Raw genomic sequence first — 144,179 nt, 5'->3', positions numbered from 1 at the left:
AAGTTTTTATCGGTCCAAAAGCAACAAGAAAGTTTTATTTTTTAATCATTCATTTTGCTAAGCGTAGTTCAGAATTGGTCACTAATAAGATTGTTCACTTCAAGTTTGACTTTTTCACAATTATATTTTTTACAGTGAAGGTATGGAATGAGTGTCAAATAGTTTTGGAACAAGCAGATATATAATATTTATTTATTTTTTATAGGTTTGCCACTGGAAGAAAAACCCAGATTTTTAATTTAATTACGTTTTGTATTTTTTTAAAGTGAATGTTCACCTGGATATCATGTCCATGTGCACTAAGATGTGTTTGTGTCCCGCTCTAAAAAATACACTGATTGCTGTAGTTTACAGTAAATATGCTCCTCTTTTATTGAACACATTTGAAAAAGTTTAGTGTGATTAAAACACAGTTGGCGGGCCGTGGATTTTCTACCTGCGCCTTCAGTGTCTCAGCTGTTTTCGTCCCAAAATAAAAGCATTAAAAAAAGATAGAACCAGGTAAACCTTAGTGATAAATGTTTCTATCATCAGATGTTCACCCAGATTTGGTGTTTCCAGCAGATTGTCCCCCATTTTTGATATTATCAACATTAAAATGATTGTTCTGTTCCACAAATACAGAATAATAATACAAATATAGTCCTGGTTCCTTTGAAATATTATCGAAATATACTTACAAAATACTGTCTTACAGTATGGAAGCAGTATTGTCTCAATTTAAATGCATGTGAGGGGTTAAAAAAAAGGCCCAGCCAGCTGCCAGATCCATGTGATCAAAACAAAGCGGTACAATAAAGTAACTCCACGGTGGGACACGAGCTCAGAGTCTTCTTCGGGCTGGGCTTTGTTGCGGGCTCAGACTCGAGGCTCAGACCGTCACAATATGTTTCGGGGCGAAGCGGAAAGTGTCGGCGGTGCTCAGAGGAGCTTTCCTGCTCAAAGAGCCGCGGCTAAGCAGCACCGAGACCTGCTTTTCCTCCTCTGAGGAACAATGGGCTCATTAAAGGAGCAAACAGATTATCACTGTTTTTCAATGGATAGTCCTAAAAAAAAAGGGTCTCGGGGCCCCGGCGGCTCCCAGCAGGTAGAGATAAGACGACACTCGCACATCTGGCCGACCTGCTGCTAACTACTAACTACGTCTGTCAGGTCATCTGCATATCTGCCTGTTTTAGTGTGTCCATGTTCTGATGACTCAGATTTTAGTTTGTTTCCTGACAACATTTAATTTAGAGAAACAACAAACTTATCAGGACATGAAACCCAGCTTTAAAATCAACGTTTTCAACCAAAAAAAGACGAAGGACGGCAGAAGTTTGTGACATGAAGTTGTTCACGAAATGAAAACAAATAAATGTGTTCTTTTTTTAAACTTTTTTATAGGGAGAATCCAAACCTTTATGACTCATCTGCAAATGTGCCGGCTCTCCAGAATATGCTGAAGAAAAACAGAAGTCTCAGAGAAGCCATTGTCATCCAGAGGTTAGTGGATAAAGATGTTTTCTTTATTTGTCCGAAGCTCAAAATGACATGTTCTCCCTGTCTGTGTGAACACATTACTGCATTCATCTTAGTTTCAACAGAAAAAATAAAAAATAAAACAAAAAAATTATATATATATATATATATATATATATATATATATATATATATATATATATATATATATATATATATATATATATATATATATAATTTTTTTGTTTTGTTTCCCGGGCGCCTCACAGGGCAGCCCACTGCAGAGAATAATTTCCCCAAGGGGATAAATAAAAGACCGACTTTCTTTTCTTTCTAATTCTATTTCTTCCCATTTCCCACCCCGAGCGATACAGCAACACGTCCTGTCCAATGGAAGTCAGTGACATGGGGCTACAGACTTGTCGTATGTGCAATGGCACAAATCTGTCAAGTCAGACAAACATCAAAGTGCAAGATACCTGAATAAGAAGTCAAGCTGTCGCCACGTCACAACCTTATGAAAGTGGAACTAAATTCACACTAAACAAAAACTAAACCTATTGAAAACAGCTCAATCCGAAGCTGTAAAACTAGTCCGATGCCACCGAGCTCCTTTGATCGACATTGCTCATCCATAAGCGTATTAATCAACGAGCTACCGTGAAAATAAAGGGACCAGAAAGGGGAGATTATATCCTGAAAAGACATGACAGTCGTGCCAAATGTTCGACAAATTGTCGCCAAGCACGGCGTCAGCTGCTTTGACCAGCTCGTGCTTTGTTTTCTTCTAAATGTACAGGCGGCCTGCTGAAGTCGTGTACTCTGACGGGCAACTCTGAAACCCAAGTCGCGCCTTCTTTTCCCTCCACCAATATGCACTTGTGTGTCACAGCCGCTGAGAGCAGAGTGTAACACAGACTTTGTTCTGCCGCTGAGCAGCAAACCTTTGTCTGCGTGGACGTGTATTGGCCCCCGAGTCCTTTTCATCAGCAGGCCTTTGTTAAAGTCAGTCGACTAATTGACTGGAGATTCCTTTTTCTCTGTCGTTGGAGGTTATGCTAACATTGGTCGAGGTTTACTCGCCCTTTTTCTCAATATCACATGTATCTCAGGAGTATAGAGACTCGATACGCTCTCAATCGAATAGTATTTCACCACAGAGTTTAGGAACAACCAATGAAATGTCAATATGAACGATTGTCTGTTTTCCGCGTCGCACTTTCCATCGTCATTCATCTCAACGAAAAGGACTACATTATGAGATATGACGAGTTTCCCAGGAGAAAATTCAACTTGAAACAGTTAAATCTGCACGGCCCCGTGTGAGGTAATAACAGCATAATACTCCAAAGCCTCTTAGTGGATATTTGTGTTTGGCTTTGAGTTTTCCCCATCAGATCTATTTGCTGTCTTAAATCTCCCCTTTGTGGCAGGACCGGTGAAGCTTAATGACTCCTTTGAACTGCCGATATCCCCGGCGCAATGGCTTCGGGAATGTCAACCAACTAACCTTTAGTCTCTTTCCCACATCCAGCAACAGTGTAGGGCACGTAATGCCCATCTTTCAATTCCCATGTTCATTTTGTCCATCATGCATGCAAACAGGGAGCACTTGTCGCTCTAAACGGCAACGGCACAATGCGCACGGAGCGCGGACCTACCGCGCAGAAAACATGCAACGTTGACAAAATGTAGACATCTTTAGAAGTTATGAGGCCTTCACGAGTGTTGAGAACAAACTGTTTGTGACCTCGTGGTCTTTTGCAGACGGTTCTCACACATTGTTTTTAGCTATACCGACAAAAACGAATGCACTGTGAACGTATTAATCCCACAAAATCAATTTGTATGAAATAAAGAGACCCAGCAGGTTTATGTCCTGTTTCAAACCAGAAGTCAATGTTTTGTTGTGGTTTATTTGTCACGTGACGTTTATACTAAAGTAAACCCACCTCGGTAGTTATTTAAACCCAAACAAACATGTATGTATGTAACTAGTTTACATTTACACGTCTTGCTGAGCATTCGTTGTAAGATATCACACAAACCGTTGTGTTATGAAACGCAAGCTTTTGAACCCTTTGAAAATGACTCCCACTGCTCGTTGATCACGTCTTTTAGTGACATTTTAGAGACGTGACCAACTGAACTAGTGTCAGACGGAGACAGGGATCAGAGGTTAGCGGTAGATTTAATCAGCTAAGTGTCAGTAAATCTCAAAAGGATAAATTTGCTGTGATTTTAATGCACACGTTTCCCCAATCTACACATCTGTCTATATCTATCTAGTGCTTCATTTCATCATCCGTCGCATCACGGTAAAGATATACCATGTGACTTTGAGTTCTCTTTGTTGGACACTTTGTGTGTTTATGTTGTCATTGACATCATTTCCTGTCTCTATCGCGGGATGACTGAATGAGACGTGATCATAAATGCCACCAGCTCACCAAAGCTAACGGTAATTTCCTGCGCTGCCACGATCACGTCGCAACAGAAGTCCTCCTCCTAAAGTTGTCTCGCATGATGAGACGTTACAAGATGTTGGTTGGTGTTGGTTTCGCGTGGAAGGACAAAACAAAAGTTGCGCTCTCATATCATCATACTTTTGTGACGGACACTGTCTCGGTGTGACGCTCCCCTCCGTCCCCCCCGGCTCTTCTAAAAACCAGCCGAGCTGGTCTCTTGGACGGGCCCTGCTGTCCAGTGGCCTACAGTGAGAGTGAAAGGAGGGAGGAGGGAGATCATGTCGGATCATACCGGACCCACCACAGCACGGAGACCTCCCTGCCGATGAGCAAACACCACTACAAATGGCAGAGCTGCCTGGACAATCACTGTGTGAATGGGAGCTAATTAGCTGGAGCCTAATGCCAGTTTACTAACACCTGTATTAGCGTGCTCGCTCAGCGGGGAGCCAGGGCCGGCCAACAAGCGCTAATCCCCTCATAAGCCCAAAGTACTCCTCCCAAGAACTGGCATTAGCATATTCTGCTTCAGCCAGCTGTTGGCAACCTAAACCTGGAGGAGACAGGCTTCCACCGGGATGAGTTGCTGAGGAAGAGTTTGTATTGAGTTACCTGGGAGTCTTTTTACGATTGTGTCCAAGCTCTGACTTCAAATTCAGGTCTTAAAAGTTGAAATATTTGAAATGTAGATGTCGAATTTACAGCATAAACAACTGAAGTCCCGCAACGTTAAGAGTTTGAAACCCGAGGACGACCCCGACAGATCAAACTCTCCGTGAGGAAAAGGTTTCAGACGCCTAAAACGATGATCCTCTCCTCTCTTTGTAACCTCTTTTCTCATATTGCACACCTACAACATTGTCCAGGCGCCTGGGAACTCCGCCATCGCTCTCTCTCCCCGTCTCATTCCTTTGCTCTCTCCATCCTCTCCCACTGCCTGGGTGGTGGAGTGATTACCCCCAGTAGACCGGGTGTGCATCAAGGCAAGTGCGAAGCCAGTGTGTGTGTGTGTAAGGGATTAGCGAGCTTTGGCATTACCATCGTGACTGGACTGGCTACATTCCCTCGCTCCGCTAATAATTTGAGGGGAGGAGAAAGCGGCCGGTCCATTAGCTCAGTCTGTTTGCTCAGGAGTTGGCCGACTCTGATCCCCCTAATTTCGCCCGCCGATTCCAAGAGGATCTCCGGCTTTTGTGACGGAGGGACGGGGGAGGATAAAAGGATGGGACTGAGGGGCGCATTGATTCGGAGATCACCGTCCTCGGGACATTCTGTACACTTACGAAACTAATCAGCGTGTGTAAACACGGGGAGACGTGTCGAGGGCTGGCGGCTAAAAGGCCGGGGTCTCCGGGGTTGATTGGGAAGAGCTGCCGGCGGACCACACCCGGTGTCCGCGCGCTCTGATCCGCGGACCCCATGCGGGCAGACCGCGAGCGGCTCGGCTCACGCGTCGCTCTGTTGTGACTGACTGTGGGTATCTCAGAGGGGCTCAGAGTGGGCCTCCGCTCTGGTCTGTGGTGGACCAGAGCCATGAGGTCTTGCTGGCGGCTACAACCGGTACGACGAGTGAACGTAACATGCAGGATTAGGGGGGAAAAAAGACTGCAGGAAGATTACATTGGACGACATGCAACTTTTTCTCAGATGTTTTTTTTTTTCTGGAGTCTTTCCCATAGAAGCTGGGGAGCAAACCAAGCATGTATTAAACTAAAGAACCATAAATATCTAAATGACTACGGATGAAAGTTCAGTGGCGGCCATCTTGTCTCGGACCAAAAGCTGAGAGAAGAAAAGTTACATGCACAATAGAAAAGCTGAATATTGTTAAATCTGTGTATCCACCAGGTGAGGAACTAGATGTGTCCTCTACACCTGACTCCTGTTGGAGCATGACTCTTTTGTCCAAGTATTTGGAGCGACACCAGAAGAGCACAGGCTCTTTATTTAGAGAAATGACAAGTTTAATTTGTCAGTCAGCAGAATTACATTATTTTGAGTGTGCAAGATCTTTCCTTTCATCTTCAGCAGTACGTTCTTATATTTCTACACATTTCCAAAAGCTGATCTCTGTCTCCACAACCAAGAAGCCAAACGTTCTTGTTGAGATGTGCTTTTAAAAACTCAGATTACAACAGAAATCAGACAGCCGTTCAGTTACATTTGTGGATGGATCATTTATAAGTTTAAAAAAAGTCATTTAATGACCGTATTGTATAATTGCTGATGTTTTCTGTCTTGTGGAATTCATTGTCTCTCCGTTTGTTTCATGTTGTCACGAGGAAAGCACAAAACGGTGCTATTTTAACTCTGTAAAACTGTCCCAAATTGCTTTAAAATAACGAGATAACGCTTTAAAACTTCGTATAAGGAGCTGCAAGTTCTTTTTTATCTAAATAAAAGTAGAAATGTGTGCACAAAAGACCTCGTTCACAAACGGTGTGTACTTTCAAATGTTTGCTTACGATGCACAAATCAGTGATTCTTCAGTATTTACTTACCTGAATTTTTTCATTCTCTGCGACTAAATTTATCTGTCTTAATGTAAACACACCTTTCACCACATACCACATACCTCGTACCACATCTATACGAGATTGGATTTCTGTTGCCTCTCAGTGGCTCTCAACACGGTGAAGGGTGAGTCGGCGGCCTGCAGCGAGCGAGGCTAATGCTGCGTTCGCACCAAAAGCATGGCGATTTTTCTCGAGGCTTTTTCGCAGAGCTTTTTTTTCGCAACGCTGAGTGGCTTTCGCAACCCGGCATCACGTGAACGCTTAAAACGCGTAATTCGCACCGCGTTATTCAGGTCATTTGCGCCCGCACAGGCAAAAAAAAATTTTTTTGCAACCATTTGCATCTGTACATTGACTGGATGTAATCTACGTTTTGGTGTGAACGTAGCACAACAGAGCTTTCTGTGCAATCTATTTTTCTTGTTTCTACCTTGTTTCTTCAAATGTCCATATAGAGGAGCTGGAATAAGATTTGTTGCCAGAAATGTTGTCTGATGACTCGGGTTTAGGCCCCGGCTCACTTTGAATCGGTCAGAAACCGAACGTTAAACCGCAGTACAATGTTGACTGTGGCATGGCTCACGGAAAATGAGCGTAAAGTAAAATCACTCCTGACACAGGGGGGCTTGTATTATAATAACCCATCAATCATCAGATCCTAAGCTCCATCCCAGGGGATCCTCTTGTGACTCAACATCGTCTTTATTTTAAGTGGACATCAGATCAGATGTCACTATCAATTCCCTAAAGCCGCGACCTCTCCTAATACCCCTCACAGCCAATTAGGGAAAGTAGCGGCAGCGGACCTTCAATGGCCGCGTACGGGGAGCCGGTCTGCAGCTACACATGCTACCCCTTGCTAGCCGCCGTCAGTGGGGACGAGGGGGCTAATGGGCAATCACAGGGGGGCTTATGTTGCAAATCAGAGCCGATCTGCGAGACTCTACTGGGGATTCCTGTCCAGTATGGCCTGATTCTGGAGCTTATGATCCAGTAATGGGTGCTTTGGTGGAGATCTGAGAGGGCCCCACGGGAATATTGTGTCAAACTAGCCCAGGCTTCCTCGGGCTAAAAGGGGCTTTGATAGGCAAAGCAGCTTGGCACAGAGAACATGGAGGAACAGGTTCCTGCTAATAGGAGGTGTCACTCCTAACTTGTCCAATAGCGGTTGACCCTTTTCTTATAAAACATCATCAGGCAAACTTGATTTTTCAGTGATTATGAATGTTTTTGTGTGTGTTATATGTGGGTGAGGTAAGGTATCACAAGTTATCTTGCGTTGTCGTATATTTAGAGACATTTTATGCTTTTTATTTGTGTTTGTATCTATTAAATAAATTGGTGTGAGACGAGAATAAAAAGCATCAGCAGCGTCATCACGGTATCAAAGCCTGTAACACTGCTGCTGGTACAACACTACAACACACACTGTGTGTGTGCGTGCGTGTGTGTGTGTGTGTGTGTGTGTGTGTGCGTGTGTGTGCGGCATGTTTTCTTTATCATATGCTAAGTTGTTTGCCTGTTATGGCCGGTGGCAGCTGTCCTTAAACTCAATATCGGCATATTTTTTGAATTTTTAGTCAGTCCAACACTTATTCTTCTTCCAGGTTTGCTGCTACAAAATATAAAATGTTGCAGTCGCATTGCATTTGCTTGGACTGATGACAACAAATGATTTCTAAAAAAAGCAAATAACAAACAATACAAACTCCCCCAAAGGCTGCAGCGTTGCACGATTATGCATCCTTTTATTTATCCTCTTCATTAAATCATGAATAAATCCCATAGAGATCACTTCAAAAACAGCCTGCACACACAGACGCACAAACTAAAGCAACCTCAAATATCAGCACTTCTGCACAGAAAGTCCTCAGTGGAAGGAGTGTTTCAGACTTTGATGTGTTTGGTAGATACTTTCAGGTGTACGGTGAAAGAAAGACAAGGACGTTTATGACGTAATGTTTGTTTCCCTGAGAACCACTTTGGAAATAAATGCTTTTGGTAATCCTGTGTTTTTGTGTAATGAAAGTCTTTTTTTAGATGCCGTGCTCCTAAAAAAATCCAGATCAATGGACATGAGGAACTTTTAAAGGCCTTCCAGATCTGATGTCATGGCTGTTAGGATGTGAAATCTCTCAGCAGAGTTTTATATATTGCAACTCACACTTTGTGTTATGAGTAAAGGCAAAAGCAAATCATAAGAACGTGCTGTCTGTCTGCGTCCTCCATGCATCTGCACAGAGTCACATGTGGATAACAATATTGACACGATTGAGAAATTGACCGTGATCTTCTCTCATTGCTCATTATCGATCGCTCTAATCCCATAAAAGGGAACACTGTCCTGTCCATCGCGTGTACTGAAACGCGGGGCGTTGGAGGCCTGAGTTACGGGGGTTCATGCCGTCTGTTCGTTCCTGTCAGCGAGCGGGTGGGTGTGTGCAGTGAAGAATGGTCGAAGGCAGGTGGTGTGACTAAAGCAAGGACTGGACCGAATTGGGCGGATGCAGGCTTTAGCCGAGGGAGGAGGAGGAGGAGATGGGACAGGGGTGTCACCAGTCGGACGGGGCCCGTCCCAAAACACCGCCGCGCACCACACCCACCCAACTGTTCCTCTTTCAGCACCCTTCTGCCCGGTTTCTGCCTCTCTCTCTCTCTCTCTCTCTCTCTCGCCTTCTCCCACTCTCCCTGTCTCGCTTTATCTCTCTCCTCTCCTCCTCTTTTCTTTTCTTTTCAGAATGCATTGTTAACAAAACGGTTTACAAACCCTGGCTGGTACATTATCCACGACCGCCTCCTGTGAGATTGATTTAAGCAAATGGATTCAGAGAGGGAGGGAGGGAGGGAGGGATGAGGAGGAGGAGGAGGAGGAGGGGGGGGGGGTGTATGGAAAGGATGGAAAAAGGAGAAAGTGAAAAGAGGTGTGTTCCTGCGGCAGCTTTACAAAAACCACCACATGGGCCACGTTGAATATTCCCCTTTTTTTCTCTCTCGCATTTTGAGAAGCCATACATTAAACGCTCATTATGCGGCCTTTATGTGCAGGAGGAGGCTCCGCCGGCTCCGTGAGGGCCGAGTGGGGCCGAGGACGGACTGTGATCTCCCCGCATATGCATGCATGGAGCATCTTTTAGAGGCTTTCTGACACGTATGATATCGTCACGACCAGAGAGATTGGACTCCTCACAAAGCCTCGCAGGGGGAGGGTGTGTCTGTTGCGGGGCTAATTTTTTACGCTGCGAATCAGATTGTGTGTAATGTTTAATAAAGTTGACTATTTGGGGGCCCTCCGGCTTTTCTCATGTGTGTGTTGAGCCGTAGGAGTAACAGACGGCATCCGAGTTGGTAAATATAAGAGAGAAGCAGAATGAAATCAAAGCGTCAAAAGTCACCATTAGAGAAAGTTACAAGCTTCTTCTTCTTTTTTACATTTTCTTTATTAGTTTCACCATAAAAAAAACACCCAAAAAAGCACAGAAGTCGGTGTGTGTCGACCTTCAGCCTCACACACTCTCAAGGACACACACTTCAGCTATACGGATGAATTTTCTTTCACTTTTACTTTTCATTTGACATTTTAACTATATCATTCCACTTTCAACTCCACTTTCACAGTCTCCTCTTCTTCTTTGTGCAACAATGAGATCTTTTTCTAGAGGTGTGTGTGTGTGTGTGTGTGTGTGTGTGTGCATGTGTGTGTGTGTGTGCGCGGGCAGAGGTTTGGGATGGGAGGAGGGGGGGGGGGGCAAAGGTTGAACCGGGCATCCTATCATGATAAATCACTGGTTAATGAGGAGTCCATTGTATCCTCACACATTGTGTCCCCCCCCTCCTCTCCTCCTCCACCCCCCTTGCTCCCCTCCCTCCTCCTCCTCCTCCTCCTCCTCCTCCCTGTGTCCCTTAGACCGCTACCTTTGGGTTGTTAAGCTGACACAGATAATGAACTGGCCGCTTTGAACTGTCCTCACAATATTGACTGGTTGCACACAGCAGATGTCTCCCTGGCAGAAAGCAACTGGTAAAAGCACATTAGGTTAACAAAGAGAGCTTTGCTTTGTAGGGGTGGGGACTGGAGAGGAGGTGGCAGAGGGGTCCGTGTGGGTGTGTGGCGGCGGCGGCGGCGGCGGTGAGGGGATCGGGCGGAGCGGTGGGGGAGCAGAGGGCAAGCTTCAGAGTTGACAGATCTGGGGGATTATATCAAAACAACACATTTGTCGATTATATGACGAATAGAAGAGGCGACAAAGAGACGACATGTTTTGAAAGAGAATATCTTCACAGGCTTGCGTCGCGTTATGAATGCGCTTTGCATGATAATCTGGTTCCAACTTGTCGTAAACGCTTTGGTTCTCCAGCGTAAACCCGCAACAAACAAAGACAATGACGCAAAAATGAAATCGAGGCAAAGCAGATTTATATTTGCAGCTGCAGGGCCGATATAGTGCGTAGAAGTACTAACTCTGATTGCATTTAGTCACTTTAATATTTTTAGATGCACATTTTCTGCAGTTCCATTGTGTTCATTTCATTTCTGTATGAAAATAAATTAGCAGACTCTTAAAACTTGGGTAGCCGTCATCATGAAGTTTTTATTTCTATAGCTCAAAATCACAATATCACTTATCAAGACACAAAAGGCTCTTGATTTATGTCAAAATTACATTATAATTGAGCTTTAATGTATAGTTGTTGTATTATTATCAGCAGCCAGAGAATTTATTACAACAAAATCAAATAAAAAATTTAAAAAAGCAAGCAAAAAAATTAAATAAATCTCTGCTCAAATAAAATTCTATTAGATTTATAATTAAAACAACCATTTATTTTCTCCAAGCAAATATTTTCCCTTGACTTTTTGTCAGTGGCAACTGACTTAACGTGCATATTTATTTGAAATGTATTCAGCATTATCTCTTATTTATATATATATATATATATATATATATATATATATATATATATATATATATATATATATATATATATATATATCTTATATAAAAATTAACACAGACTTGGTGTTTTACTTTCAATGTTTTTCACAAGTTCAAAGTGTTTTTAAGAGTTTGTGCATTGATTTTCTATCTCGTGGATAAATAAAAGGATGTCTGGAGCGGTAGGCCTCTACGGTCTGTTACCACGTAAAACATGTAAAACCCCACTGCCGTGGTTTCTCCAACGATAACAATCTGAACCCCCAGTTTGGCACCGACGAGTTCATTCATTTCGCCCGTCGATAACAAAATGATTAACTTCCATTCTCCGTCTCTCTCTCTCTCTCTCTCGCTCTCTCGCTGTTGTTGTTCGAGTGAATGCGGCGCGGCCTGTGAGCCGACTGGTTTCTTTCTGGCAGTGGGACGGGTGTCTAATGGGTCAATAATAAGCCGTGACTAACCGTCTCCCTGAGGAGCAGCTTGGCCAGACACACACTCACAGAAAGCAGCAGAAAGGTATGAGCCACCAACACTGATTACCATATAATTGCAGCCATTGTATTTGACATGGAGAATTAGTAGCCCGCTAGGTGGCTAACTGGCCTTTTATTCTGCTTCGGACTGGACAAAAAAACACACCCACACACACACAAACGCAGACACACACACACACACAACTGGGTGGAATATGCATATATGTGCACACAATCATTTGTGTTGTAACGGTGCAAATGCCCTCATTGGAAACCCTCAAACCCTCCGAGATGTGGAGCTTTTTTTTTTTTGAGGATGAAGATGACGAGTGTCCTTCAGCTGCTACGGCGGATCGTTAAATTCCTGGATGTTGGATTTCAAACGACAATATGGTGGAAAAATCAGCATGGAAGAGAGAGCTTTAGTTTGTTCGGGGGGGAATCCGATGAATGAAATGAATCCTCCTCGGCTTCTTTAAAGATTAACCTCCAGCCTTCGCCACCTTTCTCGCACCTGTTTTCCGCTGAGCCGCCGCGTGGAATCAAATGAAGAGAATCAGCTTTCCTGTTTTTTTTGCGGCGGCGGCGGCGTTTTTTAACCGCCCCGAAGTTCAAGGATCAGTGTTCATACACGCTGGATAATCTGCTGTGGCCCATTGAAAATTCCTCCTTTCCACTTTGAAAATTACACACGCCGCCGCCAGTTGTGGAGTTGTGAAGCTTTTTTCCTCCACAAGCACCCACGTCCTCAGACTTTGAGGCACGGGACAATTTGATTTGCTTTTCTTTTTTTTCCCCCGGCGTCGACGAGTCAAGAGGGTTAACAAGACCCACCGCCATGGAGTCCCTTCACCCCACGTGTGGCTAAACGATCACTTCCCTTTGCGCGCCTCACATCGCAACAAATCTCTTTTCATGATCACTTTTCACTCTTTCTCTTTCTTGCCTCACTGGGTCTTTTTAAACTGAGAGAGAGAGGGAGAGAGGGAATTTCTTTCCCCTCTTAAAGGTTTTTGTGTGAGGACGGCTGAGTGAGCGTCCATTATAGAAAAGGCCAGACCACCACTGGATGACCCTGCTAGGAGCGACAAAACCCAATTGGTCACGGCCGCCAGCAGCTAATGGGCCAGAGAGGAATAGCCCTGGGTGGGTAATGACTGTATTCTCTGCCTTTCTCTTTACGCCCTTCTGGTGCCCTCGTACACCCCCCCACCCTCCTACCTTACCCATCGGCCACCAGCCCCGTTCCCTCCCTGTACCCCAAACCCTAGGTGCCCCCCCCCCCCCCCACACACACACCCACACCCCGTTTCTAGTGTCATTTACACTAATACACACATCTACACAATGCTGTCGGTCACAGTGTCTCTGTGCTGCACTTGCCAACAGATGCTGCAGACAGATCAGTCAGAGGGAATCAGAGGGCCATATGTTTGGATGAGTCATGGTCCTCCGGTCCTTTTCCCACACAGCGGAGCTTGATGGAGGAGTCTCTGTCCGAAAGAGATGTTGGACTTCTTTTTTTTTTGCGGGGGTCGGGGGGAGGGGGGGGGCACAGAATTGTTCAGACCAGATTTTTTTTAAATGGTGAAATAAATGCAACTTGATAATCGGTTTTCTTTGAGAAGTCTCCGTCAGTGCCTTTTCAAAAAAGACTCGCATGACTGCCCTGAAAGCAGCTCACTGCTGTTCACTCGCTCGTTTAGGCAACTGAGAGTCAGGAAACATCGTGGTTATGGTGTGTGTATATATATATATATATATATATATATATATATATATATATATATATAAAAACACCCAACAACCCAACCTCCATATCCTGACTCTCCACCTCGCCACATAAAGCGCAGAACGTGGGAAACGAGGCAAAAGTAGACGAGGGTTCGAATGCTCATCTGACACTGAGACACTGGTCTTTATACTAGAATAATGCAGGGAAAGTTATCACAGCAATATGTCCCGAACATAACCAAGAGTTTAAGTTACCAACCTTAAATGTATCTGAACAAAGTCTCCATTTCCATCTGTTAGTCTTTTATTTCCACTTAATTATAAAGCAAATTACTGATGCTTTTAAATGTCTGGAAGTGAAGATGCCTGAAGTCTGTTTATCTTTCGGAAGTCCCGAATTGTGGTGCCTTTGTAATCGCAGTCGAGCTTCTAATGAGCATTTAAATAAAGATGATGCAATTTTTTTTTTTTTTTTTTTGAGAGAGAGAGAGAGAGAGAGAGAGAGAGAGAGAGAGAGAGAGAGAGAGAGAGAGAGAGAGAGAGAGAAGAGAGAGAGAGAGGAGAGAGAGAGAGAGAGAGAGAGAGAGAGAGAGAGAGAGAGAGAGAGAGAGAGAGAGAGAGAGAGAGAGAGAGAGGAGAGAGAGAGAGAGAGAGAGAGAGAGAGAGTTTTGGTAAACAAAGTAGAAATATATTCACTTAAAAAAGTTGTTATTTGAGAAGTTTTATTATCTGAAAATTAGCTCCAGTTTGACACTTTGACACTTTTGCATCCTTTGCTTTAATCAACATTTAAATAAGACTTTGTATGTACAGATACCCCCCATCCCACACACACACACAAACACAAACACAAAAAAGACACCCCTAAACGCGACTGGGGGCCAAAAGGACATGAGCTCAATATCTCCAGTTGGAAATCTATAAAATTGGATTAGTGATTTTTTTTTTTTGGTGGCGTCAAAACCAGAAACGCTGTCTGGAGGAGATAGCCTCTTTGTTTGTAAAAGAGAATTTGACGATAAGGCACTTATATCTGCAGCGGGATGCTGGGTGGTGGTGGAGTGGTTGGCAGCCAGCGGGAGGGGTTGATGGAGAAGAGGAGGAGGAGGAGGAGGCGGTTGTGGTGGTGGTGGATGTGGGCAGGTCACACTGGCTCCATTCAGGCCCTAAGACAACACCACACAGAATGATAGACTCCTCAGGATTGTTTGTCCCTCACGGACCATTCTCCCTCCTGTCTCCCTCAATGGCACCCTTAGCTGCACATGAGAGGCTCTCACAGGTACCAGAGTGTGTGTGTGTGTGAGAGAGCGAGAGAGCATGTGTGTGTGTGTGTGTGTTTGAAGGGTGAAGCGGGGTGGCGGAGGTGGGGTTGTATTTTAGAGATAAAGCCTCCTAGTCCTATGGTTGATTGCCCCGCTATAGAGACTCACTCAGTGGCTCTGAAAGGCTCCCTCAGACACCAGTGAATAAACTCTTACTCTTACGCTTCCATACATCACCCTCCACCTCCCCTCCACCCTCCTCCTCTGGCAGATCCACCCCACAGCCCCCTCCACTCTCTCACTTTGAATTTTCTGGGGATTTGAGCACCAAGCCCCTCGATCCCTCCTCCCAAGACCGAAAGTCTTCCACACTTCTGCAGGAAAAGAAGAAGAAGAAGAAAAAAACTCTTTCTCTCGACCTTTTCATGCTCACAAACGTTCATGCCTCACAAAATGGACAGTCAACATTTCCATATTGGCCATTGTGGGCACGACGCTTTTGATTTAAACATATTCATGACGAATCAAAACACCTTTAGGATCCATTTACCTCTGAATGCGTGTTTGTTTTCCTTTTACAGGAAGTCTCAATAATTGTGGCAAAAAGTGGCAAATACAGCAGCAGTATGAGCGCAGAAAAGCTGATGCATAATTCCGTAAACCATGAAATATTCACATCCGACAGGCAGCACAGTCCTCAAACCCGCTCTAAGGTCCGACAGCTGGTCCTGATGAGCAGTGGCAGGAAAACAGGAGCACTGTGCTCCCTCCGTCCGTCGTCTATCTCCCTGTCGCCACATGCAGAAAGATGCTGAAACAGCGGCGTTATCCTGCAGAGCTAACCATTAGCCTGCTTCTCTAAAGGCCCTGTTAGCACTGCCGGGGCTCCTGTCAGCAGTTTCCTGCTGGCAGGAAGAATCCATCCGACACTTATTGACACAAGAGGACGCTCAGTCTAATTTATTCTGACTGTCAGAGGGAAGTTACTGAATGTATATTACTCAGTTACCAAGTCCTGTAGGAACCAGTTGGAAGTAGCCGTGCTTTACTTTGATTTTAGGGGACCATTCTGAATCTTTTATGTGTTTTAGTTGGTTAATTCACTTTACTGATTCAGACTTTACACTCAACATGTAATAAACTCATGAAATACGTTCGTCAGGAAGTTTTAGATACCCCTCTCTTGACAGGAAAAAAGACCTCGGCCTTCCTGAAACAGTTACAATTCACTATCGGAGAAATTAATCTGACTCTTTGGTTGAGGTTTGATGAGGTTAAGGCACAACATGACTTGGTTGGGTTTTGGGGAATGGTAGTGGTTTGGGTTCAAATGACTTTGAAGATGAATTAACTTTGTTAAAGTTAAGGGAACGTCGTCACCATGCAGTTATGGTTCCCTGCTGGCAGGAAACAGGAAATGAAAGGTGAACCTCTGGCGGGTTTTCTTGAGCCGTCCATCCACCCCGACCATCCGGCTCTTTAACAACGTCACTCGACTTCCTGCTTTGCTCCTGTGTGTGCGCCTTGTCACTCGAAAGTTAGCAACGTTTTCCTGTTTGTATTCACTCGACTAGCGATGGCGAGAATCCACTGACTCATGAAGTTAAAATGTTATATTTCCATAATGTACAACATTTCCACGCCGAAACCGCAAAGCCAATTCCAGGCACACGGTAGAAGATAAAGTGGTTACACTGTCACGACGCAGAACTCATCAATCGACAGAGGAAAGAGATGAGCGGATATGTTGAATGCGGCTCGGCTCCCATGTGGTCGCCTCTCTCCACGGAGAAGAACTGTGCAGTGAAGACGAACAGAGAGTCAATGCGCCCTCAAAGACCTGGGCGGTCAGGCTTTCCACACCGCGGTTTGATTGACACTGTCTGTCACAGGCAACGAACCCAACTCTCTCTCTCTGTCTCTCTCTCTCTCTCTGAGGGTCATTGGAAACGAGGTTTGACAGTTATTCGTTCATTTGTATTTGCCTTACCGTTAATTAGCCTTCCCCTTTTCCCAACAGTGACAGCATGCATACTCGCATTTCCATCCCTAAACCCCTGACTTGCCCACTCACTGTCGTACATTTACATTTTCTCTAACCTTTAAATGTAAAGCCAAGTGGCTGCAGGAGCTGAATGTTGCCTCCTTATGGTGCAGCCCGGTTTAAGCCATTCAAATTCAGCCTCGGTGTGGAGGTGCAGGGCTTTGCATATTCCTCAGTCCTCTGGGACTTTAACGCAGGCGGGCCCACCTTTTGTCTGCACCTCAGCCTGTGGACCTCTGGGAGTTCTTTGCTCTGATCAGGCCTCCATTTAAACAAGTGAAACAATAACAGCATTTAAACCAACCCGGGTTTCCTCCATCACAGATCCATTTTCAAGCTGTTGCCCTTCTGCTTTTGGTCCGAATGGTTAATCCTAATTCCTCCGCCGGTCTTTACATTATGTCCCGATCGGCAGTTTCACCACGAAATAAATCATCAGGTTTACCTGCTGTTGTGCATTTTGGAAATCATTCCCTGCCTGCGTGGTGTAACAGTGCATCATCGTAATAGAAGGTAGAGATCGAGTTCATTTATTCTTATTGAGGGAAAGTAGGCCAACTGATTACTAGGGGTGGGAATCACCAGAGGTCCCACGATACGATATCGGCGATATTTAAGTCCCGATACGATATTATCACGATACTGCGATATATTGAGTATTGCGATTTATTAGCTTTTTTTCAACTGCCAATTGTCTCCAAAGGAAATCTTTGTCAACACATTTTTTTTAATTGACTAATCTAGGACCATACACGTTTAGAAATGATTAAATAAAAGATCGATACTTGGCTTCCGTGTATTGATACAATATCGCCACACAAAATATCGCGATACTATGCTGTATCGCTTTTCCCCACCTCTACAGATTACTTGTCTTTTCCCCCCCTCCATCTGTTATTTTCTCTTTAATGACACATCGAGGCACTTCAAAAATCGTCTCCAACAATAGATCTAATATAGGCTGCCCTCCAGCCCTCTCGCTCACGTCTGTGTCATTCGTCTCAGACACTTGTGAGGAACCATGGCTTAAATTAGCCTGCTTAGAAACAGAGAAGTGCCTTAATTAAAACTTCATCCTCTCTCCAAATCCCCCCCTCTCCACTTCATCCGTCCCTTCTCATCTTCTTTCCTCCGCCGCCGCCGCCGCCACATCTCATCCCGCAGACAGAAGGGAGGGCGTCGTTGACTTGCTCTCCGAGGCCTTCGCTTGTTCGCCGGCCTCAATGGACGCTCCTCGTTAGATACAATGACCTCGCAAATTAAAGGAATGACTGTCCAAATTAAATCAAGCAAGGCAGCCCCATGCGGGCTCGGCGGCCAGGGCTCTCTAGAGTCTGAGCTTAACCCGTTCAACCCCCCCCCCCCCCCATCCAAAACCCTTCAGTCTTTCTCATAAGCGAGAGGTGAGCAGAGAGAGTGAATGGAGGTTTTCTTCCCAGTCCTCCTTGAGATGCTACTTCTTGCTAATTAACTGGTGCTCTTTGTCATCTCCTCTGTGAGTATGAAGGACCTCGGGGAGACTGAATGGAGCTTTTTTACTCAACTGGCAACCCTCGCCAACTGTCTCTTGCTCTCATGCACTCGTCATTCTCCTCTCTTTGTCAGATGTTGCAATAGCGAATTAATTGATGGTGCTTTTATTAATTAGTTTTTTTTCTTCTTTCCCCTCCCGCGTGTCGTCGATGGCATTATCGCCGCTAACTTTTTTGGTGGGAAACGGCAGATTGCGTTCGTCATTTTTCTCGTGAGAAATGCATTTTCATATGAAAGAGAGGAGAAATGTTCACCTCATAGTGTGTATATGTGTTTAAGTGTGCATGCGTGTGTGTGTGTGAGTGTGTCTGTGTGTGTGTCTAGTCTCTTTTGCATGTGAATGCAGCCATGATCCCTGGACTCAGGAGACGGCCTATCACGGCCTGTTATCTCTAATCCTCGCAATATTGTCCCATTTCAATGAATGGTGTAAAATTGGAACATATGTGTCATTATTCTGTGAATTTTTCATTATGCCGGCATCGCCTGTTTGTCGTCTCATCGTACACACACTCCTTTCACACGCCATTCATCACATGCTGCTAACATCCTTTATCACGGTAATTGCAAATATAATTTTAAAAAGAACACAAACATGCAGACGTTTCAGTTTCTCAGACTGCGTGAATGATTCCTGGAGATTTACTTAAAAAAAGATAGACAAGTGTCTGCCTCCAACAACAAATGCTAGCTTTATATTCCCATCCATCCAGTTGGATCGTGGTTATTTTCGGATATGCGGCCAGGCAGCGCTGGTTGGACGCACGTCATAAAGCCAACAGGGTTGGACTCCCAGACTGTGACACTGAGATTTGCTTCTCCCGCGATCAATTGGTCTCCGCTTGTCCCACTGTTTGAAAAACACTGTGAAGATCCATCAAACCATGTAGACGCAAAGGCAAAGACGATGGGAACACACTCGGTAGCTGGAATCACACCGTCCCATAAAGTGAAAGTAAAACAACTGGAACCAAAAAACTCTCTGTGTCTCTGTGTGTGGTGGCGGTAAACAATAGGCCCACAGCCTCCAAGTTTCCCCGTCTTCCATATTCCCTAAACAGCAGCTTTAAGAGCAGGGTTTAGCTCCTTCCATCCTTAATCCGACTCATATTTGACCAAATGAAAGGATAACATTTCGTCTCGAAGCTTTCCCTCAAGTGATTTTCTGAAGCCGAGTGAAAGTTTCAAATTCCTGCTCCGCGGCTCGTTGTCTTTGGAGTGGACTCTCTCTCGGGCCATTGTGCTCCCCTTGACCTTAAGTGTCTTATCATTTGGCCCTGCGGAGCAGAGGTCACTCTGCAATAGGTGACCCTTCCCCCCCGTCCGCCCCATTCGGCTTTTGTACAAGTACAAGAGGTCTCTGGAAGACTCTCCAGCTAAAGATAATATACAAAGTACTCTGCGATAGACCTCAATTCAGCTTCCAATGAACAGGAGTGGAAGACTAATGAAAAAAGTTGAAGAAGCTTCAGATTTGAAGATTTACAGACTTCAACAGTTAACAATTTCAACTATTCCACTACGATACTCTACTCTTGTCTTCGAGAGATATGCCTCCTCTTCCATGTTGTTTCTGGTGGACTGGCTTAACCCCACATCCTGGTCACGAGTTCATCGCGAGAGGCCAATATTGATCCCGTTGTCTTTTTTGCTTTTGCTCAGCTGATGAAATGAAAACCAGAAAAGTATTCCTGCCTCCGATCTGGATAAACTGTGTCATTTGTCGCTCATTGAGCTGCAACGGCTCTAAACTCAACGTGGCCGCTGAACCTGAGCAAGAGCGACGGCGTCAGGGAGAAGAAAAGAGGGGGGAAAGGGACCGAAGGAGATGGTGAAAGGGATAGACGAGTGATGGTTTGCAGAACTGACAAGCAGAAAAGGGGAGTCAAAGACCTGGTGGGGTCGAGGTCACCTCACCTAGGGCCTGTTAGATCCCCCCGCCCCCCTATAATGCAATGATAGGATCAATTACAGGCCACTGGGACTGAGAAACCAGCACAGGCCACTGGCTCCAAATGGCTGCATGTGACTTTGAGATGCAGGACTTTGACTGCTCCAAGAATCCGACCTGGGGGGTCTGCCTGTGTGGAAAGTCAGAGCACATTACTGCTGTCTGTATGACCAAAGACCCTGACCGTCCTGACGGTCATCATGCCTCACAGGGTTTCAACGGGGTAAATGGACCGGCTGATGGTCCACATCCTGGTGAAGAGAACGGCAGCGGCCCGGTCAGCTTCAGGCCCGCCGGCGAGCTGCCACCTCGCACCGCAAACCATGTGGCTTCTGTCAGGGCTCCATCACGTTGGATTTGCCATCTCCAATTGCAGAACAAATGTAGACTAGATACACATTTTACCCATCACAAGCTCCCAGAGCCCATTGTGACACTTTCAACTGTAAAATTACTTGTTTTGTCCAACCAATACTCAAAAACCCTAATGCTAAATTGCAACTAAATAAGAAAAAGAAGCAACCAATCTTTTTTGTTTGTTAAATTAAATTGAAAATTGGTGTTGGTCATAATTGATAATATTGTGCTCATTATTTTTAGGGCATCCCCATTAGATGAACTGCGCCCATTTTAAACATGATCCCCAAATTGTAGGAAATTAGTCACACAGATTCTGTGTCAAATCAGATTTTTCTTCACATTTTAGGTATTGTGCAAACACATTTGTAGGGTTTAATATCTTTCATAGCCTACAGCCATGATATTTAGTAGTGTCACAAAATGTTGTACAAGAGATTCAAATGATTAAAAGGTCAAAGTAGAGGTCATATTTTACATAACTAACCCTTGCAAATGGGAAAGAAAAATGCAAAGTGAGTGGTCGCCCCAAGGAATATAAATAAACATTTCAATATGTCCCGATAAAAATACAGTAATGGAATATTTTATCAAATTCCAGGGGTTGCTCAGTGAAGGCCAAATGAAACGGTGGATGTGTCCACCATGATGGACTAAAACAACACAGCTTGTGGATGAAAATATGGTTTCATCCAAATGCATCTGCTGTGTGATGTTTCAAAGGACATATCAGTCCGTTATCCCGCATCAAAACTCAACAGCAGCCTCAGCTGATGTGGCAAACGCTCGAGAAGACTCTTGACTCCAAACTCTCGACTCCAAACTCTCTCAAACTGAGCAATCTGAAGGTGGCCACTGATTTCTTTGGTCGCGTTCATTCATGACAACATGAACACGGTTCAGTTGTTTCTCCTTCTCCTCAACGGAGAAAAGAAGATAAGGAGGAAAAAGAAGAAAAAAAATAGCTAAATGTTCTGTCGTTTTGTTGTTGATCTTCGATTAATCATGAGAGGCCAAGTGCAAGAACCGTGTCCAGCCTTGTTTATGCAGGGCTCAGCTATAAGGTCCTTTCACACACACACACACACACACACATACACACACACACACACACACACACACACAGTGGCACATGCAAACACACACACTTGTGCAGCAGGAGCAGCAGCAGCAGCACTGAAAAGATCACTGGTTTCCTCCTGTTATGCAAATGCATCAAAACGCTTGAGTGAGAATTATATATGAATCCAATGAGGCTTTTTCTCTCTTTTAGAAATGCTTAGCCACAAGTACTGAGAGCCCTCAATGGCAAGCGTCCGCTTCACTCCCTGGCCATGCGTATTATTCAGCTTGACGAGACGCAAACTGACATAAGCACCCGGGCTCACTTTCACCCGCTGGCAATCCGATTATATGGCCAACACGGCATCAATGCTGCAGGGCCAACAGGCAGCGAAGTCCGTCAAGCATCCCCTCCTCCACCCAAGCCCCTTCTCTCCCCATTCATACCTTCTTCTTCTTCAACTGCTCTGCACAGCTACCCCTCCCACATTACATACACACTTCTTCGGGGCTTGCAGCCCCAGTAAACAACCAAACCTCCTGGCGACCAGAGTCACAAGTTTTACACTTTCTTGGGAAAAATGGGGAAACTTTTAGTCACACTTTTTTTTTTCTTTAACAGAATGCATCTTCTCCTGAGCTTGACTAAAACTAGTGTCGTAGTCGCTTACGCGGTGCACTGAACTTCAAATTCTACAAATAAGCATTTTATTGCGTTTGGAAGAAAGAGAGAGAGAGAGAGAGAGAGAAAAAAAAAGAAGAGAAAATAATCTTTCTCAAGCATGTCTTAGCCGGCTGAGCAGAGCACAAAGACAGTATTAGGCAGCTGCACGCGGTGGCCTCCTGAACCCTGTCTAGTGCCCGTTCATTCCATAATAATCAGATATTAGCGGCTATATCTATATCAAACTAGCGCTTCAGGTCGGCCTGGACCAGGAGAGTCACCGCCGATGTCACCACGGGACCCTTAAGCTAAACCGGTGTTGACAACCACGCCGCCTCGCCTTCTTCCCCGTGCTGCGCGCTGACGCTTGGGTTCCTCAGACGGGGCACCCCCGTGGAAGAAGTGGGTGTTTACATGACGCTATAGCCCCCCAAAAAAAGAAGACTGCCAGGTGCTGTGGGTGGAGGGGGAGGGGTTGCAGTGGTGGGTGGATGGGGGTATGAGGGTGGGGGGTGCAAATCGCCCCGCGTCCGTGAAACTAATGTAGAGATGAGATTAAACTCGCAGAGAGATACATTTGCAATTGATTAACACTGAGCCGCTGTGACGAATCGTATACACTTTTGAGGGAGTGTGTGCGAGGTCTTTGTGTGTGAGAGTGTGTGTGTGTGTGTGTGTGTGTGTGTGTTTATGCGGATTTTATACAATATCTTGCCAGAGTGATCTTAAAACAAATCACAACTATACACTGTGAGAAACGTACTGTGAAGTTCAGTTATTTACTGGCAGCCATTGACAAGTAACTTAGTGGAACAAAATTTTTTTTAAAAACAGTAAATAATTAGCAGCTAAATCACAGTAAATAACTGGCAGCCACTGACAAGTAACTTACGATGAAACAAAAACACCGTAAACAACTAAATCACATTAAATAACTGTAGATTTCACAGCCATTTTTTTTACAGTGTACTTATTGCGCACCTGTTTCCGGGTAGTTTTGAGCACCAGATGCTTTTTTGGTCAGAACTAAAACATGAGACTATTTAGATTTTGAGTCCTTTCTAATGATTCCAGGTAGAGGATAATGAGCCAGTTGCAGGATGTTCCACCTGCCGGCCTAAAACAAGGATTTAGAGGACTACTGTGTTTCCTCTGCACCCCTCTGTTTTGTCTGGTATTAATGAGCAATTAACTTTGCATACAAGGTCACAGACAATGGTATTGGTTGTCAGATTATGCTAATGCTGTTGGCCGTGGCTGCAATGAAAGCGGACAGGGGATCCCTGTGAATAGAGAGGGTTGTGGCCTTTCTCCGAGATGAGAAAATGATATGCAAACTGTACCAACATGCGCTTTAAGAGGATTAGGACACCACTCGACATCCATACTGACAACTAATAAATGAACAGCGAGAAGAAGAAGAAGAAGGAGAAGAAGAAGAAAAAAGGGGGAGGCAAGTGTCCCAGTCTGGACCAGAAAGGGTCGTTTTCTTCTCTGAAAAACTTTCTTTGCGGTTCCAAAGTGGAACTCGCGTCTTAGCGGTTTGGACAGTTAATGAAAATGTAAATGTGAGCGGCATAATGCTGTGACTTGATGAGTTGTAAACGTGCGAGGGTGAGATGAGATCAAAAAAAGGATGACAAAAGCCCAAACTGAAAGAATTCTAGTGTGGGGAGAAGCAGACGAAGGGGAAGCCTGGGGCGAAACTAAGAAGTTGAACTCCCATGGCCAAGAGAGAGGGAACAGGTGCAGCCAGAGTTCATACAGAGCGCTTTGTGCTCCGACGTGGCTCCCGTCCATTTTGGGGAAGAGGGAGGGGCCCATGTTTAATACAAAGTTAATATCGATTTAATGCTTGTCACTGCTCTTCTGAATCTTGTGGCATTGCTAATTCGCTCAGTGTTGAGCAGGGGGTGGGGGCTTCTTTTTTTTTTCTTTTTTTTGCGCCCGCCTGCGACCAGATGCTGCAGGAGCCTCCGGTGGAGTCGAGGTGAAGCCGCGGCCAAAACACCCCGAGTGGGAGCGCGGTCACAAACTGAATCCTCTGAAATAGATGTTTGGTTAACGTCTCATGGCAGGAGCGAGGATTCACTGGGCGAACTGTGACCCTCCTGCAGGCCCGAGGGCCTCCAGCCTGGAGCAGAATGCACACTGGTGGTGAGAGCAGGCAGGAGCGTCAGTCAAAGTGATGCTGTGATGCTTCAGCGCGAGTGGATTCAGCTTGAACTCAGATTATGGACACAGTTGGATATATTAGCAGCAACATATAGTATCAGAAGTGAGGTATTTATTATATCAGAGGGCCCCTTATTGAGTGTTTTTGTGTGTTAATGTCTTATTTAATGATATTTAATGATTATCGTGCAGCTCTACTTGATTATATATAATCAAACATATCTGGGCCCTTTTAATAACAATATTGGCAATATCACATAACTTTCTTCCACCTCTTAATATTTTCTCCCACCTCTCAATATATATCTGTCTTCTATATATCAATATTCCTGTATAGCTCTCCCTTTTTTCACAATCCAGGAAGTAGTGTGTTACTGTTGTTTAAACTGTATTTAATAGCTTTCTGGCACATATTACCACTTTCTGTACATAAACCACCAGTATGTAAAGTGTTTTCATATTTCATATATGTCCCCTTTCTTATTATAGTGTGTTTTTAATTCCTAAACTGTTGACTCAGAGAGCCATGATGAATGTGTGCATGTGTGGTCTGTTCACAAATGGCAAATAAAAAACCTTGAATATTAAAATCTCCCTCTAATGCTTTTAAATGTGTCTTATTTGCACTTAAACATAAATAATATATTCATACATGTAGATTTTGTTATGCTGTCCCAAAACGTATAAAATCAATTCCCTCCTTGTATTTGGAGCGCATATGTGTGCAACAGAAAATGTCTGAATCTGTCAGGATGGATGTGTTAAGTGAAATAAATGGTCCAGTTTACCAAACCCCTGATGCATCTGGATGCGGGCTGAATGGCTGCAGGCTGAGATGGATGGACATGGTGACCGGTGTCACACACGAGGCTGCGACCAGTCAGCACAATCTGTTCCTCCCCGGTTCAAGTGAAAAGATGGGGAGTTCCCTTCTCCTCGGTGCGGCCACGTCACCGATAAATAATGAGGGAATAATAAACAGTTAACCACCTGTCGGACCCGCGGCACAATGGCACGGCGCATAGAGAGCCTCTCATGCATGGGTAACATATTTACTCAGCCCCTTTCACTTAACGAAGCAGAAAGAGAGCCAAGACAATGGGTAAGTTCATCTGTTTGGTAAACTGCTGTGACCGTGTCGGGGGAGGAAGAAGAAAAAACAAAAAGGTACAACAATCCGATAATATTCACTTATATTTCACTTTTAGATGATAGTCTATACAGGTATAACTAGAAAAATCTGGAAAACACAATATGAGTGTCTAAACTCTTGGTTTCTGTACAAATGGCGAATTAAAAAAAATCTGGAAAAGCATTCATTAATTTCGGAATATTTTAAATTGGCGTGTGAGTCATATGGTAATCTATAGGAATATAATCCTCCCTGCAGGCATATCTAAGGATATCATAAGTGATACACATCAGAAGGTAATCCCAGAGGGGGAATTAGCCCACCATAAGTGAACATAAACATGATTAAGCGGTGTCAATATGAATATTATACACATTATGAATACCAATACAGTTATTACATATAATTACGAGACAACACATGCGCAGTAGGGTGAATGTACTGGGCCTGCTGCATGGTGAGGGGCTAAGAAAAGACTACAAATGACCTCATAATGCATGTAAACTTTAACATGGGACGTTGAGTCTTGTGATAGAGTGATGGGCTCTAACAAGGGGGAGTGTGTGTGTGTGTGTGTGTGGGGGGGGGGGGGTAATATCTCAGAGATGTGCTTTTAATGGCCTTTAATTCAGCCGCAGCCAGCTGTTTTTACTCGGCCTGGTAAAGGAGCGGGGACGTGGCAAGCTTGCAAAGCTCGTAGAAATTAGTCTCGGTCAGCCAGAGCAGCTCATGCTTCCTGCTAACCATCTGCTTAGCGCGCACAAAGGGAGGATTTCGGGGCAGCCAAGTAAAGGAATATGGGGCTCATAAAAAAAAAACAAGAAAAAAAAGGAGCTTTGAAGGTTCTCGTTACTTAGCGGAGGTGCAGCGCTGCGCCGGCGCGCGGCTGCATGTGCGCAACCTGCTGATAAGCGTCGACTCTCTCTCTCTCTCTCTCTCTCTCTCTCTCTCTCTCTCTCTCTCTCTCTCTCTCTCTCTCTCTCTCTCTCTCTCTCTCTCTGAAGGATCATTTCACGGAGGCGTTCCCGTTTAATTATCGGATCGTGGACAGTTTCTATGAGATTGATGTGGAGCCACTGATGGGTGTTTGAGCGGATCCCAAATGATGCAAACTGGTTACTTAAGACCGCAAAGCAGTCAGGGAGTGAAGCTCAGTGCGCACACCGGGGGGCTTTTTTTTTTCGAAAAAAAAGTTTGCTCATACACTTTAAATGAAACATTCAGCCTCTCTTCTTAAGTTTTTTTTTTTTTTTGTTGACTAAATACACTTTCAGTCTTATTGGGTCAAATAAAATGTGATTAAAATATATTATTATTGTCATCATATATATATATATATAAATATATATATATATATATATTCGATTTTTTTTTTCGTAAAGTGCAAACATATATGCAATATGAAAATTAAATGTGAATGTTCATGATCAAGCTTGTTGACGTGAAGTCCACTAATGTGACAATAAAAGTAAAATGGATCAGTAAAATATAATTATGTGTATGTATATATATATATATATATATATATATATATATATATATATATATATATATATATATATATATATATATATATATATATATATATAATGTATATAAATAAATATAAATAAATGTGTATTGCATATATGTATACAGGTTTATTTTTTAATTTCTTGCATTTTGAATCTAAACCAAACTTTTCCCAACAGTTTTTACTGCATTTCTTATTTGAAATCGGTCTCAAACTGTTAACAATCAGGCGTTTCTCTGCCCTCTTCGGCTCCCGGTGCATTTGCGCCTGATCGCTTTGCTTTAACTGGTTTTCAGAGGCAAAGCTGACAGAACACGACGATCAGGCTCCAAGTCGCTTTAATAAGAGTTTTATATGGTCTCAGTGTCCGCTCATATGAATGCGTTTTAAATCAAATCACAGATGCACTTTTATTCAGCCGGTTAAAATAGCAGAACAAAACCGTCTTTAGAAATAAAGCTTCTTTTTTTTTTTTAATTCCTCTGGGCTTTTTTTTTCTTCTTTTTTTCTGAAGAGAAGAGAGGGCAGGAGAGAAAGGCCGAGGGGCGCCTCCTCCGCAGCTGAGGGTGACAGTTAGTTCATGGTTAACAGGATCATGAGCGCGCCGCGCAGGCCGCACACTTCTCCTGTGCGCACTGAGCTGCGGCTCCGCTCCCTGAATGGAGCAGAAAGAGTGATATTTAACACATCTGTTAAAGCGTTTTGATAGCAGAAATCCGTTTAAGACATTATTCCATGACGAGGGCCAGATTGAGTGTTGAGAATCCTATGAAACCCTAAAACTGATTTACATTTCATATGCTGCGCAGCGCAGACAATGCTGCCAGGATTTAACACAACGCAACCACTTATTATATTAAGAGTGTTTAAAGCCTACTTTTTATTGGCGTTTAGGTGTATATTTTTTATTTTTGCAGAGCTGAAAATAGAATAAAAGAATATGTTTACATGTTTAACGAATATATATATATACACACACACCTATATATATATATATATATATATATATATATATATATATATATATATATATATATATATATATATATATATATATATATATATATTATTGTTTAGATAATCTGCATAACAGAAAGACACCATGAATGGGAACGAATAAAGTATCTTTTCTTGAAGTACTCATTAAAAGTCCCCATATAATGCCTGAATCTGTAAAGATTGCTCTTTAATTAGGCCGCTTGCCTCTGCCAAACAAAACAAATTGAAAGGAAAGTGGTCAACATGCAAAATTGATGACTGGGCCTCTTTTGTGCTGCGGACATTGTGTGTTGCTTGCTTATGAAGTCTAATGCAATCATAAATTGCGTCCGCTGGCCAATCAGCGGCCCGGGGGATGCGGCATGAAAGCGACCCATGTGGAGAACTTTGTTGAGCCCCATTGTTGAGGCTGTCAGCGCCGAGCGGAGGAGGAGGAGGAGGGAGGGAGGAAGAGGAGGGGGGGCGGCCACTATAAAACTTCTCTCCCCTGAGTAAGGAAACCAGAGGAGTTAGCAGCCATTCATACGACTGATTCTCTCCCAGCTGACACGAGGAGTATCTCAGATTTCACGCACTTGATTTTTTTCGTCTCCCCCTCTCATCATCCGGGACCATGATGATCCCCAGCGTCCTCGCGCCTCCCGCCTTCTACCCGGGGCTGTACCGGCCCGCCGCGCTGCCGCTCCACCACGGCCTGCAGTCCGGCTTCCCGACCCACTCCAGCTTTCTCGTGGAGGACCTGCTGCGGATAAGCCGGCCCGCCGCCTTCATTAACCGGACTGTCCCGTCGGCGTGCGCCTCCCTGCCCACGGCCACCACCACCGTGTCCTTCTGCGGGGGCGCGCCCGCGGAGCGCGCGCTGGCCGCGACCGCGGTGACGCGCGAGTCGTGCTCGCCGAAAATGTCGGTGTCGAGCAGCAAGGACCCGACTTTTCTCAAGTTTGGAGTGAGCGCCATCCTCGCTCCTTCACCAAAGACCTGTGAGTAGACGCCCCCCCCCCCCCTCCTCCCTCGAGTTGCCGTGTTTGTGTAGTGTCGTGTAGAAATGACGTGTCTTCTTTCGGGAATGATTAACCTGTGTGATGTTCCTCCCTCCACAGCGTCCTCACACCCTGCCTTCAACAGCATGCACTCCAAGACCTTCCCCATCCCCTGCTTTGACGGAACCTTCCACCCCATATTCAGGACGCCTTATTTCCCAGGTAGGCGCAACTTTTACGCACGTCTCCATCTCTCTCCATCTCTCTTTAGAGCGACGGGCAACTTCATTGCTTTTAAATGTAAAACACTGCCTTACCCATGTCATTTCTTCTTTACCACCCAAAAAGAAGAAATCACTGTCTTATTACTGGGTCGCTCTGGCCCCGACCCGGACACACACACACACACACACACACACACACACACACACACACACACACACACACACACACACACACACACACACACAAACACACACACATACCCCTAATTAACCAATTATCCAAAATCGTCACGCTCTAAATTTGAGGCGGAGTGGCGAGTTATAGTCTCCCCCCTCTCCCTCCTCCCCTGCTTCCCATTGGGGGCGTTTTGGCATTTCTCTGGCCCCGCGTTTTCCCACAGAGCCCGGGGGGCCACCGGGCCGCTGTGGCGGGCAACAAAGCTTTCAGCACCGTGACCAATTTGGTCAGCTCCCACCGGGTGAACCACCCACACACCCCGGAGAGTGACTTTTACCAGGAGGAGGGGGGTGCTGGGTGCGGGTTGGGGGTGTCGGGGGGGGTGCAAAGGCGTGAACCAGTCATGCACTAATTTCCCTATTAGGCGCTATTGAGAGTTTTCAATATTCTCACAAGACCACATAGCGCGTCGTTGTTCCTGATTCTTCTGCGGCCACAGGGCAGCTACTGTCAGGAGGACGTCCAGTTAGCAGAACCCCGACAGGAAAAGTGTCTCGCGCGGAGGGGAGCTGATGTGGAGCGATTTTTCTTCTTCTTCTTTTTTTAAAAGTCCCAACATGCATCCAAAAAATGTCCCAGCACGAGGAACGTCTGTGCGTGCTGCATGCGCGGCCCATCGGATAGGTTACCACTGACCTCCAGTCCTCTCTCTCTCTCTCTCTCTCTCTCTCTCTCTCTCTCTCTCTCTCTCTCTCTCTCTCTCTCTCTCTCTCTCTCTCTCTCTCTGCCCTAAACGTTTATTCTCCACGCGGGCCAATCAACGAGTTGAGATAAAGAATAATCTCTTAGAAAAGTCTATAAAGTCGCTAGTCCGTGCTTTCATTCAGACAAATCATAATGGAGATGGAGTCTTTTCATGGGCTCAGCTGAAAGCCTCAACAAAACAACTCCAGCGTCCTGAATAGCTTTTCGTGTTCATTTAATGAAAATGATTTGAAGGCACGAAGAAGAAGAAGTAAAAAAAAAAAAGCGCCATTCCCCTCCACTCCACCCCCCTCCCCTCCTCCTCCTCCTCCTCTGGGCATCAGTATTCTGGTATGCAGTTGTGTTTAGTTTGAAAGTGTAAATCTCCTTTTGTTGCGATAATATATGGCCTTCGCCGCCTGTCCAGAGTCTTTTCTGCGTTAGTTCATTACTACACAATTACCGTTCACGGTTTATTAACTCCTCTATCCGCCCTCACAGGGTTCCTTAAAGGATATGCTACCTCTTTACCATACCAATGCGGTTGGGGACCGGCCAATGTGCTAATTAGTCACCTCGTGCCATTTCACTCAAAACGGAGACGTATTGCACAGAGTTCCAAAGGGAGAAACACTTCCAATAATAACCGGTAGAAAAAAGTATAGGAACTTAAAAGGAGGATCATTATATCCGTATAGATGCGTTGAGTGGGTTTGAGTTACATTTGGACAATAGATGAAGTAGACCATGCAACATATTTGGTTATTCGTGTCGTTTTAGCAGATTTTTTTCCTTCTTATTTTTTCTTTCGTAGATGAACACAAAGCTAACAGGTTCCAATTTCTCCTCTTTGTTTGTGTTGTAGCATGTTCATCCGTTGTCCCCATTCCCGGGACCTTTTCTTGGCCCCTGGCCGCCAGAGGGAAACCCCGGAGAGGGATGCTGAGGAGGGCGGTGTTCTCCGATGTGCAGCGCAAAGCCCTGGAGAAAATGTTCCAGAAGCAGAAATACATCAGCAAGCCCGACCGGAAGAAGCTGGCCTCCAAACTGGGCCTCAAAGACTCACAGGTACATATACAAACTCCACAAGCGATTCAAATCCTCATGCGTAATTTGCGCGTAATTACGCAGTTGCGCATTCACACTGCACATGAGACAGAACTTTTTTTTCACTCACCGTGTTTTTTTCCCCTTCTTCTTCTTCCCGCCATCTTCAGGTGAAAATCTGGTTCCAGAACCGGAGGATGAAGTGGAGGAACTCTAAGGAACGAGAGCTGCTGTCTTCAGGCGGCTGCCGCGAGCAGACGCTGCCCACGAAAGCCAACCCGCACCCGGACCTCAGCGACGTGGGCAAGAAGTCCTCGGCTGAGGAGGAAGACGAGGAAGAAGAGTTTAGAAGAGAGAGAATCAGGGCAGACTCCAGGATCTCCTCTCCATCTCTTTCCAGTAAGCACTCGGACTTCTCGGAGTCAGACGAAGAAGAAATTACAGTATCTTAATGAACTTATGAGCCAATATAGAGACTATAACCCACGTGTTGTTTTCATATGAGACTGTGACCGGATTTGTAAGAAGCTGCCGACCGCATAAATGTCATTGTTCAAAAAAAAAGAAAAAAAAAGAAAGTTTGTCGCTTCATCGGCGCATGCGCACTGTACAGGATCAGCTTCTGAAGACACGATTTGCTGTTTTGCACAGCTTTGTTCAATTGTACAGTATTTTGTACAATTTTGTATGGAAATTTTATGCCAAGAATATTGAGTTACTTTTACCTTGAATAGAGTTGTTTATTGAAAAAAATGTAGCTATTTCGTTAATAATTTATATGAATTTCTTTAATAAGTATGTTGTATTATGTGCTGTATATATGTTTATTTCACATTTTTTGTACAATACCAAATAAAACTGTAAACAATTCCAAGTCAAATGTGTGTTTGTTTGTTTGTTTTTGTTGACAAAAAAGTCACAAATAGTCTGGATGACGCAGCTCTAAAGAAACATCCACCTGCTTTTCACAGGCTGGCACGTTTAAAGAAAATAAAAAGTTCAATATTCATTTATTTTCAAGTCACAGAATGATGTCAACCTGTTTTCCATCCCCATACTTTCTACCTTTAACCTCAAATTGTTTTGCTTCCCTATATATATATATATATATATATATATATATATATATATATATATATATATATATATATATATATATATATATATTGTAGTTTTCTTCATCATAAATCACATAAAGCAGTTAAAGGATTGTAATCATTTCATAATTTATTACAAACTATACTTCTCATTTGTGTCTCAATCCTACAGGATTGATTAAATCAAAGGAGTCATTATAGAGACTTATAAAGAGGAAACAATACATTATCTCAATCATGACAACAGTTTAAAGGACACATTTAGCCGTAGTGAATGTTTATAACCCAATTAGAAAGTTTACGTTTTTTGGGGGGAAAACTATAAACTCTAAAGGTTTAGTAAATTAGATGTAGTCCCTGTTTTGTCTTTGTAAAATAAGTGATATATGTTAGTGTCTGTGTGTTTGACCAGTGAAACGTGTGCATGTAATGACTATTCATGCTAAGTATCATGTAAAAGTGAATAGTTTGTTCACACTATGAATTTAGTAGCATGCAGTCCATACTAATTGAATTTATACAGGACGGTATTTGAACACAGCCAATGTTATTCAGCTCTATTTCAAACCTCTTTCTGGAAGAACAACAGTCTCTCAGCTGTAAGACCGTGAAATGTCTGCATTCAAATCACCGTGTGGACAAAAAATGATGAAAACTATCCATGATATAAACTGGTAATATGGAAGTTTCACCACAAGAATAAAGTCGGTGGAAAAAAACAAAACATGGAGACAAGCTTGGAGGAATTAATAAAGAATTCTCACCTCATATTTGTTTTGTTTCTTTTAGGGTGTTGACACAATTGAATACAATGAAACAGAGTCCAGAGTTTGGGATGGAGCTGATGACCTCTCTGGAGTTTGACCGTTTGAGCTTGCTGAGTGTCTGTGTCGCCATCTGCTGGCAGCTCAGACGCACTGCAGCTGGGGAAGAAGTTAAAGCAACGGCTTCTGAGGTAAAAATACTTAAAATAATTATTCTCTAAAATCAAGGATAAAGCATTGTGATGATCCTGAATTTCACTAAACTATTCAATTGTATTATAATTGTCGATGCTATTTTTTTTATGAATTATTTTCTCATGCTCTTTTATGCCTCTTTTTTTTTACATAATAAATGAATTTTTAAGGCGTACTGTACCATATTTTTTAAACATACTATACTGTGGCTTTTTTATTCCTTTATTGTCACACTATATACGGCATTGACTTGATTTTGGCCTCTTTTTTTAGAAGAGCGCGGTCTCTCTGTGTTTCAGGTCTGCCACGCCCCCTTTTCAGAGCCACACCTGAGCCTCATCAGTCATTAGTGCAGCAGTTCCCGGGCTTCTGTCTTCTTTCTTTTTATCCCCTCTTGGCCTTCGTCATCGTGAGTGTTATGTTTGTTTCTGTCAGCCAGTTGAGTTGACCGTGTTGTTTTTTTAGTTTGTCTACGGTGGTTTTGTTTATTATTTTGACCTTTAAGACCCTGACGTCCCTACTTCCGTTTTAGTTTATTTCTGTTAATCATTACTTTGCCAATACATGTTACTTATTGTTACTGCTGAAGTGTTTCAGCTGGTTATTCTTTTCTTTAATTGGGTTTGTTTACAATTTTGCCAAGGTTTTTCTATTATGTTACTTCCTGTCAACACAGGAAACACTTTATAAACACTTTCTTTCAGACTATAATATTATTTTTATGACTTCTTTTGAGATACTATCAATTACTTTTTTTAATGCCATTTCTTTAAAAGTCACCTGACATAACATCTTCTGACTTTTTATGATTTACTGTTTTTTTTCCGACATAGTAAAAGTTTAATTTGACACTATACTTTTCTTTAAAGTATAAATTAAGTATTTTCTTTCGACACAATTTACTTTTTTCTAACTTTCACTTCTTAATGAATTGCTACGACATTATTCTTTTTAGCCTTCTTTTTAATGCATTTTATTTTTTTAAATGCCTTTTCAAGACAAGCTCTAAAATCATATCTCTGACTTTACGATTATTATTTTACATAATCTACTGACATTTTTTACGACACACTCGTAATATGACTTCATGATTGCAAACATTTCCAAGTCTTTTTTTTTATTATCAAGGAACCATTTGACAAAATTCAATCATAAATAATCATTAATTTTATTGAATCACAATAACTTAAGACTAGCACAGTAAGCCCTGGCCAGACCAGTGATGACAAACTGCATCAATCTGCTCTGATGTAAAGAGACTGTACACAAAATACTCCTTTTCAAGTACTGTAACAAATCAGCTAGAAAAAGTCATCAAAATTCTGCGAGATAAATCAACTATTTACAAGGTTATGTTACATACAAAAAAATGTACATAGCAAAGAAGGCTTAACATTCATTGAGTTTGAGTAATAAACTGACAGACGGGTCAAATGCTTTCACGACATCCAAACCTTTAGAGCAGACTTTCCTCGAGACAAACCAGATCGGTCTCTTTGTGCTTACACGTACCATCGCAGGAGGGCCTCTAACATCTACATGGACATACATATGGACAAAGAACATGGGGCTAAAATCTGAAACGTCCTAACGAATGGGATTCCATGCTGTAAATTTCAGGCAGTGCTGGAAAAAAAAAAAAAAACCTCGGAGGGGGGACAGACGCACATACAGCGTTTGGCTTCCATTCGGAGAGCAGAATGAATGTTGCATAGGATCTGTGACTAAAACACTGAGCGCCGTGGACGTCGTGCTGGATGACATGACCTCCCCGGCTGTTAACGACCGCCTGCCCTTCCCAGAAGGTAGGCTGGGAGGTTTAAAGAAAAAAATGAAAGTACAATATTCTTTACATTGAAGCCACATTGATAATGTCAAACTTTTTTTTTTTTTTTTTTTTTACATCATTCAACCACAAGTACCTTTATACCTTCTATAAACAAAGCAGCATATACACTAGTTTTCACGTAATTAGATGTTTGTTAGGACAGTTTTGTTCTTCACAAATCACATAAAAGGAAACTTTGAGCGTCATGAAAGCACAGCGAAAGGATGGGAATGAGGTATTAAATCAACACGTCGTCTTAAAGTTCCCTCGCCCGATTAAACCTGCAGAACGTTCCTAAAATCCGAGCACCGAAACACATCAAATATATTTACTTTTCTTGCCGGTGGTCCAACTATTTCCACCAGCTTCACAGCACATAGGTTGCACATGCATACACTTTAATTAGAAACCCAAAGTACTGCTTCTCATCCGCGTCTCCATCCCGCAGCGTTGGCGTTTGATATGATGAGAGGTCGACGTCGACTCGGAGCCCTGTTACGTTTTACAGCTGTTTTAGACAAAGTAAACTAATAAAAAAAATCTGCTAATGCACATAGTCTGTTAGAAAAGAGTAAGGCATTGTTTGAATTCAGTCCCCCAAAGAGAGATTTGTGCTACAACGGCCTGTTGGGGCCCAATGTGCGTGGAGATCTCAAAGGATTGTTAAGTAGTCAAAGTGAGGAGTGGTGGAGCCGTGTGAAGTCACAGAAAGTTACAACACAAAAGGATTTTTTATGACAAATGTGGTAAAAGAAAAGGATAAATTCAGCCATGGTGAGTGATTATTTCCCAGCTAGTGCCCTTTCCTATTGAACGGCTTTGTCTTTTTTTTTTGGGAAAAACAAGGACTCTAAAGGGATTTAGTAAACTGGATTCAGTCCTTGCTTTGCAAAATAAATTAAAGGTGTTAGTGTCTGCGTTTACAGCCGTTTGTTTGGCCAATAAAAAGGTTTGTAATGTAGTGAAACGGTTACTCTGCTCCATTTCACAGTAACTACTGTCTTGCAGAAGACGTTTCTCAGGCAGGATGTACCTTTGGTGATACAATGTTGGTACAGTTTTAACCAACTTCCTTTATTACCATGCTTACGTCACAGATTCCACGAAGGGCTTCGACTGCAAAGACATTTAACTGAAACACATTAAAGGTGCATGATCTGATCCGTTTTTATTGGTGCTCTCAATTACTTTTTGTGGATCCACATCTGTTTCATGATCTATCGCTCCGCCACGTGAATCAACTCAAGCAGTGACTAGAGTTTGGGATGTGAGTGGGCCTGCTGTGGGACTTTTAATGTTCACCTTGACCTGATTTATCCTCCAGCAGCCACACAGCCAACTTCAGCCGCAGAGGAGGAAGACGAGCAGTTCGCTGTTCATCCATCCATCCACTCGGCAGCGCCAGCAGCAGCCTCATCATTGTTCTCACAGGCTGGTAGACGAGTGTCTGTATCGCCATCTGCAGGCAGCTCAGACGCACTGCAGCTGGGGCCGGACCAGGAGGACCGCTGGCTGCTGATGACGTTAATGATGACGCCTCACCAAACCGTGACAGGCGGTGTGCTTTTTTTTTTTGTTGTAGTAGAAGTCAGGCTCCCGACAGGAGCCACTGGCCACAGCGGTGAAAAAAGAAAAAAAAAACTAAACAGCGCATTGTAGTACAAACTTGTTGCCTGTTTTCTGAAATGCCATTTGAACCTGTTTTCTGTTCTTCTTCTCTTTTTTACTTATTTTTTCGTATTTGGGTTACCTGCACCCAAATTAAGGTGGCTGGATTTTGTGTCTCTAAACAACGATGTTCTCACAGTTCCAATAAAATAAAAAAAGGTCCTCTCCGTGTGTCGCATCACAGGGTCGACTCCAGCGACGTGTCCAGGATGTCGTCGTGGTGGCTGTTGCTGTTGGAGTCGCTGTCGTAGCTCTGCGGGCTCGAGGACGTCGCCGCCTCCTTCAGACGCATCAGCATGTTCATCTGTAACCAGAGTGAACGCGTCAGTCCGATCAAGCTTTACAACTCAAGACGTGAAGTATCTTTTAATCTCTACTGCTGAAAGGAGTTGAAACTCTGAAGGAAGTCACTGACACTAGTTCAAGATGTTCTCTTTACTTGATGTCTCCTACTTAATTTGAGATATTAGTATTGTGTTTGTTTCTTATTTCTATCATCTCTATAACAAGCTAAGAGGCTAAGGAATGCTAGTGGACATTGTCCATAAGGTCAAGAATAAACTCCCATATTCTCATGAACTAGATACTATATATTCTGTTCTTCACGTGTGTTTTTGCTCACCAGTGGGTCCGCGTCGCTGTCGCTCTGCGGCGGCTCTTTCCTGACGCCTTCCCTCGGGGCCGAGTAGCCGTCGAAGCCCACATCCTCCGGGCGGAGCTGCAGCAGCGGCGGCCAGTCGGCCGGCGTGGACGTGGCGGACCACGGGTAGGTGTCAATCACCCAGGCAGCGGGGTCCTCCCACGCCGCCCTGCGGCCGTAGAGCTGCAGAGAAACACAGAGTTTAGTCGCTGAAACACACGAGAAAAGGCCGAAGGACGCGGAGGAGCAGTTTGTCTGAAGCTCAGGCGACACTTTGGAGCAGCGTTCAGCGTTTGTGTGCAAGAAACGGTCGAGTCGCAGCTCGACCGACAAAAAATGTCATAAAATATAGTAGAGTAAGTCATAAAAAGTCATGTCATTCAAAAACATCATAGTATAGTATGTCTTAAAGGTAATAAATAACACATAGAATGTGAAGTTATAAAAAAGTTGTGTTTAAAAAAAATAAAACATTTTTTTAGTAAGTTTCTAAGGACCTGAAAACATAATCCCTGTTCCCGTCACAGCGTCTCTACTTCTCTTCCAGGCCGATGAGGCATGTTTCTCCCTTCACTCCCACTCAGAGGTTGCATTCTGGTAATTAGCGGCTGCCTAATTAAATCAAATGCTAATTACATGCAGATTAAAAGTACAAATTGAATCCATTTCACTTTGATGAACACAAGCCGGGTCTTCTGAGAGGGCAGATCTGAAGAGTTTTATGATCCTCTGACTCGTTCCACTTCAATCGGCTGGATAATTTAAACGTCCCCTCAGGAAGTTTCTTTTATTAATTGGTTTCATTTTTACAGCTAAAAACATAAAAAACAACCCCAGAACTGAAATAAAGTGTGTAATTCTTCTTTGGTTGGAGCATAATCACTCCATCATTTTCCATTTCTTGAGATATCAATCAAATGATGTGTGTTACCTGCAGTCCCTCCCGTACGGCCTCCAGCATGTACGGGATGATGGAGTAGTTCCAGAGGTCAGTGAACCAAACCCTGGATCCCTCCACGTCCATGGGACAGGACAAGAAGAGACGAGGTCCTGCACGCCACACAGCAGGGGTGGGGGGGGGGGGGAGGTAAGACACTGCTCGTTTCTACACATGTGACGTTTAAAATAAAGCGTCGCTCCTCAGTCGAGCATCTTTCTCTTTACCGATGGTGACGTCGGAGGAGCTGTGCGTCTCCAGGAAGCGGTTGAGGTGGTGCCAAACCCGCGGGATCCAGTCGATGATCCTCACCAGCTCCATGTTGCGCGTTCGGCTGCCGATCTCCGTCTCGATCAGCTTCCTCCTCAGGTGGCGGCCGAGGAAGCCTTTCACCGGCTCCACGTGGTTGGCGCACAGCACCCACCTGACGGGAGCGCAGACAAACATCAGGGTCGTTTCATCGTAACGCAAAACGGTGAAAAGCTTCCAACGGGATTTATTGTGCGCGACCGTCTACCTGAAGTTGTGATGAAGCTGCAGGTTGGGGGCCGATGACGTGGCTTGGCTCATAGTGCCGATAATGTAGGGGCTGAAACAAGAGAAACACACCGGTTAACTCGCTGAAAACTGTGGAAGCAATTTCGTCTACCTCCTTTTCCCCTGTGTTTGAGTCATCATAGGAACCACAAATTGATTCCAATACTTGTTTCTTGTATATATTTGTTCAGCAAAGTCTTGGGGAAAAAAATGTATATCTGCCAAAAAAAATCACTTTTAAAAGATATTTTGATCGTAACTATGAACATCCAGCGTGATATGAGCCAGATTCCCCAAAAATGCCTCCTGGAGTGTCATTAAGACACCTTTTTGGAAAGATTAGGACCTAAAGAATCATAATCTGCAACCAAAATCACAAAGCAAAGCCTTGACCTGTTATGAAGGAGTTTCAGTCAAAAAAACTGTGTTGTTGAGTTCAAAAATGGAAAAATAACTTATTTTATGCCAAAAGATTGTCTAAATGGGGCATGCTGGGACTTAAAATTGTCGCAGGAGGATTTTCGCACACGGTTTCCAAAGGTTTTACACTTTACTGCCATACAGTACAGAAGTCCATACTGTTTAACACATCTGCGTATTGTGTGTCTGTGTGCACGTGTGAGAACTGACCAGTGCTGGTAGTTGCAGTTGAAGACGCCGTTGAAGATCTCTCCCAGAGAGCTGACGTGGTGCAGGTTGTCCAGAATGACCACCAGGGGGCCGTCCGACCCCGGGACACCGCTGCACTGCTCGGCCAAACTCGACAAGTACTGACGCAACTCCTACACACACACACACACACACACAGACATGTTGGTTAACCATTAGTATTTGTCTTTCTGTTCTTGGAGCACCAGGGTCAGAGAGACTTCAGAGAAATTCATAATTCCTCCAACGTGTGCACTTACCTTGCCGGACTTGTGGTCTACGTTGAACGTGACGACGGCGTGAGGGGTCAGAGGTCGGCCCTCCAGCAGCAGCAGGTGTCGAGACAGCTGATTGGCCAGGTAGGTCTTCCCCGTGCCGCTGGGGCCCGACAGGATGACGCGGCGGTGCTCCTTCAGCAGGGAGACGTAGCGCTGCAGCATCGGCTTCGGGATCAAAGTGTCGAACACCAGCGAGTCCACGTTCTCACTTCTCACACCTGGAAACACACACACACACGTCAGGACACTTGTAAAAATAGACACAACACAGTCTCTCTGTATGATCACAGCGAGATGAGGCGTCGGTACCTTTCAGCCGGATGTTGATGGTGTTGCTGTCTCCCACCAGGTAGCCGCAGGGCAGCAGCTCGGGCGTGTGCGCGGCCTTGGGGATGCTGGGCCGGTGGATGTCTCCGATGTTGTATCCCTCCACGCTGTCTGAGCTCAGGCCCAGCTGGCTCACCGGGTCCACGTGGGTGATGTACTCCTGTCAGACACAAAGTTGCGGCATTTGAAGGACGTTTTTTTGAGGAAGTTTCCCCAGAGGGAACCGTCTCTTTCTGATGCTTCATCAAAATGTTACTGCTGAACAGAAGGAAATCTAACTGTCAAGACATTTTCAAGATGCTTAATACTTTTAGATTCCTTTTTAAAGATTTAAAACTCAAGCAGAACTAAAGAAACATGCCGCCGCAATGCCGAGGCGCTTCTAATGATCTGATTATGCACGGCCATAACTCCTGTTTTTATGTTTACCTTGAAAAGGCGCCGTACGACTCCGTCCAGGACGTCCCACTTGGTTTTACCGCTCACGCCAATGCAACCAATGAGAAACTGACGAGGCCGGCCCTCCTGCGATGGAAAACCCCCGACACAACTGGTTTTAGAGACCAAAGAAGCCTTCAGGTACATTAACGATCGCAATGAACAAAAAGACCGGTCTCACCTCTCCCCACTTGGTGGCCTCGTCCAGGCTGACGACCATCTTCACGTGCCGCCCCTCCTTCCTCATCCCGCCGTCTCCGCTGGTGTCGTCCAGCAGCATGTCTGACAGGAAGGAGAGCAAAGTCAATCCAGGCTTCTACTTCCTTAAAGGAAGCTAGTAAGTGTATCTTCTGTAAATGCACTGATTTGGAGATATTCGCTATTATGTTTAAGACATCTATGCGATGTGGTTGAGGCCCCTTCAGTCTCTCGTGAGCTCTGTCGTACCCAGGCTGGTGGACTCGCTGGTGGTGAGGTTGAGGCTGTGCTGGGAAAGCCCCGGCCCGGTTCCCGGAGCCTGGCTGCGCGTGTGATGACGGGGAGGAGAGGACGAGACGGAGGCCTGGGAGCCCATCCTGCTGCCCTGGTTCTCCACCTTCAGACGGTCGTTCTCCACCTTCAGCTTCTCGATCTCCACCTGCAGACACACACACATGGATGAAGCTAGTTTACAAAAAAACAGCGAACAGTTAATTCATTCTGAAAGTATAGCTTGTTTTATTAAGAATAAGAAATAAAGGAAAAACACCAAAAAATTGTTCAATTCAACTAACATAGTTTTGCATGTCATATGTACTGCATGCTATCCTATTAATTGTGTTCTACATGTGGATAAGGTGTCATAAAGTGTGCGTGTGCGGGCGGACCTGCATGCGGTTCATGGCCTCCCTGAGCTGGTCCAGCTGGTGGGCGGAGCTGAGCGCCTCCAGGCGGATGTCGGTCAGCTTCATCTCCTTCTCCCTGAGCTCACTGCGCAGCTGCATCACCGTCTCCGCCTCGCTGTCCAAACACTCGGACAATCTGCACACACAAAGCAGGACGGCGCCGCTTAGCCGACGCTCGGAAAGCGCGACCCGAGCAGACTCGGGATAAGCTACGAGCGTGTCCGCGCGGCGCGCGGCGGCCTACGTACAGCGAGTTGGAGTGCGTGTTCCTGAGCATGTGGCTGTTGGCCGTGGAGCCGTTGTGGGGCAGCTTGGGGGAGGACGGCAGCGACGAGTCCGTCATCTCCTCGATGTCCGAGTGCGACGAGGCCGACTTGGGAGATTTCTTCTTGCTGAACGCTTGTTTGAAGGAGCTTCGCAGCTGCAGGTGGAGAACAGAAGGAGAGACGGTGAGCGGGCGAGGCGGCGCGCCTCAAACACACGGCTGAGAGGGAAGAGGAGGAGGAGGAGGAGGAGGAGGAGGAGGAGGAGGAGGAGAGTGCCGGGGGAAGAGGAGGAAAAACAGCTGTGAAGAAGTGCAAGTGAGTCAAAGGGATAAAAGGAATTAAGGGAAGACTGTCTTATAACTTGAGCTACAGCTCCAAATGTGGGAGAAGTGAATACTTATGGCTCATTGCTTTTGTTTTTTTCAAACACTAAATCTGAAATTGTATCGTTTTTTAAACATATATATATATATATATATATATATATATATATATATATATATATATATATATATATATATATATATATATATATATATATATATATATATATATATATATATATATATATATATATATGAATTAACGGCGACAATTAATGTTAGGAAATGAAAATTGGATTTTCTTCTCGAGTTTTTCTCTCAACGTATTAAAAGAGAAACTTCCAGGGGAGCAGGTGACAGTGTCGAGAGTCCTTTGGGAGACTTTTTAAACTAAATATGGACGCTTGTATGTGCGATAGTGTGAATTTTCTCTTGACTTTAAAAAAAAAATGACAATGTTTTTCTAAGCTGTAGAAAAAACTAAAAATTTATGAGCCATATGCAATCTGCATGTCTGCTTCTAGATAAGACCCGTGTCAATATCTGTTTGTCTCCTTTAAAAGGGAGAAATCCTCCGTGGATACTTGAGACTCAGATCACTGCTTCTACTAATATCCTGTGAGAAATGGCCTCTGTACTGAAGACAGGTGAACACACCTGAGAGCTGTCGCTACAATGCATTCTCACTCCGTCTCTACGGAAGCCCTGAGAGGAAAGTTAGAAAAAAAATGTCCAAGTCTGATCAAAATGGTTTTCTTTCTTGTGTTTTGGATGTTCTGCCAGGATCATCTATATAAATGACTGTGGAACAGGTGGGAACACAAAAGGTGCTGCTAGTAATGTGAGCTACATTTCGCATGGAAGAAAAACAGGAATGCTTTTAAATTAGATGCAGAACGTCTCGCCCTCTTGTGGCCAAAATGAGTATTACAACAACAAATGCTTACTTTATTCTTTTTTTTTTAAATGTAAATTTCTATAAAAATATGTTTTAACTTGTTCTCAAGTCATAAACTGCTTAGTTCAGACTTAAAAAATGAATCACCCGAAAAAAATTTCTTCTCACTTGCCTCTCAGGGATTCCTTACTTGTCTTATAATGTGGGGAACACATTATATCCTCCACAACCGTTTGTTCTTTGTAGCTTTTTGTCTTTAGATATCTCCATATTTATGTAATTTAAAAGAAAAATGGATCCAGAGACACAAGCTACATCTAATACCCTGTTATTATGACGGTGTAAAGAGTATTTTCTGGATTTTTCCTCAATAGAGTTGGCTCAGGTGTCATAAAAGCAGTTTTCAGGGGGGAAGCAGAGTGGGGGGAGGAGAGGACAGACACTACGGTGGCAGCAGAGGACAGGAGGAAAAGGACAGAGGTTAGTAACCTAGAAAAAAGTGCACGAGTCGGGTACGCTTTGTTTCTTTCATTGCACACAGCGTACCATCCTTACCTCATAGACCTGCCACACGAAGCGAAGCAAAGGAAGACAGAGAGACAAAACAGCACATGTTCATATGGGTCCGGGGTGTGTTACTGTGTTTATGGAGGGACAGACTAAACCAGAGGCCCAGACAGGAAGGAAGCTGCTTTGAATTGACCTCCAGGCAGCTGCAAGCTAATGCTACATCACAACCACCATGAAGCCGACACCCACTGCCCCTATACGTTCCACATCACACACACAGACAGCGTCTTGCATAGAGGAACCTCCTGTGGGGTCTTCATCTACACAAACTCTGGCAGCTGAAGGCACATCCACACGGGTTGTTTATTATCACTGCGACCTAAAAGCAGGAAACGCAACACGAGATCGGATTCAGACAACGACGGGCGGCTAACACAACGAGGCCAAAACGGAAAGGGACAGAAAGAAAATTGCGTACGTCATCGTCCCCGATTTGTCCTCCGGTGCACAAAAAAGTCTTTCGACGACAGAGAAGGAAAAGTTTGTGAGTGTGTGAAACGTTGTTGTTGTGACATCACTAATATTTGGTTCTGTGCAGATTAAGAGACGACAACTGCAACTACATTCAGCACAGCTTTAACCTAAATGTTTATTTTACCTGCAGATCACCAACTAGTTCATTACTTAGTGCTAGTGTGTAAAATCTTGAGTGTATTCACCTTTTCCCCAGTGAAAGTAGCCTAAACGGGAGAAAACCCAAAAACATGTGACACCGACACACACATGAAAATGCACAAAGAGACAAAGACAAAGAGAACATAGCAGTGTGAGTCCTGGCCGGCTGCGTGTTAGTATCATCATCACATGATGAAGTCTTTTAGATTCATATTTGTGTACACAGCATCTTACCCAGTTCTTCTTGTTCTTCTTCTTGTTCTTTGCGTCGGTGTCCATGTTGGAGCCCACACTGGAGTGGCTGGTCGCGCTGGCGACGCTGCTGACGCTGTCGGACGAGTGCTGCCTCCTGATGCGCAGGTCCGGCTGCTGCTGCTGCTGCTGCTGCTGCTGCTGCTGCTGCTGCTGCTGCTGAGGACTGCCGTTACTTCCATTACTGCTGACTGAGGGGAGACGGGACATGTATGTGTTTGTCAAACATTAGGCTGAAATACATCTCATTAAATATTCCATATCATTTATATATATATCTGGCTGCTGCTGCACATTTGTGACGTGAAAGTTTTAAATTCGTTGACTGGTGTTTACTGTGTGGAGAACATGATCCTGCTGTCATGAACTCAAGAACTTTAATCGTTATCGTCTTGGTGCGAAGCTGTTTTAAAGCTTTTTCTCCACCAAGCTCACAACTACAGCAAATTATTGATGAATTAAAACCCTCAACACTTCAAAATGTCTATATATATATATATATATATATATATATATATATATATATATATATAATGTACATCCTGATGAGCTATATTTGGTGCATTACTATAAACGTCTAAAACTCTAAAATCCTTGCTTAGTGTAGTGTTGGTCCGTACCTGTCCTGTCCCCTTTATTTGTGAGTTCAGGTGTATTGATCACGCCGTTGATGGCCGCCTGAGCGACGGCGTTCTGCTTCTTCAGCAGCTCGATGGTCTTCCTCAACTCGTTCAGCTCAGAGTCCTAAACAGAGGAAACGACCGGCGTATCAAACCAATGAATCACCTACAGTTATGAAACAAGAGGAGCTGTTTTCCCTCTTTTTTTTTTACCTTTTGCTCCGCCGTCAAGGTGAGACTCTTCAGGCGGATGGTCATGTTGCCCAAACTCTGTTCGAACGCTGCCACCAGGTGAGCCTGCAGGGGAAACACAGGTATGTGCAACACGTAAAGCAGGAGGTCTGTCGAGCTCAAACCTCCAACCTCATGGTTGTTGTTCATAAAATACTACTTGCATCCAACATTTCAACTTCCATCAGTCAGGATTTCCTATTACAACTTAAAACTGCAAAAATAATTATGGCCAAGTACAAATTGGCTAATCCCGGATTCTAATGAACTGTAAGATCTGTAAATTCTCTCAGACTTCTGGCTAACAAGTGAACAAGGAGTCAGCTTGAAGTTAATTCCCTGACGGTACAGCTGTGAGCGCTGCAGAGAGCTTCGATGGATGTGGAGAACATGAGGGAGGGAGCTGAGAAAAGTTATTCTAAACAAGTCGACTGAGAAAAGGCGAGAGCGCTCGACGCAACTGCTTCAACCTTGGAGCTAAAACCCAAACATGACATCAGTCACGTAACAAACCCGAATGAAAAGCTGAGCAAACCCAAATAACCGTGCAAAAGTAATAACACTGTGGTGAATGAGTAGCCCCTTTAAGTTGGAAGAAAAAAACTGCCCTTGGACTAAAATAGACGTGAAGTCATCTTCGGGTAAACTTCTTTTCTCTACACTTTAGGAGATTTAAGTTAAGGACAGTGTAAAGACAGTGCGAGAATATATTTACTTCCTATCAAAGTGACAACAACATTGGCAAAGTGGGATTAAAACAAACCAGCCGAACGAGCAGATTCCAATCACACGTCAAAAGAAAATGAAAGATTCAATTTTTAAAGGAACACATTACAACCAAAAAAGGCATTTGAAAAGTGAAAATCTGCACATTCTTTCCTGGTTTAAACACACTAAGGTGAGCAGGTTCATCCTCCACTAGATCGTATGAGTTTACAAGTACGAATGATCTGCAGACGCCTGCAGGAAGTGTGTGTGTGAGAGTTCAGTAAGGCGATGACTGATGCGTTGCTTCAGAGGACGATCTTAGACTCTCGGCCTCAGGTGGAGGGAGGCGGAGCTCCGGGGCGTGTACAGATACTTCATCATCTGTCTGCGGCGTGTAATCAAATATTTGAAGAGACAGTAAAGCCCCCTTCTTCTCCACCCAACATCCCACCTCCTCTACTTCTACCTGTGTTTTCCTTTCAACGCCCCCACGTCGCATCTTGTATCCAGGCAGCTTTAAATCTTCAGCCCACATCTGCTACTGTCCCTCAGCGGTGCGCTGAGACTCGACTCCACCGCTGCAATCGAACACCGCTGCCTTCCTTCCATATCTCTAATCCACAGTCAAACCACCGGCGTGCACAGACTCGGGGAGGGGAAGCAGATTACAAGCGGAGCGTGGCGAGACTTGTGCAATGCAGGAGGCCGGGTGGCAGAGAGAATCGTGTCTGGAGACGCTTTAAGAGATCTTCAGATGGCTCTGCCAGATGGGAAATTACACCTTCTGGGAGGAAAGTGCTCGACGGGAGCTTTCCGTTCAGCATTTGAAGAGTATCATAAAATCTTCTTTCGTGTGATTTCGGAATCGTTTTGTTCCCAAATTTCAGGAAATGTTGAGTTTGTCTTTTGATAAAAAAAATACATCAAATCTTATCTGCTTCAAGTCATGACTAATTTTCTAAAAATATATTTTTTAAAAACGCTAGGAACGGCTGTCGACATAATCAAATATCTGGAAAAATAATGACAATTTCTGACGGCCTCAGCTGCAAATGTTGGCCTGCAAACACAATAAACTAAGATCTACTAACATCTACTCTATTCTATTTGTCTCTGATGGGAAAACGTCTTTGATGTGCCTCATAACTTAGTTAGTTTAGGACATTCAGGTGTAATTTATTTTAAACTAACTACTGTTATTTATGTGTTATGTAATAAATACCTCAATGATACATTAATATGAAATCATTTTAAATCAGATTTCGGACCGAATTAACCGCAAAATGTGTTTTTTTAATGCGCATATCGGCGATTAGTTGTGCAGAACGATAAACACTAGAAAGAGACAATACACACGACACAAATCGGTTTGTTTTGGAGGGTGAGTGTGCACGTGTTTGCGTGCTCGCTCGCTTACGTTGGCGCTCAGCTGTGTCGTCAGGGCGGAAACCTTTTCCTGGGAGCAGTCCAGCTCCCGCCGCAGCTTACGGATCTGAGGAACGTGGAAAAAAAGAATCAGAAAGCACACCAGACAAAAACCATACGCGCACATACGACACACACACACGCATCCAGACACGTGAAGGGAACAACAAAAAAAAAACATGTGACAAAACAAATGAGGGAGGCTCCCCAGATGGGAGCACTGATATGTTGAGGTGAGGAGATGAAACACATAAAAGGAGCACGTACAGGTGTACACACAGGTGTTCATGAGGGGAACAAGAGCCCGTTACAGGGTCAGTCACAATACAGTTACACATGTAACTAGATACAACCGTGGAAAAAGCCCCCCCACCCCGTGTTCCAACAAGTCCAGCATGGAAAATTAAAGAGCAGAGAAAAGCGACATGAAAGATGTGCAGTGGGCGGAGCCGACACTCACCTCCGACTGGGACTTCTCCTCATTCTGTCGAAAAACAAACATCACAAGGAGAGAGAAATCATTAGAGGAAGTACCGACTGAATCCTGACTTTAATGACAAAGAGGAGCTGAAGCTGCCGGAGGTCAGAGCGTAGCACACGGCCCGTGATTTATTAGCTCTGTGGAGACGAGATGTGTAAACTGTGAAGGAGATTGTCTGGTGTAATGTGTCTGGAAAGGGGAGATATCGTCCTGAAGGCATTTCACTCATTAGTGTGTGTGTGTGTGTGTGTGTGTGTGAGGGAGAATCCTATTGTGTCCACAGGTTGCACACAGCACAATAGTATGAAAAGACAGGTAGCCAAAGACATACAGAGCGAGAGCGGGCAAAACAAGACGCTCGCCTGAACGCAACACACCCTGCTGCTGCTCACCAAAACAGTGACACATGCAACACCCACATTTACATTTACATGTAAACAAGCTGCAGCAGGAAATGTTTTCCTCTATAAACTGGACTGGAACCGCTTTGACCGCTTCTTTACAAGCGGACAACTGCAATTTACAGACTCAAAACTGGTTTAACTTTGGCTAAAAGCTAAAAGTTCAATGTCAGTTTATCGCCTTTAACATGCATAATCTTTTTGGGAATTTTTATTGTGGCGCTGGTGTAAAACCCAACGATTGTCTCTTATCATACAAAAACCTGTCATCGGGACAAGTTGGAAAAGATTATTATTACGTAAACATTTATACATTTGATGATTTTACTTTCAAGAACGTAACACGGGATGCAATGTGGTTCTCTGTATGATATTCAGATGTAAAGTTATGTCTCGGTCAGCACTGTTGGCATTGTTTGCGCCGTTAGCGCTATTAGCACCGTTAGCCGTCACCATGTTGAGAGCCGTGGTGAGTCAATTGAAATGCTCTGATCTATAGATTAATGTAATATTATGAGATATTCTTGCTCTGCTTGTTTGTGTTTTTGGCAGAATATCTGAAAGCACGATTCTGTTTCATATAATTTTCAATTAACTTCTGCATTAATTTATCACACGATACTCATTCTAAGGCAGATAAAACATTTTGTAATGTTCTAATATTAGAATAACACATTTAAAGAATGATGAAATCTCGGTATAAGTTTGCTTGTTGGAGTTCTGCACTCATCACTTGTGTCGTGACAGAAGCAACAAAGCACAACAACAACTCATTAATGATTTTGTTGTCCCGCCTTTCCAAACCACCAAAACAGGTTTCAACAGCCTCACGCAGTGTGTAGCGTGAGCGCATGTGTTCTGAGGCACGAGTGGATGCTTTCACAAAGCGTCATCTGCCCACACACGGTCTACACACCCAGACACAGCCGTCACTAACACACACACACACGCACGCACGCACACCACCAGTTGATCCTAGATACACAAACAGAGCAGCCCGTCTTGGAAACACAGGCAAAACACAGATATCTCTTTCTGATACAAAATCCTGGACTCCAGGACTTCATGAAGCAGTCACATGAGCTATCAAACATCACGTTTCAACACAAGTTAACAGAAACAAACTACAAAGATTTAGTTTTTTGTAGTTGTGAAGCATTTATTGCCACATTAATCTACAGCCTCAGTCAGACGTGTCAGCATTACGGCGGCTTTAAAAAAAAAAGAAGCCATTTCTGTGCAATCTGTGTAATTATATGTCAGACTTCCAGCTGTATCTAAGACCTCCTCCACCCTACAGTCCTCGTGCTCCTCATCCCTACCGTTAGTTGCCAGGATGTGACGGTGCCCGTCAGGGATAAAGTCGCCATCATCTTTGCCTCCACTCTCTCTCTCTCTCTCTCTCTCTCTCTCTCTGCCCCCCCACCTCTAATTTCTGTGACTCTCCGGCTCAAAAGGACCAGCCAGCACCGAGCAGAGATCCTCCAATGTCTGAGAGCCTTTCTGCTACACCTGTCCAGGTGAGTAAACCAGCCCACAGAGGGAGGCGGAGCTAAGCTGTGGTAACTAGGCTCTGATTGGCTACTGAGTGTAAACTCCCACCTTTGACTACAGACAGACCTTTTCCTTCACAGGGTGCCTGAGTCAGATATCTGGTTGGATTAGAGGGTGAATGTCTAACTGAATATTTGCCAAATTTCTCAATATTTCATAATCCCATATGCAGAAACTGTCTGGTCTTGTTTCCACATGATTTGTGTATCTCCATCTGAACCGATAAACTTCCACACAAGACTTCTCTATTATTTCTGATTGGAAAATAGGGCTATTATTATGAAAGAACATCCAATTGTATTTTTAAGGCGGATACTGGTTAAGGTTTATTAACCCTTTTTTTAATTTATTTATTTTTTTTACAGTTTTTAGGAGTTGTTTTTGATCCGATGTGAGGATCCGAGGCAAATTTGTGATTCTGGGCTATACAAAATGAACTAAATTGAATATCAATGTCAATATTTCAGAGTCTAAATATATATATTATCATTAAAGCATGGTTTATTACTAAAAAACTGTTGAATATTGTACTTGCCAGTGCTCTCTAGTGGACAAACAATGTAATGGGCAAACAAAATGTCCACAAAAAGTAAAAAAAGAAAAAGAAAGAAGCTTATATCCACACTGTATCAGTATTTAAGGTATAACATGCACCATGATTCATAGATAATTCACATAAAAGTCCAACTTCACATTAACTCTCTATGTTTTCTGTACTCACCGTGGAGTAAATGGAAGAACTGCTGGAGACCAGCGACAGGGACGATCCATGAACTGCAGACACAAAAACCACAAGCAAAAGTGGGGATTAGAAAGTACATAAGTACTGACAACAGCACCATAATTACCAACATCTCCCCCCCTACACTCCCGAGCATGATGACATAAGGTAAAACTCCTACATGTCACAGTCGGACTAATGGCAGCCGAGCATTACTCTGCTAATGACTCAGCCGCTAATCGCACATCAGAGGCCGCGGCGCACAACGCCAGCACTGTTTCCTGCCCGGCAGCAGATCAGACCGGATCAGCGGCGTGACGTCATCCGCCGCACAGAGAGGCGGGGCTGAGCCCTGATTCATTCATTCATCCACCTCACAGAGAGAACAGTTTACTGGAGGACTCGCTTTTATCTAAACTCGGTCTAGACAGCGGTTGCGCCGGGATCCGCTAGAAAAGGAGAATATTAATAGATTCACTGCTGTCTGGTTTAAATTTCATCAATCAGAGGTTTGTCTTCATTTGTTTACACAGTTACGAAGATGTTGTGATGTATTGCACACGACTGTCTCATAATAAGGGAATAGAAATAGAAAAGTGGGAATTACTAAAACCATTAATCTTGTTTTTATACTTTTTGAGCATTTATCTGTTGAAGATAAATATGTAAACTGTCTTCCCAACAACGGCCGGGTAACTCTACACCTCTGCAACATGCACATGTTACATGTACACATAAACCGCATGTCCTTGGCAGACATTGTGATCCAATACACACACACACAAAAAGAGAGAAAGTCATGTTGGGAGGTTCCTTGTGTGTCATCACGCCTCTCACTGTGATCTCAGTAATTATCTCCTGCTCTGGAAAAAGGGAGCGACAGACTCATGCAGCTGGGAAAAAAGAGCCAGACGTGCTACTGGGGGGGGCGATAATAATATGTGTGCGTCTGTGCTGTTGTGTGCACGTGCTCACTAGGTGTGTGCTCCATGTAGAGCTTCACAATACTAGAAAAAACTCAGTTAACCTCAATCAAGGCGTCAGCGCAAAGATATTCAAAACATAAAAACACAAATGATGTTCAAAAACAAAACGACAAACTGCATCAACCAAAGAGTGAAGACGAGTACATTCAAATGATCCTTTATTCTTAAATTTTATCTTGCAAACTTGTACAATAATGTAGTTTAAAGTGTCTCTGTAGCTCTCACCACCATGAGGAACCAAACACTTTGAGAGTGCTTTCACTTTTATATTTCTTTTTGTTCCATCAACGATGAGGGTTTCTCTTATTTATGAGTAACTTCTGTACTTTCTCTCTGCACTTATGTACCATAGACTGTTGTACACGTCTTTTCTTTCAGAATCTTGTGAGTTGGAGTCTGGATTTTCCAGGTTTTTTACAAAAAAATGCACCCAGCTGATTCCCCCCGAGGCGCATTTACAAAACCAGTTTCGGCGTCACTGGATTCGCTCTGCGACTCTTTGTGGCTCTTCCCTCTGTATTGACTCGTCTCCCCTTCACTCTTTGGATCTCTTCACACCGTGAGGCTCATCTGGGACTTCAGTTACCAATCACGTTTCCACACAACCTTGAAAGAAGGAGTTTAAACTCTTGGATAGTTTTTTTAAATTATGAACCAAAGAGCCTCGTGCACTTTAATTGCAAATGTCTTGTGGCTGCATTAGTTAGTGGTTTATTTTCTATACTGCAGTTAACCAAAATGCCAGTTTATGACCAACTGTGGCCGTGTCACATTATTAAAGTGTTGAAGGCTGGATTCCTTTCATTAAGGAAACCATTCTCAACACAATACTCTGCCTCGCAGTGCTGGGTTGTTCCTCTGAATCAAAGCGTTGTGTTTCTTTAGCCCTGAGCCGGCTGAGTGGGGAGTCTGCTTGCTGGTGGGAAAAAAGCACGGCTGGGTACTTTTTCCCAATAAACAAGCTTATGGAAAAAAAACAAAGCCGCACCAAAGCTGATTATGGATTTCTAAGGGGATGGAGGGCTTTTCTTCGAGGAGCGGCTGTAATCCGTCCTAATGTTCTCTAAACAAATGGAATAATAATTATTTTGGCACGGGAGGGTGGGGGGTGTATTAAGGAAGGGAGTCTCAGAGAGACGCCGGTGTGCAGGATTTTAATTACAGATCACGTCAAAATGGTGGATATTCAGCACACTTTCTCTCGTATTAATCCATCTACCTCGTGTGTCCTCTTACCTTCCTCGAAGCCGTCCCTGAAGGAGCCCGACCGGCTCATGGTGCGAGTCTTCTCGTCCAGCGACATGCAGGAGTTCCTCAGTCGGTTGTCGCCGCAAGGGTCAAAGGAGACTTCCTGATTGGTCAGGCTGTTGTTGCGCAGACCGGTGAGGTTGATCTGAGCTGCCGAGGTGGGGCTGGATGCTGTGGGAAAGATATATAGTATATACATGACATAAGACGTTTTGTTTGTTTGTATCTGTTTGTTTCGTCTATAAAATGTCAGAAAACGGTTAGAATTTGAAAGAATCCAAGGAAACGGCTCCTAATTGCTTGTTTTGTCCAAAACAGAGTTTACAATGCTATGAAACAGAGAAAAGCAGCAATCGCTGACATTTGAGAGGCTGAATCCAGAGAATGTTTGTCAAATTTCTGACCATCCGCTGGTAACATTTAGTATCATGACATCCAACAGAAGCTGAATCAAGTTAAGTTAAAAAAAACTGCCACCTCCTCATCGTCAACAGATCGAGTTGGGACATTTTCTCAACTAACGAAGAACAAATGTGATTAAAGTCCAAAGCTCAAGGAGAGCTGGTTGTTTTTTTTTTGGCGTACCGAGCTGTCCGAAGTTGAAGCGGGTGCCGGAGGGGGAGGTGAGGCTGGAGCTGGGGGAGAACGGCGAGTTGCCGACGGACTCCTGCAGCCCGCTGGTGGAGTGGGAGCGCAGCCAATCACGGGCCTCCTCGTGGCCTCGCAGCTGCGGGGACGGACCGTACCTACAGGAAGTCAACCAGAAGATTAAAGTGGAAGCGACAACACAACAAAAGTGTGGATTTTTGAACACAGGAAAAAAATGATCTGGATTCAGATTGTTCTGACTTTTTTTTTTTTTTTTTTAAATCAGAGGGAGATTTTTTTTTTCTTTCTCTCAAGCAGCCAGATTAGTAGCCAGGATCAAACAGGATGGATCAGATGCCGAAACAAGGAATTACAACACCGTGAACACAAGATTCTCAGCTGTGAGCAACACAAACTAGAGGAGGGGGGAAAAAAGCAGAAAAGGAGCCAAAGAATACTCGACCGTCAAAATCCGGCCCGCTACAGCACGACACAGTTGTAAAGCTCTCGACCACGACAAAGTGACATCGTCACGGGAGCACAACACAACAACACAATGTGCCAAACAAAAAAAGTTATTTTTTGGAGCACCAGCCTCAAAGAGGGAATGTAGACGCAAGAAATACAAGACAAGATAGAAGACAATTTGGTGAACCAAGGAGTGAAAAGCGCGATGCCTCCCAGCAGGAAGTGAGTCAGTACCTGAGTCCTTTCTTAGGCAGAGTGTTTCTACCACAGTGTGGCCCGCTGTGGGAGAGAAACACTTTAGAGGAGGGCAAAGGAAACATGTCTGCATCTCTTAAAGACTACCTGATACTGTTGTTAACCTGCAAAGATATTGTTCTTAACGACAACTTATGCACTGCAAAAGAAATCTCCATCTCGCCAAGTTTTTTGATTTTTTACTCCAGGCCTAAAACAACTGGAAGAACTCTGAACTTGCTACAAGGATGTTCTTATAAGAAAAAGGTATGTCAATTTGTCAGGGTTCAGGAGTGGTGACGCCTTAAGATAGAGACTTCTGCAGTGTTAAATCAGTGAAAACATCCCGTGCCCATGCTGTCGGGTAAAAGTGCACCAACAAACTCTACCACAAGGCGGCAGTGAGTGAACACGGACCACGAGACAAGAAAACCAGTGACGGTGCCGACATCCACACAGACCACCTCACATTTACACTCATTTCCATTCATACAGGAAGTAGAGGTCCTTTAAAATAACCACAAGCTACCACACAGAGCTCTAATGTCCACGTAAACAACAAAAACACACACACACAACACACAACTACGCCACAAAGCTTCTGTCTGTGGTTGTCTCTGTGTGGCAGCAGGTGGTTTTTATGCTGTTTCACCAGAAGCCGAACACCCGCACACGGGCATGTTTACCTGTCCTGCTTCCGAGGCAGCGTGTTTCGGCTGAATAAAGGGCTAGCGGACGGGGAGGAGAGGGGACTGATGGAAGACAGGAAGGGAAGAACGCACAACAGACACAGAGAAAAGAAAGATTTAGAGAGGAAAGAAAATCCTTCGGAAACAGAGATTCAACTGCGAGATTCAGTGAAGTCAAACGAAGGGAAACTCAGCGGTAGGAGGGTGATGTCATCGTGTCAAAGCCTCCACTAATGCTATTAGGTTTCCTCCGAGACATTCCTGTGACATTACACGGTCAACCTGTCAGGAGGGAATCCGCCACAATGACCACCATGACTACATGAATCGACCGAGGACGCCACGGGATTTTGTTTCTGTACTCGAGCGCCGGACAAGGCGACAAACGTGAAGCGGCACCTCAACGCCACGCAGGCTTTCTGCGCCGTCTACGATCTGGACACGTTGAAAAGGAATTAATGTCAGAAGTGGACAGGATTTTAAAAATGGTCAACGTTGGAGGAAGTATTTAAGTGGTAGGATTAATATTAAAAAAAATGAAAGCATTCAAAATATACAAAAAAGTTAACTTGTTTGATCAGCAAATATTTAAAGTTTTTAAGCAAAATTACCTCTTTTCTTATCTTATCATGTCACTTTACTGTATTATTATTATTACAGCAGAATTTTTATGTTTTAGCTGGTTGAGGTGAAGCCAATTTGAACAATTTTGTAAATTGTTGGATTATTTCAATCTGCAACAAAAAACCGCAAAGTAGCTAATAATATTTATCAATAACTGAGCAGTATTAAAGAAACCCTCTGACTTCTAGGAAAAGAAAGAGCATCCAATCTTTTACATTGTAGATAGTAGTTATTTAAGTTAAACTCATCAGTAATTATCGTTTATTACACCTCCCATTGCACACTGATGGAGGCGAGGTGCTCCACTGGAAAACAGGTGACAGACTTTAACATAGATGTTTCATCTCGGGGAAAAGGAAACAATCCAACAAAGAAATGGGACATCCCCCCACTGCGAGCGCTCACCTCTCGGGCATGCCGGTCTTGGCGCCGCCGGTGCGTCCCAGAGCCGACAGGGTGTCCTCCCTGTGGACGCCGTGGCCGGCGCTGCCCAGGCTCATGTCGATGGACTCGCTGCTGGTGTGCATGCTGCTGACGGAGGGGTAGCCCATGCTGCCCGGCCCGCCGTGCCCGCCCAGCGTGCTCTCCCTGCTCTGGGCGGACGAGCTGCTGAAGGTGGTGCCCCACGTCAGGCTGTTGGAGGGGCCGGTGGAGGAGTAGACCGAGCCGGGACTGGAGGCCTGTGAATATGAAGAAGAGGATGTTTGCAGAAATCAAACAGATTCACTTCATTGTGTTGCTTTTCACTGTTTCTCTAAAGCGATTTCACTTTTATTTGGCTTTTGCTTTAAGGTCACTGACTATTTAAACTTGTAAACCTCAGCTTGCTGTTTTGTCAAGACACAAAAAAAACAATGAGTCACTGTGTGATTGAGACATGAAGTCCTATGAATCAGGAGAAGGTGATGGCGAGGTCATGACTGAGCGTGCTCAGACGTTGCTGCTCCGGTGTAAAATGTAGCCTAGAGTTAAGCAAACAAGTACCTGCACTGCTTGTCTCTACCGCCACTGAACACACTCATTAGTACAGTCAGGTGAGAACTAAATCATCCTCATGTTCCTGCCAAAGACCTGTCATTAGCTCCCAAACACCAACACACACACACACACACACACACACACACACACACACACACACACACACACACACACACACACACACACCGACTCTAAACTCAAAGGTAAGCAGGAGCGTCAGGACAAGAACATTTGTATTAAAAGAATAGGGATAGCAGCTGCTTTAAGGAATCACTTAACTTATTACAAAGCTTCATAAGGAGGACATGAATGTATGAAAACTCAATACAGTCCCTCCAAAGAGCTGTTGAGATATTACAGTCTAGACCAAAAACATTGCTAGCACGAGCACGGCTAAAAATGACTCAAATGCAACTTCAAAATAAGTTTTAAAAAAAAAGTAGAGGAAAAAAAAGACGCTTCCCCCTCCTTTGATGGTAAGTAATGGGTGGTGGGCAGTCGCAGAGGGTGCACAGCTAAAAATAACAGGGTAACTAATGAATAAGTAGCTCTTCCCGGGCCTCAGTTCACAGTATAAATCAGACAACTTTGGTCATTTTAAAGGAAATGCATTTGATTCGGAAAAGCCAACGAAAACACTTTTTTTCCTCACTTTCTCTACAACGTTTCTGCTGAATCTTTATCACACAATTGTTGTCGTTCCTCACACCGTATGTTTACCATGTAAAATCACAGCCGGAGACTCCTCCAGTGGCCCGAGGGCGGTTCTCTTATCTATGACCTCATCATCTCCGGAGTGAGTCTCTTAAGTTCCTGCTCACCTGCTCGCTGCCCAGCGTGCCCATCCCGAGTCCCTGCACCCGGCCGCCGAACAGGGGGCTGCTGGTCTCGCTGTCCACGCCTCCAAGCCCTCCGTCGGGGGACTCCAGCACCGTGCCCACGTGGTTCATGGTGGCGTGGGGGTTGGAGATGACGGTGGAGTTCTTCATGTTTTCAGCCGTGGTGACCGGAGCCTGTTTACACGGCTTCCCACCGAACAACCTGTGGAGGAGGAGAGGAAGGTATTTAAAGAGCAGGATGTCGTTTCCTCACATCCTTTTCGTTCTTATGAAGATCAACAAATGTCAATCAAATCTGTCGACGTGCAAGCTTAATAGAGAATATGATGCTATAAAAAGTCCATTCATCGACATGTTTTGTCGTGTAATGTTGTACAAAATAACATCTTTTGATGCCTAATCATGCCACATTACGTCCTGCATTACATTACGTTTAAATACAGTTCTACAGTGTTGAAGTTGCTTGAAGCGATCTTTTTGTTGTGTATTAAAGTAAATTGAAAACTGATGTTGCTGCTAGAAGAAAGGTCACGGGGTTGTAAAGTGCATTAGTATTCGTCTCGCAGGGATTATGAATATTAATAGCAAATTAAACAACACATTTCACGTAAATATTCATGATGGCTGTTCTGGATCAAAGCTGGCTGAGCGTGCCACCCTGAAGGTCTCGCCGCCGACGGGACAAAAAACACCAAGTGTTATTCTTTACTTTGCAGCCGGGAGAGAGTGCGCACGCAGAACGGAGTCAGGGCCAATGCACACACACACACACACGCACACACACACACAAAGGGAACACACACAGAACTCTCTCCTGGTTCTCGACTAATCCCGGGTTAGAGCTAAATGGCAGGGCGATGATGACTGGAGTCGCGGTGGGCGATAATGGCAACACACAGCCTCTTTGAAGAGTTATCACTCCCTCACATTAATGAGGGCAGAGCGCTGAGGTAAGACTCAGCTCCCATTACCCAGCAACCACACCCTCCCTCCCTTCTCTCGCCCCTCTTCCCCCCCGCCTCCCCCCCTCCCCTTGCACCGGCAAGGCTGAGGCTTGGCAGCTGATCAGCCCGGCTCAAAGCCTGCCTTTCACAATGGCCTGATTTAACCTCACTGAGAGTGTGTACGTGTGTGTGTGTGTGTGTGTGTTTGAAACAAGCCCACACGGGTGATCATTGCTCACCACTGTTTATCATTTAATGTGACTACATGATTACTAACTCTTCAAATGATGTTCTCTCTCTCTCTCTCTCTTTGTGTCTGTTCTTTGTGCGGGTAAATTCAAGCCTATACAAGAAGGCCTCGCTCAGGACGGCTCTGGAGTCACCATTATGTCTGCAGGATCGCTGACAATACAAATTATAATCTGTGTGTGTGTGTGTGTGTGTGTGTGTGTGTGTGTGTGCTCACCTGCGCAGTGTGGGTGAAGAAACCTGCTGTCTCCCTGTCAGGGGAACGGTCGCCGCTCCGCCGCTCTGCATCCCGACTCCGCCCCTGAGGTTGTCCATCTCCGAGACGCCCTTCTCCCGGTCCGTCTGATTGGCCAGCGGCCCCCCCGCCGCGCCGTTGGCCTTCGTCATCATGCCGATGGAGCTCTTCCCGTGAGTCGTGACGGACAGCACGGCGGCCTCGATGCTGCTGGTGGAGGAGCGGTTCCCGTTGCGGGCGGCCGCCCCCGAGCGGCTGGGCCGCGGCAGGCTGCGGTACTGCAGCGTGGAGCGGGCGCTCATGGGGAGGAAACCGTCGTCGTGGTGGCCCAGCATCGAGGCGCCGTCGGCCCCGCCGGCCTTCAGCCCCCCCGCGAGCGAGCGAGCCCCCGATTTGGGCATCTTGCCCAGGGTGGCCGAGCCGCTCGTGATGGTGGCGCCGCTGGCGGTGACCATGGTCACCATCCCGTGGCCCTGCTTCTTGAAGCCGAAGGTGCTGGTCGGGGTGCGCGAGGTGTGCGAGCCGTGCGACGCGAGCGCATGCGTCTGGGAGTGGGGGTCTGAAACGGCGTGGGTGAGGACGCTCGACGACGACGAGGTGCGGCTGGCCGGGATCGACGGCTTTTTCGCCTCGTCGCCGCTGCTGCGTCCCGCGTCGGAGGGCGAGCGGTGAAGGCCGTTAGCGCGCGGAGAGCGACGCCCCTTTTCCGACACCTTGACGTCGTCCGTCTTACCTGCAGGACACACGGCGCGAGACATCAGCGGGGCTGTGCGGGTGTTACAGCGTCGTGATTTCACACTTTTTTAGAAGCTTTTAGAAGGGAAAACATTATTTTACCTGAACTGTGGGTCTTGAGGGCACTGGAGCTCGTGGAGCTTGCGCTGCTGGTGCTTTTAGTCCGGGGCGACGTCACCCCCACCTGAGTGCTCATGCCTCTCCTCCAAGAGCCCGTGTGGGACACCGAGGGCGTCTTCCTCCCCGAGCCGCTCTTGTCCGACTCGTCGGAGACGTCGGAGGGGTTCCGGCGGCTCCACTTGGAGCCCGACTCCATCTTGACCCCGCCGTCCGGCCTTTTCACCTCGTCTCCCGACCAGGCCTGGTGCACCACGGTGGAGGCCGAGTGCTTCTCTGCATCTGTCACAGGCTGGGAACACACGCGCAGACACCCGTTAGGTCAGATCGATTACCGCTGAAGAAAGCGTCTTTCATGAAACCCTCCATTATATGGCCGCAGCCGTCACGCTGGGTGTAATGCCGCCGGTGTTCAACGCCAGCGTCAGCTGGGTGAGAGGTCAGGAAGCTGTTTGGCCACGTCAGGGAGAGACTTTAGCAGGTTAAAATGATGTGAGGCAAGAAGATTTGAGCTTTTAAGTCTCTTAAAAGCTCAAATGACTCTTGTTTACAAAAAAACAAGTGTGGAAATAGTTGCTGGTCACCCAGATTGTTCCAACTTCATTTGTATTTTTCAAAACCTCCAAAAACATATTGAAGCTGAGTGACTGCTGAGCTTTGATTGGACTCCTTAGCGTCTCTGGAGTAGCAAACAGCTGTTTGAGGGATGATGCCTGCCTTCGCCAAAGCAACACTACAAAACTGCAGCGTGCCGCTCCGCTCTAAGAACTCAAAACAGACTTAATCAACCTGCTGGACTGAGAGAAAGGCTCCTTTGTGCCCTCCTTTTGTTTTCTCTTCAGCACCTCTGCAGCCGCGATGGGCGCCGTCACGGCCACGACAGCGGGAGTCAGCTGACAATATTATTGTTATCATCGGCTCACCGATCGCTTTCCCCCCGAAGCGCGGTGGCTCTTAATGAGTGTTTAATGATTTGAGGCCAGAGTCAACATCAGCTTTAGCTTTTTTTTTGTGCGAGTTCACAGCTGTAGTCTCACATTCTTCTCCGAATGCAGAGGAATGCCGGGACGGACGGGGTTTAGGGAAATGAGGCCGAGCGGAAGGATACGGTCTAGTTTATACATTTATTCCAATCATTTCTCAATGCCATAGGACATTAGACTATTAACTATTCATGAATTTTTCGTTAAAAATCCATACACAGTCCAAATGTGGACCTAAAGGCAAACTTTGGTATTTTATACTTTGGGAGGCGCTGTTGTTAAAGTTTCTTGTGTTGGAAGACAGAAAGTGTAGCTTAGTGTTCAACGCCATGGCTGAATATTTAGCTGATTGTGGTTGAACACAATAACAAACAGAGCTAAAACATTGTAACTTTATTTATATTAATCCTTTCCACAACGTTGTCAGGCGCTTAATACAAACTGAGCAAATCAGTGGCGAAAACAAGCACTTCTAGTGAGGAATTGCCCCGAGGGATTAGATTACAGGCCTTCTGCAGTTTTTTTGCTCAATTCTGAACCAATTTAAAAGAAAATTCTTCCCACTTAGACACAAAAAACATGATCCAACAGGGTCCAGGTTGAAAAATAACAACGTTACTCTTTAACTCCTGCTGCCTGGACACTATAAACACTCAAATGCACCAATAAATACATTCCCTGATGCTTGTAAAGCAACACGTGAGTCTTTATTTGCTGGAGGAAACTTCCAGTTGTCCATGCGGGCGTCAGAAGATGGTGATGTAGTGCAGCGCTGATACCAAATATTCAACTTGGCATGATGAAGCACAACATTGTGATGAAGCGAATGGAAATCATCATGATTACAAAGTAGAATAATGACCCTGAAACCTCAAACTGTCATGGACGCTTGCAGAGGGTTTGATGGATGTTTTAACATCAAATCTTAAAGAGTCTTTATGAATTGTGTCATAAGTGTTGTATTGTTGTCTTGTATATACACACATATGTATATATATGTGTGTATGTACATGTAAGGCACATGATTGAGGAGCTATTCACGATTCGTTTTGCGTGTTATCTTATGCCCTTCTCCTCGAGGGATGGGTCAGGGGGTTCACAGGTTGTCACTGGATATAACAGCTCCAACACCCCAAAAAAAGTGAGGTATTCTTCCTAAATATGGATGCAAGTGCGAGTCTACCTGCTTGTTGAGGCCCTTGCGCTGTGCAGCGGGCGTGTTGGCGTAGGACGAGATGGAGGAGCTGGTGTTGATGTCATCTGTGTCGATGTTGTCGCTGATGCCGCTGCTCACAGAGCTGCTGTCATCCCAGCTGGACACATAGAGGGAGGGGCGAGAGAGGGGGGGGAGAGAGAGAGAGAGGGAGAAAGAGAGAGAGCCAGAGGTTTACTGTAGTTCTCTTTAAACAAAACATCTTTTAGAGTGCAGAGGACGGGGGGTTCCACTTGGCTGGCAGCGACTCTTTGGGAACATGCATTGCTTCTTTTGGAAGAGACGGACATTAAAGCGAGGTGTGACGCTTCTTATACCACGAACACGACGCTTCTTCATCAGTCAGATGAACTCTTTTGAGACAAAGAGGCGTTTTAAAACTGCGGGGAACATTTTTTAAATGAAATCCCCGATACATATTTGCAAATAAGCGATGCATTCACATCTATGCTCAGGATATCCTCACTGTGGCTGTGTGCGTATGGTTGTTAAGAAGCGGTTGAGATTATACACACTGTATGTCTAGTGAAAAACAAATATTCTGTATACTTTAGAAGGAGTATGAAGTGAACTTTAGCTGTATTTATGACAAACGTATGCCTTTGTATGAAAATAAAATTAAAATTTGACCGCCTGGTGATTCTCTTCCTTTAATCTCCATCTGAATTGAATTAAGCTACAAACACACACACACACACACACACACACACAAGGGCTGAATGGGGTTGTCTATCATATGAACAAAGGCGTGTTGGATGGGTGACATCACGGACTGTGTGTGTGTGTGTGTGTGTGTGTGTGTGTGTTGTTCAAACAAACCCATCTGAACAGAGCAAACACAGTGGGAGTTAATACAGGATATTTGTGTGTGTCTGTGTGTGTGTGTGTGTGTACGCGCGCAAGTGTGGGGATGTGTGTGCGCATCCGCTGAAAGTCTGTGGGGGACAGGAAGCACCGCCAGTTGGCAAACATCACCCTGAAAGGACCAGAGGGAGGCTGACGGTCATGGCCGGTGCAGGGTTGGCTGCATCAGAGGGCACACACACACACACACACACACACACACACACACACGAACACACACATGCATGCGCACACGCACACACAGAGCTGGTGTTGTCAGTTTTCAGTCCTCACAGGTCTGTTTATTCACGATTAAAGGGTACCTTCGTGTTTTATTCAACTATTGGTTGTTTTCAGAGTCGACTTCTTCAAACTGTTGCAGACGATCGAGCTGCAAAAGACACGCAGTGACACCGTCCAACAATATTTGCAACAGAGGAAAGCAACAAATCACCCCTGAGCCGCTGGAACCAGATAACGTTTGACAGCAGTGCTGGATGAATAACGGCATTATTCCAGATTTCCGTCCGCTACACAACACACAAAGATTCTTTCTTAATAAAATACAGAATCAAACTAATTACCAACGTTCCCTAAAAACGGGGAAACACGTCGAAGCATGAGACCGAGCTTTCAATGCCAACTGTTGAAACTCAACAGTTGCTGATACTTGTTGATTTAGAAACATTTTATTCGACATTAAAGCTCAACAACCAGCCCTTCACGTGACCTCTGATGCATCATTCATCCGTCAACTCAGATGTCCAGACGAGCAAGAACACAAATCATCGCAGTGTCGTCCTGCAGCCCGCTGAACAACAACGTCCTGAACGTTTTCCCACCAGCACATGAACACGACAACATAATTATAGCTTTTAAAACTAATTAAAAAAAAAAGACCGGTGAGTGGCTGCAAACCTCAGATTGTGATCAGCGCTTAAAACCTGATCAGCTGGCCGACAGGCAGACTTTCCTGCAGAGTCACCGGCAGATTAAATCACACTGCGGCTGAGCGGAGACGCTCCACTTGTTGAAAAGCGTCCGTGCGGCGGACCGGCGGACCGGCGGAGAGGTGCTGAGAGATGTGAAGTGACCAGTAAACGCTCTCGGCCGCAGAGGGGAAAGTCCCACGAGCTGCCGGGGGAAAAAAAGAAAGCAAATACATCCGGACAACCGCGAAGAAAACAGACGAATACGAACCCCACAAAGATCTCAGCACTCGGGGAATCGACTGAACCAAAGTCATCGTTTGGTCTTCCAAACAAGGGCAACGTCACACACACACACACACACACACACGCACACACACGCACAGACACACACACACACACACACACACATGCATCTACCTGGTCAGGGTGCCTGGGTTGCTGTGGGAACCAGAGCGCTGCGGGAAAACGCCGAGCTGGACAGAGAGCTTCATGACTTCATGCCGCTGAGAGAGTTCACACAGCCAAATGTCTCCCCCCCTCTCTCCCTCTCTCTCTCTCTCGCTGAGCTTCCTCAATGCCGCTCGCCCTGGCACTGTTCCTGAATCGAGCTCCTTTTGTCGCTCGTTCGCTCGTTGCACTGATGGTTCATCCCCCGGGCACTGCTCTGTTCCTCTCTGTCTCTCGCTCTCTCTCTCTCTCTCTCTGGACTAACAGAGAGAAACACTTGGGGGGAGTGAGGGAGTGAGGGAGGGAAGGACCTGCCCTGCTGCTGGAAACATGAGCCTCCCCTGGGACTGTTAACCACTTCACTGCTGCAGCCGTGCCACTAATAGAGCACGAGACACACACACACACACACACACACACTCACACACCCCGAGCCCCTTAAATAAGCCACTTTCAGCCCAACGGGAATCAAGCGGGCGACACAAAGTCAAAGCCACATGATCACAGACAAACTCCCCCCCACCGAAACTTGCGGGACAATCCTCGTCCCTGTTGCTTTTCCCGTGTGTTTCCCAGGCATGGTTTGTGTGTGCATGTGTGTGTGTGTGTGTGTAAGACTGCAATTTTCCCAGACAGATCCACCCTGACTATCTGACAAGCCAGTGCTAATTAGAGATCAGGCCTAAGCGGCGTGGCCCAGCCCGCAGCCTCCCGCTGGCAAAGCAACCCGCCAGTTAACCACCACCGAGCCCTTTACGGGCCAATCGCAGGAGACGGAGACGTCAACTGCCCGGGGGCCGCCTCCCGTGAGGAAGCCGTGCCAAGCCGGCCGGCCGGCGACTAATACATCATCGCACCAACTTACTCTCAGTCCTTTTTCTCACTTGCAGTTTTGAGCCGGTTTAAAAATCGTCCAAAGGGATTTTTGTTTCCGGTGCTCTGATAGGATTTTTTTTTTTCGGGTGAACTGGCCCTTTAAATCAGCTGAGAGTGAGCAGTTAAAACTTTTGTGAGCGGGTGAAGACTTTATTCTCTCCCTCGCTCTGTAAAAACCCGGTCAGAGAGGACACGAGAGCGGTGGAGGGAAAAAGTGGCACAAATCAAGACATTCCAGAGAGGAACCCTGGCCGCTCGTCGGGTCCGTTCAGCGAGCTTTCTGCTTACCCAGTGGGGTCAGAGGTCAGAGGCCGAACCTCCAAAGAGGAGCCGAGTAGGGGGGGAGGCATGGGGACCGATGGAAAAAAAGAAAAAGAGGCTGCCGTGTGGGTCAGCCAATAGGAGTGCCTGGAAGTGTCCTGAGAAAAAAAGCCGGTGGTTGTATTTAACTTTTCTTGTGCGCGTCCCCTGAGGCCGCGGTCGGTCCGTCGGCTCTACTGTAACCCCCCCAACCCTCTCTCCTCCTCCTCCTCCTCCTCCTCCCTTCGACCGGGAAAAAAAAGCCGTCCGACGCTGGCACATGCACACAGGATCTGTGCCGCAGAAATGTACACACAGACATGCGGCCACAACAGAGCTGTGAAGCAGAAGTAAGGGGATTTCCTGTGTTTGAGGGGCGACTGCACTGCAGCTGGATCATATAACCCCCCAAAAGTCTCTTGTCTCTGTCCACACAGACAGACAAGAGAGACCGGGGGAGGAAGAGGGGAGCATTTTTGACTGTCTCCCTCTCTCTCTCTCTGACTTAAAGCCCTCGGAGGAGGAGGAGGAGGACACACAGATGACATAAAAAGAGCTGTGTATGTCTGCAGACACAACATCAGGACAGAGGGAGCTGCTCTGAGATCAACATAGTTTGATACAAGCGCCGACAATACCTGACATTTGGTACCACTTTTACACAATATACCTCTTTGATGCTTTAGTTTGAGGGATATGAATATGTCTCTCTGCAAAACTCTGTTACACATCTAACCACAAAGCAAAGAATCCACCATGACCAAATAAATAACGCCTAAACTCAACCATCTCTCAAGAGTTCTGCAACTTGTGGATTACCTTCTGCCCGAGGCCAAACCCATTGTGCCACTGCGAGCGGGCACGCGCTCCGAATACGAACACAGCGCGTCTTGTGTTTGGCGCCAACTTCCGGCGAGGAAATGAATGCAACAATTCAAACATTCATTGCGAGAAATGATGCAGAGTGATGAAAATAGAAGGCGACGTGATCGGGACCGGCAGACAGATTCAGTACGCTGCTTGTGGCGGGAACAGAAAGCAACTGAATGTCACAGCAGATGTTTCCCCACGCAGGTACTGGAATGCTGTTTGACTCTTTCACAGATAAATGCGGAGACTTCTCACATCAGCATCTGCACTCGCAGCTGCTCGAGTGTGGATTTAACCCGGTGAAAACTGTGGAACCAGTTTGGTCACCAGACCTCCTTTTTCTCTGTGTTTGAGTCGACGTAGGAACCCCAAATTGATTCCAATACTTGTGTTTATTGTATGTATTTGTTCAGCAAAGTCTTGGGGAAAAAAATGTATATCTGCAAAAAAATCACGTTTAAAAGATATTTTGATTGTAACTATGAACATCCAGCATGATATGAGCCAGATTCCCCAAAAATGTCTCCTGGAGCGGTCAATAAGACACCTTTTTGGAAAGATTAGGACCTAAAGAATCAGAATCTGCAACAACAATCACAATAAATCAAAGCCTTGGTCTGTTAGGAAGGAGTTTCAGTCAAAAAAAACTGAAGTTCAATTCAAAAATGGAAAAATTTCCGTATCTTATGCCAAAAGATTGTCTGAATGGGGCATGCTGGGACTTAAAATGGGCGCAGGAGGATTTTCGCTTACGGTTTCCAAAAGGTTAATATCCACAGCAGGGGAAAAAAATAGGAAAATGTGGCAAATAAACATTTAAATCTGTGGCAAAAATCCCTAAAACAACATTTAGTGTTTGAGGTTCGGCTCTAATTCATCTTTTGTATGAAAAGAGTCGTGACGAGACGGCCTCAGCGTGACGGCGAAGCGGCACATTCCAGGCCGGAGCCCAGGACCGCGTGGTACGAAAATGACACAGCTGTCCCACTGTGCTGACGAGAAACGACAGGACGGGACTGGACATTACACTCAGGAATGTGTCTCCCTCTCTCTCTCTCTCATCCTCTCTCTCTCTCTCTCTCTCTCTCTCTCACCCGTGTCTGGTGCCGTGTCTTCTGTCTTCGGGGGAAACATTTGCTATATCTGCGCTGGAAGAGAGTTCGTCAAAGCACTTGGATCCCTCACGGCTGCATCTCTTTACCCCAGACTCATCTCTCTCTCTCTTTTTCTCTGACGTGCAAACACACACACACACACACACACACACACACACACACACCCTCCGATTAAAGCGACTGACCCGGATCCACAGTCAAAACTCTTTGCGTATGCGACACGCATCAGCGGACGCGGGCACACGACTCCGCCCGGGCCGCACCGTGCAGGATAAAGATTTTAAAAGGCCGCTGGCACCGTTGTGTGAAATGCCTCACGTGTGTGTGCCGACCCACTTAAACACACACACCGGCGTGCTGTCGTCTCAGCGCCAGAATGAAACACAAAGCTGTAACTTCCGCCTCTACACCTGCGGTCTGACATTCACTTGAATAATAACATTATACGAGTTACGTGGAGGTGCATTCTTCGGATTACAGCTGGGGTCCCGTTTTGAGGAAAGAAAACATTTTCTATTTGTTTTCTTTTCCCATTGTCGGTCTTCTGCGTAACACATAAAAGCGCAAAACTATGTATGAATTAAAATGTTGTTTATTTGTGTTAGAACAAAAAGATTTTTAAAAAAAACAACATAAACTTAAAAATCATGAAACTGTAAAACTATAAATATGTAAACAGAAAAACAGTGGAATGATTGCTGACGGCGTGGACAGTCGTTAGGCTTAATATGAATTGTTTCTTCCAAAAAACCCAAAAAATAAACTCTTGGAGAGTTCCCGAAGTTTTCAAAGATGCCAGGTTGAATTATGGGAAATGTGTTTAAAATATTCTGTTTAAACTTCCCTTCAATGAAGAGCAGGAAAACACTGACAGAATATTTAAATGATGACGTCAGACAGAATTTTTTCTAGGATTTGAGCTGCTGAAGGTGGAATAAAAATCGTGAAAGCTGTGTTAAAGGGTTAAAGTCCAGAATGATGCTGGATGTCCTGTCCATGTGAATGATTTGGGCTCACAGAACAAAACAAATGCAACCAATGTGTCAGCCTGCAGATACACTATCAAGGGTCCGTGACATTAAAACCTCTCTCCCTCACTCGCATGCAGACTTTTGGTCCTGGAGCGTTTCCTGCTGCTGAAACGAGGATAATCGACTTCATCCGGTAACTTTACAGCTGCAACCTGCGCGAACCACCCGCACAGAAAATATATGTCGGGCGAGGAACGGAGGATTCAAACTCACCCCGAGCCGAGAGCTCCACAACGCCACTCGCTGCAGACGAGTTAAAGTCCAACATGCTCTCCTCTCTCCGTCTACCGCTTCCCTCCTGGAGGTCTCCGGGCCCGAGCGCTGCGTTTCCCTTTGAGAAAAACCCCTCAGCTGGTTGGGGCTCGTGTACTTTTTGCGATCGAGACGTTCCTGCCCCGCGAAAACGTTATGGCGTATCAAGCTTTGTTTCTCATTGCTGCATCGAACTGAGCAACGCAGTACAAAAACAGGCTCAACACAAACAAGCTTAAACAAACAAGGAGAGAATACAAAGAGTGCAAAGCTCAAGAGAGAGCGCTGGATGTCAGAGCCGCAAAGTTCGACTTGAACAATATTTGTTTAAATGAAGGTATTGTAAAACCAAAGTGATGAAATAATGTATAACTTGGATTTTTTTTTTTTTATGTCGACGAAAATTGTATTGTACTCATTTTTTATTTATTTTTTTGGTACAAATTTTTATTTTTTGATCCTAATTTTTTCTTTTTTTTCCTTTGGTCCTAATTTTAATATTTAATATTTTGTTTTTTGGTGTGTGGCGGAAATGGGCTTCAATATCAACCAAAATGATGAAATAACGTAATGCTTAGATGTTTTTTTTATTTTCATCAACGAAAAGAAAAAAAAAGTCGATTGTCCTCTTTTTTTTTTGGCTCCTAATTCTTTTATTATTTTTTTGTTCCGAATTTTTTTTTTTTTTTGGTCCTTTTTTTTTTTTTTCCCGTTGGTCCTAATTTCTTTTTTTTTGTTTTTTGTTGGTCCTAATTTTTTTTTGTGTGTGTGGCGTGAATGGGCTTCCATACTGGAGGGACTCAGCGTCACCAAAAAAAAAAAAAAACCTTCTGGCCGGCTCTCCGACTGTTGTGACAGACCTGCAGCAGTTGAACGGCCAGAGAGTACGCTGCATTCCTTTGTCACAATTACAGGACAAACATATTGCCGCGTGTCGTCCGGTCTTTTGCCGGCCCACATCACCAAAGACGTTGGCTCGGGATCCCGCGGGCTGGAGTTAACTTCTGCTCCCGGTCCCGGCTTCAGCCGGTTTAATTGCTGCGCGGCGGTTCCCTTCTCACATGAGTCTTCGTCCTGTAAAGCAGCAGAACCACAGCTGCAGGTGGAGGAGGCTCAGCGGTTAATGCCATGGCCTCCTGGTTTCTACCGGTGTCCACGTGGTTTACTCCGTTTCTTTCCCCCCAATCATGACCAATAAACATCTTGAATTAGACTCACGGGGAAGACGGTGATGAAGACGATGTTGATGAGTTGACCTTGACACAGGAGAAGTTGGACTAGCCGGCTCAGGTAGACGTCGCTCCGCTCCATTTTTATTGGGACTGGAGTTGTTTGCTGCGATGTTTATGCTCTTGTATTGGAGAAAAACCCCTATTTACCCCACCCTCTTCAGAGAGAGAGAGAGTGTGTGTGTGTGTGTGTGTCCTGGGGCGAGGCAGGTGTGCCTGTTAAAAGCCCAGAGGAGGGCATGCTGGTTCGCTGATAGGGTATTCACGGCAACTGAAACATAATTTCTCTAAGGAGTGCGTCTCGTTTTCCTCTCTCCTCATAACAACCCATAGCTGTCATCGATTCCTTCTCCTCTTTTCTCTCCACGTAAATAAAGATGCTCAAACGCGATCATTGCCTCCTCCTCTTCCTCACAAGGATGTGGGAAGCTGATTCATTCTATCACACTATTAACAAAAATATAATTGAAATCAAAATCTGTTCCACTGCAAATCTACCCAGTAGTGTGTGTACTTTAAAACAAGACTCCATCAGGCATTTTATTACCATTTCAATTAACAATTAACTCAAAGGACTCCTGTCTCATAACTAAGTTACAGTAGCTTCCTTCTACCATAAAGAGCCACATGACTAAGATGGAGGTTGTTTTCTGTGTAGGTGGAGGAGCTCTGCAGCAGCTGGGGTATGTGAGCACGCGTGGGAGCATCACATTAACTTGGGAACTTATTTGACCTCGTATCTTGAATCAAACCGCCGCAGATTGAGGGTCAGACTGCCCCAGCACGCCCTCGAACGCCTCGCTGGTCTGGCTTCATTACAAACACACACACACACACACACACACACACACACGCACGCACGCACGCACACACATCCAGTGGGATGCAGCAGAACTCGTCTTTCAGTATGAACATGTCTGGGAGGCATTTACAGTATTTAGTATTCTAGGAGAGTCAGAGGCTGTGTGAGAGTCTGGGTATCTGAGGAATAATATTTGGTTGCGTGAAGTGTGTGCGGGTGTGTGTGCGTGTGTTTGTGTGTGTGCGGGTGTGTGTGTGTGTGTGTGTGTGTGTGCGGGTGCAGAAGATAAGCGGAGAGCACACAAAGGCAAGGTGTGGCTGTTGTTAGTATCTCAGACTAAATGTTCTCCTTTCAGTAAATGTGAGGTTGACATAAATTTACAAGAGTTTCTTTTTCTTTTCTTTTTTTTACAAAAAACGTTTAGTTTCAAAGACCATATCTGGTGGTAGATTGCGTCAGTTTGTGTCAACATTACTCACAGACAAAACATTGTTAGCTCCAGTAAGACTGGAGTTCATTTTAAGTTTGAGAAGCTTCTTAATGTCCTCTTCGCTCCGTGAACACGGCTTTCTAAAGCTCGTCTAATATAAAAAAAAGGCTTGTAATGGTCTGCAACGGCAGCCACGTGTCTGGCTGTAACACAAGTGCAACACAATAGATGGACGTCACAAATCCTTATGTTGATTTAAGTCCTACAAAGCCATCAAGCTGTCTTTCTTCATGACAAATGACTCCATTTCCCTATTAAAGAAGACAATGAATCCAAGCTTTCAGATGATGTAGTTTACAAAGACAACAAAGTTCTTATCTGATGTGAGAATATTGCATTTTAGCTTTTGAAGGTCCGAGGAAATGAATGTTTTTCTATTTCTCATTTGCTGCAATCAAGATGGGGGAAAAAATGATGCAAACTGCAGTATCTGACAACCGCAGATGGTCTAGGTGCGATCGTCGTTTTCCCTGGTGCCACTCGGGTCTTGGTAACCCAACCCGGACTCACCCTGCTGCCCTCTGCCGTCATCGGAGAGTGGAGCCGCGGCCCAACACACACACACACACACACACACACACACACCAGTGACCGGTCTGGGACCCACACACTGCGAGGTCAGTGCTGGACAGGAGTCCTGAAACAGCAGCTGTGAGCAGCACTGACAGGTTGATGTTGTCTCCCAGCAGGGCGGGGCCGGGGGTTCAACAACTGCGGGGATGGTATTGGAGGAGTAAAAGTGCAAATGAAGCCGTGTTCCCCGCGCGTCTGCGATTATCATACAAACAGACTGCTGGCTCTTCGGGGAACGCGATCGCTGGCTCGTGAAACGACAGGAACAGAGGGAGGGGAGTGATCGTTATTACGGCGAGAGGCACACCGGAGGCAAAAAACCCCACAACACTCAACTCTGCTTAAAAAGCAGGGCAGCCGCTAGAGGGCGGGGTTTACGGAAAGACAGACAGGTGGAGGGGCGAGACAGGTGGAGTGCCAGATGTTGTTGGTTGCTGCAGAGAAGAACCCCTCTTTCTCTTTCTCTCTCTCTCTCTCTCTCCACCTGAGGCCAACAGGGAACCTGCTCAAGCCCAGACAGGAGAGGGAACGTCTTGGGGCCCGGTGCATGTGTGTGTGTCGACAGCAGGTGGGCTTCTAATGTGTGTGTGTGTGTGTGTGTGAAAAGTACAACATGTTGTAAACAACTGCAAGTTCTGTTGCAGGTGCAATTAAAACCAAGCTAACACTAGAAATCCACAAAGATATGACATGTTGTATTACAGAATAAAGTAGTCTTTATCTACTATAAAGGCTACTTTATTCTGTATTCTGTAACATATAAAGTTAAGTTACGTGACGTTAAGCAGCAACGAGTTTGCTAACGTTAGCTCGCGGCTAAATCCTAAGGGTAGTACAACGTATTCGCTGCTTAATGTAACGTTATAGTACCTGACTTTATAAGTTACAGTCATATATATACAAATATTACGGTTGCATTGTGTACATTGGCGTTGTTGGTGGAGGTTGTGCGGCTCAAAATGACGAGCGTATGCTTGTGTATCCTGATGATCGTCTCTATTGGACATAATTTCAAAGGAGAAGGGCTCATTTTTGCAGCTCGACCTTTTCTCAAAAGAAACATTTGATTCAAATGATCTGCCTCGAGACTTTGCCTTAGAAGAAAAGAGGACGGAAAGGCCGATGAGTAAAAGAATAAACAGTTTGAGTTTTAGATGCCAAAAGAATGCTAAGGGATTGTACAATTTTGGGATTTTTTTTTACAGAGGAATTACACAATTCACATGACAAAGTCATCTTCCTGGAATGTGTGTGGACTCGTATTTGATTGGCCGATGTAGGAGGCTGCCGAATGACATCACGTTGCTGTAAAAGCTCAACTAGATGACTTTTTAATTCTTTTTGCCGGAGGATCTTTGAAATAAACGAGGCGGATGGGTATTTATATGCAGTGCTAATGGATTTAAAAGACGTGGTGTTTAAATGTTTTGTAGCACAAAGGCAAGAAAAGGCTTGGCAAGTTTACTCAAGTCTGTCTGTACAGTACTGTCGAAACGCAGCGGCAACTCAAAGAACTTTATAACAGGCATTCAATCTTTAATTAACAGATAATGTGAAGGACAATGAAAGGCCGACAGAGTGTGTTACAGTGTGTTACTACTCTAACAGGCACCTGCTGATGGAAGGTGTATCTGTTGTCGTGCGATTACGGAGGATTTGGACTCGTTGGAGCTCCATTAGTTGCTTCATCTTGATTTTAAAAAAGCTCGAGGGTTTCAAGGGCACTTATTGTCGAATGTCTTGATAGTGATGACAATCTACCGTCACTTTCGTATGATTTGGTCTATGCGAAAGTGTATTAAACAAAAACTAAATATATGACGGCGCCAGGGGAAAGGGGCAATATTCCCAGGAAGAAATTGGAATATCTGCGATTGATGTGGTACATTTACTCTCTGATATTCTCTGAGCTTTGAGAGGTAAATGTATCAGAAAAAACTCGCAAATGTACAACAAAAAACACAATCACAAATATTTTTGCATAAATCTTGGTATCTCTCACCGGCAGCTACATTTTGTTGCACCAAAAGTAGTATATTTATGGTCAGGATGGACATTTATTTTTCAAGGAAATTATTAGCCTTGTATATTTGACTATTTTTATCTCGAAGAATGTCGGTTTTTAAATATACCGCTTTAATCTCCATGGAATATTACTCCCCTTCCCCCGGCTGCGTATGTATTTTTTTTTTTAACGCACAATGGCTCTAATATGGTCTAGTAAGTCTGTCACCTTCAGTGGAGAATAAAGTTTTCTGTAATAATTATCTTCTTTTAGAGCGAGCGGATCTCTCTGAGACTCAGCGCTGCAGCGCTTTCACAACACAGAGACGTCTCCTTTGTCTGCTGTAACAAAGAGAATTCAAATCACAAGACAGGCGGTTATGGATTACTTCCTCTTTCTCTTGCCAGAGAAATGAAGATGGGATAAGCACGCTCACACACTCACACACGCAGTTCCTCGTCTCTCTGCCTATTTACTCAGCCTCGCAGGTCCTGTTGTCCCATGATTCATTGTGATCCTCTGCTGGCTTCCTCCCACTGCTTTACGTACGTTCGACAGTTGGTAAAACCAGTTCTTGCACTTCCAACTCAAGCGCTAATCAGATTCGGCGGTCGCCGACTCAGCTGATAAGCACACAGAGTCATCTGAATAAGCCGCTTTTTTTTAATTGACATCCTGCTTGCTCCTCATTAGAGCAGGTTTGCTCTGATCTGGAGGGTTTGTATAGCGTGACGGCTTCAACAGTTTTAGGAAAAGCTCCTGAGTGTGAACCTCGACCCTCAGAGGTTTTTGCCCCAATGCCGTTCCCCCGCACCCCCACCATCTCCGTGCATCCCGGACCGAAGGACATAAAACACCCGGCATTTAAACTTCAGCAGGTTTACAGATGGGTCACACACGCCCAGCGAGCAAATACAGACCGCACGCACCGTGCACAACTTCCACCGTGACACCCAAAGCACGAAATGTTGAAAACGCGTGTAGAGAAAGCGGCTCACCCTCCTCCACCTGCACAAACTGCACCTATACCACTCCCTCCTCCCCCATCTCATGTATTAAATTAGTCTCATCTTTTACAACCGTCACCCTCCAGCTGCACTGCCTGCCGCCTGTAATGCTAATGAGCTGGATCTGCTGCTTCCACCTCTCCTAATTAATCCCAAACTAAAAGTAAGCACATTTGTCAGACATTCCTTCAGGGGGGTGGAGGTGTGGTTGGGTGGTGGTGGTGGTGGTGGGGGGGCATCACCTCATCCTTCTCTTTCATTTCTCTCCTCTCTAATCTCATGAAGGACATATTGAAGCTGACTGAAGATCATGAAAAGGCTGAAATGTGAAGGTTCTGGAGGGAGCGTGAGGATCTGCCCCCTTGGTCCATTAAACTTCACAGAGAAACTTAAAAGCGCAAAATCAAACAAAACAAACAAAAAAGGAATCCCCTCCCCCCTCCAACTTGTATCTTTTAATCACTTTCCAGCTTCTTCAACTCGCTACGGTCTCTAATCAAAACCGGCAAGAGGGAAATGAAAGGTGACAGAGGCCGTCGAAGAGGGACAAAAATGACGTTCCATGTATTTTGCTAATAGCTTTTCCTTGACCTCGATGGAAATTGCCAATAGGTCAAAGAAAGGGGGGGAGGACATTTAGGACTCCTGTACAGCAAGGACTCCTGTACAAAATAGACTCACACTTCCTTAGTTTTGAATCTTTCCATAGTGCACATTTCAGCGGCTGCGAGGTCCGAATGACGCGTCTCTTTTTTATATTCTTTCCGTAGAGGATCGTCCTGTGCACCCTATGCTAAAGGAGATAAGGAAGGAAGCATTGAAGCACCTTTCCTTTGCATTTAGATAATTCAACTAGCTCTTATTGAGCAGCCATGGTGAGAGAGAAAAGGAGAGGGGGCGGGGCAGTTTGTGCAAACCTCACCTAAGGGCTGGGGGAGTTTAATGAGAATGTGTTCGTAAAAGAGACCAAGAGGACAAAGGTCAGAAGTCTGGAGGACAGGAAATTAGCCACACCTGAGGATTAACGGAAAAGGCCGCTTTGAAGCACTTAAGACGACTACAAGACACACAAAGGATGTGTAGCCAGTTCAAGACGACTACGATTACGAAGCCTTTGTTTTTAAATGTCAAATAGAGCCAAAGAACTGGTATATTTCTGTTAAATAAAAGATCACATGTTATCAATGAGGATATCAATGAGGAGACCAGGCATTCCTTTGTCTTAACCGGTCCTGTCCAGCTTGATATCAAGCTCTTTCCCTCCCCCCCTCTACTCTCGTGCACCATGTTGGGGCTCCGCTTGGCTCCTTCATCCATTTCCGTCTGTCAATTAGCCAGGAAACCAAATCTCTCTCCATCTCTGTGACAAGACAAAAGACTGCAGCGTCGCCACCGATCGCTCACGCTGACACGAGGACGCGCTGGAAAGTCCCACAGACACTCAAACACTCAATCTTTTTCACTTGCTACACGCTGTGGCCAATATATGCTGTTAACACCTGAAAACATGCGTCTCAATGCGATGCTCCAGCATTTGAAATCAGTTGGTGCTTCAGCAGTTTGGTGTACCGACAGCAAAATACTGTTATTTTTATATTATTACAGCAAATGACTGTATCACATTAACTTACTGTATTATTTTGATGCAGTAGAGATACTGTAATATTGTCCCAGACAATAAATGTCACTATTCTCTACACATATTTTAACAAAGACCAGTGACACCAAACGGGGAAAAAACAAGAATATTTTCTATTTCCTGCACCGACAGGAGCAGCAAAGAGGCCAGTAAGCATCACAGTATACGAGCTGCAGCATGTACATCAAGTTCAGCTTGTGTTTTAATAGGAGTATTCTGGAAAAATGCATTTAAAATGCACTTTCATGGGCTTGTTTCAGACTCACCTGTCAGCATCTCCCTGTCCGGACGACGTGTTGCGATGGAGTGTCTCTCGTACGGCGGCCATGCTGTCGGGCAGGCGGTTCAGGCGCCGCGTGTACAGACCCAAACCTCCGTCGGTCATGTAGCTGCAAAACACACGACAAAGCACGTAAGACATCGTCACCATGAAGCAGTTTTCAAGCACGCAATAAAAGGACTCAGATTGGATCAATTCAAGTCGTGCAGACTTTTGCGAGGGTGAAGACGAACTCTTTAATTTCTCCTCAGAGCTGCCTTTGTCATATACAGATTTCCCGGGCCGAAGGCAACGCTCCCATCAATCCCCGGGGTTTTGGCAAACAGACACAATTCTCTCATGTGGCCGGCGGCAAAACAACAGCGGTCTGTAAAAGAAGTGGCAGCTCGTTGGGCAGCGGATGAGTCCGTTCTTTATTTCTCCAAGAAGGATATTGCCTTCGTCACCTTCAGAGTCTATCATCAACTCCGGGGACGGGAAATTATGATTGACTCAGTGGCTCGAACATTAAAAGAAGCTAAAAATACCCCCGTATATGTAAAAGGCAGGCTAAGTAGGGCATTCACGTCATCTCATAACGGAAAATAACTTTTGAATGGGCTTGATTTATGGGCAGTTGGAGGTTGACCGTTAGCAGCAGTTACAGTCTGGAGCTGATGCTCAAAATCCTGAACACTTACACAAACATTCCCATTCAAACTAAAACAACACGCACTAATTCCCCCAAATATTTACCCACGGAGGAGATTCCTAATGGAACTAAATATTGACTCATTTTACCCAGGTGTAACTTAATGAAATGTTTGCTGATTTAAAAGTGGAGGCCGGGGCGTTCATGCGCTTGAATGCCTTCTGTGTGGGGCCGCGATGAGTCGGCTTCTGCAGTTGAGCGAGTAGAAAAACAACAAAACCGCCTCGCCAGAGTCCCACCGCTAAAACACGTTGCGTGTTATCTCTCGGTGGATCTCAGAAAGAGGCAACCCAGCACACACAAACAGACATTTATACCTACATGTATATACAGTATACACAGACTGCAGCGTTTGATATAGACAGAGCTCCTTTGTGTAACCTGCAGTCAAACCAAATCAGCATCTGAGCTGCGAGACAGAAACTTAACGGCAACCAGAAGTCACTCAGCAGAGAGCAAACCTAAACAGATGCCGGACAAACTGCAGACTTTTACAATGTTTATAGCTTTTTTTTTTTACAGCCTTTTTCGAGGAACCGATTTAATTGAAAACTAAATAGTCAAAGGCTCAATAATGATGTTTTCTCTCGGGCACTTTGATGCACAAAACAGGCTAAAAAGCTGCTACATGCATGTGTTTAATTCAGTCGTTCACTTGATCTGTCCGGGCTTATCTGAGTTATCTTTTTCTTCTTCTTTTACTCAACACAGCTGCTGCTGGAAATGAGGGTAATGAGAGTTGAGTTTGCAGGCTGGAAAACCAAAACAATGCGCTAAAAGAAGCCCTGTCGAGCCCAGCAAACGGGTGAGAATTCCCTGTGCAATCTGGATTCAGATATACAGCAGAATGGGACGGATTTGTTGCACCCAACAGCATGTGAACGCTGTTTTAGCAGCAAAACCCAAAAGTACCAGATGTTGCACTTTTCTCACCAGAACACGGATGCCGCACAAAGGCTGGGGCTGCGCTCCCAGGTCATCTGGTAGCGGTCTGCTAACCATTACTCAGAGTCCAAACTAAACATGGAGATTCAGCATTTAGTTACCGTGAACCGAGGAGCTGGTAACAAACATCGTGAAGAGAGAAGAGGAGGAGGAGGAGGGGCCTGATTTAGGCTTTTAAATCCAGATTTAAACACTTGTATGTACTCAGCTGCCTTTATGGACCTTCGGGAGAGAAACCACATGCAGAGGCATTGCTGTTCATGCACCGGGCAATGTTGGCTTCCAGATCAGTGGAGGAAACATTGACAATACACATTTAGGTGTTTTCTTTCATTGCATCTGTAGATTTCTGCTAAATCCGCCTCAGATCACGCCTCAAACAAAACATTACAGAAAACTTGTCATACAAAAAACAATTGTCTTAATGGAAGTAATCAACTGGGCATGTTTTATGGTGATATCTATTGTTTCATGTTTTACCCAATTCACCTGTATTGTCTTCAAAATGTATGGAATTTACAATACTTAACCTCAAAGACCATTTTAAATATGTTTTTAGTTTTTGTGTCTTATGCTGTGGTTATTATTATTTCTTATAAGATGTTACGTCCATTTAGAGTTGTGTGTAAACAATGTTAAGACGGGCAAAGATGCCCACCGCTGAAGTTCAATAGAATGACACCATCAACTGATACAAGACTTGTTGTGAAGCTTATTTTCACAATAAGATTGAGGACAGACGGAGTGAAGACAGGTGAAGAATAGTCCACTCCGAGGGAGGTTAGTCGTCCATGATGGGATTCATCCATCACCCCCCAAAACAAAGTCACCTTGAAGATGCACACAAATCATGTTAATCCGTCACACTAATGAGTAACGGAGCCTCTCCGTCCTCCTGTTTTTCAGACGTTGGTTAACCTGTTAACCCTTCTGCAAATCGGGAGGAACGTGTCCAAACAAGACAGTTTATGGGCTGAAAAAACCGAACAGCCGGAGAGAGTTTACACAGCCGCAGGAACGAGCAGAAGCAAAACTTCCTGAGTGAATGAAGCTGCAGAAATAGTTGACTTACTAAGAATGCACGCACTGCGGGACCAAGAGGAGGAAATTCACAAAATGTCACACTCTAGAAAAGAAAAAAAACACTCGCGTCTAGAGCGTCTGTTTTTTTAATTCATTTATTTTTTCTTTAAATCTAGATAAGTCTGGAACACTCTGACGTACCTTTCTGCCTCAAACATGGTAAAACAGTTAGTCCAAAAGCCAAAACAAAAAAGTCCAGGTGAGTGTCGATTCCCAGCTGATAAAACAAATCTCCAAAGCAAAAGGTGTCCGTTTCCAAATGTCTTGTCTCTCAGGTCTGAACCTGCGCGTGAGTTTCTGCTGCTACGTGAATAAAATCAGCAGGTGAGAGCGCGGCAGATCATGACGGTATCAGACGTGAGCGAGCTGTATCAGTGAACTCTGCATTATGTGTCCGTGAGTAGCCTGAGAGCGTGTGTGTGTCTGTGTGTGTGTGTTGGTATGCAGCCTCTCTCCTCAGCTCCGCATGCTTTCCCCTCCCGGCTGGAGGTTGGGTCTGGTGGAGGAGGGAGACGAGAGAAGGGGGAGGGCGGAGGGATGGATCGGGGAAACGTACCCCCGAGCCGAGGAAAGGGGTGTGTGTGTGTGTGTGTGTGTGTGTGTGTGTGTGTGTGTGTGTGTGTGTGTATGAGGTGGGGTTGGGGGTGTCCTGGTCTCCAAGGGCCAGAGAAGCCGAAAGGAAAGGGGGTTGGAGAAAAAAACGACGCAAACACTAAATATGTCATCAGTCATGTTGTCTCTGTGACTAAATCAATTAGCTCGGCAGACAGAAGCTTATCTGATCTCAGACTACTGTTAGACTGCTTATAAATAACTGTTTTCATCAAATATTCAACTCCCTGTTGTTTTTTGTGTAATAGATTCATCATTTTGTCCATAAAATGCCTGAAATGGTAAGAAATTTGCCCTATTTTCTTGAGCTGAAGCTCATGAAATGGCTGTGTTTTGTCTGACCAACAGTCCAAAATACAAAGATAGTACATACAAAGCAATGAATATTGTATATATATATATATATATATATATATATATATATATATATATATATATATATATATATATATATATATATATATGTATATAATAGAAAATCTGTGAATGTTTGTGTGTGACTTCATCAGTCTGTGTCTGTTTAAGATGGTTAAACCATTGAGACAAACTTCTTTTCTTTCTTTTTTTATGCACAATCCTACATTTTAAAGGACTTAAACGATTATGATTGAATCCAAAAAGGACAAAATAAATGCACCAGCAGGAGCGTCATCTAAAATTACAGCTGGAACAATATTGTAGCATCAGAAAATCATCAGAAGGAAGTTGTTCTTAAATCTCCTGCGTCGCTGGATATCACGTTGCAGAGCGAGCGAATGGCCCTGCCAACCAGCTCCCATCACTCACCTGTCCAGGTGGGGCTGCGGCTCGGCCTTTTGTCTGCTCAGCCTCAGATTCAGACATATCGAGTACTTCAAGAGCACTTAGCTCCCTCGACTTCTACAGCCGCCTCGGGGGCTGGACAATCAGCGCGAACCCCAACGGAGGACAGAGGAGGTAATTCCATCTCATGATTTGTTTTTTCTCACCTCGCTTCCTTAAGCTTTCAGACTCTTTTCCACATTTGCATTTTCAAACTCAAACAAATCCCTGCAGCAGCACTATCACCAGACCCTCTCGATGTCATGCGAAGGCGGGTTGACACCTTTTTACGACTTTATCTGATAATAATAATAACGATGACAGCGGAGGTTTAAATTGCACAGTGCGACGGCCAAAGTATGCAGGAGGGGGCTTGTTGCAACACGGACAGTCGCTCCGAGAGAGCGAATAAATATCGCTGTATTAGCATTACTGAGACGGGATACTTGTGGGATCTGAGCTGTAGGGAACTATCGGATATCATCCGGCACTTGGATCTCAAGCGGGAATGGTGAGGGATAGGAACACTACCGCCCTCTTCTGGCAGGCTTGTATTTCAGACAACTCGCAGGCTGTTGGGGTCACATGGTCGACCACAACAACACATTACAACCAGCCGAGGAACACATGATTTGAACAAGTAAAAGCAAAACGTAGCTATTTACTAGTTCCTATACGGCGTTGCCAAATGATTAGTCAGTGGTGGAGAGTAAATTAGTTGTTGATCAGGAAATCGGTTCATCTTTTTATTTCATTAATCGATTACGGAATGAAAAAACTGTGGGAAACGTCCGTCACAAGTTCCCACAACCCGAGGTGACATCTTCAAATGTCTTGTTTTTTTCAGCTAAGAATTAGATTATAAAAAGTGTTTTATTTATACGGATAAAACACAAATAAAAGCAGCAAATCCTCACATTGGAGAAGCTGCAACCAACAAGAACAAAACTGCTGTTATGTAATTTTCCTTTCTAAATAATCTTTCTGCACCAGCAATTTCCAAACCTGTTTGTGGGATTAAAAGCTCTCAATCAAAGAGTCATCGGCTCACCCGCTGGCGACGTCATCGGGGCGCGCGGCGTTCTTGCTCAGCACGTCTCCGTCGCTCATGTACCCGGTGACGTCCACGGCGATGCCGTCCAGGTCGATGTCCTCCCCGGCTCTGTCTCCGAGGGCTCCCCCCCTGCCGGCCAGCTGCCGCCGCAGGTGCCCGGGGTACAAGTAGCGCCCGCCGGCCTGGCCGCCACCGGCCCGTCCACCGTAGCTGTTCCCCATTGAGGGGGCGTCGCCCGCCTGCAGACGGGGGCTGGAGTGGCCCAGTCGCCACGATGACAGGGAGGGCCGGGTCGAAGTGAGGCTGAGGATGCTGCTCCGACCCCCGCCGCCGCCGCTGCTGTTGCTGGCGGCGCCGCCGCCTCCACCGCCACCGCTAACATCTGTGGTGACGCTGCCATCGAAGGTGGTTTCCAAGGTGCTGAACAGAAGGAGACAAAGATGCATCTGTCCACCGAGATGTTTGAGAAATCGTTGCAGGTTCACAAACTACAAAACTTGTTGTAGCAAACTGCGAAAAATCTCCTCGGTGCGCAGACCGGGGGGGAAAAGTAGAGATAAAAAGCGTCTTTGTCACGGTTTAAAACAGGACAACAGGACATATGAAGCTCACTACAAAGCCCCAAAACTAAATGGAGACAGCTGGGTCAGCGGCGAGACACGCGAGGCCGGAGCAGAGGTCAAACTTCTGTGGGAGGGAAATGTGATTAGAGTTTAAAAAAAAACCTGAATCAAAGACGACATGAAAGACATGCCCCGCGATCAAAGCGAGAGGGCCCTCAAAGGAGACGGCAACCAGAAGGAAAAGAGGTAATACCTGTAAAGCTAGACAGACACAGTCTGCTGACCACGAGGCAGTTCAAATCCCCAACAGTTATCCTGATTTGGCCTGTTTACCACTCAGCCGTTGCAAGGCGCTACACTTTGATGATCCCCAAACAGTGGAGTTGTTGTTTTCCACTGCAACACATTTCATACAATCCTCTATGTGCAGCGTTGGATTGACAATGTAAACAGGAAATTACCTTAATTTGTCTTCTTTTTGGGGCTTTTTTAGAGTAGATTTGCAACGCCAACTACAGAAACATGCAATACGCAGTGAGCAATATGCTTGTGCTGATGATTCTTAGCAGAATACACAGCATAATGACATTGTATTTACTCTGTTAGGGACAGGCAATTATGCATTTTGAGAATAAAGTAAAAGTTTTGAGAGTAAAGTTAGGCTCAAATCGTTGGACTTTCGGTATTTTGCCAGGCATAAGGAAACTAATATTCAATCTTTTGAGTGTTTTCTATTTTGATAAATGTTGAGAATCAAGTCAAAATGTTAGAAATAAAGCTGGAATGTTAAGAATTAAGTTAATATACCGTTTTCCGAATAAAGACAAAATGTCGAGACTCAAACTACTTCCACATTTCGACTTCATTTTCCACAGTTCTTCCTCCGTATGCCGGGTGAAGCACCTGTTACTCTTCGACAAGTTGTCCTACAAGTGTGCAGTGAAGGCTTTGGGATAGAAACAAAACACGACTCTATACACTAAGTCGGTCTCAGCGGCGCTGCACTACTTATCACTAACGACATCAGCCGGTAGAACGAATGTGCGTTTGTTTCGTTCACCTGTGTGTGACCTGAGTTCCTCTCAAGCTGGACATGGTCTCCTCCAGGTTCTGCCGCAGGTCTGCTATGTTTTTGACGGTACGCAGCCGCCTGGTCTCTGGGTCTTCAGCTGAGTGAGAACAAGTTGAGGAAAAAAACAAAAAACAATATTGAGCGGCAGAACAAGCCAAGCAAAGGTGACGCATCCTGTTCTGTAAGCGATCGCCCACCTGAGAGGTCCTCGATGGAGAGCTGCCCGGTCTTGCTGAAGCAAACGTCTCCCCCTCTTCCTCCCGAGCCGGTCTCAGGGTTTCCTGTTTCCTCGCCGTCTGTTTGGGATCTGGGGAAAACAAATAGTTCGAGGGATCAAAGAGGGGAAGGGGAATGGGGGGGATATTATTGATTCTGAATCTTTGTGCATTTAGTAGGAAACCTAATATCCCGCAAATTGTCACGAAAGAGGGATAAACCTGATTAAGAATTAAATCTGCCGTGTTTCAAGTCTTGTGACCAGGGTCCAAAAAAACCAACGCCTGCCAAGCCAAGCCGCAAAATGCCAGTAAAAGGTAGTCTTTGAAGAATAAATCAATACGGTTTACACCGCGCTGCACTTGGCTGCTGCTTTCTGAGACGATGACGTTTGAATGCCTCGGTCATACGCAGCCTTTGGTCTCTGCCTGATCCCAGACTTTGTCCCTGTTGACTGCTGTACACTCTCTCTGAGTGGGAGCCAGTCAAAGCCACAGACTGCCTCTCTTTAACGTCTGGTTAACTGACCCAACGTTGGCTGCATATTCGTGGTTATTTTTTAGGCACTGACATCCATCATCTCTGGCAGTGCCGCTTTCTTCTTACTTGTCCAGTCCCCAGCAGGTTGAACATGAACATTTATGCTTCTTACTGCTTTAACGTTCTGTCAAACAGACTCTTTCTGACAGCTGGAGGTGTTATAATGATGCAGGTAATGGCACCTGACAGGTACAACACGCAAAAAAAAAACCTATGGTTGTGAATTGTGATGATGGGGGAGGTCTGGAGAGGTTGGGCCGCTTAGCTGCAGGTCAGGATGTACGGAGGGAGAAAAGGGCAGCGGCGCAGGAAGTGTCAGGAGGCTAATGAGACGGGCTGTTAGAAAGGACTGGTGGAGAATCAGAGACCTCCTTCCTTATCACACTGGGACCGGGGCAGAGGTCAGAAGCGCACGACGTCCACACATATTTGCACATGCATGCAGACAATACGCTCTGCGTATACACACACACACACACACACACATGAACAAACACAGATGTGACATTCCTGGTTAACAGCTCACAGATGCCTCCTTTTAGATGCTGTCAGAGAATCAAATGTCAGATATGAGAGGACTTCTCACAAACATTGACAGATCCTAGACACACCATACTACGGATATATATATATATATATATATATATATATATATATATATATATATATATACATATATATATATATATATATACACACACACACACACACACACAGGGTTGGACACCAAAAAGCTTAGATCATTTAATAGCATGCACGGAACAAATACACTTCAAATATCGTAGTGGCTGAAGAATTCAACCTGGCCATCGATGGAAAATATGCCGTGTGTAAAACTTTGAGTTTTGAGGATGTGCAGTAGTTTATTGACTCTCGTCTTATCAGTGTTTTATGAAGCCTGACTTTGCTCGCGGTGTTGTAGCCCGGCGTCAAGTCATTTATAGTCACTGAAGCCACGTTCATTCTGAAAAGGAGCACTTCACAGCGTTTTAAAAACAAGCAACAGAGCCAGAGATATAATATTTCTCTATTCAACACATTCCTCCTCTTCCTGTGTTACCCATAATGCAACTGACAGCTCACCTGTACATGAAAGGTGCGACGGTGGCCGTGTTGGGGTGGCTGTGGTGCTGTTGCGTCTGAGGTAGCTGCACGCTGATGGTGTTGCTGGCTGTGCTCTGGGTGGTGCCTCCTCCTGCCGCGGGGGAGGCGCTGGACTTCCCCTCGGTGGAGGCCAGGCTGGAGGTAGAGCTGGAGTGTCTGCTGTCCCTGTCTCGGTCCAGGGGGCCGCGGTGCATGCCGAGACCCCCGCCGAGCCGCATGCTCCGAGGCCTCTCCCCCGCCTCCTTCGCGGAGGACGCTTTCCCCCCGACTCCCGGGGCTTTGCCTCCTGGCTTTGGTATTCCGCTGTGTGCAGGGGTGGAACTCTCCTTTTTGGCCACCTTACCCCCCTTGGGAATGAAGCTGGTGATTTTAGAGGTCCTTTTGTTGCAGCTGTCCGCGTCTAAAGCGACAGGTGCTACTTCCTCCTTCGGCTCGTCGCCCCTGAGCTCTGTCCGTTCGGGGGCCGAGATGCGCTTCCCCGCCTCCTTCCCTTTCTCCTTCCCCTTCTCCTTCTCTGTGCTTTTGATAGAGCCCTTCTTGGCAGTCAAAGCTCTGCTGAAAGTGCGCTGGGCAATGCCCCGCAGGGCGATTTTGGGGCTGCTGGCGGTTGTGGAGACGGTGGTACCCGCGGAGGGAGCCGCCCCGTAGGCAGTCCCGTTGCCGGTCCCGTTCACCCCTGGCCGGACGTTGCCGTCGTCTTCCTCCAGGGGCTCGGTGTTGGAGCCCGTCTCGGCTCTCTCCACCTGCGCCGCCCCGAGCTGCCTGGCGCCGTCGGCCTGGGCCACCGCCGCCGCTCCGTTGGAGGACCCGGAAGATTTGGAGCCTCCTTTACTGTTGAAGAGCTTAAGCTTCTCCAGCATTGACTTCTGAGCGACGGCCTTTGGGGGAGCGTCCGCCTTGCAGGAAGCGTCCTTCTCCTGCTTGACGGACTGCATGGCGGACGCCGGGCTGCTGCTGGTGGAGGAGGAGGATGAGGAGGGAGAGGGGGAGATGTGCTTGGAGCTCACCGACTTGCTCCTCCAGGGCTTGCTGCTGCTGTTGGGCTGGGGTATGGCCGTGGAGGAAGAGGAGGAGGGAGAAGACACCGAAGATGGGGGAGGGATCTGGGCGGAGGTAGCGGCGGGGATGCTGGTGGAGGAGCCGACGGTCACTGCAGACGACGGAGCATGCTCAGTCATCGCCGAAGGCTGTGAGGTCATGCCCTCTGAGGAATCTGCAGCAGAGAAGAGACGTAGGATTAAAAGATGAGATAGCGAGGTACAGTTGAGGAGGAAGGATCTGTTGAGGGGGGGAGGATGCTGAGTCTCGACTGACCCCACACAAAGTGGCCTTATAAGGGCCTGGAGGTGGCCTGCGTCGATTCAGCCAAACGTGCCGTTGCCTTTCCTTCGGGCTGGCCACCAAAACTGTTAAAACCCCTTTAGTACTAACAATGAGAGGAGCCCTTCACAAACTGTTTATAAAAACAATGAGCAGCAGGCACAAGTGCTTTAAAGTGCTGCCAAGCAGGCCACGTCAAGAAGCAGTGCTGCTGCACTTATAAGGCTCGGACTTATATGGACTGCTTTTGGTCAGCGTCCCTCTGCTCCACAAAGAAACATTGTCTGACTCCATCTGGTTAGATGTCCTCACTGCCTTGTAAATTACATTCATGAACGGTGTTCACATGAACTGTTTAGAAAGAAGAAAAGCGTTTTTGTTTTATTTGCAGCACAAACATGCTCCTGTAAAGCACTGCTTTCAATACATCACCCCCCAAAAAAACACACTGTTTTGGGTAAATCTGCGACAAGTGACTCAGCATTCAACAGGGAAACTTACCAAGAAGGAGCGAAAGAAGAGCGGGAACTCCCGGCGCGAGTTGCTGCTCTTTGCTAAAGAGAACTACAGTATCCGGAGCGGCTGAGGTTGTCAGTGTGAAAGCAGAGGGGTGCTGCGAGCAGCGCAGAGTTCAGACCAGTTACATTTGAATATTCAAACACCAACGGCCAGTAAGAGAGAGAGAGAGAGAGAGGGCCTCTGCAGGGAGCACTGGGAGGAATTAATCATAACAGTTCCATTACACACACACACACACACACACACACACACACACACACACACACACACACCTCCACACACACACACATATTTATTCCAAGTCACTGCTGCTGCTGTGTTGTACCTTCTCATGCAACTGCAGTCATGTTAGACCGATGGAAATATATGTTCTTAATACACTGCAAAAACCCCAAAAACAGGATGGAAGGCGATTTTTTTGTTGTCGAATATATTGTTAAATATGAACGCACTATTTTTCATTTTCATCTCGACTTTGAACTATTCATTACGTAAAAAGAGAGTGCACATGTGATGTCTACATGTGCAGAGAACAAAGTCATTGCCCCTATGTGTGTGTGTGTGTGTGTGTTGTGTAATTACAAAAAATTGCACTAAAAGGTGATGACGGTGCATATAGAATAACTCATGTTTGAGAATCAGAATCAGCTTTAATGGCCATGTAAATGTTCACGTACATGGAATTGGACTCGGGTATTTTCTTTGCTCTTCGTACGTGTACGAAAGATTAAAAAAAGACATTAAGGAAACAGTAAACAGCGGTCCAGAAAGATGGTGCACACATGTTATACGATGATACTATCACTCTCACAGTGCTCATATTCATACTCATATGTTATTCATATGGCCTCATGAAGTCCCCATTTAGACATAAAACTAAACGCTCAACTCGCTTGTTTACTCTTTTCTCATCTGGCTCTCTGCTTTATTTCGTTTTTACAGCACCTTTCATGTCCTAATTAGAAATAGGCACTCTCTGGCCGGCTCTCCGTTCTCCCTCTGCTTAGCATTTAGCGAGTGCAGACCTGCAACAATGCAGCCATTAGGAAGTGATTAGAGCCCAATTAGCCGTGCTAGCGGTTAGCAATCGGAAAAGTGGGTCAGGTTGCTAATAGCTGGCGTCCTATTGGAGGTGGCTGAATGAGAAGGGGGGACCTCCGGCCACAGAGGGAATAAAGGGGGGAATGCAGGTTTGGGGATGAGTGAAGCTTTGATGCGGGCCAGCAGGACAGTCTGTGCTGGTCGCGGATGCTTTTTTTTTTGAGGGGTCAGAAAGGAAACAGAGGAAGAAAGGCTCGGACATGGAGAGGCCCTGGACACTACAGGGCCAGCTGGGAGTTGCCGTGGCTGCACCCGGTGACCGCGGCCGACGCGCTCCAGTTGGGTTGCTGCGTACGGAGGGCAAAGTGGTCAATCTTTAACGTGTCGGGTCAGAAGTGACGCGAGACTGCGATGGACAATGTTGCGTCATGAACCCCGGCCAAGGTGCACCAGACGAGGTTCAACGCGTCGGCCCGTCGCAAATAAACAGGAATGAAAAAGTCAGATGGAGGTGCTGCTTTTATAACGGGTGGTGACATCACACTCCCTTATTGACGCTTATTGAAGCCTCATAATTTATGACAACCACCACAATCCAATGGAAAGAATGTTCTCTCGTGAATTTTCTGATCACAAGTTATCACTTTGGCTTTTTTTTCTCCCCCCGGCTGCATTTTGAGAAACATGGTTTTTTCAAAACATCCGCACAAAATGCACTTGAGGAAGCAATTTTTTCTTCAGAAATAAACCAAGGTGACCAAAGAATGGGTCACTGACCTAATGACCCGCCCTGTGCCGCCGTGGGCCAAAAAAAACCTCCCGGAATTAATCTGCAGATTGTCCCTCTTTCACAGTGCCGGTCGAGCCGTCTGCTTGAGGAAACATGTTGAAAGAATTTCAGTGTTTACTACTCAACTGCTTAATTATAGCAGTCATTACAGAATAAAAACCCAGAGCAGAAAACGACAGCGGTGGAGTGCCCGGAGGCGAAAGGACCACATGCACTGGCTATAAAAACCTGTCTCACCCTCTCAGAATCTGTCTCAGGCTACTCCTTTACACAGCGCCTCCCGATAACATCATGGCAATTTGGGAAATGAGCCGAAGTGGACCCGAAACTCGTTTCATGGATGGTCACACTCGTGTGTCTACGCTTTTGTGTTAATGTCCGGCTACAGCAGAGGAAAAGCGTGTAATTCCACACAAGTGTCAACACTCTTCTCCCTGTGTGTGCATATGTGTGTGTGTGTTCACATGTCTGTGCATGCATGTCAAGTTTAGGAGAGAGAGGGGGATGTTTGTTCTGGTCGGCGACTTCTAACACATTAACCGCCGGGACCGGAGACCAGAGCAAATACGACGCAGTGTGACCGCTTGCACATAAAAAAAAGGAGCGGTTAAACACATTAGACGGAGAGTCGGCTGACACCGTTTAGACACCGCGAACACCCGCGACCCCTTTCACGGTCACAAGACATTACGCCTAACCTCGTCAGTCGGTCGGTCGGCGGCCAATATGCTGACCTGAAAACGCCCTCGTTGGTCGATACCTTCACAGGCGTTTAAAAAAATCGACGACAAACTGTATCTGACCGGCACAAAGTGTGAGGCCGCAGGTGTATGCTTACTCATCACGTTCTGAGTTGAGAAGCCTCCCCCCCCCCTCCCGTCTCCCCTTCAGGCATTGTGCTCCAACAAGTGAGAGGGACAGCCGGCTTTTGTGCGGCGACGGAAACATTTTAAAGTTTCTCCACATGAATACACTCAAACAGTGACGCTACGGCTCATCAGAAGGCTATTCATTCGTCGAGGGCCATACAGACACATACACACACACACACACACACACACACACACACACACACACACACACACACACACACAGGTGCTGCCCCCTGCTCTCTCTGCTCTGTGTCACTTGCTGGACACCCAGACGCTGTCACCTCGCGTTAACGCAGAGCAGAAGAGCAGGTTCAGGTCGTTTCTTTACTGTACAGCAGTACTGCGCGCTGGTGTCAGGACCATTGACACAGAGCAGATCCGGCCTCACAAAAGAAGCTGCAGGTGCGTCTCTGACTCCCTGGACCCACCGTCTCGCAACGTGCCCAGATGATGTGTAGCAGATAAGTGCAACATGTGCATTTTTTTTAAAGGCAAACCAAACTAAACTAAACGGGAAATTCAGACTGACTGTAAGATTTGAAATGACACCTTGGTCACAAAAGGACTTTCTAAATCAGGTTCAGGTAGCAAGAAGTTGACAACTAATTGACCTTTCAACCTCATTACTTAAATTAAATTCTTCACAAAAAGTTCAGGTCAACTGACTTGACATCCTCTGACCTGAACACCTGCAGTCTGCATGCAGCACCAAACATGCACATGGTTCAAGCTCTACAACAACACAACCGACTAAATCTGCTGCCACTCTTAAGTTTCAATGCAAAGCTCAAAGTCTACATCTGAAACTGCAGCACGAGCTCAAGGCGAGTCTACAAGTGCGAGCTGACAAACCTCATAGGTGCTGCAGATATCCAGGAGGAACAGAGGAAGAATGGGGAAAGCAGGAGGAGATGGACAGGAGAGGAGAGAAGAGTCCTAAACCACGGCCAGCCATTCAGAGAGTGCAGGAGGAGGAGGGTGGTATGGCAGGGGGGAGGGGCTTGGCAGCATATCAACAACAAGGCAAGAAGGAGGGGGCGTCGACAAGGGATTGTCATACTTTCTGCTGCCAATCATATGGTCTGCTGCTCCCAAACCCACCAACATATAAACACAAACACACACACACACACACTTGCACACACGCACGCCAGGATGGTACATTTACTTTCTTAATGTAAACAGTATTTCTTTGAACTAAAGTTGATCTGATTTCCAGATGAGCTTCGGTCCTTTCTATGGAAAAACTTTGCTGACGCAGCGGTCACACACACACACACACACACACACACACACACCTGGTGAGTGACGGCTCCAACATGAATTCGGCGACTACTTTTGCTACAAATACCACTAAAGGTTATCTGTACAATGTGCAAAGCATTAATATTGCAGCAATAACCATGTACTATTTCACTGTCTCTCCGCGTGTGTTGTAACCCGAGCTGCTAGTGCTGTTAGCGCTGTTGGCGTCATTTGCATCGTTAGCTGCTAGCTCAGCCGGCGCCATGTTTCAGAGCCATGTAGAGGCACTTAGAGGTATGCGCTTAATGTTGTATTGAAAACCCTGAAAGGAGCCTTTCAACTTTCTAGAAAATGTGCTTATTTAATTTCCAGCCAGGGCTTATATTTATACAATTGACATCACACTGTACCATCAATCTGACTCTTCAGCCGGCAGCCAGTAAGTTTAACTAAGCAAGAAGCAGCCTGGCGACCACAAGGAGGCACACAAACCCCTATAAAATCACAACTTATACTTGTTTTTGAAATTTATTTTGTACAGATTGAACAAACAAAATACAACATGCTGTTTCTAGTTGTTTCCTGTTGGCTGGCACAAAGACATCAAAGTAGCTTTGATCTTCCAATCTCGCATAAAGTCAGCTTTTCAAAAAAACTGCTGTACTATTCCTTTAACACGGCCGCCGTTCATAAACCCACACACAATATGCACAAACGCACAAAAACACAACACTGACCCCTTGAAAGTGCCCCATCTCCAAAGGAGCCACACATCAGAATAAGCGTCCCACAGTGCCGTTCACAGCGTTCCCAGTTATTTTGTCAATTTGTCTTGAAAACACGGACAACTGGGTCTCTCTTTCTCTAGCACACACACAGTTTTTTTTTCTCTCTCTCTCTCTCTCTCTCTCTCTCTCTCTCTCTCTCTCTCTCTAACACACACACACACACACACACACACACACACACACACACACACACAGACACACATACACACACACACACACACACACACACACACACACACACACTTCTTTCCCTCTCTGGTCAGAATTCTCTGTCTAATGCAGGGTAATGAGTTTAGACTGTGAACACTAACAGTCTATATAAAGCCTTGGCCTTCTCAGTTCTCACTGCCAAACACACGCACGAGTTTGTATGCTGCAAAACTCAAACGCCGGGCAACGCGAGTTAAACTGGGTCAGAGGAGTTAAAAATACATTTACGTCTCCAACTGAAAGTGAAACTCTCCAGGTTGAATCATCGGAACAAAAGATGTAAAACGGCGCTCGAAGATATCTGGTTCAAGTTAAAAGGTACGAGCCTCATGGGTACCAAACTGGCAGAAACAAAGTTAAACCTAGAGACCACCTTGGATGGGATCCCACCGGCTGCGACAGCAAATTGGACCGCGGCCGCAAAAGGTAGGAAATGGGGAAGCTAAAGGCTCCGTCCTGACTTCCTACCTCAAGAGGGCGACATTTTCAGAATTTCTAGCGGCAGCGGATTGAATCGTTCCCTTTGGCCTTCTCAATAAACACAAAAAACAACAACAATGAAGCAGTAAAGTAACGAAAAGAAACTTAAAGTGACATGATTCATGAGAAATGTATTCTTCGTCTTCAGAAACAAAAGCAATGAAAAAGAACCGTTTGCATGAGACCAGACAACTCAAAGAAACACAAAGAATCTCTTTTGGTTTTTAGAGATTACCACAAAGTATCACAACAACCACAGCGATACATTGTTTGGATTCAAAAACACGAGCTACAGTCTGTAAAGGAAAATAAACGCAGGCCAAAATAACATCTAGAGACATTATCCAATGAATCCCAGCTCGTCTCCTCACCTTAAAACTGAGACAATGTCCCTAAATTAGTAACCAAACACAGGTCCGAAGGCAGACATTCTTCCTTACTTACATTTCACACCAGTCACTGAGCTGCAACAACTGGATGCTTGTTATAGGAACTGAGAACAAGACCCTCTCTCTCTCTCTCCTTGTGACGCGAAATATAAAATGTTCTGAGTTAACTGAATTGACCTGAAACATTAAAAGGAGGAGTTTGCTCTTGAAAGGACACAGTTGTTTTCCGACGCGGCGTCGCATGCCCAGCACAGTGTTTTAATCCTTCCTCTCGGTCTCAAAGCAACGGAAACTCACCAAAAGCACCGACGGGAGTAATTCCCAATTCACCTCAAACCTATCTTTGACATTCATAAGAGCTGCGAGGCCACCGTCTCCTTACCTTTGTTCAGGTGCGAGTTGCCTTTGGTCTTGTCACTGAAGCCCTGGCTGCGTCGGTTCCCGGCAGCACTGACCGAGCCTCTTGGAGGGATGTCACCGCCGGCAGTGGACACCCTCGCTGACGGGCCGGGAAGTCTGATGGAGGGAGAGAGAAGCAATGTGGGAGAGAACATAATCCACACGAAGCCTTCGACTCAACGCGGCGAAGGATTCTGCTGGGACGAATCAAACAGGAGGGTATCGCTTGATTACAACTGGAGAGTACGGGGGACCGGGAAGACTTGTTTTACAGCAAGTGAACACGGAGAGGTGTTGATCTGAAACGTACAACACGACGCTAACGCCCGCTATAGCTGCTGCATGCTTTCAGGCAACCGTTAACGAAGAAGCACTGAGTCACCGTTGTTTTATTAAGGTGTTAATATGTATGATACGTTTAAAGGGATATGAGGAACAATGGGCATGTCTAATCATCACTATGGCTTGTTCCATTTCCACGATGTGAATTTGCGGCGCGAAAAGGAATCAATGGACTGAATTCACGTTTTTTTTGTTGACCTACTTTATTGATTTCCAGAAGGAAGAGTCCCGTTACTGAGCTCTACCTCAACCCAATGACAAGGCTAACTACTCCGTCACCTTGCTGCCCTGATCTTTGCGAACTTTTATTTCTGCTTTTATCTACTTTAGACTCTTTAGATACAATGATCAAGTCCGGTTCATATTTAGTCTGAAGGTCTGAGGCTTGGATGAAAAGCCACACACTCTTAAATCCATGTAAACTCAGCTGTTGATTGACGGCTTCACCTCCCTCTACGCACCTACAGTAATCTAATAGAGACAGACATACGTTTTCCGAGTGGGTTGGACGGGCTGACCCCGGTCCTTGGGGAGGTGTGAGCCCGACAGCCTCAGATTACACGTCCTGCTCCTTTATTTTCCCCCGCATGGATTAGACAGGAAATACTCGCCGCGGATAAGCGTCGGTGAGATCGATCACACCTTGAATCCATGTTGTGCGTCGTTCTGTTGCCTTTCGTGAGGTCTGTGAGCCCAGCTGTAATCTGGCCAGGCCGTGGCACACAAGCGGCTAATGAAATGCTAATTCACAGGTCGGCGACAACATCATCATCATCATCATCATCATCATCATCATCATCATCATCATCACCGTGGGACTGTGAGGCAGATGCTGATAAGAAGATTACAGCCCTCTCGCCCTCTCTCAGCTCTTGTATACATTATAGTCTCATTTCCGGCATGCCATTCACTTCGACTGGCTCTTATTCATCTGGCCACTGCGAGGTAATGGGTTTTTACCACATTATTTAGTCAAGAGCAGCCTAAGATCCTTTGGCTTTTAATTATGGCAGGGCCATTCAGTCTACTTACTGCCTCCCCCCTCTTTGGATACGGGCTCGTGTGGAAGAAATGATGGATGGCGTGGATATGTTTGGTTTAAGAAATGTATTTCAGAAGGTTAATACGGGCTACAACAGGTCAAAACGAATTTACACGAGTGGCCTGTCAATTATTCTGTTTCTACAGAAGAAAGAAAAGACCTGGGTTTACCAATTTAAAACGTTGAGGTATTTATTTAAAAGGGTGTTGCAAATGGAAGAGCACCGAGCCATTTTACTAATGCGTTATAAAGCACATGTGAAATGTGTTGCGCGTTGACGAGGTTTTCTGTGCTCTGCAAGCTCCATTTCATCCTTTCAGCGCCTGCCTGAATGAGTCTGACGTGCAGCGGATCTCAGATTGGCATTTTTGCTCAAGACTGGTGCACATAATCTCAGAAATTGAGGTTGTTTCACTAATTTAAGGCATTTATTTTTAAAGACAGATTGTTGAACATGTGCAGTCTGTCGAAAAAAAAACAGTTTATATAAACCTTTCAGCTCTTTAAAATACATACAAATGTTATTTTTACTTAGTTAATGTAGCTAAATTTGGAAATATATATTCTTTATGGTGTTGTTGCAGGTGGAGAGCACCAGGAGAATCTAAACTCTTCAGCTTGTAGTTACACAGGTTGACCAGAAGGTGGAGCCATTGCCTTGCTTTGCTATGGAGAGGAGCTGGTGTGGGGCAGGTGCAATGCAAACAGAATCTGGGATGGGCAACATGCAAAAACCACATCCTAAGTCCAATCCAGGGTGCATCATCACATCATACGACACTGCATGCTAAAATACAGAAACGTGAACGCAGGCGGAAGTTAAAACATTTGAACAACAGACTTGATAGACGCACATACCAGTCGCAGATTCTTTTTCCGCGTTAATTATAAATGTCACGTTACATGGGGGGATATGCTTGTCGAGCACACACACACACAGACTTACTTAAGGGTTATCTAAAGGTCTTTCACAGCCCATTTAGCAGGCTTGGCAAATGAGGCGCGCCGCCGGACAGACGGGGCCGTCCGAAAACGCCGCCTGGAGCTTTAGTCCCTATCGCTTCCACTCATGCATATTAGATAGTGCTTGTGGTAGAGATTGCCCTTAATCGCAGACAGAGAAACAACGTGAGACTCCTTGCGGCACGAAAGAGACATTATCCTCGATTCGGGGCAATTTCTACCTTCCAATTTCCAGGAAGGGGACGGGACAGGAGGAAGAGGAGGAGGAGGAGGAGGAAAGAGGGAGGGGGAGGATGAAAACAGAGAGGCAGAAGAAGCTGACCTAGAGGTCTTTTTCTGACCAAGGGAAAACTTGAGCAGTTTACTCTGAGAGCCATCCCTAGAGAGAAAAAAAGAGAAGAGAGATATGGAAGAGGACAGAGACAGAGAGGTCAGGTTTACAGTTATAAACGACAGTAGGTGTGAACAGGAGGATAGAGATGACAAAATGATGGATTAGAACCGCAGGAAACAGCAAGAAAGTGAAGAATACAGTGACAAAAAACCCCATTCGCCCAGTTTCAAGGTGACGTTCCCTTTACGTGTCCAGTCGACAGAGTCGGCACTTATCGGAGCCAGCCGGACTCACCTGGACTGCATCTCGGCCTGTGCTGCTTTCTGGGCTGTGAGGGCGGGAGTCCCATGCGTAGGGTGGCCGAGCTGGGCCGGGGCGCTGCTCTGCTGGCTCAGGGGAGGGTGCGCGGCCTGCGGCTGGGACGGCTGGGCGGTCTGCCGCTGGCCGTGCTGCTGCTGCTGCTGCTGCTTGTAGCGGGACAAGCTGAAGAAGAGGCCGAGGATGGCTTTCAGATTACCATTACGAATCTCTGCGGGGTCAGGGAGAGAGACGGAGGGAGACAAATGAAGTCAACAGGGGAGAAGCTGGAGGGAAAAATGAGTCACTTTGAGTCGCGGGAAAATGAAAGCAGGCGTGCAGACGAGTCCACCTTACCCTCTGAAGACAGGCCCTGGATGTTGACTCCTTTGGCTGCCAGGAAACTGAGGCAGGTGTCGATGTTCTCAATCTGGACAGAGAGACACAGACACGGCGGTAAGACACTGGCGCCCGGCGCATTTACATGCCGAATTTGCATATTTGTATAACGTGAGCGAGCACGCTGGTGGTGCACGCGTCTGCTCATTGATAGATATCACCATGAAACCATAACCTCTGGTCAACAGCAGTGTCTCCCCGCCACTTAAAAGCGTATTTTCAGACTCATACAACCCTGTTTGCAGACATAAAACACACCAGTGTTGGAAGGGAATGCTTTATATCAGGGGTGTCAAACTCCTTTGAAGTTAAGGGGTCACATACAGTGCATTTTGATCTGTGTGTGGGTCAGACCAGTAAATTCACAGCATAATGACGTAGACATAACAATATCTCTCTATGTTTAAATCGTTGGTGAAGGTTTTTGGATGAACAAGCCTACTTTAAGGGCTTTCTACAATACATTAAAAAAACATAAAGACTAAAAACTCAGAGGGTCCTCCTCTGCAGATTCCCTCTCTTTGTGGTGGTTTGGACAACCACTTTTTTCATTTTTAACAACGTGCAACACGATGCCTCCCGGTGCGACACACAGTGAAATGTCCCAAAACGGCGGCTCGTTCACATCCTGCTGTGCCGAAGCTAACAATGCAGTAATGGCCACTTGGTGACATCGTCAAAAAACCTGATTCAAAACCAAAGCAGACTCTAGTCAGCAGAGCACCGAGAGAGAGAGAGAGAGAGAGAGAGAGAGACAGAGAGAGAGAGAGAGAGAGAGAGAGAGAGAGAGAGAGAGAGAGAGAGAGAGAGAGGCTAAACCGTCTATACAGACACAGTTGCTATGACAGCAGCTCATGGCAACCTGAGCAGACTGCTGAGCTGTCACCGGACCGCGAGTGGATTTGATAGGCAGACGTTGGGCTTTGTTCGGAGCCCACGTGACCCCCCATTATGCAGCGAACGTGCTGGGCGGCGGCCCCCACGTGACCACAAAGTAAACCAAATAAAACAATTCATCAAGCAGAGTCGCTGCGGAGTAATGACGCGCGATCAAAGTTTACCAACCGTTTCTGTTTTTTTTTCGATGAGCAAACATGTCAAGTACGGCACAAAAGATATCCACGCGGCGCGGCCGATGCTGCGACCGTAAAGCGGCACTCTGAGCAAGGCAGTCTACTGAAAAGGGACATTTTAAAGCATTTTACAGTACGCACAAAAGGTTAAAGAGGCGTTAAATCTTTTTCCGCGTGACATTTATTGCCAGTGGGAGCAGGTTTATAACGCAGCGAGGCTAATCTGCCACAATGTACTTACAACAAACCCTGTTTTTGGAAAGTACAACAGTTTAAATCTAATCTGAAAGCCATGGGAGTACAGATATAGAGCAGCGATACTCCAGGTGGTTCCTCAACTCAACTACATATGAACTGTGTCGTCTGTAAGCGAGGCCGGGTGTGGGCTGCAACCAGGAGGGCCCCGCTCACGAAAGATTAATGACACGATTACACTTAATATGCACTGACTAAATATAGCGTGACCTACAGCTCTCTCTCCCTGTGAGGAAGCATCTGACTGTGAGGTGAGAAGCTAAAGTAAATACTGGTTTGCATTCGCCTCTGTTACAATACGTGAACCTCTGATATACAGACCAACATTCAAGATGCTGTAGTGCTACACACACACAAATACACACACACACACACACACACACACACACACACACACACACTTACACTAGCTAGCTTATAAGACATAACTAAAACTACTAATGCCAAAAGGAGTTATCAATCAAAATCCAATCTTTTATGTCCTCATCATTTGAATTGTGTGTTTAAATGTGAATAAACACTGTCGATGACAAAAGCAAAGTAAAAGGAGAAAATATAATCTGAATTTATGGTTTACCAGCTGCTACATAACAACAAAAACGATATCTATCAGTCAATATGGCTCATCGGCGCTCAGCAGTCGGGATCGCGGGATCAGGGCATTTCTAAAAGTTATTCTTCATCCACTTTATTTCTCTTGCTGATCCGAGCAGTGACTCCATCAATGAGCTGAGATTTTTGGGATTTGTTGGATTAAACAAAAAAATACTTCCACACTCATCATTCACGCACATCCACTGCAAATTACATCTTCATAATCCTGCTTTAATGGACATATAGCTATTACTTACACATTATACTCATTATACTCATTAGAACTTCACATTTATCCAACACTCAGTTACTTTGTACATATAAAAAGACGTGATATTCTCATGTGATATGATGCAATATAGACACAACTACACTAGCTCCGCATCGACAAACAACAATAATAAAACACTCTCACATGTATTAATGTTACAAACAGCTTAAGATCGTTTTCTACCATATTATAAGAGTTGTTCTGCAAAATAGGTCCTTTTACTTTTGATCCGTTAAGCTGATACTACTTCTGTAGTTCCACCTAAGTACCATTTTTATTTCATATGTTCTCAAATGCTATTACCTCTATTCACTACAACACAATGTACATCTTCACCATATCGATATTAGTTGTATATATATGCTACAAACCAGATTATCACTTATTATTATAATCACTAAACCACCATAGTTAAACACAAAAGCATGTTATTACCGACTAACAGACCTTTATACTTACATAATGCTTGTTTGGTTACATCTTGCTGCATCATCTATTACAAGTGACAACCTTCACTATCGTACCACGCTGTGATTCAATCCACGACTTAATCACCGGGGTCTATTCCACTCTGGGGTTAGACTATCTGAGCCATGGTAGCGTGTGAAGCGGCTGGCGGATTGAGTTGAAAACAGCAGTGCGGCCTCCTGCCGACATGTCCGTGACCTTCTGACCCCCTCGGGGGGAACAGCTGTCAAAAGGGGCTGACATGTGTCGCCGTTCCGAGGTGATGCAGCAGAAAACGTAGCGACGGTAGGCATGCAGAGTGCGGGGCCCTCTCTCCGAATACCACGGAGCCTTTAAAAATAAACCTGAATCTGAAATACCCCCGTACGCCCGTCGACATACCCAGAGGCCTGCACGTCATTTGAGCGACTGAACCACTCCCCTACTGGCCCAAATTCCCTGGTATAGTTGGGAGTTTAAATAGCAGCAGACTGCAGATGATATGCTTCATTATTGAGATCCCCCCCCATCACAAATGCCAGAGCCGTCCCCGCTGAGATGCTCCCAAGTCCCGCCTCTCAGGGGGTACACGTACTGAAACCTCTCGCTATTTCAAACATGCAGGGATCAGATCGCAGCGAGGCCAGAGGAACACTATTTAACTCAACTATCTGCCACCGGCTACTGGACAGGACCTGTTTGTAACAGGAAGACCGATCAATGGATCTATAACCTGTCGCTCAATAAATCTGTTGCACATCACTACATAGTTTACTGTTACTGTCATTTCATTGTGAGGAGGAATGAAGCGTCTCCACCCTTCTCACCTTTTTTCGCTGACATTTTGCATTTTTTAATCTACCTGATCAAAGGAAAACTAATCGGTAAATTATATTTAAAAAATGGCTTAAATGTTCTATAAAGTCAGTACAGAGTAAAGATGACTTTACTTTTTTTTATTACCAGATGAATCTAGTTGAAAGTGTCACTTTGGGTTCATGCGATATATGATGGGCTTTTGTCATCATTTACGACATTCTTTTAGATTCATGAATTATCAATCATTACGTCTAAAACAATCAATAACTATTAACCAATTATTACATCAATCAACAATGACAACTACTATGAGGTGCAGGCTTACTGAGGGCAAATCTATTTCATATCATGTTTAGCCAACAGTACGAAATAAGTTGAACTACAAAACCACAAAGTTAACCCAGAAATAGAGCGCTGTCTTCCTCGTGAGCTGCACTTTTAAGGCTCGTTTCTCTTCTGTTCGCCACGATTTTTGGTGTTCGGACAACTGACTGATGGAGGATTGAAAACACTGGAACAAGTTTGCAAAAATGCTCCAAGAAATATTCACCAAGTACGCAAAAACACACACACGCAGTCAAGAGAGTACCGAAGTGAATGCTCTGATCAGCAGAACAAAAAATACCTCTGAACAAGCCCAGGCAGACGTGCGCATCAAATCCTCTGAAGCGCTGGGAGGAGAATACCGGCCGCTCCTACCTGCCTGGATGTGTGATCTGCTCTGCCAGGCCTCACGCCGCCATCCAGGCCGCCGTCACCTCCCGCTCTGCTCCGGCAGCAGCGTGGGGCGGTGCGGCCAGCCAACCACCTCTAAACAAACACTCCTTCCCATCACAGCGATGCCATTGTTGTGTGTGTGTGAAACAGAAAGAGAGAGAGAAAGAGAGAGAGAGAGAGAGAGAGAGAGAGAGAGCTAGAGGGAGAGAGAGCGAAAGCGAGAGGGAGGGAGTGTGAGCAGGAGCGCTACGTGTCTGACTAAGCTTCTGAAGACTGATACTCAGGTCGATATTTCTAAACCAATATTGCTGATAACTCGTCGTAAGCGATGCTTTTTTCTATTTAAATATACAGAAATGATATTCTTATCAGAATGGAAGTGCCTCAGATGAAACGTTAAGAGCATCAAGAGACACAAAGTCTCATATTGAGCAGCAAAAACTTTGAAGGTTAAAGGGACAGTTCGCCCCAAAACCTAAAACACTTTTTCTTCCTGCCTGTAGAGCATCTTATCAGTCTAGATTGTCTTGGAGTTTTGGCCGTCGATATGTCTGAAATAAACTGCACACAACAAGATCTGTGGGTTACCTCCAGTCACTGGGTCTCTAAAGAGACATTGCGACTAAATATTCGCCATTATTAAGCTAATTAATAAAATGGATACGGTACATTTAAAAAGCCCAAAGGGTCTAGATGTGCAGATTGTAGCCGGTCTCATCAGGGAGAAACCCCCTTCTGTCTTACTATCACATGATCGGCTGATTTCTGCCGGTCCAGGAAAGACACGAAGCTCGCCCGATATGCTGCAACTCTGATCCATCGATGTGACACCGGCTTCAAAGCCGAAAGCTCTCGCGTCATTTGACTCTCTGACTGCTGGGTCTTGTGGATTCTGGTCACGTAGCATGCTCGTGAGACAACGTGCCGTCACCGTGTGTGTATCTGTGTGGTTAAATGTGTCAATATCTACCCACACACACACACACACGCACACAAATTACAGCTACCAGCTCACCTGCCGAAACTCAGACAAGTACCTCAACAACTCGCTCTCTTGACTGAAAGATTTATGCAGAGGTTTTTCAGCACCTCAGGGAAGTGCTGCTGTTCACTCCTTATTGACAAAAGATGACGCACCCGGCAGCTAGAACACACACACACACACACATCATGATGCAAAAACCCCACAGGCCAACGTCAGGCAGCCTTTTCTGTCTCGTTGCTTCGGCTAATTAATTTTCGTTTTTCAAATGTAATCATGCCATTGGTCACAGTTTGTCTTTCCTCATTGAATTCGGCATATTTACGTGTTTATTATTGTCGTTATCTCCTCATGAAATGTATCATCATTAGTATACTGTTATGTTAGTTTCCTCCTCATCCTCAGGCTGACAGTCTGCTTTCACAAATGAAAACAACAGAAATCCTTTGGCGACATGAACATTTCCCTGATGAACTGCAACAACATTGAATTGGAAAATGGGATGAAAGCAAAGCTGCTTTAATTTGTTGTCTAAAAAACACTTTTTTTTGGGTTGCTTGTTCAGAAGAACCCCCCGCCCCCTCCCACCCGAGGTTTCTGGAATAATTTCCTGTATAATTAACAAAACTGTCCTATGAATGGACTAACTGTTACTGCTAACAGATGACTCTCTTATGCAACAAACGAGCTCGGTTCGCCTGGGTTAATGTACAACGGGGTGGACAAAATAACAAGAATACCTTACCGTGCATCTTGTGATCACGAAGCTCATTAAAAAAAATGAACACAGCCTCGGCTTCACGGCGGCGGCTTTTGTTGCGTTTGTTTGCATTGGACTGCATTAGTCAAGTGTTTCTGTTATTCTGTCCAACCCCCTTTTAGTGCTGTTTCTTTGTTGCCCAGGGCTTCACAGCCTTATATACATATACATATAGACATATAAGGCTTGACATATATTCAAATATGAGGTCTGAGCTCTTTGATTAAGATTTGAGGTTTATTATATTTGGTTGCATAGAAACAGTATCTGTGATGCTCTGTGGTTGTTTATCACCCAAGCTCTGACCAGCTGACGCAGTTGGGGATTTCTGTCTCTAACACACACACACACACACACACACACACACACACACACACACACACACACACACACACACACACACACACACACACACACACACACAGAACGAGAGAGAAAGAGAGAGAGTGAGAAAGTACCACTCCCTTTGATCAAACATTTACCAGCACGCTGAATCATTAATAAAACATATTTGGGGTATTAGCCTGCTCACCTGCGTGAGCTTCGCCAGCTCCAAAACCGCTCACACTCATCTACGTCAAAGAAGCAGCCGTCCACCCACCGGTCTGAATCTGAGGTCTTTAAAACCATGCAGGTTATGCACTGATGGGGTATAGTTTTCAGGTCAAAACTGTGTGGCAGTTTGAGTTACTGAACATGAAACACAGGCGAACTTTAAATGAGAGAGCTTTATTCTCATTTAGCCTTCCTCTTTGACTGTTCATAACTCCCTCAGTTGTTTTTTCCTTAAGCCCATTCAACACCTGGTCCTGCTGGTTTCCACCTGAGTGTCTTTTCCCCTCATCCTCTGTCGTTTGCAGCAGGAGAAAATTGTCAGATCGGAAAGGAGAAACGGTAATTTAACCCGAGAGTATGTGTGTTGGAACCAATGTATTGATTCATGTCATGTGTTCTATAGCGAAGACAGGACAGTATGTCCAAGAATCAATATCTTGAATATGACCCTTGAAGACATATCATATAAATAACCCACTCTTTCAGTGCTTGTGTAGATACATTTGGGGCCTCTAAACCAGGCGGTGGCCCTTTAAGCCCTCACCCTAATCCCTAATCCTGTTTATTGTTGTGTTTCGAGGTTGTACATGGGGATTATATATTATTGTAGCCCTGATTTTTATGTTTAACTTGATACCTAACATGTCTTTTGGGGGATCCATACCATGTTTTTTTGCTTGACTTGTACCTTGTGACCTGATATAAAAGGGTCCCCTAAACATCTACGAGAAAACAGCCCTTCTTCTCACCTCATGTATTAGCTCAGCTAGCATTGAAAACACAAGTTCATGGAATCAATCACTAGTTTCAAGTCTTCTCCAATACGACATGGTGTTCATTTAGTAAATTATGGTCCCAGTTAGAGTCAAATAGAGGATAAAAGCGGGTAATGCCTTGGGGCGTGATTAACATATCTGTGCCTGGATAAGAAAACGAGCCATTCAGATTGAGCTCTCCTTCCTATGTCACATGCAGGCTCATCAGACTGGGCTTTTACGGTTAAACGGAGCGTCTCAGATGGAGCGTGGACGCAGGTACATTCAGACAGACGGTATGAGGAAGACTTGTTCTAGTAGAAATCCAAGAGTATAAGCTATAAGCTATAAGGTATAAGCTTGAAAATAAGCATGATACGTCCCTTTTAAATCAATACAGGTGTCCAAAACTTTAGCTGCATGGGGTCATGTGATTTAAAAGAGTCAGTTCCCTCAAATTACCTCACTGAAACATGAAAAAAATGTTGACTTTAAATGCTTGCGATATCTGTCGCTTTAATTCTCAGACGACGGAAGTGAAAGGAATTTAATTTTTTCATAAAATTTCTGTGAACTACTTTCTACCAATAAAACAGTCTCTATGAATTCTGCTTCACTTCAAAACATTGATCCATTGAATCGGAAGTAAGTTAAGTGACTTAATCAGCAGACTTCAATAGCACTGGATGACATGAGGATGATGACATCATCAGTAAAGGCTTGTTTCATTTCCCAGGCCTGAAGAGATGAAATCCAGTAAATTTCAGAAACTCTAACATGGCATGTGTGTGTGTGTGCGTATGTGTTTATTTATGTGCCTCTGAGTGGCATCCTGTGTGGTTTCAACAGCTCAGTGTCAACTCAACAACCTCAGTGGTTGAACACACACACACACACACACTCACACACACACACACATACACACACACACACACACACACACACACACACACAGAAGCCTGGCTGACTGGGTGGTAAAGGAATGACCCGACGTCGGGGGTCCGTTTAACGAGGATGTGACAGTTGTAAAAACGGGCCTCTCACTCCGGCCCGGGTGTAGCCGACATAACCATGAGCTCGCGTATAGGAGGGAGGTGAGAGAGCGACATTTAATCCACTGATGGAGCTTATTTCCATGTTTATTCGCTTAGAGACAGAGGTTACGTTAAGTGGTGGTAATTGGCAGCAGCTTTGGGGGGTTTAAAAGCAATGAAATCAAGTGCAGTAAGAGTTGGCTCTCACACTCCTCCACCCCAGCTGCCAACTAAACTCTCAGGACCTGTGTGTGTTTGTGTGTGTGTGTTTGTTTTGACAGTACAACGACACACAAAGCACACATTTGCATAATCACAGCGGTTGCACCTGCCCTTAGCACCGCTTGAGTGCGTCAGATTTTTTGCTTTAAAGCTAACAAACCTATTGAGATTATACACAGCGATCCAAAAATATTCACACACACAAACACGTACACAGACACACACATATATGCAGCAACATCTGAGCTCATCAAAGCAAAATAAAAGCAGATTTTGACAGCCGCTGTCTAACAAACAATATCACATTGCTTGCATGTGCACTCAATATTTTTGTTTTTTTCCCCCTCTTGAGTCTTGACTGACACACTGTGAGCATTCGGGACACAGTCACAGATATTTGGAAGTACTTGAAGTAAGTACTGAAAAAAGAAGCTGCAGTGTTTGCCGATGACAGCGGGGCTGGATGTGAGAGAGGCGACGCGGGACGTTGAAAGCTCAGAGAGACGCCCAGATCACTGAGCCCAAAGAGGGCAAAACGCTCAATTACAGGCGACCGGGCGGAGGGGTGGGGGGTGGTAATCAGTGCTAATGGGTAAAACACTTCCTGTCCCACTATTAGGCCTAGGAAGTCAGCTATTTTAAAATGTGACTGAGGCTACATCCAGCAGCAACGACGTCTACACAACAAAGTGTCAACAGAACGTCGTTCAGACTTCCCATGTGTTCACTCGGGGATAGTTCATAAACTCAATATAACAATGGCGATTAGAAGCTGCATTTTTAATTGTGCACAATTACTTTAATTCCCAACAGCATAACATGAGACGATGTGATGGTAATTGGAAAGAAAAACTATGCCCTCTGTTGTCTTTTATTAGCAAAATAATCCACCCGCTGATAATTAGCTCCCAGCAAATTATGAATGCAACATTTTTGGTCAGATAAACCTTATCAGGCATTAACTTTTAGTTTTCCTCTCCTCTGCTTTGGCAGTCTTAGATTACTTTTAACTTTCTGCATCATTCAGAAACAAGTTCATCAAACAAAGACTAAAGACATTCTTACACTGTATAACATATTTAATCATTTTTGCTTTTATTTAGAGCATTAGCTTTACATTAATACATCATTTTTAGATTTCATACAGCTTGTTATTCTATTCTAATTGTGTGTCTGTACAGTTTTTTCTGTCAATATAACCAACAAGGGGATACCTGGCTTCATACTATGTTGAAAGTTGCTTAGTGGCACAAAACATAGCTCTATATTGTCAGTTATGTTAAATTGAGGGGCTTCATTAGAGATAATTCTCTAATGGTAGAGAATTCCATGCGGGTCTTTAAGGGATAATTAAATAGGCACCACAACTTATACCACGGCAAAGAACACGAAAACAGAGCACTTTAAAATACTAAAAGCACTTGAATCTATCGGGACGTCCTCATTAGTATAGTATTGTGTGTCCATGTTTGCTATGAAGAGGAAGGGTTCAGCGATCAGCTGTGCTTCCTCCTCCTCCGTTGTTAACTATGGGCGTGTATGTCTCTCTCTCTCTCTCTCTGGTGTTTTGAGAGGCTTCAGTAGTCTGGCTGGTGGCCAAAAATAGCCCCTCAGCTGGCACACTGGCCCAATTTACGACCCTTTCACATTCAGCGGAGGGCAGCCCCGCTCTGGGCACCGTCGGCTCATTTCCCACAGAGGCGACACACAAAACTGAGAAAAACACCGGAATCCCACCAGCAGCGTTACAAAGAAAATCCCACACACACACACATATCACATATAAATGTCACTGAGGACAAAACCAATCTCATCACAACTGTAAAAAAAAATAAAAATGTCTTTGTCAACAGCGCCGATGCTCGCCGCTCACTCCTGGAGATGAGACAGGAACACTCTCTTCAAGTTCAAGTGTAACAAGATGAGGCGAAACCGGCCCCAAACCCTGCAACGCTTTAAACTGGGCGCCAACTCCCAGAAGTCAGAGCCAGAGGTTTTCACGGACGGCAGCCCGCGAGACCACAAAAGTAAAAATAAATGGAGGAGCTATTCGCCAGCGACTCTCGCGCTGCAGCTCCCCAGCGAGATGGGACATCTCAAGAAGTGTTTGCGCACGGCGGTAAAGCTCACGACAGGCGTGCCGAAACAAACTTAGCGGGTCACTTACCATCTGAGAACGGCTCTTGGGGCAGCCATTGATGTCGCCGATCTTCTCGTTGGCTGTGGAGGGACAGAGAGAGAAGAGGAGGCAGAGACAGAGAGATGAAAGAAGAGAGAATGAAAGCTCTTTTAATTCCAGCGGAGATCCCCGAGTGTGTGTGTGTGTGTGTGTGTGTGTCTGGTGTGTGTGTGTGTCTTGGACAATCACCGGCTGAGTGAGGAGAGCAGAGGTGTTCATGCCGGTGACTGTGACCCCTCCTCTCACCTCCCGCTGAGACATGAAACACTATCTGGTCACAGCAAATGGGAACGAGGCCGCTGGGGGCCCGACCGAGATGCGTGTGCTTTGTAAAGGGTGTGTGTGTGTGTGTGTGTGTGTGTTAAGGATTCCTCCCATCTATTAGAGGCCCGACCCACAGCAGCTGAGACCCGATCGTCGGCTCACAGCTGACGACTTTGTGCCGACAGCACGGCCGCCTGCATCAGGAGGCCCAGCGGGGCCCACAGTGCAGCTCCACCTCAGGACCACGTACTGCGCCACCTGACCTGCGGGAGAAATACTCCCCCTTCCTGTCCGTTGAAGACATACGCAGCATCTTTTAATGTGTTCTGCAGATGGACTCAGCAGTTCCCAAACATTTTGGATTGGGAACTATTTAAACAAAGCTGTGTTGACTTGTGACCCCCCCGTCTTCAACCAAACAGTAGTTTTCTTTTTGATGATTTGATTCCAAATGATTTAAGTGTAATAATGTTTAAAAGTGTGGGAAATAAATTATAAAACAAACTAATTTAAAATGTGAAAAAAAGACTAAAATCAACGCTTTTAAATTGATCTTTCTCTACGCGTTAAAGTAAACAAGGTTATTGGTTTTATCTTCTACAGAATATTAGATTTCCTACTGAAGAGCTAAATTTGAAAGAAAGATTTCAGTAACTTGGCAACAGTAGAAAAAAAAGATGGCAAGTTAAATTTTGGCCCAGTATATCAAATTTGCCACACAGGGCCTTTACAGTCTGTACAGCAGATGGCACACTCTGTCCTTAAACCCTCAACTAGGAGCAGCAAAAACCCTTTAGCTTAAGATAACTTGATGCCAATTACCAATAATAAGGTGTAGCGATGGCTAATTACAGGGTCCTATTGGTTTGCTCAACTCAATTCAATTAAAACATGTAGGTGAAGGTGATGGACACTATACTGTATGTGTCCCTACTGGGACATCAGTCAAATCATGTGGCGTGTGAAGGAGATTTTAGAGGTTTTGATGAGCCCTGTAAAACACCATAGCTCCATCATCTTGAGCATATTAGCAAAAAATATGTCAAAAATATCTTAAACAAACGTGTTAATACATTCAAGTGATTTAACACTACAACGGCTGGCTGTGGTTTGTGTGCTTCCTGATAAATCACACTGTGTGGTGACAGAAACCCACAAGAGACAACTGCTCTGTGAGTCTGAGACACGCTAAATACAAGTAAAAAAAAAACAACCAGCCTTTTCTTTTTGCCCAGGAAAAAGTGAATAACTATGGAAGCACATTACTATGGAACCCAATTTCCGCCAAAAAAAAAGAAATTGGAAAAAAAAAAATTAAGACAAATTTCTTTTTTTTTTTAAATGAGGATAATAAAAAAAATACAAAATAATGCTTCTTTTTTTTTGGTCCTAATTTTTTTTTTTTTTAATTCTTTTCCTTTTTTTTAATTCTTTGGTCCTAAGTCGTTGTTTTTTTGGTCCTATTTTTTTTTTTTGTGGTCGGAAATGGGCTTCCATAAATAACAGCTCATGAACCAGAAGCAAGAAATAAAATTGTCTTTGAGAAGAGAGAAGTGTCCAAAAGACTGGCAGCTGAGGACACAAGTAGAATGTATTTTTTAAAAAAAGGTCCGGGATCATGCTAATAGTCGCCTCAAGGACAGTTCAGAAGAAGGCTACAGACTTTTTCCCTTCTTCCCAAGTCCTGACCTTGATTAGACCTTGTTGGTCTAATGGCTTCACACATCCGGCCCCGGTGTGGCTGTTCCGATACCGGCCAGCTGCTCCGGTTTCACCAGCGATTATGTGATGTGAGCTTTATGAGCTGGCAGAACAGGTGAACATGGTGGCTCTGCCTCGCGTTGTTTTGATATCAGACCAAAGCAGTGGTATGTGGGCTTGATGATGTAAGAATACACATTAACTGGACGAAGGGGATCATGTCCGGGTTTCTTTTTAGACCGCAAGAGCTTTTGCAGGAACGCAGGTACAATTTTAGGAACGGCGGCCTTTTTTAAGTGAGCTTCGAAAGGTTTTCCTGCATTTACCTCATGAGCATTACCGCCCCCGCGGAGCAGAGGAATAAATCTGGGTCAGAGGCGAAGGAGGGGGAAAGAGCCGGGAGCAGAGGGAGTCAGCGACACGCTGAGTCACCGGTCAGCCGGTGTCAGCCCCGCTCGAGGCCGTCGGCACGTGAAATGACAGGCTCGAGGACGGCGGCACAAAATGACAAGACTGATGATGATACAGGCGAGGGTGAGGGTCAAAGGCACAAAGGGACAGCCCACTTTCCACAACCCGGACGGGGCTGGACGTCTTCATATTCTGCTCTCGTGTGAACACGTCGTCCTGCTTCACTTCTGCTCTGAACTACAAACTTCTCTATTCCATTTTTAGGACCGTTTTAAAAATACAAGTGAGCAGATTTTTTTAAATGCATGTTAGTCAATGTGAAAACGACCAATTACAGGTTCCTTCAGAAATGTTCTCTTTTTCCATCAGTATAGTTTTGATGGGCTTTCTCTGACATATTCTTTTCTCAGGACATATTTCCTCACACCCTCACCATAACCCTTGAACTCCAGGTTCCCTCCTTTTAATGTGTTTTTGTTTAGAGGCCTGAAAATAAGGTCTGCGGTTAACTCAAGTGTTAGAGATTTTAAGGTTTTGTTCTACCACAAAGAATACTTGACTTGAAAATGTTGAATCTTTTTTTTTATATTTCTCTTTTAAAGTTGTTAAATGAGACTACAACACATCATCACGCTGACATTTAGCTTAGAGGAGGTGAGGTGAAGTCATGTGACTGTGGTGTAGTTTGTTTATATCCTAAAATTAGATTTATTTTTTTTTACTTCTGGCGGTTGCAGTTACTCTTTTTAACATAAAAGTCATAGCGAAAGATTATATTTCTGAGCAAAACATGCAAGTAGGATGAACTTTGCCACACATCTTCTTTTCTGCAATAATCCATCATCCAAAGGAAAAGTCCCATTGGCTTTTTGTCAGCCGACAGGAATATGTCATCCCTGCAGCCCTCTATGAATCTCACCACACACCAGATCCCTGTGAGATTTTATGAATGAGAGAAGACAGTTTGTCGAGCTAAAATTAATCTAACTTCTTCAACAGTGTTTTGTCCTGAAGAAAACTGTTTGCTGGTGCAAGAGTATAAAACCCCCCTTTTATGATTCAAACTGAAATGGACATTTAAAAGTGTTTCATTCTGTAACAACTCAATAAAAAGGGAAAAAAGCTCTTTTTGTACTTGTTAGGTCAGTTATGCCTTTAACAGTAACTCATGACGTGTTTCACAGGATGAGAGTTGTCTCCCTCTTACAGATTTTTGGGATTCAAACGTGTGTTCCCTCCTTACCTACGACCTGTATGATCTCCGCCAGCAGCACTCCGTCTGCGACGTCTGTTTGCAGGTCCTTGATCAGACGCTTGTGTCCCGACTTGGCAAGGTAGTGGTTGGCCCAGTCCGTGTAGATCTGCGGTCAGACACAAACAACAAAAACCACGCCGTTCAGTCTCCAGCCGGCAAAAATACAATCCACTCCAAAACAGAGGGCAACCCCGTCGGGTCGTCCACGCGTTTCAAACTCCATAAACACTTGAAAAACTACAAAAGGTATAAATGGTGGAAGCAAATTTACGAGTCTAATAAAATAACAACATGGTTGAATGGGAGCGGAGGAGCCCTCCTTCTTTTGTTGGGGCTGCGATCTGGCATATATCCGCGTGGTATTCAAATTGGGGCCATTGTGCTCAGCCGGGGCATTCATCTCGCAGAGCACGGCGGCTGTTTTCAATGGGCCATGCTGACATCACTCTCTGGGGACAGAAAAGACCCTTCACTGCCTGAGGGGGACGGCGGGGGGGGGGGGGCAGAGCAAGCATCTGAATAATCTGAATAGCGTCCTTCATAATTACTCGCCAAACTCTCTCTTTTACTCTCCCTCTCTCTCTCTCAAGAGGAATGAGTTTATATTTCTTGAGATGGAAAAAAAAGGCCTTCAAAGGTTGAAGTGAAGTTGCACAAAACGTTATTTCTAATAAAGAAAAAGTTATTTGTGAGTGTTAAACTTCACAACAGTCCCGCCCTCTCCCACTGGGATGTGAATCACGTGCAACAACTCGGCTAAATTAAGACACAACAGTAGTTCTCACTCTAGTTTTCACACCCCAACACTGTTATGTCAGTCAGGTGATGAATATGACAAGAAGGCATACATTATTAATCATACAGTTATAGTTTATGAAAGCAGATTACTGTCAGCTTGTCTGCAGTAATCTGATTTCTTCAGCGTCATGGAAACTATAAAACTGATTTCTCAGGCTGGATATCTCCTGGAGAAATTTCCTGCATATGCATGCGTTGTTTGTGCATATGCATGAAGGGAAAGTACTGCTGGGACAGCAGACCTGAAGTGATGCATCTTTATATTCAAAATAATGAAATCCAGAGGCAGAGTTAAACTGAAAGTAGAATCTATCAGTCAGAATCTTTTCTACAACTGGACATTATGCCAGTTTCAGAGGTCACTTAATTAGTCCTGTGTAGGTTCAACGTATCAGCGCTGCTATAAAAAGCACTAATTGCAAATAAAAGCATTTGTTGTATGAAGATAAAATAGATATCATCAAAATATGCTGCAAGAATGAGTCCTAAAATTTGGAAATTAGTCTTTTTCTTTTGCGTTTCTGGTCTCCTCGTCTAGTTTACGGGCTTTTGGTTTCATGCCTAAAATAAGATTTGAACAATTTGTTCTATGATATAAAATGGTTAGTACATTGTGATAAACAAGTCATGAATATTTGACAGTCATGGAGGTTTTTTTCTGCAATAATCCAAAATTCCATTGGCTTTTTGGACTTTTTTTTTAGGTTTGGCCTCCAAAATCAACTGTCATCCCTACAGTGCAGTAGTCGACAAGATGATATGGGATGACGTGAGTAACCAGCAGTTACCAGGTTGCCACAGTAGCTCCTTCCTTGTCAGATTACTTTTGTAAACTAATTTCTCAGTAACCTGGTTGCTCAACAATTCATTTAAAATCCACGTGTGTCCATTAGTCCTGAATGAGAGCTCAGCATTGTTGTTGTCATCCCTCATCACAACCATGGCATACCCAACACGCACGGCGGTGAGCTGTGTGACACGGTTGTGACCCTCGTTCCTTCATGTTTGCACTGTAAACAAACCCGGTGCTTTTTTTCTGCTACGCTACTCATCGGCTGAATCACAGCTCTCGTGATGGCGTGCAACAGGTGTGCGCACTTCAAAAAGGAGTGCACACAAACACACACACACACATACATATACTCATCTCCACGCACAAGCTCAAAGGTTTATGAGAGTACACGACCACACATTAAACACAAAGAGCCTCAGAGCGACGTTTAAAATCACACAGGCTGCATACCCAAACACAAATGCACAGTTATAAAAAGCCTCTTGAGTGACACGCGGAGCTGGGAAAGCTTTCAAGCGGCGAGGATTACGCTCGATCCTTTCAAAGCACACTCTCAGCTGGTCAGGGAGAAAAAGGAAGCACAATTCTCAAGAGCTTTTGTGTGTGCGAATGCTTTCTTTGAAGCAGTTTCGGGGCAGGTAAATTGCAGGGTTGGAGCGTAATTAAAAACGAGGTGAAACGGGCAGCCGTCAGTCACAGAGGTGGAACCCAGAGAGGGGTGGGGGTTCAAACAGCCTCAGGGCATGGGTGTGTTGAGAGAGGAGAGGAAAGGGGAAGTGGACCAGTCACAACAAGTCACCTTTTAAATTCTGAAATTTAAACTTTTCAAAAAAGCGTTTCGTGTCTCTGATGGCTTCCTCTCAGCCGGTGCAGTTAAATATGATATCTCAGGAGTGTTATAAAAGATGAACATTTCTAACTTTTTAAAAAGCACAGAAATCAATAGATACTATAACAAGAGTACGAACAGTTATACAACTCTTCTGAGCTTTTAAAGTTTCTCACTGTTTTTGTTTTCCAGTTTTGGTCACAACTCTCAAAATACTGCGGTCAAGTGAGCCCTCGTCTGCCAAGTGAATATCATTATGTTATTGAAGTTGACTTTGAAGTCACTTTTCTCCAAAACTGTACAGTAAAATCTCAAGGCCATACACATGGACAGAGCAGGGGTCAGTTCGAACAAGATCACATTGTAATTTTACTTTACAAATTTAAGGATCTGTTTTTATAGCAGTTTGAATATTGGAAATTGTGACATTATGAATATCATTATGTCATTGAAGGTGACTTTGAAGTCACTTTTCTCCAAAATTGTACAGTGAAATCTCATGGCCATGCACATGGACGTAGCAGGGATCAGTCTGAACAAGACTGCGTTGTACTTTTAATTTACAAGTTTAAGGATATGCCGTTTGAATATGAATATCATCATTTCATTTGAGCTTTTGAGCTGAGCTTCTCTGCGTACCGTAACACCTTGAATAGAGGTGCATTCAGAATAGCAATTGAGGCTCACTCGGCGCATGTGGGCTCACTTGCCCGCAGTATTAGACGAGTTACATACTGGAATGAGTTCAATGCAGCCACACACAAAATATTGGACTTACGTTCATCAGGTGGAAAATAAATTTGCCTACATTTAACAGCGTGTGTTGCTCCGAGTCTGCTGTGTGTGTAGAGTCCATTGTTAGGTTGACATGTTAGCCACAGCTATCGCGTTACCTCTTCCTGAAATGCACGCGACGCGAGCGAACGTGCGACCGAACGTACGAACAAGCGAACTTAAAAAGTAACGTACGAACGAGCGAATGTACGAACCAGCGAACGTGCGAACCATCGAACGTTCGAACGAGCGAACGTGCGAACCAGCGAACATTCGAACGAGCGAACGTGCGAACCAGCGAACGTCAGACTGTTTCAGTTTTTCCGAACGTGCGTCAGCGAACAGGTTTAAGCAACGTGTCGCGTTTGCTTTACCCCCAACCTGTTGCCTAAATTGACGCTGACAGTTAATCGATAAACACTCTATATTAGTTAAGAGGAAGGGTGAAGCTTACTGTGTCAGGGCCGTGTGTGTGTGGGGGTCAAACATATGGCGTAACGTTACCGTAATTAATGCGTGATCCGTAGGTAGGTTCTATTGGATTATATTATGATGCGTTCATGATCTCGTGTGTCAGTCAAAATTGGAGTGGAGGTAATTTATAATGTTATCATGACATGTTTGAATGTAATTTTGTAAAATGAAGTTTTTTGCGAAAAACTAGAATAAAGCCAGTTGTTTAAATAAGCAACTTTGATATTAGACCGGAAATTATGATTGGTTGAACGTCCTAACATTATAAGCAAGTCATTATTTTCCTAATGATTTGAATTTGTATGTAGTTATGCAAATAACCATGGTAAGTAAAAAGGACAACATTTGGAATTTTCTTAAATTATTATGTTTTTGTGTAATGCCTCAACGATTGGCAAACAGCATCGGAGCGAAAACACACGGGCATCTCTAAAAGTCATATTTAAACATTATTGTCCCATGCAAATACAATTTAAATAGATTGAAACCAATACTAAATTAACTTGAAAAGGACACAATTAAGTGGCACCAAGATGCTTAGTGTATGGCCTAGGATACAAAATGTAAACATATGGAATAAATTACTTGTAACCATTAATAATGAAAACATCCGAAGTGATACACAACTGGCACCAAAGTCCATCATATCACAGAACAAATGATACTCCTGTCAGATGTCTGTAAATCAAAGTCCATGTTAACAACTGAAACCTTTAAAAAGACATCACGCATTAATCCGGATCATGTGTGTTCAACCGCACCTTTAAGTAGCTTCTGTGATCTGAAGATTGTTCAAAGGTCACACAAAGACAGAAGGAGGTGGGGGCTGATGAGAGGCAGAATAAGATCTGAGAGTCATTTTAATAAGCTGCATGGTTTAGTGAAGAGGATTATTTATTGACTCAATATATCTCAGACCGGAATGAGGTGCGACTGACTCAGCGGAAAGACCCCTGCATATTGAATTGAAAATGTAATCAAAACTCCCGAGGGTTGTAAAAGGCTGATGAATCGATATTTTAATTATGTCAGAAATTGAATTCATTGAATGGATAAGAGGGCAACGTAGAGGCTAAGTGGTTGTCGTTAGTACCTCACAGGACAGGCCCTTTCAGTGTGGGGCTGGCTATTGAACATCAGTGCTTTTATTGTGCCAAATGAAATGTGTCTGAAGCTTCCGGTATCGAAACTAGCTGGTATGATGGGTCACATTCTCATTCTTTTTTTTTAATCTATTCTGTTCTGATCTAAATCAGGAATCATTGCTAAGTTTAGATTGGATTTTTGTGTGTGCCTGCTTGTGTGAAGGCTACATTCAGCATTGCGACAATGACTTAAAGTTGGGCTCAGAGGAAAAAAAACTAATCAGTTTCATTGAAGAATATACATGAAATCATAAAAACAATATCCCGGTATCTTTCCGTATGATGTATACTTTCCCTCAACCAACTTCAAATATGCAATCGGCTTTTCTGCAAACTCTATGCCTGTTGTCTGACAGTTAGCCCTGTAATGGCACAACGACCTGTCAAACGTGTCCCTGCGTTTGCTTTAATCCCCACAGAGATCCGTTTCTGCCGTCTCTAACCCTCAAACCGCTGCTCAACAGGATACGAAAATACAATAATAAATAGCAACAAAGCCTCACTCCTGAAACATGACCCCAAAAATGCCACTGTTAATATCCTTAAACAGTGCAATAAGGCGTCACTCACATCCACATGTCGACACGGAAAGACTGAGTGATCCATATCAAAGAGTCGGATTTAAGATACACCTTCCAGGAGGGAAACTCCCAGTGATCCCTCTCCTGTCCTCGTGGGGCTAAAGGTCTTTTTTTAGGAGCTGTAGATTCATGTCAGGGACATTCCCGTCACCAGAAAGCAACACGACACTGATTCATTCACGCTGTCGGCGGCCTGATAGAGAATGTCATGTGTGGCCTGTTGACCTCCGGCTTTGGGAATTTGCACAAAATAAGGGCCTTTATTGTTTTAACGCAGATCGTTAACATGAATTAAGTCTCTTGAACATCATATTCACGGTTTCATTTCAGATCCAAAGTACTGGATACACAACTGAGGTAAATCAGACCGTTATTATCAGCTTATGATTTAATACGTATCATTTAAAGCTTAATTTTTGTTCCCTGTCTCGACTTCTGCGATGTCTTTTTCTTTTCACTTGTGGGCTAAGGTTATATGCAAAACAATTGGCACTTTCAACTCAACTCGGATCAAAGTCAGAGACCAGTAAACAACCGGCCGTGCTGTGTCACGCATTGCATGAAGGCCTGGACCCATACAGTCATATTCGCATAGTTAAGCCTAATTTAAGCCTTGAAAACTGGCACAGAGTCAGCTCTTCAAAGCCGGTGACGAGCGGTGCTGACTCACTCAATCAGACAGCTGCGTCTTTTTATCTCTCGTTCTCTCACACACACAAACACACACAGCAATCTGTTTTGCGTCCAGCATCCCCGCTGCCTCGGCTTGCTGAGTCACCGGGCCGGTGTTGCGAGAGGCCCGCGAAAAGGTCATGACGCACATGTGGGGCCCGTCCACGCAGCGCCGGGTCGGCCCGGGCGCATCACACCGGGAGGATGCCCTTGCGTTGAAGTTTGAAGAAAAGAGTGAGTTTTTTGTGCAGATGCAAGAGGCGTGAGTTCAGCACATGTCACGACAGATCGTGACGAAGGCTGATTATACAGAAGGAGGAGCGGAGCAGATGTGGCTTTGTGCTTCTTGTGGTCGTGTGTTGAAGTTCTTCTCTGTCAGGCTGTCAGTCAGCTGGGGCGACCGCGTCGCATTACTTCACTCGCTCTCTCATCTCTGTTGTTGTTTGCACCGACCCTGACGTGTTGCTTGCTAAGCAAACACTGCAGTGGTGTTGGCATACACACACGACTGCATCACCGCTGTCGGGTGAACCTCTCAGTTTCTAATATTTGTTTTTTTAGATGTCAAGGGGCTTTAAATGTTTGTTTTCCATGTGAAAATAACCCACGATCGGTCAAATACAGAGCGTAAAACAAGTTCCTCGTAACTGCGATCAGAGTATGACTTTCTTGCCTTTATGTTTTTCCACTAAATGCCTAAAACTATGTATTTTTTTCCTTTTTTCAGAGCTTGTTGGCAGCACACAGAGATGCAGAGCATGGTTAATTTAAGAGCATCAAACGCTATGGCTAGATATGCAGGGCTCGACAGCGATGGTTGCCAGGTTGCCAATGGCAAACATTTTGAGAAATTGGCAACCAAGTCGTGGCCTTTCTGTTGACATCAGTTGCTATCATCTGTTAATATGTGAACACATTTAAATAAATAGGGACAGCAAACAGCAAAATGTGAGACTCAAGAGAGATTAGAGGGCATCTCTACAGGTGGAGACGATGGACAAGATGGTGTTGGCCTCATAATCTAAAAAACTGAAGGGCTAATGGATCGGTGATGGGAATCAACACAAAGGTCCAGAAACCCAAAACAGGAACAGAACGGATGAACATGAAACCAGTAAGTTGCTGGAAGTGTTGTTGCAGCCAACCCGCTGGTATTCTACCAGGAATTGAAGGTGGACGCTTCAATTTAACTTGAGTAAAGTATCAGATACAACTCACATAATTTAGTCTGGTTACTGTAATACAGTTTGTATTCTTGTCTGTCCAACATATAACTGCATATATCTTAATTACTCAAAGTATGAGGCGACAAGAAATGCCAACCAAACTTTGGTAACCAAAGTATGGTTGGCGTTAGCAACTAATTTCCTACGAAAAATGTTCTTTTTTAAGAAGTTGATTTAAATTAAGCAACAAATCCATGTAATCCAATAGGAACTAATTAAACTCACCAATTAAGACACACAAAAACAGGAGCCTCTAATACGTCATGTGACAGCAGCACGTTGAATACATTTGCACGCAACCTTGGGTCTATATATTTTTAGCTTAATAATAATAATAATGATGATGATGATGATGATGATGATGTGGTGCTTTTTTTAGCGAGTTTTGAAACAATTTCATAACTGAGAACAATTTGCTCAACCTGTTGAGGACCATTTAGTCTTCCCTCTGAAGCTCAAGCATGAAAATCACAACACAACAGTAGCGCACAACACCTCGGGTCTGTTCTCGCGTGCGACTCCTGCGCGCCGCTTTCCAGACACAATTACGCTGATAACTTTGGGACTATTAGCCTTATTACTTTCAGGGTTCAGTAAGCGACATAAAAAGCTCTGCACTTAACGCGCCGCTGTGAGCTAATCTACTCGACACGAGCGGGAACCACAAAGAGAACGCGGACCGGGCCGCCGCCGCCACAAAGTGCTATCTCTCACGAGAAGCTTTCGGAGGGAGCCACGGCTGAAACAGCTCTCCTTGTAACTCGGGTAATGGCACCGAAAACCAGCGCTGACTCTGCAGAAGACGCGCTCCGATGGTGGCGCTTTCAGGAGGCATCCACCTTTTTTTGCGTTGAGCGTACGGAGCCGAAAGCACTGACCATGTTTGGGATGTCCAGGGATTCACAAGGAAGACCTCGCTTTCATTCATTTGTTCCTCTCACAGTGTTACCTGCCTCTCTGTCAGCAGGTGTCTAAAGTAATTTTCCCCCGGCTGCTTCAGGAGATCTGGCTCTAACCCTGACATTTCTATTTCAAGCTGACCTTCCTCTGAAGTGTCTTTCTCTCATAACTCCCAGGTCCAGTCAGTTAATATCTCTAGCAGATACACAAACACTGTGAATGCTTTTCCAAAGTGTCAGAATGAACAAACAACTGCAAAGAAAGACTTCTTAGTAAGTGTGGGAATCACCAGAGGTCCCGCGATACAATATCGTCACGATACTTATTATCGCGATACAGTGAGTATTGCGATATAATGCAATTTATTACATTTTTTTTTTCAACCGCAAATTGTCTCCAAAGGAAAACTTTGTCAACAAAAACTAAATTGATTTCATTATCCTAGGACCAAAACGTTTAGAACTGATTAAAAAAAAGATCGATACTTGTCTTCCGTGTATCGATACAATATCGCCACGCAAAATATCGCGATACTATGCTGTATCGATTTTTTGCCCCCGCCCCTACATCCTAGTGAATCAACAGGTGGGGATGAGCCAAAGCCAAAATGCATGAATGCTCTTCCACGACCCTCACTACGCTAACCCCTCCCTCCCCTCGCTGGTTTCTTACCAGTTTGTAGTTCCCGCAGGTGAAGCGGCTGTAGCTCCTGGCCGGCACCCTGAGGCCGCCGCGCTCTGACGTAAACAACTTGAGATCCATAAAGCTCCAGGGGACTCGAACGGGAGGCGCTTTACTCCTTGAGATATGCACCTCTCTCCTTCCGACCGCTTCATAGAGACGCCTCAGACACTCTGACACTGTTTTAACCCCTCTCTCTATCTCTCTCGCTCTCTCTCTGGGTGTCATTCACTGTCTGAGTCAGACACCCTGACTCAGATCTCTCTTCTGCTATAGGAAGACAGACCAGCAACAGAAAAAAACATAGACATTTAGATTATTTCTGCTTTAGCAAAGTTGTTTATCCAACAATCTAATAAACTATCGTGCCAGTGAAGCAGACAACAGACATTTTACACCGCCATGAAATTGGGGCAATTAACACAATCTGTTATTCCCTTTGGAGGTAGGAATGACAGGAGAAAGTGCAGCTGCCTTCTCTTTCTGTTTTATGGATATTCACTCGAGCCATACGCTCCTAATACGGATGCATTCACGTCCCATAGATGCACGTTGCTAACATTAATTCATTAATCACTAACACATCATCTTCCCTTGTTTCATGCTCGCAGGTTGCCATGGACCACGGTTGCGACTGGATGTGCTTGTTGCCGTGGTTCTGCTCGACGCCCACCGCTCCTATTCTTATGAGCGTTAGTCATATTTATATTATTTAGAGTTGCCATTGCCGTCCCTCCGAACACAACCGGTCGAGGCAGATGTCAGCTTATGCAAAGCCAAGTTCTGCTCGAGGCTTCTTGCCGTTAAAAGGGATGTATTTCCTTGCCTCGGTCCCGCTAGTGCCTGAAAGTACATGTACTAACTAGAGAGAAGCACAGTCGGCCCCCCATGTCCCAGACACACGGTTTAAATGTGATGAATGACGGAGATCCTAACGCTGACCGACTGAGCGGTTTAGTGTGTTCTCCCTCTGACACACCTGGTGCTGTATATTACAGCGGGTGCCCACACACACACTAACAAACATGACACATGAGTTCACATGGGAGGCCTCTTGTCTCTCTTGAAGGCTTGTACCACTGTTTGACCACCGCTGAACTTCAACCAGCAAAGTGATGCGCTGACGTTAGGCCGGTTTGATCTTTAATGCTTTTTTTTTGGCTAAAATTGTTGTAGTTTGCGAGGTGAAAGGTGTCCTCTGTCACAACTCAACTTATATTCTGGTCGGCGACTCCTCTTGCAGCCCGGCCACGCCGAGTCTCATCGATGAGGACTGCTGCAGGCCGAGGGCGACATGTGGCGACACGTCTGACCCGGTCTGTGCCGGCTAGCAGATGGCTGGTGGGGAAATGATGGATGGACTGATGGACACACTGGTGTAATAGATGTTGGATAGCTGCATGTCTCCCACCTTTCACATCTGACATGTATGTCACCCACTCCCCCCTCACTCCCTCACTCCCAAGCTGAAATAAATCGACACTGGCTGAAGGGGATCATCGTCTGCACAGGTTTCAATGAACCCCAGCAGACACAGACAGATGGCTTCGGAGAAATCAGTGTTCCCGGGTTTGTATGATACGACCTAACACAGGACTGCAGTCTGCTCTGCCAGCTGCTGGGATGCTTTATGCAGGACACAATACCTCCAGCATGCTGCTTTAACACCAGCGCTTGACCACAAACTGGACTGAGGCACAGACACATGAGGGAAAATTAAGTCAGACGGGGGTTCATCTGCTTGCAAACGGCAACAAAAAGCACTGCCAACAGTAAAAACAACAAAAGTAAGTTTGTAGAAGCTACCAAACTGAAAACTGAGGATACATGCAATATGATATCAGCAGGAAGAATGGAAATACTGTGGGACCAATGTACCAATGTAAAGTTTTAGATGAACTATATCTCTGGAAACTAAGCTAAAGCATTTTTACAAGATGACACTCGTGTTAAATTGTAATGTGGATATATTAGAAAGCTATGCTTCCAAGTGCCTTAGCTTACTACATTAGCTTGCTAACAGCTAACTTTGTCACCCCTTCTCGTGGCCAAAGGGTGCTATCATATTTCAATGACATGCTGAAAATCTGATATTAGCTAGCTACGGGCATTAAGAAAAAAAACATCGCGTTTCAGCCCTCAGATGTTTGAAAGCTCATTTCAGAAACAAAATAAAAGAAATTAGGACCCCAAAAAAAAAATTGGGACCAAAAAAAAAAAGATTTTAAGACTTTTTTTTCCGTTGTCTTTTTTCAAGTCCACGGAAAAAAAGGCAACAACAAAAAAAAGTATTACAATTTTTATTTTTTATTTTATTTTTTTGTCCTAATTATTATTATTGTTTTTTTGGTTCTTTTTTTTCCGGAAAAAAAAAAGTTTCCTGTTTAATTCCAGGTCCTAATTTTATTTATTTATTTATTTTTTGGTCCTAATTTTTTTTTGTGTGTGGCGGAAATGGGCTTCCATATTGATGCACTTTATGGCGCAGTTTATCTTCCTGTCCTCCAATGGCTGTGGTTTTCAGAATATGATCCTTCTCTACGATGGAGCTTGTCTGAAAAGGGATGTAAACACGGATCTGCCGTTCGATACGGTCAATATGGATTTTCTAAGCTAATCATAACGAGTTTGAGATATGTACTTTGAAATTCATAGGTGCTACGTTCGCGACTGCCGTTGTTTACACACTTAGTTTAGTCGAACAGGCTTTTCGAGAGGCTAGTGACAAATACTGCTTCTATTATGCTTCCGATGAAAGGAGGCAATTTGACAAGGCACAAGAAAGACCAACTGGGACGAGAGAGACCCTGGAAAGATCAATCTTAGTAGTATAACAGTATCAGAACAATCCAAACCGCGTTCAATAGTGGCCCCAAAAACAGAGCCCAGTCTGTAAGAACCACCAGGGCCGAGATTAGTTGAAAAGCACGAGCAGAATATTGTGACAATGTCTCCACATTTGTGTTACGTCCCTGCAGAGGCTATTACATGTCAGTGTCTGTCCTGCTATCTAGGGAGGTACATGAGGGACAGAGGGAAGAAACATAAACAGCCACATAAAGATAAGGTTGCTTTAAATAGTCATAGTCATATGGAACCTGTGTGAAATGTTTGCCTTCGTCCTAGTTTCTCCTCTCCATCACCGCTGCAGCTGGTGGAGGAGCTGCTTCTTGTTCTTCTCAGCTCCCAGCAGGATGCACCACGGAGGGTTTTTTGGGTCTGTGGGGCCCCTGGCAACTACTTCGCACCCCCCCCCCCCTCCGCTCTCTGTTGTACTCACACAGGCCTCTCAAGTGGCTTCAGCCCACAGAAAGCTGAGACAGGCCGCTCTGAATGAGCCCTCATGTCTCTGCCTGCTCTCTGTTTGGCACATGAAAGACATGTGGCTTTGTGAGGCATATAGAGGCCACACCAGGCTCATGGTAGACAAAACGACTTGGTGAGGATGCTGCAGTTTGGGAAAAACGGAGTCGCACATCAGAAAGGCCACGAGAAGAGGTGTGCATGTGCACGGAAACGGATTGGACACACACTGCTGGTTGGGTGGAAACACTTGACCCTCAAACTGCAATAAAAATGTACATCTGCACCCCGTAAGGGCAGCTTTGATTGTGCATACATCAACAATTTATTCGACAACGACCAAATATTCAGTTTAATCCAGAATATGATAATATTGAATGGTGAATACAGGACATCTAAATCCTCTAAATTGGTGCTTTGGTTGCTGCACAGTTGAAATGACACAGCAGCGTCTGATCAGGACAAATCCTGAGACATGCAGGCTGATGCACACGAGCGCCCAGCAAGTGTTATTAGAGACGGCTTAGCTTGCTAGCGGTACTGTGAGTGAGCTAAAGAAAATGCTATATTTAAATTGCTTTCAAATGCATCAGGGTGAACTGTGTCCCAGTGATCCTGAATTAAAATGTGGTCATCGACCCTTAATGCATGTCATGCCCACTATTTGGCCAAAGTTGCAGGTGCAATAACGCAGCAATCATTACCAACCTCCGACGGGAAAAGCTAAAATGAGCCACTCAAAGTCAGAGTTCTCAATAATAAAACCAAGAAGCATTTGTTTGACATCACACAACAACAGAAGTGTGCATTAAAAATGTTAAACCATCAACTAAAAGGCCAAATAAAGTATAGTATAATAAAGTATAGTATGTAAATGTCATATATGTATAAAAGGAGGCTGCACTGCTGAGTGTTGAGTTGTGTGCACACTCTTATAAAGAAACATTAGTTAGTCTGTCAGGGTCAGCCATGTCTTTCTGCTCACGATTGGCACCGTAGATGTGGAACTGTTGCGTATTTCAACTGGGGAATCGTCTACCTCTGACTAATGGCAAAGGTGCACGCCAAATGCCATCTACAGTTTAGATTCTAGCCCAAGTCGGCTCCATGTTAACTTGATGAAATGTCAATAAGTTCATCATTTCTAAAATATATTTAAATAAAACATTTTGTCTGGAGGAATCCAACTCATGGAAGATTTTAAATCTCGAGTCAAGACGGGTCAAATCAACCTTTGCTCAATCAATACGGCCATCAAAATAATTATTGGAAAAACAAAAGAGCAGTAAATGCATGCTGCGGACAGGGAGAGTCTGCCAAAGTGTGTAACACTGTACAGTAAAGTATTACACACACACACTATACATACATGACAACTACACTATACAACTTAACTAAAAACAATTACGACTAGATTCAGTTTTCTTTTATGATGCTCTGATATAGCGGCATGTCTATGATCAGGATTACACACATGAATCACACATTTTGATTTACGCTGCATGAGGTCCTGTGTTGACATGAGGACCATGACGATCAAATAATCAATAGACCGGTATTAGAACAGAGAGAGTTGTGGACATCGACTACACTTCATAATAAAAAAGAAAGGTCATTTTCATTTCTGGAAGTGTGTGCACACGTTCAAGTGTGCCTGCCTGTAATCCCTTTGTCATTCTCTCTCTCACACACACACACACACACACACACGCTGACCCTGTGGCCCACCGGCATCCCGTCAGTCATGCTGTGTGGAGGTTAGCGGTGTGTAATTAAACTAGCCTTCTTATCGGCTCATCTCTAGACTCGGGTAATAACCTCCTCTGCTTCCATCTTCCTTTCCTCTGTGGGCCGGCAGATCCAGATAAGGACGATGGCAGAAAGAAAGAGAAAGAGAGAAAGAGAGAGAGTGTCCCGTCCATCTGTGTTATGTGTAAACTCAACAAAGTGCTCATTATACAAACTCATTTGTATTAAATCAGCTGCTTCCTACTTGTACCACACAGCCATTACAAAGACCTTTTTCCCCCCATGTGTTCAACCTTTCTGCACCTGACCGGTCCTGGATTTTATCACCGCGTCCCAGATCCTGTTGAATATTCACCATCTCTGCTGGTACTCATATCACATCCAACAGCAGGCCACAAAGCAGAACCTGATAGGAGAACGCACACACAAACACACATGGACGCGCCGCAAAACTCTGCTTCAAGTTGTTCTCGCTTAAGTCTATTTTAAATTTCCATGCAGACATCAAAGTGAGGCTAGTTCCCCCTCCGCAGGTGAGGAGGGGGGAAAAAACGGGACGCACGCCTTCAGCACTTTCCTCTGATATTAAAAACGACCGCCGCTAATCCATTGGCGCGCCTGCAATCCAACACCGCAGCTACTGTACGGCTCGAGGGTGATGAGACAAGCATTTTTTACTGATACGTAAACACACAGTTGGGAAAATAAATACAAAAAAATCGAAGCGAGACATGTCCTGAAGCTGCAGCGTCAGGGATGAAAGGCGGGATGAAGATGTGAACGCCGTGTCGATGGAAGGACGGTCAACCACAGAGGAACTGCACCGCGTTTCAGAAATGTTACACTGAGACGCACTCGTTTCTTTAACGGGCCCCCTGGTGTTTGACCCCGTGGGATGACCTGGAAGTGTTCAGCCTACCAGTTTCATGGTGAAGTTGTTCTGCTCCCAGCGGCACAGCATCAAACTCATGTTGCTTCTTGCAGCTTCCTTCCTCAGAGACACCTGCCTCACACCGAGGAGGACCGTCGGTTGGCCAGCCGGGCCCAAATATGAGCCATCAGAACCAGGTCCAGACTACAGCTGGACCCCACTGAGCTGCAGCGAAACACCCCGAAAAATCCATGGGGGGGTGGGAGGGGGAGAAAAAAAACTGAATCCAAGGAGGAGGTTGCAGGTTTGAGCAAAATGTCCTGAATGAGTGCACCATGAAGATCCAGAGGAAATGGGAGAGCTGCTGCTCGCTCGAGCCCCAGCAGGTCTCTGCTGTGTGCCTGAGGGAGGGAAGGAGGGAAGGACGGAGGGAGGGGAAGAGAGGGGGGGAGCTCGGTGCCTCCAGCTTCTCTCCACCCACTCTGGGATACGGAGGAGGGAAAAATAAACGCAGGAGGCAAAAGGCAAGAGGAGCTCTGCGGCCTCTGCTGCGGCTCCGAGAGGAAGCCAAACCAAACGCACCGAGGAGAAGGAGGAGGAGGAGGAGGAGGAGGAGGAGGAAGAGATCCCCCCCTTCCCCTCCTCTTTCGCCCACGGCAAAACAGTGTGCTGTTGCTCTTCAATGGGCCATCGCTCATATTGGGAGCAGAAGAGAAAAGAACAGACCTCCTCACCTCCTTACATCCGTCCCCCTGATAGTCGAGACCCTCGTATGACAAAAAAAAAAAAAAAGAAAGTGAGGAGAATAAAAGGATGATCAGTGTCCCTCTTGATAACAGATGAGGGACTGAAGAGAGGGAAGTACAGCGCTCAGAGGCCAAACCGCGCCGCGCTCAACGCTAACCGTCTCTTTTCTATTTATTATTTCTTAAACCAGCTCCTCTGCTGTCTGTTAAAAAAAAAAAAAAAAGAAAAGCCGGGTTTTTTATTTTCCCCCGACCAGAGACGGAGCAGACCGGTCTCTGATCAGCCGTCACCCACATCACACTGCAGCAGCTGCATGTGTGTATTTATGTTCATGTGTACAGCGGGGACCTAACCTAAGCATTCATGTATGTGTGTGTGTGTGTGTAAGTGTGTGTGTGTAAGAGAGTCCACAGCACAGGATGCCCTCCGTTTGAGTGCAATCCAATTCCCTATATACATACACACACACACACACAAGCACACACACACACACACACACACACACACACACACACCACAACCAACCACAAATTACAAGCCGAATTTGAATTTTGGGAAAGGCCCCAAGATTTACAGAAAGTTCCCACAGTAGGGGGATGCATGATCACTTCCAGCAGGCGGTACACAAGCGCTCTGAGCTCCACGATACAACAATAAGACTGAAGCCATGCCGACAGTATAAAGTAATGACCTGTGAGGTTTTTGCAGAAATAAATGTTTGTTTTTGCTTCTCTACTGCCAACAGCAATGCAACTTGCAGTGGGTTCGCGACGTTTTGTTACGCTCATTGTCTGGTGGGAAATGATGCATTTTATGGAGAAAAGAAAAAGACATTTGCAGTTGAAATGCACATCAAAAGTGTTCCTCTGGCAGGGAATTTACACTGAATGGCATTAACAACACGCTGAGACCGGCTTGCTGCTTTGTAGGGCATTGTGTGTCAGCAATAGTTGAAGTTTGGACTTGTGGTTTGCAATGCATTATGGTTGCAAATGTGTACATGTACGGCAGCCACCGTGGACAAAACAAGAAGAACTCCATCAACAGAATATCCAATGAGGATGACATCACAATGAAGACCCACACTAACTGATAGCGGTGTGAGGCTGGAGGAGCTAAATGCGTTAGCGTTGTCTTCGTAAGCTAACATGCTCACAAAGAGCAGGCCGGCGGTCGAAATAGTCCCAAAAGATTCTGTCCCGTGTCTTTTGCTTTTCCCAGACCTCAATGGAAAACATCATGTGAAGGCTAATTTGTAAAGACCGAGGAAAGCCGCAAAGAATTGTGGGACGAACTGATCTCCTTTCCTTTGAAAAAAAAGAAGGTCCAGTGGACCCTGTGCTAAAAGGGATTAGTATCAAATCATCAAAGCTTCCTGAGCACTGAGAGATCAACCTGCAGTAATCATGGCCGCCACTAAGAAACTCTGATGCATTTCAATCAGTTAAGAACTTTCTGAACAAAAAATAAACCATTAGACTGCAGCACAAGTGTAATGTTTACCATGGGCACCATCTTATTTTAGTAGTTAGCATGCTAACATTTGCTATGTAGCACTAAATACAAAGTAGCTGATGTGGATTGGAATTAGTTTTTCGGGTGTTTCCTCTGATGATGATGATGATGATGATGATCCTCTCAGCACCATGAATGAAACAGTGTTGTCCCGTAAAAATGTACTTTTTTAAAACTGTAACTAATATCGCACATGCGGTACCTTTTATCTTACATTTCACACACCACAAAAAGAAACCCTTCCACTCAGCCTGCAACGCCACAGAAACATCAGTCCCCCATTGCTCCTAACTAGCATTGATTTAATGACATTCTGGCTCAACAAGAAGAGAATATGTCAGCATTTAGTGTTTGTGTTTAACAGTTTTCGCACAGGCCTTCAACAAGCCCATTAAGTGCAGCCGCAGTGAATGGACTGAGTCCGGTCCCTTTCACAGCCCCAGATAAACCTCAGTGTGTCAGGGACAATGGGGGGAATAACCCTGCCAGGGAGGGCCTTTTGTTTTGTGGAGGGAGGGTGGGGGGGGGGGTGAACCCCCAACTCAGAGCTTTCGAGGCTGGGGGAGAAGATTGGGGTGGTGGTTGTTCCTGCTGCCTGGCTGTTCCCGTAGTGGGTGAAGGATGGGGGGTGAGGGACATATGGAGTCGCTGGGGGTAAAGAGACACGCACAAAGGCAGTGGGACGGGGGTCTGCTGTGGAGGTAATGGTACACTGACTACTTTATCCGGCTTTTTTATTGACTTCTGTTATCAAATTATGAAGCTGATTGGAACACGTTTAGTCCAAAGATGGCATCTGGGCCTGACCCCCGGCCGACCCCCACCAACGATTAAACAATCTGTGCTCCACGTTGTTGTATCTTCAGATGCAGTAAAGGGGCCACTGCTCTAAAATTCTTAATATATATCATTTTTACACATAAACATGAAGAGAAAGATTAAATTAAATGAATTTAATTTGTTACATCTCTTGGTTCGTGGCTTTTATCCAATATTAATGATGCAGCACATTTTGCAAAACAAAAGTTTTTGTCTTGTATGCACCGTGTTCGTGTGGGTGTATTTGTGTGTGTGTTTTTGTGATGATGTGTGGGAAATGTCGAGACGTTTCCAGTCAGTGAAAAGCTTTGTGAGTGGCAGATTAACAGCCCCATATTCTGATTCTAGATTTATCAGGGAAGCTTAGAGGCCGCCTGAGTCAACTGAGCGAGTGCAAACATGCAGAACGACACACACACACACACACACACACACACACGCACGCACACACACACACAGAAGCCATGTTGAAATCATAAAAATGCTGAGAAAATCCATCTTTTCTTCAGGAGTGTTTACTCTAAGAAGTCACATCTGAGCACCGCTGAGAGCCTCTGCAGCTGGAAGAAGCTGCGTCTGAACCTTTGAGTACAGGGTGTCACATTAAGGTGTTATATGGTTGTCTGCTGTATGTCTAGGTGATAAAAGCCCTATAAAGGTGACTTTGCATTGTAAAACGGTGCGCGTGCATGGCGACAGAATGACTAAGTTCAGAGACAACGTTTCAACATGCACTCCTGTTTTCTCTTCTAAGTCCGATCCATAAATCTGATTACTATGTTATATTTAAGCAGGTCAACTAATCAGATGGGGAATTACATCATGTGTGTACTTAATACACACATAGTGTTCTTGTTGCATCAAAACCTTAACAAGCAGACGCCATTGTCTCTCTGCATGGCTTCACAGAGGTCGTGAAGTTATCCAACCGGCCTCTCGGTCCTTGTTGACCCCCGGACACGGGCCTCTGGGGAGGGCGACTCCAGCCCCGCTGACCTCTCCCTGCTGGCCTCTCCTCCACACTGCCTTCTGTTTCCAGACAGAGATGGAGCTGATTGTGTTAGTCTAACCGCCCGATTCCCCAGGGGAGCGTCGCTCACAATGACCCGCTTTGTCTGCGCCGAGCAAACTAACGCAAAGGGAAGCAGACAAGGAGAGAAAGTGAGGAAAGGAGGGCACCTTGAGAGTGTGGGGGGGGGGGGGGGGGATCAATGGATGAACGTTGACTCAGGAGAAGCAGATGCCCGACCCGAATAATAGGGTTACGTCCTCCAGCCATGACCTCACACAGGAAGGCGAGGGGACAACCGCACAGGAAGTGGAATCTGATCGAGACGCATTAGGCAGAGATGAGGTCATTACAACTGGAGCCGACTGCCATATGATCATGTACACCCCCCACCCCAAAAAAAAGAGAAGATATCCAACAGAATATGAAAAAACAAACAAAAAGGTAGACATGAAACTTTGAAACCTTTTTGAAAGTCATCCTGCAGAAGATAGTGATTTATTGATAACAAAATGTTATGTTTTTTTAATGTGTTTCCTGCCAGCCAACAAGACAAAACCCATCTTTCCCAACTTTGAGGAAATAGGAACACTTTTTGATACTATACAATGATACTATACAATCGTTGGGCTTTCTGATTGTTATTTTCTTCCAGTGAAGTAGATAAAGGGTCATTTAAAAGCTCTGCATGCAACATTTTGATAAGAATTCATGAAAAATGAAATCAATGCTTCAACTGGAAGATCCTGGAGTAAATTTGGATATAAAAAACCCAACAAATCTTTCAATATCTGTAAATAAAATCCTGCAGCTAGAGTTTTTTTGTGTGTCATTTCTCTCTGGAAAGCTGCTCAGGTGGCCTCTGGGTGAGCACCCCGTCGCTCACCCTCAGATAAAAGCCACAGACTTCAGGTCTGCTGCTATCTCCCCATCTGACCAGACTACAGCTGCTCCGCCGGCTTCGACCCGGCCGTGCTTAACCTGCAGGACGGTCGTCTCCGTGCTCTCTGAGCGCCGCGCTCGTCGCTCTTATCGACAGCAACGCGGGCCTCCACCTGCCCGATGCTGATTGTAACACGTGTGCGGTCGCTGTGGGGTGAAACCCTCTTATCTGCAAAGTGTCAGCTTTCAGGAACCTTTGAAATATAAAAAAAGGCTTGATCTCAGCCTGACAAAAAGACTTTTTGACGTTTTTGAACGACGGCGACAGATACAACCACGATGTGATATAAAGCGCATGGGTTGAATCCACGAGGATGACTTACTACACCTAACAAGACATGTCCTGTTTTTTGTCCCGAGTGCTTTGTCTGAACTCCTGCAGTCTGTTAAAACCTCAGTTCTGCCTCCAAACAATGAACTCTCCAACAATGAGTCGCTAAAAACATCCATTAAATCTGGATTTAACTTGCAGCTTCGCCAGAGGAGACATATGTGTATGTGTGGTCCTTTGTCATGGAAATAAATAAAAAAGGAGCAATATAGTCACTCAGACCCCCCCCACCCCTCCTCCACACACACACCCACACAGTCAATCTGTCTCCGCAGGGCGGGCGGGAGGACATTAGCAATCCAATGCAGCACGGTGTTGCTCTGCCTTTCACTCTCACCTGCTGGGCCGGCCTCTCAGGAGACTCTCGCTGGATGTGAGAGCCGTAAAAAAAAAGAAGTCATTATTGCTTTTCACAGGATGCTGCGGACAAGGAAGAGGAGGAGGAGGAGGAGGAGGAGGAGGAGGAGGAGGAAGAGGAGATGCATGAGAAAGATCTCTTCTCGGGGTCAAGAGAGACGGTTTTAAAGGTTGACGCTGACATTCCCCGACTGAAAATGCAGCTTTGAAATAATTAGTCTTATCTTGTGTTTGGTATTTTGGCTTAAAAATCCTTCAAAATTGCATTTTAATCAATGAAGTGGACAGCAGGATTCTTTATTGTCAGTAGGGCTGCAACTATGGATTAGTGGCATGATAAAGAAAGCTCTTCAATGGAGTCAGAAAATGTCTTGACCGCCTCAAGAGGAAATCTTTAAGATGCTCGTCCCTGCCGTCACATCCCGACCTCCATCAGTTTCATCTTGGATCTCTAATCTTCTGTAAACTATGTAACCAGGCGGTTGATATTAAAACAATACAGAACCAAGAGGCGTTCAGGAGGAGGTTATAGTCCCACATGGAATGAAACAAACTTCATCGCCTTCGGCCTCCGACACAGTAAAACATCAAATGTAACTAAACTAACGCGATTGTCTTGAGTTAGCAACTCTTCAAAGGCGGCAATCTGGATTTTCATTACATTAAACATATGTAATACAACGGGGACTGAGCCTTTAACCCACTTAGGAAAGTATCGCAATAGGTCTGTATCTGCAGTATATTTGCTGTCTGTGGCGACAGCCCGGAAAAATTGCTTCATCACAGTTTTTCTTCATTGTAAAAATGGGATTATGCACAAAGATTCGGACAATTTGGAGCTTGTGCATCCAGACTGCTAAACTCTAATCATAGATAATTGTTCTCACTCATAGAAACTCTAAATCCACCAGGACTGAAACCATAAGGGTTGCTATTTTAAAGCTATTCATATATATCTAACGTAATGCAGCTATTACTCATATATGATGTCATTGCCGGTTTTCTTGAATGGTTTTAACTAAATATATATCAGCTCTAATCTCTACTCCTCATCTCCATGGATCCCTAGTTTGCCATTAAGGGTCATTTAATTAGCTTTGAATCCATAACAATATAAATGAGTTCACACACACAGCGCTGCGTATCGCCGGTTTCACGGTCAAACCAATTCCCAGAATGAAATTACAACCAATTTAAATAATTCAAATGAACTCACGCGATTACATATCTCCGAGAACGGAGGAAGATGAATTAATAAAGCTGATGAATCCATCACGCGGTGATGATTTAATATACCCGGCTCTCCTCTGTCCTGAAGGCGGGCGGGGCTAAATTGTGTATCCTGGTTTTTATTTACCAGACAATCATCTGGGTAAATGTTAGCAGAGGTGACCTGCGACCCTCTTCACTATGTTTTTGTGTGATTGGTGTTCGGGTCCCGGACCCAGATGAGCTTTCATAATGAGTCTAATAAAGGCAATCTTTACATAGAGCCCGACTTAAGCCTTTATCTGGAAAGATACTTATTAAGATAGGAGCTCCTTATCTCACCGGCACACAGACAAATCTCCCCTCTGTGTGGCTGTGCGCTCGTGTGTGTGTGTGTGTGTGTGTGTGTGTGTGTGTGTGTGTGTGTGTGTGTGTGTGTGCTCATGACTTATGAAGGAAGGACCGTGCACGCTCCACGTAGTAGCAACATAATTTATTTTTGCAGGCTCTCCTGCTGTGGATGCGGCTTTGAGAGCCTCTGCGTTTGAACCTTTTTCCTTTTTTAAAGCGGTAGCTGAGAATTAATGAGCTGACAACAATAAGCACTCGGAGAAAAGAGGACAAAAATAAATAATGAAAGAGGGAGAGCGAGAACGAGGGTGAAAGAAAACGGGGAGAGACAAAAAAGTGAGGCGTTCGCGATGAATGGAGAAGCAAAGACTGTGGCCTTGAATGACTCGCGCACACGTTCGCTCTCTCTCATGCTGGTGTTTGTGAATGGAGTCGGGTGTAGTGTAAAGAAGCCGCCACTAGAGGGCAGCAGAGTATCTGTGCAGGGCTTTGCACTCTTTGTAATAACAGTATGGTAAAAGGTTAAAGGTCACAGCAGCTTGTCGTTTCATTTGGTGTCACACACCAGAGACGGATAGACCACCCCACACACACACACACACACACACACACACACACACACACACACACACACACACACAGCAAACAGCTTCTAATACCATTCACACATTTCCAGACTATCACCTACACATTAAATTCTGAAGATTGCGCCAGACTTTACACTTTCACTCTCTCACACACACGCACGCACGCACGCACGCACGCACGCACACACACACACACACACACGCACACACACACACACACACACAGCTGAGCATAGAGACAAGTCCTCCCTCCGTTCTGGATGTTTCTCTCTTCCTGCTGCTGCTCTCGCTGCATTATGGATTAACTCTTTGTTACAGGTGTACACAACATGTTTGTGTGCTCAGTGCCAACTGGGTCATCCAGCTGGATGTCTGTGAGGAGCAGGAGTCTCGTCAACACTCTGCCTCGGCTCCACTAATCCTTCAGATTACCTGCAAATAGTGTGCCGGCCGCAGTTTGAATGTCTCTAAAGCACATCTTGTTCTTACAGTTTCCTGAAAAAAAATCTCAAGAGACAATCCTGGTGAAATAAATGTAAACTGATAGAGATTGAAAGAGCAAGAGGATACAGTGTCCTAGTTGAGAAGTGACTCAAACCTCAACCCACTCTTGCAGCATGACTGTACTGGATTCAGGTCTATTTGCTGCTACTTTGGTCCCTCCGCCCCTCCAATGATGGATTTCTCTCGCTGTACTGTGCTGGATATTGGTGAAAAATGTTCACTCCAGAGAGTGATTGCACTTTTTCCTGATTATTAAACTGGAAGAAAAGAGACTTTCCACATCGTGTCTCCCAAAAGCATCAAAAACATGAAGCAGCCTCCTCGTCTCATCTCACTTTTCCCCTCAGAGCGGATTGGATTCACTCGGAGGACCAGTGATGTCTGTGCACCAAATCAGCACCGACAATTCTGCCTCTCAGGCCTTTTTCCTCTAGTCCAGTGTCTCTAGAGGGAAGCCCAGCAGACACAGTCTATGAGGACGATACAACTGAGCTCAGAGGCAACTAACACTCCTGCCCTGTTGCAATAGTTGCAAGCAATTATTGCTTGAAATGACCGACACAATGATACAACACTGTACTGTAGTTAAAGGGGACACATCATGCTCATTAGCGATGTCATGCTTTTACATAGGGGCAATTTCTACATGCTTTATTATTCAATTACATGTTATTTTCCACTGTCTGTCTGAATAAACCTGATTTCACCCTCGCTCTAAAACGCTGCGCTTGTCTCTTAAAGCCCCCCTCCAAAAAAAAAGCCAATTCTGCTCTGATTGGCTGGCAAGAAATTTGCGTGCTGTGATTGACAGGACGATGACGCTACTTGAGTCGTACCTGGCGTCTATATGTCACTCCTCTGCTGTCCAAATATGCCAACTTTGGGTTCACTGGTTGCAAAAAAACAAAACAAGATGGCGACGGCCAAATTGCTGAAAATCAAGGCTTCAAAACGGCAAACCAGAAACCAACGGAAACCAACACGATGATACGTCCACATGTCTATGGATGAGCCAAGATGGTGCTGAGGCTCTGGGTGGAGATACTTTAACACGCTGACTGGGTTGTTTTATATCACAGGTTGTGGGTTTCACTTCCAATACCAACATGTATGTGAACAACCACTAGTAAAAAAACACCTGAATAGACTAAAAAAAGGCAATTTACAATGACAATATAAACAGCAGCAGCAGGTGATTCTCTTCCTTGAACATTCAGATAACACTTAAGTGTGCTGCGGACACACACACACACACACACACACACACACACACACACACACACACACACACACACACACACACACACACACAGTCAGCAGTGACAGATTTCAACACATGACTGCAACATTCACATCACTGCTGCTGGTCAGGAAGGTCAAGGGTTAACCCAGCCGGGGGGTGAAGACGACTGCTTCATCAGCACCACGGGGATGGAGAGGAAGAAAGGACAGAGGGGAGAGAGAGAGAGAGAGAGAGAGAGAGAGAGAGAGAGAGAGAGAGAGAGAGAGAAAGAGAGAGAGAGAGAGAGAGAGAGAGAAAGTCACAGAAAGTAGGTCAGAGAGAAAAAGAAAAAGCGCTATTAGCCACTAAACAAACGCCACCAGCAGCGGGCGCCGTGTCCGAAGGCACTGAGCTCCAGCGTCTCCTCCTCACGCCATCATCTTCATCTTCATCATCATCACGCAAGACTCACATTTGTCTCCTAAACCACAACGGTCGCTGGACACCTCTGTGGCTCCAAGTCCCGCCTACTAGTGTAAAGACAGATTGCTAAGTATGCAAAAGCTGTCTCTCTAGTCCACACACACACACACACACACACACACACACACACACACACACACACACACACCTCCTTCCCCTCACTGCCTTACATGGCGTTAAGAGCCATCCCTCTCGCCGCTGCAGCCGTTTGTGTGGGGTTGCTAAGAGCTGCCAATGTTTCACACAAACACAGCGAAGCAGCCACCCTGATATCCTGATACGCCGCCACACCGGACGGCACAGACGCAGCCGGCTCCGTCTCCTTCCAGGAAGAGGACTGGATTTGGCTTTGCCTTTCTGTTGTGCTGAACAGAGCCAGAGGAGAAGGAGGAGGAGGAAGGAGGTGAGGAGGGAGGGGAGGGGGGGGCAGCACTGATATGAAATGCATCACCACATCGACACAATGTGAAGTGTTTGATGACGACTGATGGTCATTGCAAAGAAATGGCAAAGTGACCTTTCACGCAAAGACTGAACGTCTTCACGTGTTTGGAGCAGAGTTACTGATTCTCCTTCATAATTAAATCGCTTGATTTGGAATAGAAATAATGAACGGTTGTATATATTATCAAGAAAATATACCTCAGATATATCTCAGGTGGACGGAGATCTCATGAAAAGAGTGGATATCAGTGAAGATCAGCGGGCGTGGGTGGGTTTAACCTTTTGGAAACCCTGCGAAAATCCTCCCACGCCAGTTTTAAGTCCCAGCATGCCCCATTCAGACAATCTTTTGGCATAAAATACGTCATTCTTCTCATTTTTTAACCGAACAACACAGTGTTTTGACTGAAACTCCTTCCTAACAGGCCAAGACTTCATTTTAATGTGATTTTTGTTGCATATTCTGATTCTTTAGGTTCTAATCTTTCTAAAAAGGTGTCTTATTGCCACATCACATATATCACATCATGCTGGATGTTCATAGTTACGATCAAAATATATTTTAAAAGTGATTTCTTTGCAGATGTACATTTTGTTCCCAAGACTTTGCTGAACAAACGCATACAATAAACACAAGTATTGGAATCAATTTGGGGTTCCAACGACGACTCAAACACAGGGAGGTGTGGAGCCATGGGGTTAAGGTGATCGTTTTACATCCTGACCTGAGAGTCTTCTCTATCCTCTGAGTCCGGTGTGACGCTCCTCCGGGGTCCCGCGCCCACCTGCTGGCTCGGCGAGGGGATGTGGGTCTTGAGGGGCGCCGAGGGCAGAGCGAGAGCCGAGGGCCGGCCGTGGTTCTGGGGGATGGGCAGGGCGCTGTGCACCGGCTTGGGTTTGGGGAGTCCCGACTTCATCTTTGAGGCCACCAGGATGGCTGGCATCTTCTCCCCGACCGCCCGATGACCGCACGCCGCCCTCCGACTCGCGCCGAGTTTGGAAATAACTGACACCTGAGTCAGCAACGGCTCCTCGTTAACTCACATGTGGTTTTCCGGCTGCTTCTGTAACCTGATTGAAGAAACACGTGTGCAGTTTTGCACCTGATCCACCGCTGGGTCGAAGGAATGTGTGTAATTTGTCGGGGTCTTTGCTGCTCCTGCTGGATCTCAGCAGGGGGGGCGAGCTGAGCTCCCTGACATGCAGCAAGGTGGGGGGTTTAAAACCCACCGATTCCACCTGTTTCCTGTTATGTAGTCGCTACAGCTCTTTATATCTGGTAGAAAAGACCATATCCTCCTCACAGTTTTCTGTAAAGAATAAAAATGTGTCCAGGTGGAAATGAGAACATCCAAAAAAGTCCAAGAAAAGGAAATCAAAAAGCCTCACTTCTCTCTTGGAGGATTCCCCAGTTGCCTGGTGGCAGAGCGACTCTTCCTTCCACTTATTTTCCCAACACTGAGCAGGAAAAGGATCCTATCCAGGAAGGCAGAGCAGTTCCTCTCCCACAGAGCTGTGTTAATTACACCATCGCTTCGGGATGACAGGAGGGAGGACGGAGCTCCGTCGAGGAGAGAGATGGAGGAATAAATAATAAAGAAAAGAACAAGCAGCAGTGACACGGCGACCGCTCGCTCCAACGACCGCTCAGCTTGTGACTACAGCCTGAAACACACTGCGCTCCGCTGCCGCTCTGCCTCTCCCCTCTCTCTAAGTCGCGGTTAGCAGCAGGTGTGGCTTAGATCAGGACTGACATATGTGGAGAAAAGCTCAACGCATTGACTCAGTGTGCTCCTCCAGCCTGCTTCTTTATGTCTCTGTTTGTCTTGCAGCTATGTATGTATATCCCTTCATGCAGATGCCCAACTCGGAGACGCATTTAATCCCATTTTGAGATAAATCGGTTGCCAATTCCTCTTGCTATACTTTTGTTTGCTTGTGAAGGACTTGAGTCCCACGAACAATTAGTAACAACGTCTGGAAATTAGGCAAATCACTCATCCGGTATCCATGTGAGTGATACCGGATGAGTATCACTCACATGTTAAATATCATTTCCGAAGCTGGGAACCAATCAGTCCATTTTTAGATGAAACATACGATTTAAAGGGGATAATTTCACAAAACAAATATTGCGTGCAAAGCCTAACATTGACATAATACAATGTCTAAACTATAGACGGTGGATGAGAAGTGGACGTGGTTGTCGACGCGTCACCCGTTGGTTTGTGGACTGCCCCTTTGAAGCCTCTTGTTTAGTATTTTGGGCGTCACCATCTTGGTTTTCAGCAACCAGTGAACAGACATTACCATATTTGGAATGCGGATAAAGCTCTGGTTGCAACCTGTCAATCATAAAGTAGCCCCGCCTACTCTGCTTTAGATATCTAATTAACTGTAAATTTAACTGTAAACTAGCAAATCAGACCAAAGGCTCATGTTCACAATGTTTACTGAGGACATAAATCAAGTGAGAAGTAGAGTCGTTTCCTCATTGACGGTTATTTTCGCAACCAGAGGAGTCGCCCCCTGGTGGTCAGGAGAGAGAATGCAGCTTTAACATACAAAGCATTGACTTCTATACAACCAGAGGAGTCGCCCCCTGCTGGTCAGTAGAGAGAATGCAGCTTTAACACACAAAGCATAGACTTCTATACAACCAGAGGAGTCATCCCCGGGTGGTCAGTAGAGAGAATGCAGCTTTAACACATGAAGCATAGACTTCTATACAACCAGAGGAGTCGCCCCCTGGTGGTCAGGAGTGAGAATGCAGCTTTAACACATGAAGCATAGACTTCTATACAACCAGAGGAGTCGCCCCCTGGTGGTCAGGAGAGAGAATGCAGCTTTAACACACAAAGCATAGACTTCTACACAACCAGAGGAGTCGCCCCCTGGTGGTCAGAAGAGAGAATGCAGCTTTAACACATGAAGCATAGACTTCTATACAACCAAAGGAGTCGCCCCCTGCTGGTCAGTAGAGATAATGCAGCTTTAACACACAAAGCATAGACTTCTATACAACCAGAGGAGTCGCCCCCTGGTGGTTAGGAGAGAGGATGCGTTGCTTGACTGTAAGTACAAGAAGTGTGAATGACCCATTATAAACATGGACATGATTGATGGATGGAAGAAATTCTCAAGTCAAATCGTTGTTCGTGAATGTTGCGTCATGCTCCGAGAGCTCTCCAGGAAGTGCACCAGGCAGCGACACTGAACATGATGTATTAATAGACTCTCTTCGCTGGAGTCTCTCCCTCTTCTCTTTCTTCTGAGTCCATCAAGCTCTTTTTTCCTTTTTTAAATATGAGGACGGCCAATTAGTGGACGAGTGTCAGATCTGCCTGACTCCCAGCAGCCTTAGTGAAGGCTTCAGAGGTGTTGACTCAAATCCTGCTGCAGAACCACAGAAGAAGAAGAAAAGGTGTTTTGCATTTTCCCCTTTTCTCTTCAGAGAAAAATGTACATCCAGATATGAATGTAGATCAACATTTGTCAACACTTAAGATCATTTAAAGGGCAGATTAACACAACTCTGAGAGTTAGTTCATTGGCCAGATTAGAGCAATCCAGCATAGATGAGACCTGATCCCATTTAGGCAAGTTTGTTAGGCGTGAGGTTATAATTCCAAACACCATATATACACACGAGGGCAAAATGAAGTGTGTAGGGCTGCAGATAACAATTATTTCCATTAATCTCAAGGTTATTTTCTTAGTTTCCTTTGCCCCAACGACGTCTTGAAATTGCTTGTTTTGTCCGATTTCATTCTAATCCCCAAATATATCCAGGTTTACATCACGTAAAACAAAGAAAAGCTGTATTGTTTCTTTTAAGAAGCTCATCAAGACTTCCGACATGCTCCCACCACATGGTGGGAGTACGATCACCAAGATGCATCGTCATCAGAGCCATGAAGGTCAAACGTCCTTCCTCGTCATCGAGCAGAGACAGCGAGCGTTGAGACATTTCACTGGACCTTTTTGGAGCTTTGATGTGCTGGCAGCGCCAGATACATTGATGGGAATACAGTTTTTATTTTAAAAAGGCAAAACGAAGGCTCAAATCGATGATGTCATTTCAGTGCATCCTCTGAGGACCATGAATGCAAGTACCTGAAATTCATGGCTACAAATCTCCATCTTAACAAGTCATTTACTGTTTCTAGAAATGACAGAGGAAGCGTTGTAAACACGGCAGCTGCTTCCCACCATCCAAATCAAACAGAAATTACCAGAAATTACCAGAAATTACCAGCATTAGAGACGAAAGCTCTAAACACCACGGAGCGTTTTCAGTTTTCCAGTTCAGTGAGGAAAAGATGGGCTCGGTTCACACTGCAGCTAAAACGGAATTAGCGAAAGTACAGATGGACACAGACACACACACACACACACATACATTCACACACATGGAGCAATAATTTAATCCAGCAGAGGATGTGTTTAGTATGTTAATCTTAATCCTGTTACATTAATCCTAAATTATGTAAATACTAATATCGTATTATGATTTAGCGTGGTTTTGGTGTGTGTGTGTGTGTGTGTGTGCGCAGACATACAGCCGAGGGTCTAAATATTTGAAACAGTTTGTGATTATAGATTTGCAGGTTCAGTTATTTGCGTTTTACACTTTTCTTTCTGGATTCTGAATGTCTCACAATATTCATCCTTTTTTCAGACCACTTTTTTTTTTTTTAAGTTCGATATTATTCTTCATGTGGTAAAATCGCTGATGCTGCAGATCACACTGATTATGACGTCATTCTGAAACGACAACTGATTACATTTCCATTCTGGATGTTCACCTCTCTGGTCATCGCTAACGAGCAGATCTATTCCACATCGCCATAAACTCCTGACCACGTCGTAACTGCGTATGAACACGCCCGTATCCTGACATCAAAACACGCGCGGGCCTCGCTGCCCCGAAGCATAAAGGAAAACACGCAGGGAAAGAAGAAAAAAAAAACACACACAGAGTAAAGAATAACATAACAAGGGAAACTTCCATTATTTTCCTACTATCCTCTGTGACAGTAAACATGTCACAGGCCTTCACAGATCACAGCGCTTCACAACGCAGGAACAGAAAAACACAGTCATGTGATTCATGCAGCAACCTTTGAAGATACCTGATGACAGTCCGGTGCAGTCTAATAATAGAGCCGGTTTGGCTGTAAATGGGCGGTATTGACAGTCATAACTAGGACACCCACTGCCTCTCTGCGCTGTGTTTATACTGTATTCCCCCTTAGAATAATAAACATGCGTGTGGGGTGGACGGTGGGTGTTTGCTTTGAGCGCTGTAGCTATGGAGAGAGATAAGTGTCAGCAGAGGTTACGTATGAATTCATCAACATCGGGCAGGATGGTGTGATGATTAATTTAACTGCGGTCAGCTCTGACGTGGGGTTTGGTGCAGCGACAGTGTGGCGTTAAAGAAACTGTCAGGTGAGATGTGAGGCTTTGCGATTTTTCACTCATAGTTTACATGCAAAGACAAAAATCAATGCAATTTATGGTCTCGCTTACGGCATCGCGATACATTGCAATGTATTGAATTGTATTATCCTGTATAATGACACGTTACGTATTGCCAGATTGTAATAACACAGATGTAATAACCGTAATAATGTCTTGGACGTTACATTTGTGGTGCAGGTAAAGTTGGGTCAACTTACAACGTTATTACTGGCCCGCTACGCTTAGCAAAGGTCTCATTGGAGGGAGAAGGAAGTCTGCATTTTCTCCTTTCACTTGTGTGAACATAGCCGTGTGGTGAAAATATTTACATACTGATATTCTACTTTGGTTCAGAGCTGGTTTAAATGGCGCCAATATGTGTTTTTTTCTTTATGAACATGTATTATGTTTGGCTCATGAGGTACAGTAGCAACATTTTTGAGCGCCTGGTTCAAGAAGATTATATTTGACTGTGCTGCACCTCAATGTGGTGCTAAAGCAACGTGATAAAATACTCATAACTCAGTGGTCATAAATCTGGTATTTGGCTATATTTGACCCTGAATAAAGTCTTATACATGTTCAGCAAAGATTTAGCTATTGGAGATTTAGCATGATTGTCAATGTGAGTTTAAATATGTATATTTCTTAACATTTCTTGAAAATAAGAATAACACATATAGAGGATTACCTGTTTAGACTCTGTGAGTAGTTTATGGATCAAAAGGAAATTTGTGAAAGTTCAGGAACAAACTACAACATTTTCTTCAACGCTCTCAAGTTAAATCTCAGTTGTTCATTGTTTTGCCACAGATTTGTACCTTAGAGGGAAATTGAGAGAACAAAACTTGGTTTGGGAAAGTATATATTTAATAATAAAAGTAAAATAAATTCATAGTTCAATGTGAACATTGCTCCATTTCCATAGCCTCCATCATGCAGCCGACTCTACTGCTGTATTTCAAAATTTATGAACTGTAAATGAAATGAAAGTGCACATACACACACACACACACACACACACACACACACACACACACACACACACACACACACACACACACACACACGCACACTTCACTGATTGTTTTCATTATCAGAGTTAGCAAAGCAGAACAAGTGGGCTCTGAAGACAAGAGCTGTGCTAACTGGAGCAACGGCCTGACATTTCCACCGTGACAGCACAGAATCTACAACTCGCTCTCTCACACACACACACACACACACACACACACACACACACACACACACACACACACACACACACACACACACACACAAAGTTATTTACAGTAATGAACAGTGGCAGTGCTGTAAGGCCGGATCACGGAGGGGAGGAAAGAAGCTGAGTCCATGGAGCCCAGCAGGGCTCTGGCATGGCTCAAGTGACACTGGGTGAAAACAACACACACAGCACAGTGTCAGGACAAACACACACCTACACACACACACACACACACTACATATTCAGCACAAATCAGCTCAACGGAATGAGCTGAGGGAGGAGAAACGAGTCCTGTTTGCTTATGAAACATGAAATGGGACTGAGAAATCAGGGGCGTCAACTGACAGGAGAGAGAGAGAGAGAGAGAGAGAGAGAGAGAGAGAGAGAGAGAGAGAGAGAGAGAGAGAGAGAGAGAGAGCAGAGTCTGTTTGTCAGTGTGGACCCTGCTGAGTGTGTTTGTGCCTTTGCCCAGCTCCAGCTGTGGCACGTGTGTGTGTATGTGATCTAAATGGGTCTCTGCAGCAGTGTGTGTGTGTGTGTGTGTGTGTGTGTGTAGGGGAGGGGGGGGGGGCATCCTGTCACTTTCCTGTCACATCACCCACAAGGGTCATCACTGTGAGCGGAGGTCTGTCTGATCAAAGGGAGCATGACTTCATATATCAAATAAACATTAATAATCATCCATCTTAAAGAGTCATTTCTCTTACTTGTCGCGGTCTTGTTTTCATAGTTCGGACCATCTTTCCTATCAGTTAAGTGCTCGCTAAGATCTGGGCCCCCGGCAGCGTCACATCGGGGAAAAAGGCACAAACAACCGGGTTATCAAAACCACTTTGAACATTTTAAATCCTTCCTTCAGCAGGAAACGTGTCATTTCTTTGCTGAGGATTTAGAATCTCAAATGTGACACCCATATTGCAACTCATCTCTGCACGCTGTAGTCTGTTTACATTTTTCTGCCGCTTAAGGCATTATTTTTCCCCCCGCATGCTTTTCACCAAGTCCCGCCCTACTGTGCTGTGATTGGACAGCTCCACCAGGCGGATCATCGCTACGGTAAACATTCATAACCTGTTGAAAACACCAACAAAACACACAAACAGAGGTTGAGGAAAAACTACAAAAATAAAACCCAAGTTGTTATACTGCTAGAATTATTATTTAAGTCTGCCAAAAAACATGGTGT

General features: G+C 44.9%; 2 protein-coding genes across 6 annotated transcripts; one reads left to right on the top strand and one right to left on the bottom strand.

Annotated features, from left to right (window-relative positions):
• The first annotated feature begins 28,832 nt into the window (after positions 1 to 28,832).
• dbx1a (developing brain homeobox 1a) lies at positions 28,833 to 32,154 on the top strand. Its single transcript, XM_068575742.1, has 4 exons — positions 28,833 to 29,261; positions 29,382 to 29,483; positions 31,273 to 31,475; positions 31,625 to 32,154. The coding sequence occupies exons 1-4, from the start codon at positions 28,895 to 28,897 to the stop codon at positions 31,904 to 31,906; spliced, it is 954 nt and encodes a 317-aa protein (XP_068431843.1). The 5' UTR covers positions 28,833 to 28,894; the 3' UTR covers positions 31,907 to 32,154.
• Positions 32,155 to 34,648: 2,494 nt separating this feature from the next.
• nav2a (neuron navigator 2a) lies at positions 34,649 to 137,795 on the bottom strand. Of its 5 annotated transcripts, none has more exons than XM_068571727.1 (40): positions 137,028 to 137,795; positions 110,975 to 111,092; positions 107,344 to 107,396; positions 96,651 to 96,723; positions 96,291 to 96,525; positions 95,985 to 96,041; positions 93,299 to 93,432; positions 85,242 to 86,475; positions 83,600 to 83,709; positions 83,391 to 83,499; positions 81,765 to 82,187; positions 76,568 to 76,690; positions 61,861 to 61,990; positions 59,680 to 59,986; positions 58,825 to 59,575; positions 57,397 to 57,616; positions 56,003 to 56,277; positions 54,971 to 55,036; positions 54,285 to 54,329; positions 53,580 to 53,740; positions 52,983 to 53,165; positions 50,761 to 50,813; positions 48,064 to 48,087; positions 47,596 to 47,670; positions 45,453 to 45,536; positions 45,240 to 45,363; positions 44,602 to 44,810; positions 41,944 to 42,116; positions 41,678 to 41,831; positions 41,259 to 41,448; positions 40,993 to 41,093; positions 40,803 to 40,898; positions 40,356 to 40,533; positions 40,029 to 40,264; positions 39,751 to 39,902; positions 39,101 to 39,172; positions 38,811 to 39,007; positions 38,578 to 38,696; positions 37,629 to 37,829; positions 34,649 to 37,310 (listed from the first exon to the last, which is right to left on the bottom strand). In XM_068571727.1, the coding sequence occupies exons 1-40, from the start codon at positions 137,244 to 137,246 to the stop codon at positions 37,185 to 37,187; spliced, it is 7,590 nt and encodes a 2,529-aa protein (XP_068427828.1). In that variant the 5' UTR covers positions 137,247 to 137,795; the 3' UTR covers positions 34,649 to 37,184. The 5 variants fall into 5 exon arrangements, with proteins under 5 accessions (XP_068427828.1, XP_068427862.1, XP_068427846.1 ...); XM_068571761.1 differs by lacking the exon at positions 137,028 to 137,795 and adding an exon at positions 125,831 to 125,913; XM_068571745.1 differs by lacking the exon at positions 54,971 to 55,036.
• Between the last annotated feature and the right edge of the window lie 6,384 nt (positions 137,796 to 144,179).

Source organism: Clinocottus analis, unplaced genomic scaffold (genome assembly GCF_023055335.1).
Source record: "Clinocottus analis isolate CAN_PGR_092001 unplaced genomic scaffold, fCliAna1.0.p SCAF_1, whole genome shotgun sequence".
NCBI lineage: Eukaryota > Metazoa > Chordata > Actinopteri > Perciformes > Cottidae > Clinocottus > Clinocottus analis.
The sequence above is the reverse complement of the archived record's forward strand: the minus strand, read 5'-3'. Positions and strand labels throughout refer to the sequence as shown.

Excerpts from the sequence above, each read along its gene's own strand:
- dbx1a (XM_068575742.1), top strand. The coding sequence starts at position 28,895 with ATGATGATCCCCAGCGTCCTCGCGCCTCCCGCCTTCTACCCGGGGCTG. Across the intron at positions 29,484-31,272 it reads CAGGACGCCTTATTTCCCAG|CATGTTCATCCGTTGTCCCC; the intron begins GTAGGCGCAACT and ends TTTGTGTTGTAG. Across the intron at positions 31,476-31,624 it reads TGGGCCTCAAAGACTCACAG|GTGAAAATCTGGTTCCAGAA; the intron begins GTACATATACAA and ends CGCCATCTTCAG.
- nav2a (XM_068571727.1), bottom strand. The coding sequence starts at position 137,246 with ATGCCAGCCATCCTGGTGGCCTCAAAGATGAAGTCGGGACTCCCCAAA. Across the intron at positions 96,526-96,650 it reads CCAGGGCCTGTCTTCAGAGG|AGATTCGTAATGGTAATCTG; the intron begins GTAAGGTGGACT and ends CTGACCCCGCAG. Across the intron at positions 39,903-40,028 it reads TAGACCACAAGTCCGGCAAG|GAGTTGCGTCAGTACTTGTC; the intron begins GTAAGTGCACAC and ends GTGTGTGTGTAG.